Source organism: Apteryx mantelli, chromosome 3 (assembly GCF_036417845.1).
Source record: "Apteryx mantelli isolate bAptMan1 chromosome 3, bAptMan1.hap1, whole genome shotgun sequence".
In the NCBI taxonomy this organism is placed as follows: Eukaryota; Metazoa; Chordata; class Aves; order Apterygiformes; family Apterygidae; genus Apteryx; species Apteryx mantelli.
Genome location: NC_089980.1, coordinates 112,037,945 through 112,182,123, shown reverse-complemented (window position 1 = coordinate 112,182,123; position 144,179 = coordinate 112,037,945). Strand labels below are relative to the sequence as shown.

Here is a 144,179-nt window from a genome sequence, read left to right as displayed (position 1 = left end):
TTCAGTTCCCTTGGTAGGTGAAGCAGAGAGGGACATGTATTTCTAGAAGGCAATTCAGGTCGCCTATGAGCAGAACCACACTCTGCAGAGAAATTACAAAGGCTGCATAGGCTACAGCAGGCATCTAGGCCCCTAGTTAAATTTTCATTTAAATAGCAAAAGTCAGATGTAAGGAATGTGGGCAAAGCAGATTTCTCTGGAGGACAGAAGCTGCTACTATGGCCTCTATAGCTCATTTTGGAGCCAATTTAGTGCCATTCTAATTCTACAGAATGACCGTGTACAGGAGACAGCCCAGAGCTGAAAAGCACAATGACATGAATAAGACAAAAGCAACTTGGCTAATCTAACAATCATTTACTTAAGCTATTTAGCAGAAAAATCATGCATCTGCACCCCTACAAAGCAAATTGCTTATGGACTCTACGTTGTACAAAACCATTAAGAAAAGAGGCTGATAGATGGGGAGAGGTCTTTATTCTTTCAAGAAAGCTAGCAGTGTTGAATCAGCTTTTCTGTGATATTGCAAATAAGTCATCTGAGATAAATGTAGAGTAGAAGTTGTGTGTGACTTCTTCTTAAATGATTTCTAATTTTGCCATCTTTCAGGTTTGCTTTTCTTTTCCCTTAGGGTTTTTGGGATGTTTAATCATGCTGATGACAGAGAAACTGTATATGCCTGGTTCACATTCTCACACTGGCTTGTATATGCAAACAGTGCAGCCAATCCTATTATTTATAACTTCCTCAGTGGTAAGTTGCAGTTACCTAAAATTCAGGTTTAATGTTTAGCTTAAATGTAATGAGCCACAGCAATAATTAATAGCTGTGTAACACCAGCATAGCTCCTCCAGTGGGAGCTAGATCCTCTTTTTGGAAGAAGTTGCTTATGTATCCCGTTACTTGCAGGCAGTGTATCTATAAGTAAATTAAACAGTGCCAGGGCATGGGTCCAAGTTCTTGAATCTGACTGTCCATACCACTAATTTGTTAGAAAAGTCCCTGGCATGACTTTGGCCTGAAACATTTGCTATTCCCCCACACACTCCCTGGATACAATCTGGGAGTTAGCACAGGCCAGTGGCTGTCACCAGTTGGCATTTTATTTACAGCCATCAGATTTTGCAGGCTGTGAGGGTTTGATAGTATGGGCGTGGCCAGACGGTGCTAATTAGGTTTCAGGCCAAAGAATGCACCAGGATGCTATTTAGTTTACTAGTATGGATTTGTCTTAGTTTGGGTTTGTCTTATTTGATTTTATTTGGAAAGCAGAATCAGGACCTAAACTGGTCCACCGCAGTTTTTTATTGTGCGTAGTGTGAGGATGACTTGAACAATTTACTCTGAGCTCTAAAAGCAGGTTAATGGGCTATCATACACTTTGAATTTTCTTTTTAAATGTACTCAAGGTGAAAAACAAATTAGCCATGCCCTCTCATTTCACATGTCAAATAACAATTCAGTCATTTAAGCCTACCAGTGCTTAATCATTTGCTTTCATTAGATATGTTATTAATCAACAGACTGTCTACAGCATAATTGCAGAAGTCATTGTAGTTAGTCTGTTCTGTCTAGCCAAGAATAGTATGGGATTCATACCATGTCTTACATACATTCTTATGAAAGTTGTATCTTTCCTGTCTTTTCCTAAGCTGTTGAAATTGGGACTTCCTACTTCAGTGGTGTTAGAAGGACATTTGCATATTCTGGGTTAATTTTGCATTAGATAACTGCTTTTTTCTAATCTACAAGCTTTGTTGAAACATAGTTTATGACATAATGTTTCCATGAGTCTTTTTTGTGATTGACAGGGAAATTTAGAGAAGAATTTAAAGCAGCATTTTCTTGTTGCTTCTTTGGCATTCGCCATCACCGTGATGAGCGGCTTACCAGAGGTCGTGCCAGTACAGAGAGTCGAAAATCCTTGACCACCCAGATCAGCAATTTTGATAACGTTTCAAAACTTTCAGAACATGTTGTATTGACCAACATAAACACACTTCCAGCAAATGGTACTGCACCTGTTCCCCATTGGTAGTATATTTGTCTCTATGTCTTTTGATGCTGTGTGGCTGTAGATGATGTTTTGCTCTATATCCATTATCTGTCATCATTCTCCGTTTGGGCCTGCCCTGTATTGACTTGTACACAAAAATCTGTATTTCACAGTAGCACCTGGATCAGGAACCATAAGCTATTTAAGAAAGGGTAATTAAATAAGTAATAGAACATGCTTAAAATGTTTGACAGTAAGAAAATTAAGATCTATCCATTAGAAATCCCCTTAGACTTCAGTCAGGGAGTCTTTGCTTAAAATTTGCAAGTGCAGTTTGGAACATTTTCATGTAGATCATTTTCTGGTAGATCTTTTTTTTAGTAGATCATCTTTATATTGTTAAGAGACAGTGCCAGTCACAGAGTGAGCCGGTCAGCTACCTGTTACAAGCAGTAAAATCACCTTAAAATCTATATTTTATGTTACAGATATCACAGCTACACTGAGCCCATTGAAATCAGTGGAACTGCATCTCCACATACCAGGAATGAGTATGACTTCAAATTTAGACGAAGCAGTGACAGTTTCCGCAGAAGACACCAGCGCAGCAGAGAACGCAAAGTGGGACAAATTCCTCCCTAGCATAACTAAACTTACCTCAATGGAATCACAGCAAGGCTGACTTTGGCTCAATACTCTTAAGACCACCTGAAAATGGCACATTTTTAGCTGTGTTGCAGACTAGAACAACAGGACAAAGGGATTCCTTCAAAATGACTGCCTCTTCTATTTCTTCTCAGTCTTATGGAAACATGCTTACCTCAGTATGAGCTAAAGAACACATCTTTACAAGTCTTTTTAAAGATTGGATTGTACCATACTTTGTAAATATTGTAGATATTTATTTTTATACATTTTAGATGCTGTGAAACATTCTAAATTGTATCATATAAAGAACTATAAGCATTTGAAAGCAGTCTCAAACATCATTTATTTATATCCTGTTTCTATTAATGAGTGACTTATTTGCAAGGAATGCTTACTTATGCACTAGTGATATTCTGGAATTATTTTGCACTTCTTTTCCTGCTACTTCACTTGCAGTAAATTCTGTGTTTGTTATGGAAGTTCCACTTCAGACTGATTTCGTGATATTCCAGGTTACTTTACTAAGCCCAGACATAACTCTTAGACATGAACCCAAAGTGCTGCAAGTCACACACGTTTTCATACTATTACACTAAATTGCCTTTTTTTTTTCCTTCAGACTTGAGTGCCTAAAAACTAACTACTTAAGTAAAACTTATGTGATACTCAAAGGTGCTATAAGCTCAGAATTCCTACTCAGGCCAATAGGAATAACAAGTGTCAGCACCCCTGAAAAACAGGACATTTACTTTGGTGGCTCATTTTAGTCCCTAATGTCTGCAAGTGTTGCTCTAGAAGATCTCTGAGGACCTTTAAAATAGAAAACATTGATTATCTTGCATTTTCTATCTCAACTGTCATTTAATACTAGTGATCCAAAAAAATAACAGATTTGTTTGCCAAGATAATGTTGAATTTTCAACAAAAATTAAAATAAAATATTTCTCTCTGGAAATGTGAAGGAGATATCTCATTGGACGGCTAGATCAAGTATTCACATATCCATTTTCCATTCATGGGATAAGCTCCCTGGCCTGGGGCTTCCTACCATGTATTGTAATTTTCCTTCTTAATGAGAGAAGACGGTGCTTCACTGGAGACTTAAAATGCTAGGGGAACATTGCCTGCTGGTTAGAAAGAGGCTAATTTAAAAGGACCTAAACTACAATCCTGATGTGGCACTATTCTTAATTCTTGCATTTCAGATAAGATTTCACTTCTAAGAAGAAATTTTTTTCAAGGGAAAGGGTAAAATGGGAGGGAGGACTTGTTTTTCAGTAGAAAATTGAGCACTTGACCTAGGACTTTTTCATATGATCACGTTTTGTTGAAAAAACAATTTTTCATAGACAAGATGTTATTGACTAACCTATGTAAATATTTTTTCTAGGATTTACTTTGACCTAAGCCATGTCATGCAATGTTCTGTCTACTATGAGAGCTATAGTTTTATAAACTGCTTAATCACTTTATGCTTTAGCCTTCTCCAATACTTGTTTTACTAGACATTGTTATAATTTACACTGGTGTAAAATGAGATAAAAATTCTCACATTGTTTATATATTAAAGTTTTCTTTTTCTAGTAAATAAATCAGGAGAAATACCTAAATGGAAATAATATTTAAACATCAAATAAAATCATAGGAATTATTCCTATATTCCTATGTGTAAGCTTAATTTTCAAGTTTAGCTATTACATCACTGTTATTCGAGGAAATTATTTTACTTTGTCTCTTCTAAGAAAAGAAAATCCAAATAATTGTGGGAATGATAGTTTTAAACTGTGTGGAACAAGATATTATTTTTCTATATAATTTGAAATGATCAGACAAGCAGTTGCTGAATTAAAACATAATAAAAAGAGGAGATTGGAATTTGGAAAGTCTTCTAATTTTTTTCTGTTTTGATATAAGCAAATAAAAATTTGAAAAGCTAAAGATTAGCATAGTGACAGAGCTGCAAAATAATATTCACTGATCTTTTAATTATGGCATGAAATGCTCCCCCTAGCACTGTTGAAAGGTATGTCAAAGGAATGATTCAAAGCTATACTTTCATTTCAAAAACTGTATTTCTATCTTTTGCTTGAAGAGAGAGCAAGAATGTAAAAAATAAATGATTATGTAAGAAAACTTTGTCAGTATGAAAAGGGAGTATGCACATTTATCAAACATACAAGGTTCACCAATGACTCTGGAGAAGCCAGAAAGATTCTGATGCCTTGTGAGGCATGTTGCCCCAATCCCTGTGAGATGAATATAAGGGGAGGGGAAAGGGTAAAGTACTTCTAACTTGGGTGGCTAACAGAGTCAAAATAGCAATGATCATGGCAAAACTTTAAGTATCATCTTTCTAGAGGAGGGCTGAATACAACCTACCAGTTCAAGTTATCTTCTCTTTGCTGGTCCCTTAATGCAAGTGGGATAAATTGTGTTAGTTAATATGAGGTAAGAGGATAACCAAACGTCACTGGCAGCTTTTGACTCCTGCAGATGTTCTGTGACAGAGTAGAAAAGGAAGTTCTGGGCTTAATTTTCTCTTTTTGGGGTTCCTTATTTTCACTTAGATACCCAAGAAGAAAATATTCCAAAATTACTGGGAATTTCTTTTAGTCATAAATTCAACCTAATAATACTTTTTTATGTGGCGACTATAAGAGATTAAATTTTTTCATTGACACATGAATTTGATTTTATTATAGCCAAAATTTTGTTTCTTAAATAGTATATCTTTCAGACACAAATAGTACAATCAAAGTTTTTCGAAGGTTTGAAAATCTAAGGACTTGTAAAAAGTGTAAATGAAAAGGAAACACTCTGAGTTTTTTTCCTTACAAGAGAATGCAATATGACAATTAAAAACATATTATCAAAGTAAGGGTTACCCACCTGACTAGAAAAAAGCAAATGTAGTATTTTTAAAGAACATCATAAAGACATAATAATTATAAAACCTGGTTTAAAATACAGCATTAGTTTTTCAAAGGTAAACTATGCCCAAGTAAATCTGATTTCTTTCTTTGACATGTTAAATCAGTTTCTAGGTTAATTAAATATGATGAATCTCATCTGTTTAGCCATCAGTAAAGCATCTAATATAGTCCCACATGATAAACTAGTACTAAAAATGGGAACAGTAGGCGAACTGTAAGATAAATTGGAATCTATCTAACAACAATGCAGCTTGTAGGGATGAGATATCAGGCTGAATAGAAACTGATTGAAAGTGCCTCAAGGACCAGTTTTATTTCATATTTTCATTAATGGTCAGCACAAAAAATAAGAGTATGGCAATGAAATTCGATGATAACATAAAACTGTGAGTCATAACAGGTGCAGACAAGGATCACTATATCACACAGGAATCACCAGCTGACCTAGAGAATGAAATGAATTTCATAGTTCAAATTCCAAGATCATGAACCTATCAACTAATACTAAGAGTGTCACTTGCAAACTAAGGATTCATTAATTGGAAACTACAAACACAAGTAAGGAAGGATAATGCAGAATCAATTATACAAGACTTGCAGTGGTGGGGTTTGAAGAGAACTCTGTACAATCTATTATAGCCATCCCATTGCCTGTTAATGCATTCTAGAGAAAAAGGGAAAATCCTGGGAACGACACAAACCATTTTTTGGGCCATGAATGGGAATATTACTGTTTCCTTATAAGAAAGCTTTGTTCAGCCTGTAGTCTGAAACAGAAGAATTTACAATAATTTACAAGAAATAGTAAATTGTTGCCCTAAGAGCATCAGTAGGCCTTAATTTGCCCTGATGAGCCTCACCTGGGGCCACCACCCACAGCTGTGCCCATGAGCTCAAGGGCTCCATTTAGCTCAGCCCTGGGCACCCAGTCCCTGCTGGAGTTATGCTGTCGGTGTCCCTGTCTCCAGCCCTGTCTGTGGCTTGGCCTTCTGGATGGCCCTTGGCCTAGCACTGTGGGTAGCTCAGGTCTTTTCAGCCCATTCCTTCAGTTTGTTTCCACCTTCTAAACTCTCAATCAAACCATGAGTGTGGCTACAGCTTTTCTCAGCCTGGGAGTTGCCTGCAGATTTAAAAGGCGTATTTGATTAGAAAATGTAACAAGATCCAAGGAAAGGAAAGGCTTCGCAAAGTGGAAGGAAAACTAGCAACAGATGAGGCTGAGGAGGTTGATGGGTTAAATGTCTTTTTTTGCTTCACTCTTAGCTGAAAAAATCAACTTCAGTTAGATGACTAATACAATTGGCATTAATAACAAAGGGGTAACAACTCAAGCTTCAGTAAGAAAATAAATGGTTGGAGAGTCCTTTGATAAAGTAAATGTTATCAGTCAGGCTAGCCCAATGGTATTGACCCAGAGGTAATTAAAGAACAAGCTAAAGGAATTTCAAATCAATTAGCAATTATTTTTGAAAACTCACGGAGGATCGGTGAGACTCTAAAAGACTAAAACTGGAAAATCATGAAGTATCTGTCTTTAATAAATGGAAAAAAGAGGAACTCTGAAATTATAGACCTATCAGCCTAACTTGTTTCCTTTGAAAAATATAGACTCTTGATAAATGTTACACTGAAACATAAAAGAGGGTTAAGAATGGAGTTTGACTACTGAACACCCGATTGTCCACAATTCTTGATAGTTTTCTCTCTTGTTGGCTGAGTTTTGGATCTCTTCAATTAGTTCTTTCCAAGATAAAGCCAGGACATGATCTGGGTGATATTTCACTCAAGGGAACATTCCCAAAAAACAGTATAAATGATTCCAAAAGTCAGTATAAATGAGACTGTACCAAGCTGAGCTTCCTGTAGTAGCAGTTCTCTACCAGTACCCATTTAAACATAATATGCTTTTTTTTCCTGTGAGGGTGATCCTGTGAGGCGTGGAGTAGGTGACCCAGAGAGGCTGTGGCATTTCCATCCTTGGAGATATTCAAAACCTGACTGGACATGGCTCTGAGCAACCTGCGGTGACCCTGCTGTGATCCAGGGATGTCAGATTAGCTGATCTCCAAAGCCCCCTTCCAATGTCAACCATTCTGTGATTCTATGAATATAAAGCAGCAGTTTTGAACTATTAATTATTGCCCAGTCATCAGATATGGTTATCAAGCTAATGCTTTGTCTGTTTTAATGAAAAGATTTCTCATTAAAAAAATTGCTTTTTTGAAAGAATTAATTTTTTTCTTTCTAACTTTTGAAGAAATATTTTTATGTTCATTTTGTTTTAATTCTTTATTTTTAACAAATTAAAAAAATACTGAAATGTTTTCTTCTTTAACCACATTTTCAAGCACCATTTCATTGGAAAAACTTCATGGGCATGTAAAAATCTGTCATTTACCTGTGCAAAGCAATGGAGATTTTTTTGCTGCTTCTGCTGCCTTTTACTCCAGAAAGATCCAAATATTTGGATACATTTAAAATGTTATTCAGATGCATTTATTTTTGAATGAAAGTGATCACAGGAAATTTTCTGTAAAGATAAACCCACTGTTGAAAATGGAAAATGCTGTAGAACAGAACAGTGATAACAATGCAGATCAAAATGACTCTAAGATAAAGCTAAGATTTTGAATGCCGTACCTTTTTGCTGGTGAGAGAAAGCTAAGAATCTTAAAGAAGTTTCTGACAGATGGAAAAAAATGTAAAATTAAGTTTTGATGGAGCTGGAAGGGAGGATGGCTGACTAAGTCATATCTACATTACAAAGCTTTGCCAGTGTGGCTATTTTGATGTATAGCTAGTCCTGCCATCAATATGAATAGGACTGTAAAAACCTCCTTACTCCTACCTTCTTAACCATCAAAAAGAAGCAGCTGAGGAATGCATATTTCTTACCCAGGTTGTAAATATTGAAAATTGTCTGAGAGCTGAGCTTTAATCAGGGTTTGTTATCCCTAACTGCTTTGGTGTTCTAATATTTCTGTTAAAAATTTAAGAGCCTAGAAACAGCTTTCTAATGCAACTGCCTCTGCTCTAGCACTGTTTGGTCACAGAGTCTTTAGACAGAGTCTAAATCACAATACAGTCATTCCCATGTGCATAAATTTTTGTACCACCATCATTTTGTTACTTTGTCTCTCAACATATTTCACACTTGGATCCTGGAAGATCAGAGATATCCCTACCTTCTCCTTCCCTGTCATCATTGGAGCGCTAAGCTCATGCTCTGCAGTCACAAAGACTGCAAGACCACTTCTTCCTTCTCCACCTCCAAAAGGGCAGTTTTTTCTTTCCTTTTGCGTAGAGGGCAGTATGCTATCCTCTGATATTAGCAAAGTTGATGCATGTTATTAACCTGGAGAGTGTTTTATAGGCAAGAAAGTACTCTAAACATAAGCATAACTCAGCCCTCAGTGTATCACAATCTATTGCTGCATATTACAGTGGAATTAGGCCAAAGCACCTTTAGCCATCCAACTTAAATTTTATCTCCCAGCTGAAATGATATTCCTCTTTCAGGCTACTCCTTTCATTCAACTGTAAGTCTTTTTTCTGGCTGTTGGATTTATTGGATGAAATAGTATTTTATTTTATTGAATATGCTTTCAAAGAATGACAAGCTTTTAGCAATGTTGGCATTGAGAGCTTAAATAAAATATATAATAAATCATCTAAGCTAAAATCTAAGTTAAAAATGAAAAAATTAAATGTAAGCTTAAATTTTCCTCAGCTAAACAGAAAATAGGCAAAATCTTGACTTCATTTAAGTTCTGTTGTGCCAATGGGGACAGAATTTCACCCAGTATATCTCTATCTCTGCTAGATATTCAGAAAGTTTTATGATGTCTTTTTGCTCTCAGTATTCAAGGACCAAATCCAATTAAAAATATTTTGTAAGGGATAAGCAGCTTGCAAAAACAAGACTCAGGAGTGCATGGAGAAATCAATACAGACCTACTGTTTACTCCTGTCAGTGTAGGAATAAGAGGGCATCCAATGAAGCTAGCAGGTCGCACATTCAAAACAAAGTGTTTCTTTACAGGCACCACTTGTTGGTGTGAATGCTAAAAGTTTGCATGGGTACACAGGGATACACGGCTTCTTTATGGGAGAGGGTGCCATGGGACACTCCTCCAGCTCAAGAAGTTCCTGAGCAGCAAATGATTGTCCTCTGAGGATTCAGGGAAGTATCACTTTATGCTTGTCTTACACTTTTCCCTAAGTATATGCTTTGTCCACTCCTGAAAGAGGATAAATAACTAGGTGGACCTTTCATCTGAACTCTTATAGCAAATTTAACATTGTTATGATCCATACCATCTACTCATACTTCAGCTGGATCTGTGTACTAAGGTACACTACTCACATGATCATTCTCTGAATTGTCAAGTAGCTATGCTGTCTGAGGATTGTTCAGTAGCCAAAGTGAAATATGCAGCTGTGTATATATCTCAATCTCTCTTAACCTATTCCTTGCAAAGAAAGCATTGAAACTGGAAAAGCGAAGCATCATCTGCTGCTCTCATTTCCTGCATTGATCTACAGAGAAACAGCCTAAGCTGACATATTGTTGATTTTATGGTTTATGGTTTGCTTGCTTTTTATTAAATATCCAAGTCAGTTGCTGACTCTTTTATAGCAAATTGTTAGTGAAACTCCTGAAGTCAGACCCATAATCAACATAGATTGTTTATTTGTTCCTCTGGTTTGCTGTCCAACATGCTCTATGGCTCCTCTTTCTCTTTCTTAATCAATAGACCATAAGCCACGTGTGAGACGAAGACAATCAAATTCACTTCTAAAAGGCATTGTAAAGTGTTCGCAGAAGATGATCAGACATATAGCAACAGCTAAACAAGACCAAGGGCTTGAGATATCATCTTCCTGAGCAGCAGCCAACACCTTGCTCTGTTAGTTTCTCCTGAAATCAAATGGGAACAGAAGGAAGAGGGAGACTAGACTGCATGAGAAAGCCTAAGAAGCACATCTTCTCTAGACTCAGTCCAGCTTAAGGGTTATTGCAAAAAGGAATGTAAGCAAAGAGTACAAGGGCAGCAAAGGGAGCTCTTGGGGGAGAAAAAAAATTGATCTGCTGTATTGCTTCTGATCAAAAGAGGTGGGAAGAGAAAAAATGTTTACATCTGAAGTGTGACGGGTCTGCCTCCCTCCACCCTTTGCAATGGCCTTGCCGGCACAGCACCCTAGCTGCAACCCGCCCTGCGCCGCAGCCCCGCGGCGAGCGCTCCCGGCCTGCCAGCGCCAGGCTCCGACTGTCGCGCCCGCCAGAATTTCTCTGCGAGGCAGCTCAGGCCTTCGCCGCCTCCACGTCTCCTCCCGCGGCGTGGGACACCCTCCCCGGCACGGCCGCGGGGGCCGGGCGGGGGCCGGGCCGGGAGGGGGCCGGGCGGGGGCCGGGCCGGGCGGGGCGCTGTCCGCGCCGCGGGTGCTGAAGGGGCGGCGCCGCGCCGGCACCTGCCGCCCGGCGCGACCCGCTCGGCTCGGCTCGGCTCGGCTCGGCTCGGCTCGGCTCGGCGCGGAGCTGCAGCCGCCAGCGCCCGGCCATGGCCGCGCTCCTCGGCCTCGGTAAGTGCCCTCGCTGCTCCCCCGCGCCTGCCCGCATGCCCTCCCACCCGGTCCCCCTTCCGCCTCCATCCCCCGGCCCTGCCCTTGTCCCTGGGCCCACAAGGCAGGGGCGAGCAGGTACCTGCCGGGGGTTCACACCAGGCCCTGCCTGCTGCGTGGCGCAAACTTCTTCAGACTGGCCCCGTTAGCGTGACTGAGGCGGGGAGTAAGGCGGGATAGCAGGGGCAGCAGTGCCAGCACCGATAAAAAGTGGGGCCAGCGAGGAGACGTGGAAATGGGTTGCCTTGTCTAAATAAACAGCCACTTGTTTCCTGGGGGGGGGGGGGGGGGGCGTTAAGTGCTGGCAGTGCTTCAGGAAGGGTTATTGACATTTCCTCTTGAGTTTGAATGGAAAAAAGGGAAAATCAACAAAGCAAGTACAGAAGGAGTTGGTAAAAGAGACTACAATGAAAAACACATCCCCAAATATAGACAGATTTTTTATTACTTCTTTAGTCTTCCCTTTGCCCTATTTTATGTATATGTGCGGCTTCTCTCTTTAACTACTCTAAATTCCTTTTCCACAGTTAAAAACATTCTTTGGGTAGCTCTGCCCTAGTTTTTATTTCATTAGAATCAAACTGTCCTTTACCATATCTGTACCCCTAAATATACAGCTATACTTTACTTTTTCCCTTGAACTTATCTTGCTGCTCTTGGAGTTAGATAAGAAACCACAGCTTGGGAAATCTGAGTTTCCTATTATTCATTACTATCTGCCAGATAATAATTCTATGGTCTTGAGAGAGAGATTGCAGTTCCTCTGTGCCTCAGTTTCCCATGTGCAAATGGAGATGTTACTATGCCCCTTTCTTTTTCATTTCATTTTAGACACTAAATTTTTCAGAATAGGGAATTTGACATCTATGCAGCATGTCAGCAGACACCTGTAAAAACATAAAGCCACCTGTAGAAATCTAAATTTATGTGTTTTCATGTCATTCTGGATCCCCTGTAAATTAGCTTTTATCTGTAAATTAACTCTTAGAACCCCTGAACTTTCTTAAGTAGGATCCAGTTTCTGACTACTTCAAACACTAGAATGAATAACTAGAGTAAATGACTGAAGTAATGGCTATCAACTTAAACAATTGTATAAACAATGCTACAATGCTCTGGATTCTAAAATTATACAGGCCAGTCTCCTGTGTGTAGGCTTGTCACAGTAGGCCCCTGTGTATTGCTGAAGAAGCCAAAAACCTATCTATAATAAGCCATTAGATGTGCCCCTTTCTTAGACTGAAATATGTTCAGTCATATATTTTGCTACTTGACTCTTCATTTTGCAAAGACAGCTCTTCCTTTTTGTGGGCACAGTTTCCAGATGAGTTCAAAATAAACACACTGAAATAATCTTTAAAAAGGAGTAGGAGCTGCTAGTTGACTGTTTAATCAGTCCCTACTTTGACTATTCATTTTCAGCCACTGGTTCTGGAAAGTCATCTTAATAGGAGGGAGATAGCACAGCATCTTTCTGCTGTGGACCCCAGTCAGAGGCCTATATCTTCCCCACTGTGTTAGTAGCTACAAAATATGTAAGTGGTCACCCATAAAGATATTCTTTCTTTAAAAATTCCTGGGTTTGAAATTTTATAGTCTTATAGTGTCTTTTTCATCTGTAAGGTATATGGCAAATGTTTTCTCATCAAAAAGTGTCATCTAAATAAACAACAAATAACTTCACAATTCGAAAGAACATTTAGAGACAGTCCCAGGAATGACATTTTGTCATAGGGAGCTAAAGTTATTCCTACAGACAGTCCACCTGGACGCCCCTCAGTATCTAGTGACGGGGGCTGTTTCTATTGATCAGTCTCCAAGCTGACTGACAGAAGACTAGAAGAGTGGCTCAGGCTGGAGACGACTGACCTCACAACCAGCTCTGCACGGATCTCCTAACTGGGAGGAATATGCACAACTGGGAAAGGATTAGCATCAGCTTCACCATCTTATGGCAAGCATGTGTGACCTCTCACACGTCTCAGAGGCACACTACATGTTACTGCACCTGTCAGTTATAAATTACTAAATGGTATTGCATCTTTGTCAACATGTCTCCAGAAAGTGTTCCCTACAGCGGCACTACTGTGTCACAGGAAAGCACCATTTCCAGAAGGGATGACATTATCTCTAAACAGTAGCAGCTGTTTAAGTTTATTAAGAGCCATATCAAGTATCTACATTTAATTTCTCTGGACAGGGCATGGACAAGTCCTCAGAGAGTATTTTATGCTCCTTGCAAATGATGCTTAAGGATTTAAATAGTGCTGAAAGTTCCTCAAATTCTACATAGGCTTACCTGAAGATCACAAAAAATGAACACAGGTCTGGGAGATGCTGAGTGTCCTTCAATACCCAAACAAAACACTCCCAGCAGGTATTTAACAGCTAGTCTGATAAGGCCTGAAATCAGTGTCTGAAACTTAATTTTACAGAAAATTAAGATATTTGGTTACCATTCAGAGGTTGTGTTATCATGGGAATGTTGATGAAAGAGCTAAACCCAAACTGATTTCTCTTTTCTTAGCAAAGCAATCTAATTTTCTACCAATAAGCCAGAAGCGATACTGATTTAAAACTCTTTACCTTGAAACCTCCATAGCAGTCTTTAGTTTTAGAACAATTTTATGTAATTAATATGGCCTTTAAGCTCAGTGCATGCAGTGAAGCAGATAAAGACATAAATTTGGGGGCTGCATTCAAGAAATGATGCATCTGCAAAGTAAAATCGAAGAGGAGGAAGAGTATTGTATTCTGAAATAAAATCCCATTTATTATCTAACAGTTCTGTAACTGTCAAATCTCTTTCATATGATCTACTGATAGGAATTCCTGTTTAGTCTCTAGCTTGTTGAAACTGCAATTGAAATAAATGTTATGTTTCCTCTGAATTTTATACTCTTCCTTTTCATAATTTATTATGGATCTCAGCATAGCAGTCATTTTTATATGTCTATGGACTGATGTCATATATAGCTATGGTTGATGTTATAGTACTGGGGTAAAGTCAATACAGTTATGTGACACTGCAACTTTGAAAATTTTAAAGTTAAATTTAACTTTTCAGTAGTAAAATTGAGAAAATGTTTTATTTTATTAAAAAGTGAATCGCTAGCTTATTTGAAATGATAGATCAGCTACAGTAAATTATTTTGTTATAATCCAAACATAAATGAAAAAGGTCAGTACAATATCTGTTGTATTAAATAGTCATTATATTCTGTTTTTACAGTGTTGCTCATATACTTCACAAGTATATCTGCTGCCCAGACTACTGACTGTGAGCATTTGAGGGAACAATGTATAAATGCTGCAAATGGATGTGAGGGTGTCTGGAATGTCATGGAAGATGTCTGCAATATTTCAGGTAATTCTTTATGGTGCACATGAAATTATTTTGAGTTGGTTAATGATTGCATATTCATAGAGTATCATAATATTGCTGGGGTGACTGAATGAAGTCGGTGAGATTTCAAAGAGCAAATGGCAGCAGCAGGCAGCCAACTTCTGAAATCCTTGACAGCAGCCAATGCTACCTTCAGTAGCAGTCACAATGTCCAATCTTTAATGCAATAAATTGCATTTCTGGAATGTAACTGAAGTCAAAATCTGAACCAACTCAACAAGTGGAATTCAGTGAAAATTATGCTGTTTTGTGATCCTGTTATGCAAAGCCAGCATTTAGCACTGTATGTTCTGAACAAGGAAATCCTGCCCCCACCCAAAAAACCCCAGAACATCAGAGGAGCTGATTTTGTATCATACCTGAGGCAGTGTAGTAGTTACTTAGAATATTTTTTAAAAATAACATTAGAATAAGAAACAAATCAAATAAAACATGCCTCAAAGAAAGTTGCAGAGAGGCATATTGTATTTGTTCAGTGAGTAGTACATACATGTCAAAGTGATCCACATCCACAGAATGCTGGTACAATAAATTGCAAGTTATGAATATTATTAATCCTCCTTCAGTTGTTAAAAGATTCTCACATAAATGAAAGCAGAAAATCAGTCTCTCCATCTTTTCATTGCTATGTCAGTAAAGTATGATTATATTTTAAGTGGGAGGAGACCAGATACTATTAGTTTGGCCTGAAACTCATCCTAATCCCTACTGTAGTCACATGAAAATGTTCTTTTCTCCAGCAGCCTATTGCCTTCTTGAACCCAGCACATAAAATTCCTTGGGTATTAGTCATCATCTCTCCCTTTCTTTAAATCTCCCCAAGACCTTGCTATTAAATTTTGAGTATTCACTCTCCCAGTACTGTGAATGCGGAAAGGCAAAGAGTGGCTGGGTAGAGCAGGGAGGGTAGAGCTGTGTCATTAGAAGGAGCCTGTAATGACTCCTTTACTGACTGAGAAATGTCAAGGGCTACATCAGTACTAGTAAATAAAAAGAGCTGGAGACTCTTTTCTGGCCCCGGGACAGCACATACACGTACAACTAACCTTTCCTACCTGCAGGACTGCACAAAACTGCTTTCTGGGAATGGTACCAGGCCCAAGCTGTCTTCTCAACCATGACAAAGCAATAACTGGAGAGTGCTAGTTTGCTCAGTCCAGACCAGGTACCACACAAAAATGCAGCAGTATAAACAGTCACTTGCCATTGGCCTAGCCCAGGCTTTATTCGTAAATGTAGCCAAAGGGATTTAGATATATCACTGCCATTTCTAGCAACTTAATTCCAAAATGTAGATTCTCAGCTGCTGAGAATCACTGAGTTATCTACATTTCCTGAACATCTAAACGTCCATGGAAACCTCCCTTCTCCTTATATTGGCACTACCTGAACAAAACCATCCGTGTCCTGATGTCATAATCTGTTCTCAGCTGCAGCAGAGTTCATAAAATGAACTGTCTAGCTTGACTTCTGGGCCCAGTCTCACATTTGGTCTGTGTGGAGAATCCAGGCAGGAGAAGATACTGCTTGACTCCATGCTCAGTAGCCCATCTACAAGAACATGCACCTGCAGTGTGAACTACCTGAACTCCTCTCTGTCACATTTGTTGCAGGGGGTTGAGCCCAGGTCTCTCAGGTCACAAGAGAGCATTCAAAATACAGCAGAAAATTCTATGCATATTCTTTCTTAGTTTCTGCTGTTCTGGATACATATATGTTTTTCACAGAATGTCTGAAAACTCTTAAAAGCATTGAGAGTAAATGGAAAAAAAAAACCCTATATTCTAATGATTATGACAGTCCCCAAAGGAACTAGGTTTCAGCACATGTTCTATTGAGTCTTTAAATATTTTATATAAAGTAGACCAGTTTCAAAAGATATGGTTGCTATTGAAAGAAAAGTACTGGAATATCCAGTACTTTCAAGGTCAAGACACTCACCTAAAGATGAAATCTCCAGACACAACCCTCTTCTCCACATCAGAGGAAGAAGTTGAATCTGCATCTCTCACATCCTTCACAAAGGCATTAGTTCCAAGACTGTTTGGCATAATGGGCTGTGACCAGGTGAAGTGATCCAGCATGATGAGTGCTGTGGATTCCCTTCTGGATTTTTTGCATTGTCCCTTTTTATTTGTGTGTGTGGTTAAAACGCTCCATTTTCCTTACATGTTGTCCTATGTGCTTGTTCACTGCTATGAATGGTATTTGTAACTGGGTCAGAGAAACTTTCTGAAAATAAATTCTTGTGACTGGTTGGCAGTTTTTTGCATCTGTATATTTCCTTAGGATAACAGCCTTTGGCAAGGATTGTCCAACTTTGCAGGACAGTCAGATATTCTCTTAGGTCTGGAACAAAGTATTACAGATGTAGTTACTATGTGCCATGGCCCCAGAGGGTATGAACCCACAGTCAGACAGCTGATGGTATTTCTCAGCGAACCCACTGGTACAGAAACAGAAAAATATTTTTAAGAACAAAGTTATACCATCAGTCAAGAGTACTCTACATGTACAAGATGAAAAGCTTCATGGATGAGCTGTATGAATGGAAGAAGCCCCCTGAGTGTGCAGCATGAGCTTATAGGTTGGTGGAAAGCAGGGCAAATATTCCTTTTGCTATGTTCTTTACAAAAAACTAAGTATGGATTACAATTATTCTCCTACTCCATGGTACAAGTTTGACAGCTCAGTCCCTCAGATTGTAACCTCAGTGTTGAATGTATGCACCTGTCTTTTATTCTTCAAAGCAGGTCTGGGGACATTCCCTGGAGTACCTCCTAAGTTACTCCTTTCTCAGTCAAACTGGTTACCAATGCTCCCCTAATGCAGCAGCTTTTTCAGAATCTCAATTTATAGTTTTCTAAGACCTTCCTCTACATCCCTTTCTGTTCCATGATATAGTGAAAAAAAGAGGTCAACATGTCTCTGAGTCAACTTCCACATCAGGATTGGAAAAGGCTAAAATATTTAATTTTGACAGAATCAAAATTTTTCATTCTGTAAATGAATTCAGCATTCAAATTTCCAGCATTGCTTAATGAAGGATTTTAGGCTGGATTTGAGGGTTGTTTTTTGCTGGTTTTCTTTTTCTTTTCTTTTCTTTTTTTTTTCACGAGAAGGAGAAAAAACTGAGGCCTGGTGCAACCCCAGTAATACATTTTCTTAATTTTTCAGAACTGGCACATCTTCATCCCCCCAAAAATTTCAGGTTCCTATCAAATATTAAGGAATCACATTGTGAATTATATTTGAAAGTAGAGTTTACTTTTCATAGAATAACAGAATGAGGTTGGAAGGGGCCACTGGAGATTTCTAGTCCAACCTCCCTGCTCACAGCAGGCTCAACTAGAGCAGGTGGTCCAAGACCATGTCCAGTTGGGTTGGAGGCTCCACAACATCTCTGGGAAAAATCTGTTCCAGTGTTCGATCACCCTCACAGTAAAAAAGTCTTTTCTCATGTTTAAACCGAATTTTTGTATTTCAGTTTGTGCCCATTGTCCTGTCACTGGGCAACACTGAGGAGAGTCTGGCTCCACTTTTTTTATCCCCCCCCATCAGGTATTTATACACACTGATAAGACCTCCCTGAACCTTCCCAAGTCTCTCAGCCTCTCCTCGCATGTCAGATGCTCCAGTCCCTTCATCAACTTTTTGGCCCTTTGCTGGACTCGCTCCCATATGTCCATGTCTTTCTTGTACTGGAGAGCCCAGAATTGGATCCAGCACTCCAGATGTGGTCTCACCAGGGCTGGGTGGAGAGAAAAAAACAGTACTTTCATCTGCAGTCTTCAGATGCAATTCCCACTGAGACGATTGAAGAGCTGACTATGCAAGAAGAAAGATTATCACCCTGGAAGTGTCAGCATCTACTCTGTCGTGCATCTGTTTGTGGTCATATGTGCACAAATTATGTACATATAAATAAATCAAATAATGAATAATGGCTGCCAAGCATTAAGTCAGAGGGTATTTTTCATAAATGCCTTGGTAGCATATGTATTAGCTAAAATATATTACCTAGAACTAATCAATGATAAAGCAACAATAATTGAAAACCAGCAATAAAATATTTTCTGCTGTTCATCACAGCTGAATCAACACAATGTACAAACAGACCAATACTGATAATAGGTTATTTCCACACTGCTTTTAAGAGGCCAGGCAAGGGAACTCTATAAGTCTGATGTGCTTCCTGATTCTGTCTATGTCCTTTGAATGTTCATAGCCCCACAACCTTTATGTCTCAACCTCTGCTTGTCGCATGCTGTAATTCAGCGTAGCATGTTCACAATGCATAAGGGCATTCTGAACACAGACAGTGTAGCTGACTAATGAATGCAAAATATTAGTGCCATAAAGGTGGGTGAGTTAAGTGGGGCTGGACTGAGTAAAAGATACTAGGATCTCCGTTTCTTTTCCTGCCACCTCTACCAATTTCTACCTTTGAAATGTCCTGAAGCCCATGAGAGAGACACTCATATATTTGGTAAATTAGCTAATCTTTATGCAAGCCCTTTCTGGCTTTTTTGCTCTTTCTACTCCTGAAAGTCCCCCCTCTGAAGTTCTCTCCCCAAATTAATTTGTTATCCCTTACTCATTGGATAAAATATAAGGTAGAATACTCACCCACCTACCTCCATGGACCTCTACAGTTCTCATAGTTGCCATGTCATGACATACTTTCAGTCCTGTTTTTACCATCAGGGAGTCTTCCACATCTGTGATCTTCAGTAGTTCCTATTAGACCTCCTGAGCTTCTTGGCTACTGGAAGGAAAAGAAATGTGAGGGATAAGGTCAGGATCATGATTCTTTTCTACAGATGCAGATGGCAAGTCAGAGATGGAGTTGGAGAGAGACAAGAAAGCCCAGGCATCATGACTTCCTCCTGTTGCTGATATAAGACATGATGTGGGAGCAGACACTGGGAGTTGTAATTCTTGCTGGGCTGGGACACCCCCCTGTAGCAGTTCCCCTTTTTAATACATGCCAAACCCTCCTTAGCTAGCAACAGCAACTGGAGCAAGGGCAATGCAGACACCAGTTGAAAATGGAATTTGGGGTGGTAGAATGGGGACATGCACATTCAAATAGTTAATCTTCATTCCTTCAGGCATAAGTAACATACACTATTTCCTCTTGCAGAGCTTTTCCTAGACTGCCTTCCACTGCTATTCATGTCAATATTGCATAAATGATATTAAAATAATGGCAGGTCACATTAAAGCCTGTCAATGGCAATGATGACACATGGCTGTTGATTTTGAGTTTTACTAGAGCGCACAATCTCTGCTGCTCCACACTGGTCACCTGAGAAGCAGCAAGGTAGGAAGCCAGACATCACCTTTGATGGGGCAGAAAGAATAGCATATGCATTTAGTTGATTAAAACAGATCCTCATGCTGCCTCATGAACAACCTGGATCTTTTGAGCTACATATTCCTATAGCTATGTATTTTAACATAATTAATACTCATGAGGCAAAGAGAGAAATATGCTGATTTGGGGAACTGCACACTTGTTTTGACGAGGTAGACTATGCCTTTCACAAAATAAAAGTTTCTTAAATGGTAATAAACTACTTAAGTAACTTTCTTAACTAACTAGTAAGTTCAAGCAATGGTAGATAGCAAAATACTTCTAAAACTATTTAGTCCATAAAGTGCCAGGTTGATCTATTTATCTGCTTGCACCACAAAGTAGTACATGCTCTTTATTTTTTACTATTCATGACAGTCTGCCTGAGTGTCTCTGTCCCTGATTCCAAGTGCACATGCAAGCAGCTGGCTTGAAGCTGGAGTGGCAAACTAAGGTTCTGCATTTTTTGTGTTAACATTCTAGGTTAACTTTGCCATTATTTTTATAAAAATATAAAAATTAAAAATCAGAATGTCCACTTCTGGGTCTGCTTCAAATTTGTTATTAGTCAAACTTAGGCAGTGAAGTTGTTCTACAGGAAAAATCATTAGAGCTCTAAGAGCGTATCTAAATGACCAGACATTTATAGGCTTGCACCATCCTCAAATGAGCTAGGAGTCTGAACCAAAGGTGCTTTGTCTTAGCATGGAGTTAGCATTATCGTTATCATGGGACTGCGTGTGCGCTCCTACGTCCCGTCTCTTACCCCATTATGTGGAGGTACCTCATTCAGCATTGTGATTTCCAGCCTCAGAGCCAGGCACCTAATTTCTAGGCCAGCCCGAGATGAGTGTTTCAGTGCCTCAGTCCAGGATATGCCCATAGAATCTGATGCATCATTTTTAGCTTGATCTCTGTGCCTCACCTACCTAGAAAAAAGGTGTGGTTACAGTTCAACACTAGCTGTTCTCTTATATGCTTCACTGCTGTGTAGTGCTGGTTTTATCTGCGCAACCAGAAACCCACTGAGGGGGAATACTGATTTCTCTCATCGCAAGGCTGTCCTGCCTATTTCTGATTGTCCATTTGCAGCAAGCAACTAGTCTCTCACATGTTCAGCTAAAGCAGTCTCAAAATGCAGCTGTATTGCTCCCCGGTCCTCTTTCCCTGGCAGGTATTTCTGTCAGTGAGATTCAGCACAACAGTGTATGCTGGCTTACCTCACTGTAGACCCCAGTGAATACGGCCCCTTAAATGAACTCTCTTATAAGCCAAAAGTACACTAATTCTGTTTAATTCCTGTCAAAAGTAATTATTTTAAGGTTTTATGTACTTTAGAAATGTGAGCTGAGACAGACATCCTGGCAAGGGGTCAGCTTGAATGAAAGAAGGCAATGTTGTACTCAGATCTTTATTATATCACTCTGAATACTATTTTAAAATTGTGAATTATGACACATTTTCAAATAAAACTAAATCCAGACCATGTGCTCTTGGCAAAGCATATTATTTTTGTGCTCAGATTAAATTGTTTTATGTAACCTTATCCCCTAAGCATCCATAAACATTATTATATTCTTAATTGTGAGTTCTAGGTAATAGATGCAAGGCTGAAGATGCCGTTGGCTGTAATAGAATCATCCAGGTCCTGGCTGACGAATATCCAGTATTTAAAAACTGTGTCTGCACTACAGATGGTTTCTGTAGCATCACAACGTTGCTTGAGAAACAATGTAGCATTAATAAAGGTAATTAATTAAATATGATGCTTTAATTATGCAGAACAAAAAAAAATATAACTTTTTAACTCTCATTTTAACTGAACTGGTTTCTTTACATATTTCTCAAACCTGATAGTTTCCTGAAAGAATTGCAAAATTCTTTTTCGTCTTTTCTATGACATCCACATTCCAATATACATATGAAAGCAATGCCATATTTGTTTTAAAATAAAATCAAGGGAAAACAGAAGGCGTGTGAGAAATTTAAATCGTTTACAAAGCTCTTGCTCAATTCAATGGAAAGCAAGAGTGAAAATATTATGAGTGTTAAGGGCTACTTGCCCAAGGAAACGTAAGCACCTTTGAGTATATGCTGTGTATAGAGACATGCACAGTCTTCACCTTGTGAATGAGAGTGTGAGTAAATGGGGCTGTACAGCTCTGTAACTGTGTCACACTGTGTTACAGGAGCATATTCGCTATATCTACTAAAGGTTAATGAATGTGGGAAATACTATTACTGCCTTTATACAGCTGTACTTACTACATAAAATACAGTCTTTTTTTTTTTTAATTCCATTATAGTCACTGGGCCCAGACCCCTTTCTTATTTAATTATGAGAACTTTTTTCTCTTGAGAAAGCTTATTTCTACAAATAAGTACTACTCAGAAAGGCTTTTAGTTTCTGATCCAGTGTCTCCTTGAGTAATGATTAGAGAATATGACATAAGAGAGGTAAAATCAGCCAGTGAATGAGAGTCTGGAAAGTGAGCACAGAGACTGATTCTCCACTCTGAGCCATCTTTCCACGCAGGCATCAGTCAGTGTATGTCGTCAAGTAGTAAAATATATGGCTTTATTGCAGAGGAAATAATAGCATCCTCTTCTGAAACTCCTTGCCCCAGACAAGAATAATGGGTATCTAAAGCCTGATGTCAATGTCATCAAACCGGTTGCTTTTGCTTCTAGCAAATGGAAGTAATTTTATATTTTTGTTGATTAAGCATGATTGCATTTCTTGCCAGTATAACAAAAATGTTGAATTAAATTGCACCATTACTGGGTTTGCCTATGAATGAAGAATATTTCATAGCTTGTAGTGTTGGTAGATACTTTCAGGAGTAATTCTCCCTGTCCATATTAAGCATGTATTTTAAGTAATGAACCATCCTCTGGAATTGCCTTTTTCTCCTTGAAGATTATAGATTGAATCTAGAAGATAGTCCATGATACGTCCAATTTGTAGGTGGCTAGAATTATGTGAGATGAATCTCTTTATGCAGTAATTTCAGTAAGGGTTTCTCATTTTATGGTTAGCAGCTGAATTGCTAAGCTAGACGGTATGATGCAGACACTAGGGCACAGTAAGCATGAGAAAGATTCATTACTCTGCAAGAATCTGAAATAATGATGTATGTGCATAACACTGAATTTAGTCATGGCATAGTTATGGCTGTTTAATTAATTTTATTGCATTAAGACAGTTATTCTTTTCCTAAATTTGTTTCGCGGTGACCAGGAGAGAGTGATGACGTTTAGTCTTCCATTTTACTTTTATCTCTGTTTACGCCTATTTGTACAGAATATTTGGATACTTCCTCAAGATCAGATACTGAACTGAGTTTCAGGCAACACAGAACTCCCAAAGACCAAAAACACCCAGATGAATTAGAGACTGACTGCAGTACTGCAAAGCAAAGCTGCCGGGAGGACCCTTACTGTTTTTTAGCATTTAAGAACTTCCAGCGAGTTTGCCAGGCAGAAGTGGCGAAATGCAGGCTCCAGATGGCCACACAGCAGTGTTTGTCAGCATGGAAAGAGCTGAGGAAAACAGTGCTGGGAAAGTGCAAGTGCTCAGAGCCACTTCAAAAGAGATGTGTTAAAATATGGAAGGGAATATTTAACAACCCTTGTTTACAATACTCTCAAGAGAATCAAGCTTCAGCATCTAGTGAAGAAGAAGAAGATGATGATGATAATGATGATTATGAGGAGGAGGAGGAGGAGGGGGAGGAAAGTCAGGACACTGACACAGGTTAGTGTGATTCCAGGATTCTGAACCCCTTCATACATACAATGCAATCCACATATCTGTGAAAAAGCTTTTTAGATCATTTGCAGTTTGACATTGGAAATAGAATTGTTTTATTTAGATACAAATGAATAATCTGATAGTGAAATGACAACCTGAGTGCAAATAATATTTTCCTTCGAAGTGTTAATTTGAGGCAACCTGGTCCCAATCAGTGCCTCTTAGTATTATGCTATAACTGGAAATAATAATAATAAAAACAATAACAACTATTTGTTAATAATAGTAATTGTCTGCCTGCATTGACTTTAAATCATGACATGTGGTTGAAATTTAAAAACTGGATATATTGATGAACATATTAAGGTCTCTGGCCTTTATTTATTCACAAGAAATCTGATTTTATACTATGCTGAGCATCTCTAGAAACTTCTTGAGATCATAGGATGTATAATTATGTAAAGAATGTTATTAACATCCATTGGGAAATTGTGTGCATTCACCTCAAAATCTATGAATATATGTAACAACACTTTTAGAGTTTATGAACAAGCTGACAGTTTCTACCTGTCAAGCTAATTTGTTTTATTCTTGTTTATTTTTACTACTGACTCTATGCCAGCATCACAGCCAGTACTTTAAAGTTCAGAACTAAGGTAAGACATGATTTATCATTGCTGCTTATGCCTATACCCATATTTTTTTTTTCTAGATAATGTTAGTATGGAAGCAAAATTACAGTGGAATTTATCTGCCCTCTCCAAGCAAGGTAATTCTGAATTTATTTATGAATCCTAATAACTTATTTTAGCTCTGTTTTAAGATAATGAAAAATGTATCTCCATCCAGATTAAAGTGAATAGTTTTAAGTCAAATTACTAAAGAACAGGGAATCAACAGATCCCAAAATATTTTCAGTTAAGCTTCTGCATATATAAGAATCCTAGAACTGATAGGTAACGGTCCTGATCCTGGTAGATTTAGAGAGGCAAAACTTTACCCCAGTTTAAGGTCCAAATTACCTAGGTCTTTCTGGAAGGTTTACAGCATAGAAGTACCTGAACTAGCTTTAAGAACACAGAAATGTCATTTATGTTATCTTCTTTGTTAGTTATTGTGGAGCGTAATTTAAGATTGAATTTTGGAGATTTCAGCAGTTAAAAGTATCCACTAGCCACTAGCATTCCAGAAATCATTACAACAAAGGAACCTTCTCCTTGTCACTTTTCACTTTCTTCTCTCCATTTACCTGTCAAAGACAGAAACCTGCAGGAGGGTTGTTTATGAGGCCCAAGAAGGGAGAATTTTGAAGAATGTGCAGCGGGCTTTAACGGGCAATGTTGGAAAAGGTGGATCAGAGTTTTGGGGAATCAAATTTATCTTTAATGGGAATATTGAAGGCAAAACAACTACCTGTCATCACTTGAGATAGGCTTTCTTACGATTACATTTTAAAAATCATTATTCTTTTTAGAATACAGAGCAAACAGAACCTGTTTGGATGTGAACAAAGAGTGTGTTGAAGACGAAGTATGTAACAAACAGTTGTCCCTATACCTAAAGGTTTGCTCGGTAAATAAAAAATGCAACATAAAAGAATGTCAAGCAGCCATAAGGTTCTTCTATCAAAACATGCCTTCTGAAGTTGCCCAAACCATGACCTTTTGTGATTGTATCCAGCCTGATGAATCTTGCCACAGAGCTAAAGAACTTCTTCATGGCAAGTCCTGTGCAGTGACAGCAGTTCCTACCCCATCATGTCTAAATGTAATTCACATGTGTGAAGAGAACGAATTGTGCAGGTAAGTGGAAGAAAGTTTACTTTTCCTACATTTTGTCCTGTAATGTGCATGAGAAAAAAGATTTGATCAAAGTTATATATGCCGTATATATGCCATATATCTCATCTATAGCAAAATATTTTTCTGTGCTGCATCTATTCTATATTATTACTTGTATCTGACATGTGCAAAAAACATATTTTATGGTTGCAAACAGTGGAAGGTTTGTTATCTTTACACTTCAAACATGATATCCCAGTTAACTGAGAGTCTTGGAGCCCAGTTCTAGGCACATCTTAGCGTTTAGTGTTGCCATTTATTTTTTGGACAAGACCTGATAATCATCTTGTAACAGTGCTCCAAACTATTCAGATTTCCAAGGTATGTTCTAAAATTCTAAAAGTCTTTGTTGTAAATTCCTTTTTCTCTGATAGGGGATAAAGTCAAGAGGAGACAGATCACAACCGATATTTCTAGAACGCCTTCTATTCATTATGCTGTTGTTATTAATAGAATCCAGATGTTATTAACAGCAAAATGCTAATCACACAACACATTCACTTGTTCTCCCACACAGCTTTTTCACACACTGACACATCCCCTCATTACCCATTAAAGCAACAGTTGGGAGGCCAGCTCCAACTGTGAGCTCATAGAAGTAGGGTTGTAGTGGTGGGCCAGTGGCTTCCAGATAGATAAGAAAATATCTCAGAGGGTCCTGTGTTTCCTCAAGTGTGTATATAATCCTGTAGCCACCGGCCACATGCAGCAGCCACAGCCGTTGAGGGTGCGGTCCAAGCTTCACAAGCCTCTGTGGATGCCAGAGTGCACACGTGTTTCTTGCAGGCTCAACAACTCTCCAGCACTTATCCGCCCTTAGGAAACTGTCACATGTTACCCTCCTACTTTTCCTCCCTTTGCCTTGTTGTTTGCTGGTAACGTTTTCTCCATTCAAACCCATAGACACCTACATAACCCATTCACAGACTCACCCAGAAGGAACCTCTGTGGCACCTTGCCCAAGAGACGTAATGACCACACTGAATGCTTACATGAACTTGTTCTCCACCCAAATGTGCTTAGATTTTATTAGGTTAACTTACCTAGTTTTAACAATCAAAAAGCTAGGTTATTTATCACTTGGCACAGACATTAGCAATTCCTTAAACCCTGTTCTCATCTGAAAAGTGACTACAGAATGGCAGTTTCACCTACACATCTATCATAACTGTCTGTATCAACTGTGGTAATTTTCCAAATAAAATAAAAAAGGTTCTTTTTCAGCCAAGGTCTGTAATTTAATACGGGCTTTTCTTCTGCCTGTGTTTGATGACTCTTAACACCATTTTTGCTGGACACAGTATGTTGTTAGGTATTTTCATTACCACTTTCTTCAGATAACACCTGCCAGTCTGCACCTTTGCCCTCTAGCAGTTTACACAAATTATGCAGCAGACTGGGCAAAGTTTGTTGGGTTAAAGTAATTACCTGCTCCACCTGACAATCTGACCTTTTGTATCTAAGTGTTGTACATCCAGCTTGGCCTTTTTGTAAAACTTTCTTTTTATTCTTTTCTACTCAGACTGACTGGCATGTCAAAAACTCTCTTGCTAGCCTGAAACATGCATAGACCATCAAAGTCATGTAGAATAACATAGGTGTCAGATTTTATTTTATTTTAGAAAACATGCAATAGGATTGGTCCATACTCATGGTTCTACTTAATTACGGACATTTGAGGATGGTCAGTTGGCCACTTAAGTTTTCAGTGCAGTCATTGGATCCCATGTGGATTAGACCTGAAGTCTACCTCATAACTGTGCTTAAATTAATCTTCAGTAAACAAACCGAGAGGCCAAGAGACACTTTCAGTACTGTGCAAGCTGTTCAGATTGACGTCAGTGGGAATTGCCCCCTTTTATATCAAGAAGATTTGGGCTACAAATGTATGTCTGTGCATGTGTGCACATGTAATATCATAATGGAGACTTGCTGAATTGCCCGTTATTTTGGGAGCATTAATGTTGCCTGGCATTGACAATAAGTGGACGTAATTAGCAAAATTACTCTGTGAATTATGGCTACCTATATCTATAAATTAGGGGGTGAACAAAAATGATTCCATTAACACAGAGGTGGCATCTGCTTTGAACCCTTTGCCTGTGTAATGAAAATACTTATAAATAAGGTCCTAGCTGGTATCGTAACAGTTCACATTTTTCAACATGACTTGCTTTATAACAGCTACACAGCAGCAGCACTAAGTTAACAGACTAATCTTTATGCCCAGAGAAAGAATATTTTAATACATTAATGTCCAATATCCAACAACAATTTATTTCTATTGTCCTTGAATATTTAATGTAAGTGATAAATTAGTTTCTAATCAATATCTTTGGTTTTCTTAGTTAACTTTTAATAGATGTTTTCTATTGTCATACATAGTGTATTAAAGGCTAATTTTGTCCTACCACAAGAGCAAATAAACTGAAACCATTAAGATTATTGAGCTGATAATGAAATTAATCCTTCTTGTAATGCATCTCCATTATCAATTATTTTTTAAAGTCTAGTATGTGTAGCTGAATTCCTTCTAATTTATCCGGAATTTTGGACATTTTGCATTTTGTTAGTATTCTGTTTTTTTAGCACTAGATGTAGATTATTTTATGTCAAATAAATATTCATTCTTCCTGTCACACTACCCAACAAACTTATCCAGTAGAAAGCACCTGTTTTGGTTTCATTGTGATGATCGGTTTTATTCCTTTACTGACATTCCTTCTCTGAGTGTCTGAGATTGCCAGTACTCACACTGATTTTTACTGGACCCTGGGAAAATCTCCATAGGTGCTGATTTGGAGTACAGTTGTTTTTTCTCAAAAACCTTTTGAATAAAACTCTCATTTTCCTCAAACTGTAATTTTGCAGTTTCACTGAAATCAGTCGGGGTAAATCGGAACAGAATTTAGGTCAGCTGCCATTGTATATCATGATTATTAAAGTTTAAATGGCACCTTTGGAGAAATTCTCTTTTTCTGATTATCTCTGAATGTCTTTTTGCAAAATCACAAAGCTTTTAAACTGTCGTTGTATATTTCTTTTTTTTCCCACTAGGAAAAAATACAAAACTTTTCTGTCAAAGTGCTGGAGACATGTGACAAAAAAATGCTATGATGATGAAGCTTGTCTTGAAACTTTAATCAAGGATGACATACCCTGTTCTGCAAATACTGATTGCAAAGCAGCTTACATTAGCACCTGGGGCACGATGCTGCGTGTGGAGTGTACCTGCCATAATTCACCTTCCCTCGAGCAGTCTTTATGCAAGCTCTTCCATCACATGCTTCATAGTAAATCCTGCTTCAGCGAGTTACGTGAGTAACACATAATACTTAAGGAAGAGTTGGTTTAAAGGATTATTAAAATGCTTGTTCGCACCAAATTATCTTAGCAGTAACCCCATTGATTTCAGCAAGGTTTATATCTGGAGTTTTTAATCCAATTTGAAACACAAATTGTACGTGCAGTTTTTTCTCTGGTATTGGGAAATATTTTGTATTAGTAGTAAATCAATAAAACTGCCTACATGACTCATTACATGTATTTGCTGGAATGACCATAAAAGAATAGTTTCTGGGGCCTATAATATTATGTAGATTAAAAAAGTTCCAAAGCATTTCTGCCTTTGGCTTAATGTTGTACTTTGGTGCAGTATTTTTACAAATAACATGCTAAATGATGTTATTTTTTCTTTCTTTTCTTACTGGAGTCTAAATATTAGTACACCTTATTCTGTAGGTTAGCTAACATATATTTAGGAAATTATTTAATAAATGTTAACCTTAAAAATACCTGGCATTGTACGAACAGTTCAGTTCTGTTGTGAAACATAATAAAAAACAGGAGAATTAATGGTCTTTTGTCTCCAGACAGTTTCTTAACAGAAATGAGGAAGAATACTAAACTGAACCAAGAGTTTTCTAGCTTTAACTTCTGAATACAGATCTTGTTTGCAATAGAAATCAGGGCATACATAACAATGCATTAACTGTCATTTTTTGAAAGTAATTTATTTTTTTTTGTTTGCTTTACATATGGTGGTACAGTATGTTGCAGGCCTACACATTTAATAGCAAATAGTTTAAACTTCTTGTGTTCAGAATATTATCTTTTAGTTTCATTCACGTTGAATTCATATCTATGTATCTACCATCTATCACCAACTGTATTTCTGAGACACCATTCTAATATCACAGAAATGATGCAATTTGCTACCAAAATGCATTAACTCTGTGTTGAATGCAAGACATAAAATAAGGAATGAGAGGGGCAGAAAAGTGCTTTACCAGGACCTGCATTTATATCTGCACTAGTAAATAAAACAGACCAGGGACTTGCTTCCTCCACTGAGGGCCGCTGGCATAGCACAGCTTGCAGTCGTACCACCCAGGTTCCCTCCTGCCTCTTCTTCCTCAACGACCCCCAAACAGAGATGGCTGCATCCAAAATAACTATTGGGAACTGGGAAGGGAGTCAGGGCCGTGCAAACGCCGGAAACATGCCTGGGGTCCAGCTGCCTGGGAAAGCGCTGGCTGTCCCCAGCCATAACCCCAGCCTGCTGGTAGTATAATGGCAAATTTTTAGATAATTTAATAACTATTACTAATTAATAGATAGTTAGCTAATGAAAACTTAATTAATGTGAACTGATGAACTGATAAACTGTTAAAGTTGGACTGGGAAGCCCTACACACATTTAGCGATGGCCTTCATTCTGCTGAAAGTAACTTCAATGATTTAAATAAGGCCTCTGGAAGAAAAAGCTGCTACGCACAATGAATAGAGGCTTCAGGATTTGACCTTCAGTAAAAACCCTGGGATTAACTCAGAGGAGCTATACTTTCTCAGAACCATTCAAGCCTTTTATGTGCTAAACCAGCTATTTATTTTTGTTAAATATAAAAGTCGTTGCCAAATCCTACTTTAACAGGGAATTATTAGTGCAATGAATGGCAATATGGGTGCATTTATCAATGTTTTAGTGTGGATCAGGAATGTGCCTTTGAAGCAAATCCCCTCTTTCTCCCCACTTCCTGCACTGTGGTTCAAACCGCAGGGTGGTTCCCGGGCAGATGATCCCTTTGGAAAAAATTTAGCTGGAAGGTTCATCTGCCGCACCTGCAACCCTCCAGTTACTACCAGTCCCTGGGACCAGATTAAAGACCAAAGTACCCCCTTCTCCCCAAATCCATACAGTGTGGAACTCAGGTCTATACACCAGCTCTTTAGCTGTATAAATCCCTTCAGAGGACACTCTTTGCTAATATACCATACCCGATGTTAGTCATCTTCTATATTCTCAACCTAGCTTGGGAAAAGCAACCTTTCAAAATGATTTCAATGAAAAACAATGTCAGCAATGGACTGCCATTTAAAAATACATCGTAGTTGCATATATGCATTTCATTGAATTAAGTAGCTATTTTTTGACTTTTAGCAGCCAGAATATTGTCACTGATAACTGCTTAACTTTTGCTTGTCACTCATAGAATTCAAAGGCTACCCAGAAATGAAAATTAAGTTGTTGAAACACTGCCCTCAAGCTTATACAGTCAGTACTAAATTTCAGACTCTGGCAAGAGTTTACAAATTAAATATAAACTCCCCTGGAAAAATGATACCATAACACTTTTAGATTTGAGACTGTATTAGCTGTGGTGTTGCTGATGAGCATTATTTATTTGTTATGGCTGCATTTAACGATCCAAATGAGTGATCATATAATGGGGCTAGTTATTCTTTACCTATAAAGCAAAAAGATGACCCACATATCATAATAATCAAATAATTGCTCATCAGCTGTTGCCATTCCCTGAAGCAGTATCAAGATAAAATGTTTTTCATGATGGAACCTTCTCTAACCCAATTGGGAATGAAGAAAAAACACTTTGCTTGCTCCTGTGGTGCAATGAAGTTCCTGCTAGTTAAACAAAAATACTTTGGGGGTCTGAGGCCTTGGCTAAGTATAGGGTTGGCACCTACTTCACTGAACATTTGTGTGGTGTTGTGAATCTTGCTTCTGTTTTTTTTTCTAAATGCCCAGCCATGATACAACTAAACTAAGAGAGATATGATTATGTTGTTCTTCGTAAGGCTGCCATGTTCAGTGCCAGTACCGTAGTTAATTAATGGTAATTATGAGACATGAAGTGAGTGCTCTGCTGTAGAACTCATCCAAGCTCTTCTGAAAACTTGCTTGTGTGGCCTGGGTGTGAACTTTGGAAAACTTCCACTGTCACAGTGATGATGACTTTTTAACATCGAAGTCTCTCTGAATAGGCAAATGCCCAGGACTGGCAAAAGGGATCTTTGTCTCTAGAAGTGGTGAGAACAGAGCTGAACCTAGACAGCTCTACCTTCCTGTAATTGGCATTTACACCATCACGCCTTCCTACTATCACACGGGACTGCCTTGCTGCAAATGTTTGCTCTTGGGGCTCTGCTTACAAGATTAAAGCTTGCAGCATGCTCAGGAAAAGGCAAGAACTGCAGATGGCTGGCTGCTATAGGAGACAGGAGCAGAGTGTAAACTGCTATCAGTGTAGGATCTGTGTCACAAAAGGAATAAAAAATACCAGTGACAGAAAGTAAAAGGTTACTTTTCCAAACTATTTTAACTTTGGGTTGTACTACTGGATCTCACAGAAATAATCTGTTACAAGGAGATTTAGTTCAGGGCTATTTAGATGCTGTTCCAGACTGCACACATGATTCTTTATGTCTTATTGTTTTCATTCCTCAAGGGAATAAAAAATTGTCAGCTTGTTCCTGTTCATGTGAGTGATTGTGCATATTCTTGCATATTTTAGTCTCTTACTCTGTAAACTATTATACTCAGGTAGACCTTTTGTTGGGCCATTTTACTATAAGATACATATTTTCAGATACATTCATGAAATTATTCCCTCTGAGAGGAGTAAGGCTTTGTGAAAGAGTCAAGGTCTAGAAATTCATTTGGAGAATCAGCTTTTTGAAACTACTTCAAACTACTACTCATTCCTCATCATTTCAATATTTGTTTTCCTTTTGATGGACCTATTTCTAAACTTGTTATTTTTGTTTCTGTGAAAAGAGAATTTAATCAGTTCTGAGGCAGAGAATTTTTTCTTTAAAACACACTTCTTTCATAAAACAAACTACAGTGGAGATACAACTGAGATAAAAAAGGAAGAACCTGTATTTACTCATTCATTTGGTTCACTGAGTATCTGTAAACAACACTTTTAAATAGCTGCTTTTGTAAAATTCTGTGACTTCTATCAAAACAACAAAAAATAATATTCACTTAAGTCATCATTTAAAAATTAATTTTTGAATAAGTATTTTCTTTTCAATATTCAGGTCAAATCTCAATTAAGAAAAAAGATTTTCATTGGGTAAATACAGAAATACCAGGAGAAAAGCTTTCCAGAGCACAGCTGCATTTTTCTTCAATTAACGGTGAGTTAGAACGAATCGCTTCACGATTTTAATAGAAGTACTCTTGAAATTTCTCTTGTGTATGACAGGGAAGACTAAAGATTGGGGCCCTTGGATGGGTTCAGGAAAGTGAACTAACTCTATCTGTGACTGCCCCATTCAACATAATGTGGACAAGTCTTTCTAGCCGTTTGTCTTAGCTTATATAACTACAGAATAAAGATAATGAGACTGACCCCGTTTTGCTGATAAGTGGTTTTAAAATAGATGGCTCAAAATCACTATATTGTAATTGGGGAAAATTAAGCTATTAAGCCTGCCAGAGCCTGACTTTCCATACAGTCATTAGAGAGCAGTAGTCATAATGTGTAGTATCAGTGATTAACTTTGATGTCACACCTGCTTGTCTCTTAGTTCTCTTGATGTTTTGTGCCATAGAAGTTGCAACAACTAAATTAGGAAGCACCAGTAAGCGGCCTGAGAAAGGTATTGTGTCACTCTCCATCTGACATTACCTCCTCGCGCAATGGAAGGGCATGACGTTGTGGATCATGATATCCCACAGGTTGAATGGCTGCATCTAGTTTTATTTTCAAGCATTTACAACACACAATTGACATAAAGCTAAAGGATATTGAATTAACATGAAAATTTTCTTATAGTTGGAAGAATATTAATTTTATATTTCCTTTTGAAGGACTCCATTACAGACTGAGAACTCTGGAGAGCTAATGCGTAAATATTGACTGTAATGAGAATGACTTGTTCTCCCTTATGTGGAGCAGATTACAATACTCTAGACATTACTATGAATTAGATCCCAGAAATGTCCATACTGAACATCTTTTACAGTGAAAAAGTAATTCAAGCTCTGTGCACAGTACAAAATAAAGGTTATTCTGTTATCTCTATCCTTCAGCTATCCCTGAAGTGGGCAGCCTGGGAAGTATAAAAATAGATTGTCATGACTGGGATTCCTGAGACCTGCATGTGAATAATTAAGCATTCATTTGTAACTTTGGCATTAATATTGCTTACTCAAGAATCACACATGTCATCTGAGTGTTCTGTGCAGTTAATGAAGAAAGTCAGGGGCTGTCAGAGGAGGCTTGATCCCATTTTAGGCTGTCTTGGCTGTTATCCACGGTGTCCTGGAAGTGTCGCCTGCTCTTTGCTGACTACAGGGGGAGCCTGAATCTCCAGCTGGAACTCGACTCTAATGTTTAAATAATTAAAGTTAAGGGGGAGAAATCCTACTCTTAACTGAGAAAATGTAAGATGTGAGGTATTTCACACCAGTGGCTTCTATTAACTGCATATCCTTTCAGTGGGTAAAATGTATTATGCATTTTCCTCAGAGATCCAGATAAATGTTTGCAACAGGCAGGCTGCACCTAGTTAATTCTGCTCCCACTGAAGTCTGAATACTTTCCAAAAACCCATCCTTGAACTCCAACAGAATTTTGGATGGCCTTAGAAAAATAAAAAGAATGCTGACCAGCCTTAACCGTACAATAAAATATTCCTCCTATTGGAGCTGTCATGTGTGCTAGCTGGGAACTCTCTTAGCTATAAATGTCTGATAGGAAGCCAGGTCAAGGAGAAGAATCTGATTCAGAATATCTACGTGATGATAAAAACCATATTGTAAATTGTTTCATAAATCCCATTGCCAAAAATATAACCTAGTATCCTAGATACATATGCTAGTAAATGTGCATTACTCCAGCAGCAAAGGGGATTACCATCTTTACAAAACACTTATCTGTACTAAAATTAAATCCCAAGCAGAATCCCAGGGTGCAGAGGTAAACGGTTCAGTGGTCAACCATGGCCTTTTGTGTGTGCAAAGATATTTGCCGAACTTGGAAGGCAGGAGATAAAATTTGCAGATATCTTGCCCCTACATCAAAATTTCAGAAGGGTCCTTTATCAGCTTGCCTTTGAAAGACAGAAGGATCTCTTTCGCAAAATCAAATTGATGACCAGCTGCAGATGAACATGCTAGGAAAGAAACTCCATATTTCTTCAACTGTCTTTTAAATTATAAAATTCAAAAAGCATTAAGATTTCTGTCTTCTGTTCAGTGGCACTGGAAACCATGCCATTGGAAAGGATTGTTTCTAAGTAAATAAGTGTTCATACTAAGTAATAAATATATATTTATATATTTACAAATAAATATAACCTTGTTCGGTGGAAAGAATATTATTCCAGTTTTTGATGGAACCAAAGACACTTTGGTGTGAATGTAGTAGCCAAATAGTTTGGGTCAAAAGTATGGGATATTCTGTTTGGATGAACAAATATGTTATCATGATTCAACCAGTTACTGTGGATTGATTGATCCACAGTGACTGTGCAGAGGCACATTCTTAGCCTGTAATAAAACTCAAGTTATTCCATTTCTTGATGAGAAAGGGGAAAGAATAGGCACAAAAAGTTACTGCAGAGAAGCTGATCCCTGGTAACTTTATGCACTCTAGTATGTCATATATCAAGGGCGTTAGTCTCCTAAATATAGTTGTGATGCTTGAAAATGGGATTATTTAAAAAAAGCACTTAGGTGTTTTGGGAAACCTTGGCGCAGTTTGCATAAGCAGCAAGGCCGGACACGGCCTCTGATGTGCCAGTGTGAAACGACTCCCTTTCGCTCAGTGAGACCGATCAAACAGGTACCCGGCTCGTACTCAGAGGCATTGGCGGGAATGTTGAATGCAATACCACAGATTATTCTGAAACAAAGGTGTCGGAGATGGAGTCCTCTGTCTCTGGCCCTCTGGTTTTCCAGGTGATAACAGGATCTTTCAAAAAACATAACTGTATTTACACTCATTTGGATACCCAGGAGGGTACATGGAAACTTAGTCATCTGTGGGTTAATATAACCCAGGTACCGAGATGTGATGTGAGCAGAGTCCTGATCTTACAGAAGTTAATGGAACTTTCGTTGTAGGTTTAGATGGGGCTGGAATTTTATATCATTGTGAAAACAACAACAGAAAATGATAAAGCCAACAAAAACTCTCCAAAATTTAAAAATGTTGTTATTGCATTTTCAGCCTGCTTTTGACTTTATCCTATGCAAATTATACCCCATGATTTTAAAGATTCACATCGTTTAAAAGATTACTGCCTACACTTTAATTTGAAAAATGATTCATGTGTGAAGATAAGCATTTACTTTCATCAGTGTAGAGCTTTGGAACTAAAGTATTTTTTGGCTGGAAAAGGAAGTTGAGAATACAGAACTCTTATCTGCTTCTTGTGACATAAAATAAAATTGGGCTTAACCCAAAACTAATGAAATTAATCTTGTTTTCCTCTTAAAGTATAGAGTTATCAGATATTTTCTATTGTGGAGTGTTGCTGTACTGAGAATCTAGATAAACAAGTAATTGGCAGGGTTTATCTATAATTATACCAGCTGCTGTGGGAACTGAGATTAGTTCAGGTACAGCGACTTTAATTTGTAAAGTATGAAACATTGTCAGTCTCATTGTTTTATAAACATGGAATAAAAAGCCTGTGACAACCTGCAGGTAGCCTCTGAGCATCCACTGGAATTAATCTGCCCAATGAATATTCACAGTATGTATACATAAACAGGTAGATTTACAGATGAGACTAATCCCAGTAATTTTTCCACCTGCTGAGCCCACAGCTATGCTTCCCGAACTTTATCATCAGAAATGTCCCTATGTCTACTATAGAGAGTGCCAGCTACTGCCTCAGAGGTACCTACCCCCCCGGCTTCGTGTCCCTGAGTGTTTGCAGCCTGTCCTGGGAAGAGCAAGACATTTGCCACAAGTCGCACTAGCCCGCCCCGGGACCCTATAGAGCTGCCCCTATAGCTGCCCTAGCCTGCGTCACCCAGGGCTGAGGCTGCTCTGGGCCTGGGCAGGTTCATGCTCTGCAGAAAGGAGCAGAAAACATGTCACATTTTACCCACTGTTACCGGGCTTGAGACACCAGGTGTGCATCTCTCATTTTCCTCCGTACCTACAAAATATTTGTACCCCTTTCTTCATAAAGTCCAAGAAGCCAAGCCAGATTTGCAATTTTGCAATTCTATCAGTTGAAGAGAAGCTTAATACATATAAAAACAGAAACAGCTATTTCTCAGGAGAATAATGAAATAAGCATGTGGGTACACTACACTTTTTACCATTTCTGCTAATAATATGAAAGTATTCCAACTTTTAATGGTGTTTTTAATTCTTAATGATGGATTTGTCTGCTTTCTAGTGAGCTGTGAATGAGGACACAGCATGAGCACTAAGGTTGTTTACAGAACCACACCCACAACTGTACTTAATTGCAGTTAGTGTTATTATTATTTATTTCATGCACTGTTTTTTAAGCCTTATGTCATAGTTATATTAGTTGTGTGATACACAGTATATAGAGATACAGATGTAGGCAGATATGCATATATACATATATATGTGTGTGTGTGCAGATATGTGTGTATGTATGAATAAATATATATGTATGCATATTTAGATGATCAATATACAGTGATCAAAATGGGATGATGCAAACTGTTATGTCATACTGCAAATTAAATGTGTATTGTGATAGTTTTCATGGAGAGGATTTGGGATGAACAGAGCCAAAATTTCATATCTATATTTCTAAACTTCCATAGCACTATTCTGCATTTCAGCAACTGAATGGATATAGATGACAAGTGAAAATGAATGCAATTATTCCTCTGAATTTTTAAAAAAGAGGAGAGTGTCTATCAAGAAACACTCACCCCTACCAAGGTTTTCAACAGAAGATGAATAAGCAGATTCACGTAGCTCAGCCACAACAAATATAAAAAATGAAGAATTAGCTCTTCTCCCACAAAAGTGTGCTCTCCTACCTGCTTTACAAACTCCCTCCCTTCTCAGAAGTCAGGAGAAAATACATGGCCTCTAGCATGATCTCATCATTAACATCTTTTCTGTGTTTCCCATAAAACCGATAATATTTATTCAAGTCTCTTTTACCAGAAACTACATCACCAAAAACATAGTATTATATAAAGTTTTGACAGAAAATAGAACATTTTGGTTTCATTTGATCATTTTATTTGAGCATTTCATTTGATCAAAATGCAACAATTTTTCCAACTTTTTAAAGAAAAAAATTACTTCAAAATATTATGATGAAACAATATTTTTGACCATCCATGGCTGCTACTGCTTAAAATTTTTCCTAATCTTTGTGGTGATTAAAGTGATTTTAAAAACTTCCACTTGTCTTAAATATGTGTGAACCTTGCATTCCACTTTAAAAATAATCACAAAATCTTGTAGCCCTTTCAGCAGTAGAAAGTTTTAAAAATTGACCGTGTGTACAGTTAAGATTCAGAAAACACAAAAAAGCTTCAACATTGTTATTTTCCTAAATACCATCATTTTAAATAAATATCATAACTTGAGAGGAGGAGCGATTTCTAATCTGTTTTTAAATGTATGATATTAGCAGTCCTGCCATTGGACAAAAATAGATCCCTCTTCATTCAAAGATTCACTACATTAAATATCTTTCAGTAGCTTGTTGCTTGAAATGCTATGTTCATTCTACATAACTTGTGATAGTTTAATCATTGTTTTCATTTTTTCTTTTATCTGAGACCTTGACTTTTGGCTAACTTCTGGAGAAAAAGTGAGTGCCATCCTGGAATAGAAAACAGGCAGGTCCAACTCCCTGCTCAGCTCTTCTCCCATTGGTTACCTCGTAGTAGAATATATATTCACTCTCTCTTACTGTTTCATTATTAATACTCCCTTATTTGTATTATACAATAGACTATATTCATTGCATGTATGTAGTATATACAGAAATATCTTATTTAAGGTCTATACAGCCACACAACCACCCACACACTATAAATATAATAACTGATAACTGATCCATACACCAGAATTTGGCCTTCTCACAGCTTCTTGCAGGCCCAGTGATGGGGCTACAGAGTCAGTCTCTTCATCAGTGATTATTTAATTGTCTGTATAAAGTGGAACAGCTTAGGAATGGCTTAAGTCATATTTTGCCATTCTAAGTTTGGGCTTCGGTATCAATAAATATTTAAATATTTATTTAATTGTGTATACATAATAGAACCAGTGGCATAGGAAAGTAATAGAAGAGTCTCATGTTTTATGATTGTGGATCTGGATTGGAATCCTGTTGTCAGGTCGTCTAACCCCTGCCTTTCTCATTCCCAGATTCTGGGTTATTATTGCATTCTGAACTGAAAATTTTCCTCAGAATATTTTATCAAAACTGATGTATTCCTCCAGGAAAAATCAATTTCCCCTCATTTTCTGGAAGGCAAAAGTTGAAACAATTCCCAGTTTTTCTTCAATAGTTGGATTTTTTAGCGCATAAGGTATGTAAGTGATTTGTTGGTCAGAAGCCCAAAAGAAAGAGGAAATTCTATGGGCACAAGGCCCAGAAACATAATGTTAGGTCCCATTTTACATTAGTTTGATCAGGTATTGCTGCACACTGCAATTATGGTAATATATCAAAAAGAAAAAGAGAGTGTAGAAGATAATTAAGATCCAGATCTCTTGTAATACACAGAATAAAACTAACACCTTAAAGTCAGCCAGGAAAATACTCCAAAATGCAAATCAGAGTAACAAGCTGGTGCAATTCCCCTGGAGCACTAAAAAGTAGTGCCACACATAAAAAGTGCTATTGGAGTGGGTATTTACTAAGAGGAGTCCAAAAATTATTTTGCATCAACTGGAGAAGGAAGAGTAATTCCTACTGTTGGCATACAGGTCTGTTTTCTCCTTTTAATGATATCAGAATTGGTTGTTAATTTAGCTTGCATTTGTATGTATTCAGATCCCAAACCTGATTCTTATTACTAAAGAAATGAATGTTTCACGTCTGCTTTCTGGTTTTGGCTTATAGGTGAAGCAGTCTACATTATTGCCTATTCCTCCTGCATAGTTCTCATCCTAGGAATAGTCCTGTTGACTCTTCTAAAGATCAGGTAATTTGATAGGAATATTAATCTTTTGTTCTAGGAAACTGGAAGAGCAGAAAATAAACCGTGTCAATGTAGTTAAGAGGTTGGCACTGCAATTGTCTTTAGAAAAAGTCCAGCATGTCCCAGAGATGGAAGGAGCCGACATTGCAGGTGTCAGCAGGAAGAAGTGAAATATGAGGCGTACCTACAGTGCCCTCCATTCATACAGAGATCCCGGGCTTTCGAAGGTTTCATTTCCTGTCCCATGGCAGGGGAAGATAAAATCTGAATTCAAAATTCTGGGAGGCTACCTTCTTAGCCTTGTAGCAGGCAAGGGCAATGCAGAAAGGAAATGAGAATATTCAGCATTATAGCATATTTAGAAATCGAACTGTGAATGCTGCTATTGTAGTTAATACTGTTGCCAAATACTATTATTGCTGATAGGATTCTGTAAACATTCCCACACGCAGTATGAAAAGTTGCACATTCGCCAGTGCTTGGTAAGAAAACAGAAATGTGCATTCACTTAGTCAAATGAACATGGTCTTTTCTTAAATGATACATTTTTCTTGGACCAAATTAAATGGCCAGATTTCAAGAAATACACTGTCAGATGATAGGTAACAGAACATGATGTAGCAGGAGCTATATATAGTGGGAGGGATGTTGAGTCAAATTTCACTATTAAATTCAGAGGCAGATCAAAGAGGAATCACACAGAAAAATGCAAAAGAAAAGCCAGGATATATGGGAAAAGAGGCTTTCTCCTTAGGTTAGCAGTTACAGGAATATCAGAATATAAATAAAACTCAGATTTAAAGAATACAGGGGATGGAAGAAAGAACAGCACATTAATAATGGTGCAGGGAATTATTTTATACCACAATGTTTATCATAAATAGAGGGGAATTTTGCCACTGATTTCAATTAAGCCAAAGTTCAACCAAAAACTGTATAGTTTATTGTTAAATATATGCACATTCTTTGTTTTCAGAGCCTGCAGAACAAAATATGAGTCAAGAAGTCCCTCACCAGACCATTCTTCTGAAACATTTATGGTCCATTATAAAAGTCACAGATGAACTACTCTGTTGCCTATGCTTTTTAAGGCTATTCTTGAAAGCCAGCCTGTTGTACATATGTGATAATAAAATATATATTAGAAAACCTACTATAAATTATGGAATTTTGTAGCTGAGCATACAAAAGAGTTTTATATTTATTAACACATATTAAACCTTTCACAAGCTGAAAAAAAAATAGAACTGTATCCTTTTTCATTTGTGTAGATTCACAGATCTGTCCCAGTTTGCACATTTACTTCATCTTTAGATTCACACAACAATGGTATAAATGCTGTATTAGCATGAATCTGGCCTTGCAACACACCTAGGAGTGGCAAAATTTGAAACCCACCCTTCGGATCTGAACTCATCTGGTGGAAAAGAAAAGACTCTGCTCAGAAACAACTTTGGAGAATTTTGAAAAAACACATATTTGGTAGTTTTGTACATTAGGTTTCCTTAACACAGGGAGACCAAATATCTAATGAGATATTTGTGTGGAAGCACTCACAGGTAGGCTGTCTGTAGTTTCATGGTAGAGCACTTTCTGGGATAGGAGAAGATCAGGTTTTAACCCCATTCAGTATGAAGAGGAATTAAACTCTGACTATCGGGGCTAATGCTTTGACCACTATGTTGTTGCTGGAAAGATAAGCCATTATCATCACTGGTTATTCTTTCTCCTCCAATATGTTGCAATAAAGAAAAAGATGAGCATTGCCAATATGAAAATGATAATTTTAGAAAACATTGTGGTGTCTGAATCCCCAGTGGACAGAGCTGCTTGTTTGGGGCCTTAAGTGAAGTGCCTATTTCTCTAGAAAGAGAGAAGTTAAGACCCATTCATCATCTGTGTTTCCTATTCATTGTCTCTAGGCAACACCCAAAGTGCCTAATTGCACATGCCATGAACTGTACTTGGAGTCACGGTCCCTAACACACCATTCTGGATCCCACATTGTGGCTTTGAATTCTGGATTTCACTCTGTAGCGAAGTTATTTTGGGAGGGCTAAACTCTTATTTATTATCAACTGGTTGCCTTTGTTGTAGCTTTGTTCTGGTTCTGGCCAGCACAGAATAATGGATTGGCATTCCTTGTGTTACTATGTTACCAGAAGTAGCATATGTATTATCTTGTTATGATAACATGTGATGAATTCATTTGATTTTGAATTTGATAAATTTCAATTTTGTGCAAATCCCCACTAAATGTAACTCACACAACAAATTGTATATCAAGAATGAAATACTGATTCAGTTCCAAGTTTAACCATGATTGACTCAGATCTAAGCCTAGAAATTCAAAATTTCTGACATGATCAAAAAAGCAGGAATCTCTACTCCTTATATTAACTTTTGTTTCTGGCTTTCATAGCTTGTGAAACAATTTACTGTAAGAGCAAAATATTAGGTGTGCAATCCTATGGTGGAAAGTTTTAGAGATTTTAACAATTATTATACCATACCTTTCCTCCTTCTTTGGGACATGCATAAAATCAAAAGTTCCTTCTTGTTTTGCAATCAAATGCTATCTTATTACTAAATCAGCATTTCTACAAAAATGCAACATATATAAACAATGGAATATTGGGTAGTTTGCTAATCAAAAAAATCTCCTACATCAGCCCACCAAGTAGCAACATTTAGTATATCTCACACCACGTAGGTATTCTGGGATTTAACAGAGATTAATACTCTGGGACTTAATAGAGATTAATCTTCAAACCATAAATAGGAAAACTTATGAGAATACTGTTGAGAATACATTCTCAGTGTTGAATAAAAACATTTCTTTATTATAGGAAATACACATATGAAATGAATCTTTGGGTGGTTTTCAGTCTGACTTTAAAAAACAATGATGCAACGCTGAACAATCTGTGTTGTGAAATTTGCAGAAGTCCATTTATATTCAGATTTAAATAGATCTCTTTATTCAACTAAAAGAACCATAAAAACTTTTCTTGTAACTTTTATCTTAAACCTTTCATTTTCTAATAGTTTTATATTTACATGTTAGGAGCTCCCTGCATGTATGCACTTACACACACACATGTATACACATACATAAAATGTATTTGAAACTGCAGCTAGGTATGTGACTTATTAAGAAAAAACAGAAAAGTATTTAGTGAATATTATATTACTTTTGAATTTTATGGGCTCTCTTAATTAGGGTTGACTTTAATGTTTAATGAAGAAGTATATTTTCTCCACAATATATGTAAAATGTATCTATATCACAATTCTTTTGATTTATATTTCAGACCGATACTGTATTTTGTCAATTGCACCTAGGCGCTAATTATTAAATAAAGGAATTTCTGCTGTGATGATCTGTATTCAGGTGACTCAACAATTAGAATCTAAATTCTAACTGCTTCTTGAACAAAGAATAAGGAATGCTACGCAATGTATGCCACTTATATAGCACTAGCTACATAAGTCCAGTTATAATTCAGTCAATAACATTTTCCAAAGAGCAAGATCCTCCAGTTTGGCCATTTTAGTCTGACCTCCTAGACACTTTAGGAAGTACCTAACAATATCATACGCCATGCAAAGCAATTTCAGCCATGAGTGACAGAAGTCATCTTTCTTATAACAGCCTCACAATTAAAATATTTTCCTATGAAGTGAAACATCTGCACCTAATTCCCAGCTGAGGAGAATTAAGGTCACATTGATGTCACTGGGAGAATGACTTGGGATTCCCAGGATATAGGTCATTTTGGGTAGGGATACTGCTTGCCTCTCTTCCATTGGAGCTGGGACACTGCACAGTGAAGAAATGAAGACTGATTGGACTAGAGGGAGAAAATATGAATCTTAATCTTAAAACACTCTCATTTGAAAGGGGGATACTGGGTTCCAGTGTTTGCTTTCAAGATTGTTTATACAGTTTATCTAAGAATTTTTTTTCATATTAAATGAGTAAACAGTTTGGGGGACAAATATACAGGACTATCTGTTCCTTATGCAGTATCCACGATACAAAGCTGTAAAGTCAAGTCTCCACTTCTTCTCTTGTCTTGCCTCAGTGAGTCTTGAATTCTTCGAAAGGAGAATTTTCCTTAGCCATATCACTTGTTTGTGAGGTGAAAGAACACACTTCTTGGAGAGAGACAAAGTCTCAGCCTTTTCAGGCTGTAGAGAGAATTATACCCTGGTATTTGGTACTAGATGTCAGATCAAGCCACTAATACAGAAGATGGATGGAAGCAGGACCACCACCATCCCCATGGCAATGCCCTAAAAGGGGGGACACCATTCAGTTCTTTCAAAAATGACTGTGAGTGTCGCTCCATCAGAGAAAACTTCTAGCCATTGGATTCAAGCTGGTGAAGACAACTGAATGCAGCTCAGCTTGAGGCACTGCAACACTTGCATGGGGTGGGGAATTTTACTACTGACTTTCCCAAGATATTTCCCTGAGTGACATGCTGTTTCAGACCACATGCTAAAGTAATTCAGTCTCCCATGAAGTGCGTAGGGGGTCTTGGACACCACTTACAGGGCACTGAATTCTACTTTGCAGTGGAACATCTAAAGTTAGATAATGCCTCATTGAATTTTCAGACTCTCAACTCCATTATTTGATGTAGTTTTTAATGTCTAGTTAATGGAAGGAAGAAATATGTTTCCCTAGTTACTTAGAAGAGATTTGTCAGCTATAAAAGCACACAGGAACAACTGATAAAAAGGTAATCCTAAGAAAATGCACTCAGAATGGATTACGAGGTAACAAAGTCAACACAGGCGTACATGTCAGAGTGACAGCTTATATTTACTAATGCCATGCATGTGAGCTGGTTAGTCAGAGCTGCTGAATCTGGCATATTACATGAGCATATCAGTTTCAATAAACACTGAAATACATTTTATTTCATCTTTAACATCACACACTGCAAAATCACAAATGTATTTAACCAAGAGGGTAGGTGAGAATTTCTTAACAAATATGTCATTGCTTTGACATCTGATTTGAAGGACTAAGTTGACTTTGGCTTTAGGCCTTCTGCCTGCTGTGATATGGTAGCAATGAAGACCAAAACTGTGTTAGAGGAGAACTGCAGAGAAAAATAATCTTCAAAAATGAAACATGACCAAAAAAAGCATTTATCAGCAAGACAAGAATTGGAAAGCAAGTGTCTTTCATTCAGTTTTCCACACTGATTTTTCTATTTATTCAGGTCTCTAAACATTTCAGGTACCTTCCCTAATACTAACTAATTATCCTGATAATGTTATGTGAACAAGACAAATATTATTCTTTTTTTAAAGAGAACTTAAGGCAGTCTGAGAAATCATACAAAAATAGAGTGACAGAGAATCCTCATTTTCAGATATTTAACATAGAAACTAAACAATATTTCTGCCCCTTAAAAATAACTCTGTGAAAATAATAGGCAGATCTTATACATTCACACTCACTCTTTGGACAAGTATTACTCCATTTCAACAGCATTGATCCCAAACATAGGAATTTACCTCACAGTCTTGCAGTCTTCATTCAGTGACTCCTTATTACAATAATAAAATTTTTATGAACTCAAATGATGCTATTAAGAAAGGAAAATTAGCCAAAGTCTCTCTGGACTTATTCACAAGACCAGAATATTCACTTCTTATTCCCATAAACCCTGGTTATACATGAAAATGAAACATTAAAGTGCTGGTCCAGAGCCAAGTTGCCCTAATATAAAAGTTTAAACTACAAAGCAAGCTGCTGCTGGAAGACATTAGCGCTATCCATGTAAAGGATCTGTGTCACTGCTGTCCTGTGAAAGGCAATGAAGAACAATTATGCCCATTGCTAATGGAACTAATCAACTTCTCCTCCAAAAAAGCCTTTTGAAAACTATAATATCTTGCCCAGCCAAAGCAGCCAGTATTTGAGCTTCTAACTATTGCCAACAGCATGGGAAAAAACTATTGTGAAAGTATTAGAGAAAGTTCCAGTAATACATGACATTGGCCAGTTGTTGTGGATGCTTCACAGGTTCAGACCAGGGCACAGACCAAAGTCTGCTCTGGCAAGTCCAGTTTACTTTCCCACGGCCATGGCACAAGTAAGATGATCTCCATGCTGTTCTGTTAGACCTCTGCAGTGACTTCGATACAGTGAACTACAGAAAAAAACAGTCTTCAAAGCACGAAGTAAATATCTTCTTGCATCTAATAATTTCTCACCAATAAGACTCACAGAAGGCAATCTCTCTTCTCTGCAGGCTCTTAGAGTCTATGCTATCCCCTTTTCAGCATTTATATAGGACCAACAGTAAAATAAACAGGGAGGCATCATGTCCCCCCATTTCCATAGTGTGATCATGACATTCAGCTCTCTATTAATTTTTCTTGACACCTTTCAACATATATATGTAATTTTTATAATGACATAGTAATAAGAACACCCGCTTATGGAAGTGAAACACCTAGATGCAAGTCTTCTGCTTCCAGAGGAAATTAAAGCTCGCCTTCAGGGTGAAGTAACAACAATGTACTCACTGGGGGACACTGAGAGGGACTAAGAGAACAGGAACCATTGACTGTGGTTCATGCTGAAGATAAACATAAAGATTTAAAAGGTCAGAAGCACTGGAGAGCAGTGACACCATCACATCACTTATTGTTCTGGCCACGCTTTTGAACAGATGCAGTCTCAACTGCTTTACCATGTGCTTAGCTCACTGCTGCCTATGTGTATAATGCATGCTTATGGCATAACTACTGGATTAGGCCCTGAGCTAAAGGGCAATATATGTCTATTTTGTGAAGCCAAAAATTAGGCATTAAAATGCTTAGTATAGACAAAACAACATCGCCCCAGGAAGGCAGAGCAGTATAACTTTATGTGCCTAACAAACTTTAGTAGTGAGAACATGAGACATCTAACGATTCTTAGCCACATTACAAGTAAAGAAAGCTTTTGTGGAGATTGCTCATCTGGACCCGCAGACCTAAATTCATCCCAGGTGGCACTTCAGGCACATAAATGTTTTTTTGAATCTGGATCTATGTTTCATCTTCCTTTATAATGATCCTGACAAACTATCTGTGACCTCCACCCTGGATTACTGTAGCTCACTATGTGGCTGAAGCTGAATGTGAGCGTAAAGTACGGGATCCAGATGTGGCTGCTCATCTTTTCCACTGCTCACATCGTTATAGAATAACAGACTTGAACCTAAGTCTCTCCACAAGCTCCCAAGTAGTTTTTAGAATAGACTCAATAAAGAACTGAGGCATTTTAAGTTGTTCATCTCAGTGATGAAGCAGGCATCCGGTTTCAGAGCATATGGAGAGTCAAGACCCTTAGAATCGTAAACTGGACAGCCCAGACATTGAGAAGCCTATGATATGGTATTCACAGAGATACATCTGAAAGCTTCTCTAGAGTTTAAGGGTCCCCTAGAGCCAAAGTCAGGAATCCTTCGTGGTACATTAGGACACAGATATCTAAAACTCCTCTCTCAAAGAACTGAGCAGAGTTAATTCTCTCATTTCAAAGCAAAAGTTGGGTGGTAGTGCAACATTCACTTTTACTAAAAATATTGCAGTTAGAATACTTACTAAAAAAAGCAGACAAAATAAGTTCAGTTCACCACCATCTTCCAGGACAAAACCTTTATCTGTTACAGAGATGCTTTTTCTCATGATCTTTCTGGTCTCAGGAATTTTTAATTCTGTCCTACACAGGGGCACAACTTCATCCAGATTTACTAGAACGTGGTTTTTGTTTTTGTTTTTTTCAGTTCTGTATATAACTTAGTGGTTAGATCCATTAATTAACAATATCAAAAAAATGTGTGTTTAAACCCCTTCTGGCTGAGTAGCAAGCTGATCTCAGATCTTCAATTGTTTAGTCCAACAGTCAGGCTAATATTTACAAAGTGGGTTGCACCACAACTACTTTTTTCTAAGAAAAACTTACATTGTTTGAGAAGCTCAATCCTGCTCATGTGGGTTAAACATGCTCACAAGATCTTGGATGTAAGAACACTCCTTAGGCCTTACCTGTGCAATGGATACTTCAGCTCAGTATAAACTAATTTTTGCATGTGCAGAAGCAAACTGAAGAGGAAATTGTATGATAAACAGCAGTGTTATAGTGTGGTTAGGCACTTTCAAGGGAAAATGGCATCTGAATTAGAGTGTCTTTAGATGTCAATTCTGGCATCTCAGTTAGGCTTAACTACTAATTACTGGAATAAGTACAGCCTAAGTACTGCTGTGGGTTCCTCACTTTATCAAATTTAATCCATTACAGAATTTTCAAACCTATGGATGGTTCAAGACCCAGTTACATTAAAGTTTACATTTGATATAAGGGCTATAGTGACTGTTAAATCACAAAGCCCCAGTTAAATCTTGGGAAAACAAGGGTGGAGCATTTTCTGTGGGGAACCAGCTATGCATCCAGAGCAGATCAAGCAAATCAGGGTCTCCATGTTTTTAAGAGACCTTGTAAGTCTTCTTACTAGATGCCACAAGAAGGGGTGCAATTTAGTAATTTGGATTGATAGACAAGATATTTCCTGTCTCACCTAAGCAGGATTTCTTTGCTTATTCTTTAACTCTTACCCTGAGAAGAGTGAAATAATGTAGTTTATATTGGTTTTCACCATTATCACAGCATAAACAGGGAATGTATGAAATTTCTAGCTTTAAGTTATGTGGCATGCCAAGTTTGACTTTCTTAAGCTGTGCTAATTCTAAACTACAATACTGGCTAAAAGATCTCAGGAAAGGTTCACTTGTGAATTTCAAAGGCAAGCTAAGACTCAGCTGTAACTTGGCAGAGCTGAGTTCCAGGCAACTATGATTCAGCCTTTTCCTTCTTTACATGTTATCTTTCACTTTCTTTCATCTTACCTTTTCCAGCCTTTCATATTTCAGAGGAAAATGGAGTTATATGGAAAAAGATCATAGTCCAGGGTTTTGGACTTCTATGTTAACAGATTATTTTCAGAAGAACTACAGATTAAGGTTAAGCACACAGAGAATTACTGAAGGATACTGCACAATCAATAACAGTAGCCACACTTCAGGCTGAAAAATGAAAGTATTTTCATGGAGCATTCGAACAGTTTATAGAGATAATAAGACTCTTCTTTGAATTTGTCCATTATTGATCTACAAATGACAATGCAGTTCACCACCATCCAGCCAAACTAAGACATTTAAAAGTACAGTATCTCTACCACAAGACCACAGAGAAAAATTGTAGGTGGTTCTCTCTGTGTCAGCTAGTCCAGCAGAGTATTATCATCCTCAAAAATTCACAATTTATGATGTGAGAATGTCAATTCATAGATTATAAAATGAAAAATCAAAATGTTTGATAAGATTTTGGACAAAAATCTAGCCCATTCTACACTACTACTACGCTGAATAATGGCTGAAAGCCTTGCCATTTTTTAGTTGCTTCATATAATTAGGTTTTAACACAGTTGATGAAAAAGGCAACTACAACAAATTTAACATATGTAATAAATAAGGAAATTTGCATTGGATTTGGAGGATCTGGCAGGCTGCCATTCACCACAAAGTCCTGGAACAAGATAAAGTCATCCATATATTTAACAGATGTTAAACAAAATAAAAATATAAAAGTGTTATGGCTAAAAATTTCTTATGGTGAATTCAGATGTGGCTCCATGTTCATAACATGACTGACTTGACAAACAAAAAGTATAGGGCGTGACAGTCCAGATAAATAAAACACGTAATAGAAAGGCCACACACAATGTGGGATCTCATAAACTACTGCAAATATTTGTACTGTTCTAAAGTCATCTTGATAAAAATTAACTATGTATTCTCTGCTTCTAACCAATTTTTCTGAAAAGAATTTACATTTAATTTAAATACACGGTTAAATGTCCTGGTGTGTATACATTTTCTCCTCTGTAGAAGTACCAAGCTTATGGTTCTGTAGTGCAGTCATTTATTTCTTACTTGCAAATCAGACCATGCTTGACAAGACATTAGAGTACAGCAACCCTTCCCATAATAAGAAATTACATCTGGCTTCTATTTTGGTTCTCTACTGAAATGGTTTCCTTGAATTTGTTTTCTTGATATAAATGTCCTTGGTCAAGGTATATGACAAATGAAATTAATTTGCAAAAATATTTCATTTAATTGCTTGTTCCAATATTGAAGGAAGCTTGTGCAACCTTTGAGTTTGTTTTCTTATTCAAAGCTGTACAGATGAAATTCCCAGCTTCCATCACTGTGTAAAGATTTACTCCCTAAAAAACAGAGGTAAAAAATGTTAAGAATAATAAATACACACACTGAAAATGCTTAAACTGCATGTTGTCTGGGTCTAGATTCTAATTTTTGCAAACAATGGGTACGATATATAGCACAGGGAAATTATGGAGATGAGTAGAGTTCTACTGGCTTACACAATAACCAGTTTCTTAATGTTTGAAGAGTTCTGCCATTCTGAGGGTGATTCCTTGTCCTAACAGCAGTGTGTGGAATACTCTAGTAATATTTTTCAAAGGCAGAAGAAACTGGAATAGACACCTGGAATAACAACTAGAAGAAACTAGAAGAAAAGTGCAGTATCAAAATACGTACTGTACTTATTTATCACTGAAAACTATGAAACTTCATGTTTATAAGTAAAGTATCCCATTCACAGCTCAAGAAAACGGAGGAGACTTACACTTGAATTGGCAACTGACACCAGTGAGAAATGGGATCCTGCATTCTCTTAAATAAATATAATCTTCTTCTTGAAGAAGTTCTCTTCAATTTAAAATTACAATTTACATTACTAACACAAGTGAGCAAAAAAATGTGCAGATGATTGATCGGTCCTGGCTAAAAAAATGTTCCTTGAGCAATCAACTGTTTTTTTTAAATGACATAAGACATTGGTACCTCTTGATTGCTGAAGTGCAATCAGATCACTGATCAAGGCAGAAAAAATACTTTGTTATTAGTCTCCTGAACTACTCATGTAGAGTTAAAGTTTTAGAGTTAGATCACAAAAATGATATAAGTACTTGTTCCAAAGACTGGGATTTAGAAGCCAGTAAAGTTTCTGCAGAAGGGATGCAAAAAAAGGGATTTTGAATTGTCAATACACTGAGCAGACAGTTACATAAAACTGGGGGAAGTGTGTCACTGGCATTAAAGAGTACAAGATGTATTGCATTGGAAATACACTTTCATAACACTTATGGATTTATGCACTACAGTCTAGTAGTGCATAGACCTGATTCAGTTGCTTAAACCCTTTATTGGATCTAGCACTTATTTCCATGTTCTACAATAATCTTTGTCTTTTCCACCCTTGTGGTCAGCTAGAAATGTTAATGAGAATAGAAATTATTTCATGGAAATAGAATCAAAAGCATTTTTAATTCAAAACAAATGTTTCAAAGTTTCTGATCATCTCTAGTACTTAGCACCATCTAAAACATATTGTTCAAATACATCCTTTTATAACTCTGACATCATTACAGAGTTACAACAGGGGTGATTTCAGCTCATTCTGTTTATCCTTTATTGGTCATTACTTAGCTTTAGTTTGTAAAGCACTATTGTTCATAATGTAATCTAAAAAATTCTTAGAGCATCTGTGCTTTTTTACCAGGAAGGAATGAGAAACATGCCACCATAGACATACCTGGTAGTTAGGTAATGGAAGATGCCAAAATAAAAAAAAAAAACAGCTATAGAAAATTCACATTTTCAGCACTTTAACACTGCATAATGTGATATGTGCTGATAAGAAACATATGTTCACAGTTCACATTCATTAAATGGAATACAAGCATCTCTGCCATTTAAATTTTCTTAAGTGTCATGAACCAAAGAGGATTACCATGAGGGCCCAAAACCCAGCATTTACAAGCATGATTCACAAACGGGGGTGAGAAAAGAGTAGTGACAAAGGTTTGTAAGGTTCTTGTGTCAAAATAACATGTCTTCAGTTAGATGTTCAGAAATGCGCTTGAATGTGTTTGGTAACCACTCCACATACTCAGAATTATTCTCTGATACCATGAAACACAAGCAAACACATATATCTCCAATAGTGTCTCTGATCTTGGACAAGCAACCTAAGTTGGAACCCTGTAAGAAACAGGCAAAATCCTTTAACTCCCATTGACTTCAGTTAATCAGTTCTCATTCAGCATTCATAAATACCAATTCTATTATCTCTCTGGACTTTGGGTTTGCTGCCTGTAATGTGAGGCTAATAGTTGCTTCTCAGAAAGGCTTATTGTTTGCTAAGCACTTTGAAGGCATCATAACCACAAGTACTATTACTGTAATTACATAGGAACCATATAGAAACTGTCTTCATATAAAGTACATCTCTCTACAAATTTTCAGAAGCATTAATGATCTATTACATAATTGTCTATTCATTTACCATGGTACAACAAATCAGTCTCTTTGTAGATGGACTCTTCTAGAAATTTACTTCACCTTTACCCTGCTAGAGATTAATTTCACATGCTACTTTTTGGTTATACCTTCCAAAGAACGCTATAAAACAAACATTAATTATTATTTTGATGCATCCAGTCAATCTGAACATAATAATGAACACTTAAATATTGTCTATCCTTTTGCTGACACTTGAAGTGACTTTAGTCTTCAGCTGTAAAAAGACCTCAGCTTCTCACCAAATGAGAGCTTTAGTGCATAGCCGAAAGGAACAAGAGAACGAGCTCCTTGGAAATGGACGCCATTAGTAATTATAATTTCAGTATGTGCCATTATACAAAAAGGGACATATAAACAGACTGTTTTGATAATGATTACCAAATTGACCATAGTACCAAGAATCAACACGACAAGACCAAACTTCATATATTAATATAATAATTTTGAGGCTCCACATCTCTGTTTGGGAATTTGTCTCTTCTTAATGGGACACAAAAGGGTCAAGAAGCAAAGTCTTGTGTTTTACTATTGCATAATCTAAAAATAAAAAAGGGGGAGAACTAAATATGTTTGACAGTGGGGAAAAGGACACTTATCTTCACAAGATTTTATATCAGCCTTTAGGACCAGTTAGATTCCTGCCTGGAGACCAGTTTGTTCACAATTTAGTAAATCTTATCAACCAACCCGGAACCAGGTACATTGATTTAATCAGGACCATTTTATCTAATTGATTCCTTTTGCTAACAATCAGTTAGAAAAGTCAATGGGTATTTTGTCTAAGAAAAGAGTATACTAAAAGCCTAAGTTTGAAGGGTGCACAGCAACATAAACAGTCTGAAGTGAAATGCATGATTTCTCCTCCTCACTCCAAAGAACTGTGTTATTTTAAAAGAACAAACACATTCTTTGTGAAAAAAGCAACCCCACAGCACCTCTAAACAGTTCAAAACAGAGTCCACTTATATAATGGGCACTTGTGATTAAATTTTTCCTATACAGTTATCTGACATCTAATCAGAACTCCCTAAGAAGCACATGAAAGCAGATAAGCATTACATTGCACTCTGTAAGGTACTGAATATGATTTAAGAGTTCACAGGGGATGTACGATTTGGAGACAAGTTCCATGATCCTTTTATGCTGAGGAAGATTGTTAGCATGCCTGCCACATTGAACTACAAAAACTACAGCTCCGCAATAACTTAGATTTTTGTATGCCAGAAATCGGGCTTTTTAAATTTCTTCCTACAATAATTTAAATACAAACCACACAAGTTCCATTTTTGGCAGCTCTTTACATGTTCTCCTTTGAACTTGACTCTTTCAAAGTCAATGTCTAAGTTAAATGTAAAGTCATTGTATTGCTTGAGTTAGTAAAAACTCATTACGCCACATTTCTAGAATAATGATGACCAACAGGAAGACCAGAGACCACATCCATTGGAGGAGGCAGTATTACCAGATTCCCAGGAATACTGAATAATTAATGTGCCAGCCCAAGTGGGGATACTAGATGTGTGCTGCTGAAAGGAGGAGGCTTACTGGTAAGGTTCATTAAGTGCAGCTCATGCAGATGAGTTGCCTTGGCCTCTCCTCTAAGAACAGGGCTGGAAATAAAAATGATTTGGAAGCTTGCAGAAGTCAGCCACCACTGTTCGAGGCAATAACAGATTTTGCACAATGGCAAAAAGCACTGTCCTGTGCTTTGGCTCCAAATACCACTATTCTTTTTCTACTTTGAAGACAGAAAATTTTGACAAAATATTAATAAGCACTATGAACCAAATCCAAAGCTCTGTGATCCCCTTTGTCCAAAGCAGAGATCTCCTTTGTCTTTCCACTGAAGAGACGATTAGCCTTCTGGGGCAATGTCTACACTAGTGAATTTTTTGTGGTGATTGAGGCAGAGCATTGACTCAAAGCAATTGCTACTGAATTCATCATATCTCTACCTATGGAGAGAGAGGGTTAATTCAAATTCCTGTCAAATAGTCAAATTAGTTTTGACTATTGCTAGTGTAGAAAACATTAGTCATGTTATATGTCAAGCAATGTTAAAACACTGAGCTGGCAAAACTACCATTTTCTCTCAACATCTTCTTGTATATCATAAGCAATTGTCAGGCATGAATCTTATGTTTGGTAGAAAAATATTTTTTTCTCTTAAAGTTTCAAAAACTAAAAAGTGAGGATATCTTACTGTATTGATCCCCAAACCATTAAGCATGTATATCACATCCTCTGTGGCCACATTTCCAGTAGCACCTTTTGCATAGGGACAACCGCCCAATCCAGCAACAGATGAATCCACAACAGCAACTCCCATCTGGAAAATAATAGCACAATAACGCAACATCAGCAGAGATTATTATTTATAATTATTCATAAACATTAGACTATGCTAGTTACCATAGATAAAATGGATATTTCTCCATAAATGGACATCTTCCTCAGTGGAAATTCACTATAATGGCCTCAGTCCTGACATCTTTATAAGGCAAGAGTCTTCAAACACAGGATATGGAACAAAGAACCAACGGCCCATTTCATGTGATTTTTGGCAGATAAGACAATGCTGTTTTAGAGCCAAACACAGTTTCACATTTTCTCTCCACATCTCTACATGTAGTTTTTAAGTAGCCTGCATCTAATCCTGCAAAGGCTTACACACAACCAAACACAATCAATATGTTTATTCAAATGTGTAATTTTAAGCATATATACAAGCATTTGTAAGCTGGAAGTCTTAATATGAGCATCTGACTGTGTCTTCCAAAAGATTTTGGGACATCTATCCTCTAAAATGTATTTTATATTAATGGCTATCCTTCCTTCCATGAAGAATGTCCCTCTTAGCATTTTCTCTTCTGATTTTCTTTGTCTTTCCTCTTTATCAGAGGTCATGAAACCAGTATGTAAATAATTTTGTGGAAGTTTTTTTGTTCTAGTTTTAGGGGAAGACTACAAGGTATTTTCACCCATGTTAAACACTACAGTTTAAGGAAAAATTATATTTTGGCACATCTGTTAAAGAGTTTATGAGTTCAAATTAATTGGAAAAGAATGTTTAAAGAACTTTAATCTGGTGAGTCTGACCCTTTGTTTTTAGTAGCCACCAATCTAGAGGAAACACAGTCCCCCAGAAATAAACTTCTCTCTGCTTTGTCTTGGAGAAGCAGACAAAGGCTCCAATTTTGAAGGTGCTTGGAATAACTGAATAGCTTGGATATCATGGAAGTTCTCCATGGACATAGATTCTAATCTTCACTTTGAATATTTTTTAAGGGAATTCTTCATGTACAGTGTTAAGCTTGCTCATTTAAATTAAGGCTTGGAAAAATAACCGATCAATAAATCAGAGACCTCACTGTACAGCAAGCTGATTTCTGTTGCTCTCATTCTGAGGAACTTAACTGTTCCTGTAAGTTCAACTAGGAGTCTGAGTTTCTTGCTCACAGCCATGAATACGACTAGCTGGCAAGGTAACCAAAAGATTATGCACTACATGTTGCAGTTGATAAGTTCCCTTTCCAAATATACCCGTCAGCCTCACTTTATATTTGGGAGGGTTTTTTTAGTTCTGAAATAATCTTCCCTTAGGCTTTGTTGTATTTGCTTCTTGTTTTAACAGTGCTTTCCATAGTCTTATCATTGGTCTCATAAGGTGTTTAAAGTTCCAGCAGTTCTGGGGGGTGATAGTAAGAGTAACACAAAGGAGCATTGTCCCAGGTCCTACTCTAGAACAGGGAAAATTACCTTGAGGTAGGTAGCTGCTCACAGCCTCTAATAAAGACCTCAAAGGACACAAAGTGCATAACCGTGACAGGTAAGACAGTATTGTTTCATATTGTTCACACAATGGGGCTCTTTAAGCAGGGATATTGTACTTAAAAGTACACTAATCTGTAAATTATGGAGTGAATCACCAAAGTACATGTTTCACATTTCAGTCACTTGTCACACTTTGTTTGTATAACTCACTGGTCAGAAAATGTGTTCTACAACACATCTGCATCCAATACACAGAGGATATGAGTTTATGACAGCTTTCAACTAGAAATTCTGTCTCTTTTGCACTAGTTGCTAAGATTCATGCATTTATTCTGTAAGTTATTGCTTTGAGCTCAAAATGGCAGCTGTCAGTCTTGCAAGTGTCTCTGCAGAATCACACCTAAGGCCTCTTACTGAAAAGACTCCAGCTACAGAAAAAGATCCGGCGAAGAAGTAAGGGAAAGTAACATGTAGATGCGCCAGTATGAAATGAGTATGCATCCCACTATCAAGTCTTCTCTCTCAATGTGATTTTCAGACTTCCATCAGAAATGACAATTTCCATCAGATATGAGTGTTTCAAAGAGGAAAACGTAGAAGGATTCCATGTCCCCCATGTTCCCTCCAGCTGGCAGATTATGACATAACTGCTAAACAGGGAGCATTCTCCTTGCTGTACTCATTTTCAGTAACTTTTACATGGAGATAAAAGTTATAGATAAATAATGTGCTGAGGTACATCACAGCTGTCAAGCTCCCAAGGCTTATCAACAGACTAAGGAACAGCTTCAGTATCACACAAGCAGTCACTTTCTAATGCTAGTGAATCATCTTGTGAAACACTTGCCTTTGTGCAAAAATGGGGAAAATATCAGCTAAAAGCTGTATTTGGTGACAATTAAACTGGCTTCTGAAAACAGGCAGTAAAGAATGCCAGCTGAAAGCTGGGGAGAATTTGGAATGGAAATCTCATAATATGGAAGTACGTAATGCTTATTAGTATCTACTGAAAGTGTTCATTTATCTGGTGTGGTACTAGGTCTCACAGCAATGTAGGCAACATAAAAGTAACATGAAGTACATGCCTTTGTTGAAGCAAACCTTAATATTCTCAGGCAGCCTCATCTGAGTTAATTCAAACTACCTTCACTGGAAGCTGGCACAAGCTCAGACAATTTTCCCTATGTGGATGCAAGAGCATTAAAGTGATGCTTTCTGCTGGCTAAGCAGTGGGAGCAGTAACCTTCAGATGACAGGCAATGGTTGGTCTGTGGTCAATAAACCATCAACTGTTCTGGCTAAACAAAGAAGAGAAAGCCTGTTCACAGCTTTACATCAGTAACATCTCTGTACAGCTGCTTTCATGTTAGTATGAGACACTTCAAACCATTACTTCCCAGAAGTAGGGTATAAATGTGTTATGCCTCTGTAATTGTATCTACATTAGGATGGATTTATCATTTTAACATTCAGCCAGTTGCAGACAAGGTCTTAATATTCCTGGTGCTATAGACAGCAGCTCAGACTAACTTCCAAGTCTAACACGCCTTCAAATCAGTGCTCTTAATATGTAATGAGTGGATGGCTCTTTACTTTTAAGATATTGTGCTTAGAAGTTCTCTTTAAAACACTTTTGATAAAATGCCTATTCCAATATATGGCTATTTCAGCAGCAGGCTCAGGTGCTTCTTGCGTGAGGTACTTCTTTCAGTGACAAGTGAATACAGTACATTTTCTGATTCATGTGCGGAATCACTGCAGTTCACCTCCAGCACGGCCCCATTCAAAAAGTCCTTAAATAATCCATGCTCCAAGCTTCACTCTTACAGCGCTAAAAACAGATGTTTGAAAACATCCTTCAGCAGCACTACTAACTAATTTTGGGGTTAATATTACAGCCTAGCCTGTCCCAGCACAGAGTCTGAAATCGCACCTAATAAATAACTTCTTTGCAAGTTTGAGCAGCTATGAAGCTGTTTGCTTTTACAGCCCTTGAAAAGCATAATGGGTTCTAAAGGAAGAGCTAAAAATCAAGGTAGAGTGTAAAACAAGGCCTCATACTCCATCACATGTACAATACTTGTCAGGCTTTTAGAGGAGATAATGAGTGGCAAGCCTTTCAGCAGTCTGAGCTCGCAAAACATTCACTGTCAATATGATATCCTTAAAAAGCCCACAGTCTCATTGTCACTTTCTGACAGGCACTAAATTGTACTGCGATTCATGAGAATTTGCACTGCAGCTGTTTCATAGGATATGTTCAAGATGAGCACTCACTGAGCTGCTTATGTATGGAGATGTGTGTGGGTGAACAATGGCTTGGCGTCCTGGACAACTTAAGTGCTCCAGTCTCTTCTGACACTTGTGGAGGTTTGATAATCACTAAATCCCTAATAGTGACTCCTGAACTCCTTCCAAACTTTAGCTTTGGCTGGCTTTAGCTTACTCTCTGGAGAAGGCAGAAGACTTTTTGCTGCTGTCCCATGTTAACTTCCTAGCTCCCCAATGGAAGAGCAAGGAATTAAATTCATCATTTTTGTCAAATGGCCAATTTTAACAGGAAACCATTATTGCCAGTGAATAATAAATGCTTCATGTTTCTCAGTTTGCTTTACTGCCTCCCTCCCCTTAACTTCTTGTTGGGACAGTCAGACTGCTGCTTTACTCATCTTAAGCCTGTTTTCATCTGATAGAAATGTAACTTTGTCTCTCTCTCAAAAATGGCCAGTTCAGCATCACTAACTACAGACATGCTTAGCCTATAAATTAGAAACTATAAACCTATAAATCAGAAACTATAAACCAGGTTTCATATAAATTAGGATTTTTTTTTTAATTATGAGGTTTTGAAACCTATATTCTGGATTCTTTTTGTCTTTTTCATTTTTTATCATTTGCACTTATGAAGTATCTAGGAGGTCTAGGCAGGAAGCAATATCCCAGGTATGCTACTGTATATGCACAAAATAGGAACAGATCCCAGAAACTTTAGGGACCACAGCATTGTGAAGATCAGTACCACAGTGCCTTGAAGTCAGGTGCATTTAGATACAACAACATACCACTATATTAGTTCAGCATTTGCACAAGAAAGAAAGAGAGGAAGAAGTGCAAGGAAGAGCAGCACACATTAAGTCAAAGATTGTCCACACAGAAGCTGCCACAAGACTAAAAATTCAAATTGCCCAATCTTGCAGCCCTGTCAGTGCCTAACTGGCACTCTTGACATGCTGTGACACTGTCATATATTGTGTCTCAATAGCTTCGGTCTGTTACCCGTCACTACTCAGTATAACTTCAGGGAAAAAATCTCTCTCCTGGCATCTTTCCTGTAGAGGTATAGATTACCATAATATAAATAACTATGCTAGCAAACACTTTGTAAGGTGGCTGTGCCCACAGAGACCCTTCCATGAGTTATATCACCAAGTTATCTAAAATCAAGGTTTGCCATTCCCTTTTATTTCAATAAGACAAAAGCATACAAACAAGTACTATTTTAGTAACTGAGCTGTATTAGTAACTGAATCGAGTATATATTTTTACATGTAAAGCAGGAAAATGGGATAACATCTCTTTTTGTGGAAATACTGCAAGCCAATTACATTTCCTTTTTGCTTCTTTTTCTCTCCGTTCTTGCTAAATGGTATCACAGAAGAAAACAATACTTTTCAAAGACAACTCCATCACTACTGACCACAGGGTGTCACTGTTACATTAAAGTCTATAATTTTCTGTTTCATTTATTTACAAAATTAATTCAGAAAAAAAAAAAAAAAGCTTTTCTCCTGAAATGTATTGAGATGCAATTTATGGCCAAACATACTGCATATTAATACAGCATTCCTTTATCTTATTGCAGACATCTTTTCACATTGCTACTGACACATTTATTATAAGCAAAGCTGCAAATGACACCTAGAGTTAAAGGTCCCTAACAATTTCCATCATAAGTCCCTACTTTCAGTTGTTCATTATTTTGTCAACCTTTAACTGCTGGATCTTATATTTTCCATGCCTTGTCCAGGCCTCAGGCTGGATTGTTCTGGAAAGTTTCAGCAAAAATGGGTTTGGCCACTTCCAAGAACAAGTTTTGAGGAAGAAAATGCTATCTTATGCTAATATTCAACAATTCTAACAACAACTTCATGGAGACATTCTTGTAGCTTTACACTCTCAAAGTTGGCACAGGAATAGCTTTGTTTTTAAGAGATCACACAGTCTGCGCTAAGTTATAAGCTTATGAAAGTTCCACCTCCCAAGTTAGAAACTGGTCAGTCAGGGAGCTAAAATGCCTGAGGATCCACCTAGAGCAGTGCTGCCCAGCCCAAGACCCAGCTGACCATGCTCTTTCCCTCAACCTCAACAGAGAACTATGGAGCAAATTCTTTGAAATTATCAATTAGGAAATTCTTTGAAATTATTAATTAGGAAAGTCTGCGTCTATGGCCTACACTGCATCACCTGCATAGGAAGTAACAACCTCTCACCAGTTGGATCTAGCGCTTCAGACCTGTGTTGTGGATCCTGTTTTTTCAGAGAGCTCTCGTGGATGTTTTGGGGAAATCAATATCATTAAACATAAGAGTGACTTTGGTTTTGATTTTGAGGTTTTAAAAAACTTAGAAAGTCATAATCAAAATCCTACACCATAACAAAATCAAAATTTGGAAGCAGATGTTTATAAATCACTACTAGCATCACCTGTGCAGGCTTATTTTGCTCCCTTTTGGATTATGTACACTTATTTTTGTCTAAAAGACATCATGGTTTGCTAATCCAGCGGCATACACAATTAAAGCTGCTTCCCTGCTAAAGTTCACGGAACCTGCAGGGGGAGCAGGAGACACATTTCAATGCTGCGAAGATGAGATGACCATCAGAGTACAGAATGACTTTCCATTCTCCCTTTCTCCCTCCTCCCCCCTCAAAAGCAACACAGGGCATTGCCAGACTTCCTAGCTCAGCTGCCGCTGATCTGAAGTAAGTAGTTACTGCCCCAGATGCTCCTCAGCAGAAGTTGCTTCTCTGCATAAACCTCTGGTGGTTTTTAATTGTCTGTTTGCTGGGTATGTATTGTGAAATAATTCAGTTAAAAAATTTGTGGTATCCATTTTATAGATTCAGGCTAGGACACAGTCAGAAGATGAGTTAAACAAGTACAGCAGAGAAGGCAATAATCTTGGGATCGGGGAGAAAAGAGACCTAGAGAGGAAAAGAGATGGGCAGCTGCAGGGAGAAAACCACTTAATCCAGAGACCCAACAATTGCATTAGGTTGTCTGTGCCCTACATGCAGCTATCCTCACATGCTACACTCCAGCATATTCGATTAAGAATAAACCTGAGAAAAAACTGAGGGCTTGGAATGGACAAGGAGGACGAAAAGATTACTTAAGTTGATGGTAAAGTTACTGATGGTTTTCCAGGAGAGGAAAATTTTGCTGAGATTGAAGAATGTTGGGAATTGATGGCACTGAAGAAGAAACAAAATCCGCTCATGTTGCAGGGGATGTCTCACAGAGGAGAAGCTGAGGAGAGAGGTACCCATTAAAAGAAAATGATAATGTAGATCATAACAGTTGAATTACAGAACATCAGCTGAAAATGGGTTGAATGAAGGTTGGATAATAAAAAACTTCTGAGACAGGTTGCAGGCAAAACACTTCACCGTGGGTTACGATACTGAAAAAGGACAGAGTGCAGTTACAGGGCACTGATGGAAAGGCACCGATCTAGCATTTGAAGTGCATGTATCAAATACGGAGCATGTGAATCCACGAGTGAAAATGGCAAATCTGATCTGAGCATCACAAACTCAGCTGAGCCAGTAAGTTTCTGGAAAAGTTACTTTTTCCTAGGATCAGGGATCATACAACCTAGATCATCTATCTTAGGTACCAGCTTTATCGAGATCTATACCTTAGAAAGAAACTACAAATTCTTTTAATATTGTCTTTTGGCCCTGGTTAGCTTCTGCCAACTCCTAACTCTTCTAGTTGCTGAAAGACCAATTCTTGTTGATTCACCCAGTGGCTCATGCTGGGTGGCCCATCTAAACTATTCCTGGAGGTCTATTTTCCCTTATTTTGCACAAAAAGAATACTTCTTTTCTGCATGATGCACCAAGTGGCAGAGGACACTAGCTTGTAACAATGTAGGTGGGTGGCAGAAAAATTGTTATAAAGTAAATGTGTAGCAATGATGGTGTTTATAAGAAAGCTGGGAAAGCACAGCAGAACTATTTCTTTCCATGTTAGTTTAATGGTATGTCAGCATCAGGGTATCTAAAGGAATGAAATGGTAGCACAGCATTTAAAAATCCATCCGATTTTAATTCAGCCAGAGCCCTCACACAGCAGCACCTGACTCCCCTATAGCCAGGAACATCACCCACCCACAAAAAACACTTTGTTTTGACTTTCATTCCCCATGTTATCTCTGAAATCACACCCACCTGCCACCCAGTCAGTGAAAAGGGGGACCTCCCCCATGTCCCCAGGGCTCATCTCCAGATGTGCTGTGGAGTTTTCCTGCAGAGGTATCACCAGCCCATGTCTAAGGGCTGATCACCCATACAGCATGTGTGGTCTTCTTAGTCCAAAAACTATCACTGGCTCATTGGTGTGGCAGCTAGGGATCCCTGAAAGGATCAACATGGGTGGAGACAACGCACAGCAAGACATCAGGAATTCTAATGGGATCTCTGGAGGTCTGAAAATGTATCCTATTGCCAGCCTCCTCTTCCTCTGCATGGCTTTCTCCAAGGGATGCTAAGGCAGATTAAATATGAGGCCCCAATTTACACTGTCAGATACTAACCCTGATGCATGTCAGTCCTAGTACAAGGCCATTTTCTTGCACAAATAGTTCAGCTTCATCCAACATTTCCAATGCTACTGCATAGCGGGCTTCTGCATATAGAGTGAAAAGACCTTTTCAGATATTAGTGAGTTTTAGTCATGTTCCCACTCAGCTCTGGGCAACTAGACCCACACTTGTTTCTCCTGGATGTGATGATAAACAAAAGAGCAGTTGGTAAACATACTTCAGTCTAAGCCTCCCTTGTCTCTGCCATATGTCAGAAGGTCTATCTGAGGTTTTTGGCTGGTACTCCAAACGTGAGGGCAGTAGTGATGTATTAAAGGATCCGCTGCTCATCAGAATCTAAAGTAGCTTAATATTCTCCCTCCATTTTAATACAGATGATACCATCCATCACAAGAGCACCTTGTTTCAGTTCTTTTCCTTTAGCTTTGGCTAAGAAATCTCTGTGCAATAAAGTATGTGCAGAAAATAGACCACTGCAAAATATTGTTGGCATTTCTTTTCTAAGAAAAGACAAACCTGCATTATTTTAGACATGTAAGAATCTACTAAGAAAATAAGCAAATGTTTAATCATGTTCAGTGACTATAGCTGAAAAATTTGGTTCTAGAGACTCGTTAGCTATCAACAAATTAATTTTTAGAATGACGATAGTTTTAATATTACATCATACTTTCACTCAGAATTTTCTTTTTCACAGTTGTTGTTTTAAGGCGACCAACAAACAGCTTCCTGTCTAAGGGTGCATTTGCAGAGTGAGTGGCTTATTGTTGCAGCAATAAAATAGTGGCTGCTGAGACAGCTCTGTCTTGGGAATGGCTGCTCTTACGTATGTTTTCGTGCAATTTCATGTTTCCAAGGCTTTTCCTTGGATGTCAGTACCTATGTCTTCCAGAAAGTTGCTCAGGTCACTGTTGTAACCATTATAACCTCTTCCCTCCCATTTCACCTATTTAAAAGGAATCAAGCTAGGCCAGAGTCAGTGGACTGGACTGATTCTTACTTGGCTAAAATTATTATTTATTGGGAGCTTGCTTGAGTGAGGGCATGGTCTTCAAGATTATATCATTATTATTATGAGTGTTTAAACAGATCTTAATATTAATCAATGAAGTATCAGGATTCACTATAAGTGGGCAGAAAGAAAATGACCTGATTGTATCAAAGACCAGAAGTCTGAACTTTTTAAATGGTTGGGGGTTTTTTCATCTTTTGGAAGAAAAAAAACCCCAACAGTTCTGTTAACTCCTGGGGCTACTTATTTTGCAACAGAAGATACTAAAGAAACTAAAGATACAAAAGATTCTAAAGAAACTCATGCATTTCCAACAGGGTACATGTGTTATATCGATACAATTTATTACTTAGAACTAGGAAACCACTTTAACTTTCATCAAATGTAAAAATGTATTATTTTTATATATTGCATATTTGTTTAGATGAATTCAAAATGTACAACATGAATCTGCAAGATTTTGAATTCTAGTTTAGTAGTTTTCCCATAATCCATAGCATTTTCTGCATTTTATATTAATATATACACTATATGCTTCATATTCACAATATATATAGTATATGTTTATAGCATTTATCTTCCAATGTGACAGATTCCTCTTCCTTCTCATTTTATCTAAAGCTTAATAGATACATATCTGCACCATTCACTATCATTATTTACTGTATTTAAAGTCCAGGCCAAAAATAATACGTACTGTTAACAGTGTTCAATAAAAAGCAACACCTTTGAGATTTTTTCAGGTGTAACTATAGTTTTGAATCTCTTTTAATTCTATTTTCAAAAACCCTTGAGTGAAACAACACTTTATTCTATTTTAGTACGCAGGATGTAAGAAAGAGTTCAGAGATATTGCTCCCTAATATTCATTGACAAAACATACTCACCATTAAGAAAAGTAAATTGCCAAGAAGTATGGTAAACTACCCTTAGAAAAAAAATCCTGGCATTTATTACATCATCTGGATAATGCAGGTGCATATCCATCTTCTGCCATATTTGGAAAATAAGAACTGTGTTCTCCATTTAAATGCTTTTAACTTATTTACAGCTAGATCTGGAGACTTAATATTTATCATCACAAAGTATAAAGCCAAATGTCCTTTTTCTTCAGGAGCACCAAAGATTAACAGATTAGAATGTTTTCCACATGTCCATTTTACTGTCAAGAGAATATTAAAGAAGTTTTCCAGCTTCCGCAGCTCAGCCAGACGTCAATGGATCCCACAGTGAAGCAAAATTGGCAGAGTAGCCTTCTCATGACCCCAGCATTGTTTTATCAAGGATCAGTTTAAAAGTATAAAGGGCTGTTTCTTGCTGAGATCTGTAATGTTTTTCAGCCCTTTTCCCCTGCAATTACACAAAAGTGCTGACTTTGTTGAACTACTGATATGCAGTAGTATTTCTTATGACTTCTCTCACACTGTGCTGTAATTGCTGTTTGTGTTGGCACAAGAAAAGTACCAGGTCTTGTTTCCACTGTACATTTCCGGACTTTGGTTTCAGCAACATCAGTGTAGGATATTGTACTGGGCATATGTTTTGTTGTGTAAACATTTGCTGGTAATTTACCCTGTCAATCTCCACAGTATGGCCTCTTAATTACCAGAGGTTGAGGGACTTCAGATGGCCAATTTCTAACATATTTATAGTAGTTATACTGCTTCTTTTTTTCTTCACTGGTATCTCTGTTCTGAAAATCACTGCAAAGGAAAAAACCCAACAACATAAAAACAAATGTATTTCAGCTTGTACACCTCATTCTCTAGACAGAGTAAAGACTTGGTTCCCATTTTGTTAAGCAAAAATTATGGCAATTATTATAATAAACATTATGGGATAATAAAGTATTAGATATTTCTGGGGGGGGTTGTGTTTATTCTCTTCTACACCTTTTGTAACAAAAAACAGCAATTTTTTTCTACATCTGCACTTTTTTTTTTTTTTTTTAATTCCATACATTCCCACTAAATAGGCCCTGAACTTGCAAACCACTATGCACAGGCTTAATCTGATTCAGGACTCAGCAAAATATATTTAGCAAATGGGAGTAGTAAGGTCTTGTTGGAAAATATAGCTTCTACTGCAAAGATTCAGAAGCAAGGAGCAACCCCCACCTATTTTAAGAGCTGTGGAATGTATGTTTTATTCATTCATCTATATAATTTCAAGGAAGTAGAACTTTCCATTTTGTGCTAAAATATAATGCCCTGAGTAGAATTCCAGGATGGCATTGAACAGCTAATAATTACAACAAAGTGACCAAAGGAAATGTGATCAAATAGGGCATCTTTTTGAAAACCATAGCTAGAGTGAATCTTTATTTAAAATGAAGTTTTTACCACAGTTTTCATCATAATGCAGTAAACTTCTACAGTAAGTGACAGTTTCTCAACTCCTCCTACTATTCCATCATAATTGGATCAGTTTTATCATTTTCATCACTTTTATTACAATACCTCCAAAGGAACCTTGCCTTTCAATACACTGACTAATTAAAAGCTAGCATTGAAGTGGGCAGCGCCAAAATATCTTGCAAATTTCTTTTCCTTCTTTTCTGAATAAAGTTCCTTTTCTTAAAAAAAAACAATTTCAATTGCTTAGCCAAAACATCTTTCAACAGTAAAGCCAGAACACTGCTTTTATTTAAAAAAAAAAAAAAAGCTGCTTACCACCTCATCTTTTGCTAAAAATGAACATTGTATTGCCTTGATATATCTACTTCTATTCTGTTCACTTGGTTTATTCTTAAGACGAAGAGATACATTAAATTAAAAATTGTTACCATTTGTTACAACTGCTAGTGCAAGTAAAATCTAACTCTGATTAACTTAATTAGAGAAGAATGTTTCTTTCATTCTGTAATTGCTAACTCTGTGCATTTGAGAGGTCTTTGTGTGTCTGTCATTTGCCTCTGTCTATCACTGTATAGCACTTGCACTAAGCAATAAAGCAGAAAAAATTAAATAAACAGGAAAATATGAAAGTTGGCAAAAATCACAGAGTGCATAAAACTATCATTCATTTATCTTGAAAAATGATCAAAATCTTTTAACTTCTGAAAGCCTAGCTGTTTCAATCTGCACCATAATATTTCAAAAGAAAAAGAAAAAAAATACATAAATGACATTAACTGATCAGAAGACTGGTTCAGTGTTGCTTCTGCACAGTGCAGAAAGCAAATATGATTGTCATACTTCAAGTACTGCATCAGCTTTGGTTTCTGTCTTGACCAAGTCATCTTTGACTTATTGCAATTATGCAAAATAGTCATTTGCTCTCACATGGCTACAAAGATCTATCTAATATACTATTTAGAGTGAATTTGGGAACCTGAATCTGCTTAATCACAGGATCTCTGAACTTTCTGCCCTTTAATTTAGGAAACACCCTGACAGTTTGTTTAAAGCCACCTATGTATCTCAACAACACAAAGCAAATCCTCCTCCTTCATTGCTTGCTGGATCATAACAGAATTGGTTCCGTGGAGCCATAAATATACAAGAATGGCCAGAGGTTTAGGTCCACCCCCTCAGCACAGCTGTCTGTAGAGCTGCCCAAAAAGGAAGTAAGAGTCATCCTGTAAACACTGCTCTTCCCTACTGGAGACACTGGGATTTCTGATCCAGTTGCAGCTATTTCCCAGGACTGTTCCTGCCATGGCAAACTAGCCTCACTCTTACATGGCTCTAAATGTCAGCTTGCAAGGCAAGACCTTTTTTTCCAGGCATAAACTAGAATAAGCACACTCACAAATAACAAAAGGTAAGGAAAAGAAACACCATTTCTAGCTGGGAAGTGTTGTAGCAATGTTGTCCTTGTTTTACACTTACCATTAAATTAAAAAAAAAAAAAAAGAAAAAAACTCTTCAGGGGAAAAAGGGAGGGGAAGTCATTTTGCCAGAGCAGAAAAATACACATCTAAAAGCCATTTATCTTCTTCTAGCTGATGTGTACAGAGTTACAGCCTGATCAAAGTGCAATATGACTTTTAGAGGATTAAAAAAAAATAAGTCAAGAAACTTTTATAGAAATAATTTCTTTTGAAAATACAATTAAAATGATTTTCAATCTGAGCCAAGAAACTGATTAAGGAATCAACTCCTGAAGAATAAGAAACTAAAGGTACTGTAAATAATTGTATCCTTACCAAACTCTTGAGAATTTTCTTTCACAATCATGTAGAATATTATGTTATTTTTGTCACTACTCTGCGTATCTTTTTAGTGTGCAGCATGTCAGCTCAAAACCAAAAGAAAGTGAAAGGAATAAGACTATACCACAGTCAATCAAGAAAGACACTAGATGAAAACATAAAGCTAGGTACACAAGTATTAGCATACTCATGTTCTAGATTACAATTACAAAAAATATATGTTCTAGAATCATCGTAAGTACATCTTTATCACAGAAACAAATCAGAGGTCTGTTAACACAAACCTAGTATGAATCTAGAATATATTTTAGATGACTATTTTTGAAATACAGACATCAATCTTGTGGTTATTTAAATCAGAAATTTAATTTAAATCAGCATGTTAGCCATGCCAACTACAGTGGCCAACATTTTCCATATTCAGATCCTATGGTAAGCTGCTTACAGCTTTGCCACTTTTTTTTACCAATCAAACTGAAATTCTGTACAATGGATATGTGCCTTGAACTAAATTGCTTTGGAAAAATTTAGCCAAAATAGTTCAGCTTTTAAAAACAACATAAAAACACTGTTTTCCTCATATTAGTAAATTATGATATACTCTCTTTTTAAGTGCTCATGTCCCTGTGGCTTGGATCAAAGTCTTGTAATTTGGGGAGCTCCATCTTAGCCATATACATGGATACACTGTAGAGATGCTTAGTGAAAACTTGTTGCAGCTCTGCAGTGAAAATCTCCAAAGACTCCGGCAGCACAGAATATGCTCAGAGCAGACAAGAACCTCCAAAATCTCATTTCTGGGGACACTGCAAAACAGCCACTGAGAACAAAAGCAAAACACTCTCTTTTGTGCTCTTAATGTACAGGAACTTGTGCTCTCTTGTGGCTATCTATATTACTGGTAAACTAAAGAGCACCAGGGAATGCTCCCAAGAACTGGAACTCAATTGTCAACTGCCTGTAATTGCTACCAGTTTGCTAACAAATTTGGTAGCAATCTGTTTTTGGTAGCAATGTGGTTTTTGTGACTCATTCAATAATACACAGGCACTCTTTGGTCCACAGAAGCACAGTCTAGTTCTTCAGAGCTCCGCAGCTCTCCAGCTGGTATCCAAACCAAATTGTTACATGGCACAGTTTTGGCCTGGGCCACACAGCACTCTCCCAAGCAATTTCTGGCACATTTTGGGAACTAGCACAGGTTAGGGAGCATTCATAGTTGGCAGTTTGGAAGTGGTGACCCTGTTTTGGAGGGTGAGAATTTGATATTATAGATGCAGGCTTTTCATATTACTTGGTATCAGTGCCAGAGAAGCCCAGGTATATTTAATTTACTAGTACAGATGTAGCCAATTAATACTTTGCTGGATCTAGGCAGCACAAAGGAGAAAGGTGACTGGTTAAGGTGGAGATACAACAAGAGTAAGTGAGGTCTGGGGAGCAGTGTGAAAAAAAAGGGAAAAAATATAACTAGAATAGGATGATGAGGAGGTATTGAGGCTGGAAACATGTTAAAGGAGCAGTATAGTGTCTATTCATCTAGTCTGATATCCAAAATTATTGTGATGGCTTAAGAGATGGAAATGGATGAAGAAATGTGGGTGGGGGTGGAGGACTGAAAGGGAGAAGGGGACAGGCTTGCAAGGATAGGGCAGTTCTGGGACGAGACAGTTGTGTAGGAAACTATCTGTTTGCAGAAATCTCATTTCATTTTGTGTAAATTGGATAGTGTGTGAAAAACAAGCAAGACCTTACAAAAACAAAAGGGGCAAGTAAAATAGATGTGGAGACCTAGACTGTCTTTCTGTGAACTAAAGAGTGCCTATGCGATGTTGAATGTGTCACAAAAAACAAACTTTACATCAACAAAAATTCCTCATTTTCCAGTCATCTTGATAATCTAGACTCTGATTTTCAAAAAGTGTATTGAAAACTGTCACAAAATAACAGTTATCAGTCTCATTTCTGATTGCTACAAGCAAGCATCTCATCAAACCTACCACAAGCCACGTAGTCTCCTGGAAAAAAAAAAAAAAAAAGACAAAGTACTACCTTTTTATGCATGCAATCCAGCTGAGGCACAATAGAAAAATGCAAGGGGAATTTGACACAAGTGTGCCCTCATTATTTTTTTTATGCATGCAACAGATCAGTGACTTCAGTTTTCCAGTGCTAGATTTTGACAACTCCTAAAAGTACTAAATATTTATTTTAAATTGGGCTTAGCATTTTGAAAACTATTTTATACTAATTTGTTCTATAAACACCTGAAAACCTTTTTTGAAAAGCCTTCTTACATTTCCAGCATTTGGAAGTAATTTGTCTCTAGTCCAAAAAAATGAATGTCTGTCTCTAACAGAAAGAGCTGGATTACTGCCCAGTCCACTTCAGAACTGGATGATGCTGACTCTTAGCCATTTAAATAGTCAAGTTAAACAAGAGACAGTTGGGCTGATAAAAGGAAGTCTGTAAAAAGGCTATTGCTCTGGCCATGTGGACTTACAACTACCAAACAATGACTAGGAAAATAGTGAAAGAGAGAAAATTGCCAAGTGCCAGAGAAAATTTTAGGGATTAGGTGAATGCAGGGGCACAGTATTTGTTTCTATCATTCTCCCTTCTTGTCAGTGAGCTGCCAGCACTGTATTCACTCCACTTATGCACTGAAGGAGGCAAAGAATGGCAAAAAAAGAGTTTGCAAAGGAGAACAAAGAAGAGGGGAAGTAGACAATAACAGTCTATACAGAGTATTACCTTTGGATGGGCCTACAATCTGCTGGCTAAGTATATCTAAATTATTTTCTGAACCTAATTATTTCTGTGCAAGGACAAATTTGCGAGCCTGTTATTAACTGTCAAATGGGGGAAAAAAGACCATTGTCTTCTCATATTCCTTGAAATCTAATTTTATTTCGTTTTACAAATGTAGTTCCAAATGTGAAACTTAAAGAATAATGCAGCAGAGTAAAATCTGATGAATAATAATTATTTAAAGCAAACAGTCTGAATCTGTGTATTTTTTTACACAGAATTGTACCTGCAACAGGAGAAAGATGCACAGAAATGGAAGTAATACCAGAATACTTTTTAGGTGTCAGTCCACTGAATTAGAATGGCCTTAATGCTTCTAGATTTAATGAAACAGAAAATTATCAATGAAGCTGAAATTAGAACATACTACTGACATTGAAGAAAGTGAAATATGCAACTGAATGTTACTTACAGCATGGGAAACTCAAAAAAGAAAGCAAGCATCTAAGATGAGATTAGAAAAGCTACAATAAAACAGAATTCCAAGAAAAAAGTGTAACTAGGCAAGGAGATACAAGCACAGAAAAAGAGAAAAAGGCATAAAATATCTGGGCCAAATCCATTCCTTCTATAAATCCACAGCTTCAATGCCATTAGTATAGAGAATATATTTGGCTTTAAGATGGAAAACTGCTACAAAAACACTTTAGGTTTTATTTCTCTGGTTGTTGCAGTGATTTCTCCATTCATATTCCATTTAGACCTAGAGTGATAAATCTATATGTAGCTGCAGAGAAATATATAGAGATAAGTGGATTTGCATGAGAAATTCTAGGTTTAAAAATGTTTAAAAAGACAGCTGAGGTTTGAGTTTAAGCCAAAGGGAAGTTGTGTCTATTGCTCCAAGTCAGCTCTAGTGGGAGAACCTGGAGATGAGAATAATCTATAACTGATGCAGAATTTCTTTGTCTGATTAGTATCCTGAAACAGACTTAGACCTGAGGTTTGCTGGTTCAGTAACAAGGATTGAAAGCTTCTGAAATTCAATCATCGCATTCGAGATAGCCAGAACAATGAAGATTTCTATTATTTGTTAATCACTTAGGATATACTAAGATTCATTTAAAAATAAGGCTACATATCAGTATATTCATGTAATACATCCTTGTCTTTGGATCTCTAGCTACTAATTCAGTGTATACTAACAAACACAGTCCCTCTCCTATCCTAAGAAGTTCAAAATTTAAACATTCTGAAACAAGTCAGAAACTTTATTTAAGCTTGAACTTAAATAACTTGTTTAAACTTTATTCCAGTAATGGAGTAACAGTTGTAATAATATCAGTGAGGAATTTATTTGTGAACTACCAGGCTATCAAGTTTTTCTGAAGAATATGAAGAAAGGTCAGATAAATTCAGCTCTTCAGAAATTGCATACTATGTGCATCCTGCAAAAAACAGGAGATAGTAATAAAAATAGGGCTGCTCCTTCTTTTGTACTGATTTGAGAAAAGAGCATGGGTGGTACTGTTTGTTCATTTGCTTTCTTGTTTTTTTTTTCTTTTTGAAGTTATAGGCAATAGTGCAAAATCAGTAAGCACCCCCCAAATAAAACAGATAAAATACTTCAAAAGATCTCTCAGATTTTCAGAATGAATGCCTATGCTTTGATTTTCTTCCCATATGTAGGTCTGATTGATTTATTTCTGCAGTATGTTTTTTCATTTATAAAAGTAACTAGCTGACTGTTCATAGTAGCAGTACTATTTGATATTACAATGCAAGTGTTTTTATACTTTCCTAAGGTACACAGCCTCTTTTTAAGTTTTCTTCACAGAAACTTTGCAATCTGGAACCTTTTCACAATTCACCTGCCATTTTCCTCCTGCCATTCACCTGCCATTTTCCTGTCTGCTTTCAGATACACAGAGATTTATTCTTGTTTTGTTACCTATCAATCTTACACAATTTTAATCGCTCTTTTCTTTCTTAATATCATGTATTTCTTCAGCTCAGATGTATAAACTTTTTAATTCCTAGCATTACCTATGTGTTATGTGTTTCTGTATGGAAAAGGGACAAAAGGAAACAGACACAAAAAAGCAAACCGATGTTTTCTAAAAGTAGAAAGCTGTAGGAAGATCTTTTTTAAAAAAGATAGGCATGTTGTACCAAATAATCTTTTACCTTACCTAAAATTATGCATATTCCTACTCTTCTGCTTTTATCCCCAAACATTTTTCTTTTGCTTGTGTTAGAGTATTAGCCAGATTTAGTTAGAACAATTGCCCTGAACATGAGCATTATGGTACTGCAAATTATTCATTTAAGCAGAAAAACCTGGGACCCACAGACCAATCCTTCCACTACCCTGCTGGTGGGCGCTTTCCAGCTTGAAGAAATTTCATTTTATAACTCCCATTTGTTTCCTGCCATTTAGCCAACTTTCCACTTATTACATGTCTCCACGCCTTAATATTAACTTCCAGTACAGAACACTGTAAATTGTTTTCTGAAAAATCAAAGCACATGATGGCCACTGTATATCCTTTGTCTTCTTTGGCAGTGACTGCCTCAAAGAATTCCAGCGAAATACTGAAGCATGACCAGCCCTTCCTGAATCCTATACTAGCTATTCTCAGTCAAGCTGTGTTTTTTCTAATGTTTCCCCATCTGAATTTTGAAATCCAGAGCTCTCAGTTAAGTGCTTTGCAGTTTCCTAGCATATCTTTATTCTTTTGTAAACAGCATTTTACAGAAGAAAGTAAACTTGTGAGGTCTACTGAAACCTCTCCACCTCTGTGTCTTTCTCAAAACAGGAATGCAAAAATACCAATATTTTGCAAGATCCCAAAATATATGAATGTTTCATAAGGCAAGCCTTTTCCACTCCCATGATGTATAGTATAAACTCTACAGAATGCCAGGCCACAGAGGGGAAAGGAAATGGAGTGTTACAAAACTCCGCTAATTTGAATGGACATGTATGCATTTTGATCATTTGCCCACTCATATACCTTAGCTTTTTAAATCTCAATATTACCCTCTAAACAAAAATTAAAATCTATTCAGTTTTCAAACTGCAATTTCAAAAATAACTTTTAAATCTGGACTACATAAAAATAATTTGTATTTTTCCAATGCTCTTCTATAGATTTTTTTTATCATTTCACAAAAAAAGAGATGAGCCTCATTTCTGTTTTACAAATGAAAAATTGAAGAAAAGTGATGTGCACAGAGACATGGCAAATTCGGAGAAGACAAACCAAGATTTTATGGTCCCTGCCTCCTGTACCTCATTCATTCTGTATAATACCTCCCTATTGGCTTTAGAAACAGTCTTTAGTATAATGTTGAAATTTTAACTAAACCTATCATAACTATTTTTGCTCTGTTAAAAATGAGTTTAGATGTAAATCATTTCACTAATAGGCTCTGGGTACCCCAGCACACAGCTGATAATAAAAAAAAAAATCCGAGTGATATTTAATGTATTGTTCAGGCAAGAACTTTGGCAGCCCATGACATACAAATTCATCTCCTGAATTACTGTACAAAGCCCCAAAAGAAGTATGTTTTACATGTGCAGAAGCAGACAAATATGGCTAAACTGCCTTTCCCACTACTCAGTTCATATTGTGCTGTTCCATGAGAAATTCCTAGACCAGCTCTAGCACAGTGACTATATGGAGGCTTCACACTTCTTCATGGTTGCTGATCTATCCTCCCTACCCTGTAACAGAAGTGTCATTTGTTTTTCTACCATGCTATAGCTCTGAATGACTGTACTTAGTAGGAAATTAAAAAGAGAGCATTTCTTACCAAAAGAATGATCTGAGATGAATCTAAAATTCTACCACAACTTTCAGCTTATGGTCATTAGGAAGAGGTAGATTACCAGTGATGAACATAAGGTCTAGGAGTCAATGGTACATACAGCTGGGATACAGGAAAGAAAATTATTAATCTTTATTGAAGACTCATGTATACGCTTTGGTCTCTGTTTTGCAGAGAGAAAGTGAAGGAATTCAGATGTTGGTTAAATCTAGACTGTAGGCAGATAAAAAAGCAGTCCTGAATTTTGATCGTCCAACATGGTGACCACTTATATCACCATATAAATAAAAGTGCATACATGAATTAAATGACACTTGGAGTTAATCCTGCCTCCTTTGTTCTCTTTTAAAGTCCCTGTTTTGTTATCCAGCATGCTGTGGATTTTTTGATTGCTGTTTGATACATACATGAGCAAGGAACAAAGTTTTTAGTTTTATTGCTTAATTCTTACTTATACTACATACTCATAATTCTCCCCTAATATAGCATTTTGCAACAAAGCTCATCTAGTTTTAAAAATCTCCCTTAATGTTGTGGCCCTGTCCAAGCAACTGTACACAAAGTTTAAAAAGATCAACCCAGTTATTGTTTTGCATTAAAATCATGAAAAAGTGGCAATTTCAACATGAATCCAGGACAAACTTGCTGGTTTTAACTTTGTGTCTGTTTGGAAATGAAACCCAAAGAAGAAATTAAAAAAGCATAAAATTCTTGAAAACTAAACCCAGGGAAAACATGTTTATGAGCTTCTGTAACATAAAGTTTCATAAAGTTTTGCTTTAAAAAATTATACTGTTGATTCTTTTTAAATCAAAAGATTAAATTGTGGCTGCATGTACAGTATGCTTATATGCATAACTCAGTAAAAACACAAGATAACAATCACCAACAGAAACTCTAGAATGGTTGAGTATTTAATTGTGTCTAGTATACAAACATATTTGCCTTCTTCCTGTTTGGCCTCCCACCATTGCTAGCCATACCTTCATGCTATTCTACCATTATTACTTCTCTGTTTTATTCAACGACTCTAACTTGTATGGCTTCCAGCTGTACATACTAGTCATTCACTGGGATACACTAACACATCCCCTGCATCCCTATACACACCTACTAAACTAAATTGGACAAATCAATTATGCAGGGATTGACTGCAGGATAAAAATGCAAAGGGGATTTTCTAGCACAGAAATAGTCTTACTGATATTATATTTGTTTGGAAATTCATCCTTACATCTATACTCTTTTAGGTGAATTAGTCGCAGAAATACAGGTCTAAAAACTTAGGAGGACTATGGCAGCTAAAGAAGATCTGGCACCTAAAAGAGATGTTAAAGTTCATAGAACTTAACAGCATAGAACATGATTCACAAGCCATACCACTCAGACACTAATTCCTCAGGCTGCTTTTCTGAATTCTTTTTTCCCCAGCAAAGTTTCCAGTGCAGATCTGTTAGGGCTTTGTGTACACTCAGACCCAGGCAAGATATTGCCATATCTTGCCTCTTCGCCTCTTGACAGCAGAGCTTCTCAGTGAGCTAGCTTTGGACAACCATCTAAAAGAGGAAGAGTGAGCCCCAGGCCCTAACAGTCTGTACTGTGGGCAAGCTGAACAGCCACAAACAGCAAATCTTGTATTTGAAAAAGGGACAAGTCAAGTACTTAAATCTAGGAGATGTTTTTTGGTAGAAAATTCATCTCACTTAAGGCTTCAAGTGTAGGCCCATAAGCATCATGGAAAAGGAGAATTTCACACACAATCCTTTTTTCAGTGCTTAACTCAGGCCATACCATTGCTGGCTGTTGTGAATTCTAGTCTTGTAGCATATCAATCCTTACGAATTAATACAGTGGGAGCTTAGGTATCTCTGTTCTGATTCCTCCTTAGTTCTGGCACTTCAAACATAGGCATATCAACACTAACTGCCTTTGTGTGAATCTAGACCTATTCCATATGCCAACCGGTGCCAAAAAATAACCTACATACAAACTGGTTAGTGGCACCAGTGTGAACCAAAGCGGCTAGAACCTGTTTAGATAAGTGATAGATGGATGAGTTTAGCAGCCAGCCATTTCTATTTGGATTAAAAAAAAAAAAGTTTATTTAATCTTTAAAGTTCAAGGACCTTAAAGACATTAATAAAACTTTATTAAATATTTTCAGCTATCTGTGAGAGGATATTTTCTATTCTAATGTTGATAATGAAAACCTTTATATTCATAAGTTTGGATTTTGCAGTCTGAGACACCTCGAAAGTTTAATTATAGGTTTGCTGAATTCCATTTCTGGTACTAAAGTGTGGATTTGGGATTGTTTTTAATTTTCCCTGAAGTTTCTATTTTCTGGAAAAATAAAGCACTAATGAAAAAATATTTTCATTTGGCAAGTCATCAAACTCATTCATCTCATACTGTCCAATAAGGTGGAAATGATCACACAAAGGTTAAAAATCCTTGTTTCTGGTAAGTCGTTAGCATTTTACACTTCCTTTCTGTAAGTTAGGACCTGATTCCGGTAGTGTAAGTAAGGATCAATTTATATTAATGAATTAAGATTAGTGATTCAAATTTGATACGTTTCTATGAGATTACCATGCAATTGTTTCATTCATGGAGCTATCAATGCAGGCCAAATCTCCTTTTTGTCTCTTGGCATATTCTTTCTCATGTTCAGATATGTGCTATGAAAACAGACTCACTCAGCTATTTCTGGCAACTACACAAGCTATGCAAGAAAATAGTTCTTCCATTAAAAGACTTCCCGCTTCTTACCCATTCTGTAAATGCTATGGGGGTTAATTGTCAAGGTAACTCAAATCTCCTGAGATCAGTGGTCTACCTTACTGGGGCCTCTCCAAGCAGAGAAGTTTCCTGATCCATCTTTTTACTCTTCCTTGGAGGTCTGTAACAATTTCCTATATATGTTTTACTATTTGTTTTAGCTACGTTTTGTTTTTGCCACATTAGCTAACCTATATATGAATTTTACTCAAAATATCACAACCCCTAATTAGATCACCACATACTTCCCATCTTCTGATTTTGGCTCTTGAATAAATTGCATACTCTGAATTTTAATATTTTACTTTCCTGATTCAGCCAAGTTTATGCCAGTTAATCAAGAGCCAGACAAGTTTCTGCTAAAATGTTTAATATTTTGTTCTGAAACACCACTTCATGTTCTTCACAACTTTACACAGATTCTCTTCAAAACAGAAAGTGTATCTCCTTTCTCTAGGCAATGCTTTCTATCTGTGTTATTCACTTCAACAACTTAAAAAATTACTTATCCCTTAAAAGTTGGCTTATCTCTCCTCCATCTATCACTACCTATCCTTTTGCTAAAACAACACACATAAAAATGAAGACTAAAATTACAAGGCTACTTCCCTGCTAATTTCTTATACAGATACAGCCTGTCAGTTCTAGATGACTTTGGATCAGGCCCAAACAAAAGAAAATATTCTGGGTAGTATAATCCTACATGAAACAATGTGATCTGTATAAAAAGTCACTTACTGAATCACCAGCACCTCTTTCCACTCCTAGGAGATCTCCCATCCAAGCACTGCCTGAATTAGTGTAGAGTGATTTGTGGCTTTCCAGCTGTCATTCATTATTTCTTAGAAAATACAATATACAATAGTATTCAGCCTGAGGTTGGAGTCTACAATGTCTTAAAAAGAAGGTAATTTGCTTGCTGAATATTCTTTATAATTGTTTTCATACAATAATTGTAGCCTGTTATTTCTATAACCCCTCAATCACATTTTACTCCTCATGAAATACTGTATCTGTCATACAGGCCCATAGAGAAAAAAGGGTTAGAAATTCCATCTGTGGAGAATCTGGACCATGAAAAAAATTACTGAGTTTAAGGCAAGAGATTTTGCTCCAGCACCTTAAACTACCCTGCATTTTTCTTTGGGAGACAGGAAAATACAAACAAGCCTGACAGCAGGGGCTAGAAGTGACTTGGTTGTTCTGATCCAATGGCTTTGGCACTCTATAATCAAGATGACCAGTAGAAGCTGCCCTGTTTTAGAAATAATATTGATTAGTTGTAACTCAGTGCTAGTTGCCAAGTTTCTTTGAACAAAGTCATTATTTAGAATCAGTGGTAGGCTACAGAGACAGGAAAGGATGTTGTGACGTAGAGGCCCAGTTTGAGGATCCAAGAGTCGGGGTCTTACCTTCAGACTAAGCCAAGGAGCAGCCTGCATAAAACCAGTCAGAGCGCCTGTGTAATGCCTACTTCATCAAGGACTTTTGGCTAAATCTATGACAAGTTCAGTTCAGCACTAAATACAGCACCTTTAGACATGCACTGTAGCAGAATTTTAGCACATAAGGAAGTTTTCTGCTGGAATTTCAGGCATCTCTGGCTTCTCAGCAATCTGAAAAGGCTGGGGGAAACTATTTTTTAGATCTATTGCTTTCTTGAATTTACATCGTAATTAGCCTAAATTGCACATTAGGTACCTAGGAGCTTTCTTCTCCTTTAGCTCTTACAAAGTTAATTTAAGAAGTAAATAAAAAGACAGGAGCATGAGGTAAATGTGAAATATAACACTCATAACAGATACTGGGGTTAACAAAGCATAGCCATTGTTTCAGTGTTTAGTAGGTACCATGACAGCAATTATTTTAAGGAAGTATTTGAAAAACAATGCTTCAAATATTTTTATGAAGAACCCCTCCCATGCTCAAGGGTTTTCATGCTTTTAGCTATTACATCTGCAACTGAAGCTAACTGTGAAATTAGCAATTTATTTATCCCATGATACATATGTACACATTTGCAACACTAAAAGCAAGTAAGGCTCAGTAGTGAACACCACAAGTAAAAGTTAGAACCGTTTTTACTGGATTTTGACATTCAATATCTAATCAAATACCTGCAGAGATTCCCATATTGAAACATCTCCCTGTTCCTTCTTCTTGCTGATACCATTAAAACTGTTAATATACTGCTGTTCTTTCTAAACAACATATGCAGCATGCCAAACTATCAAGTCAAGAAAGAGAAAGATGATTTTGTTGTATGAATTGCAAGGAAGCGGAAATAAGAGACACTGCAAAGTATAAAGTAGAACTTACAGACCTACAACTTGTGAACAGCTTTTGTTTCTGTAACTTTTAGTAAAGAAACCTCTCCTTTGGAATGCATATATATTTGAAAATGTTTTTCATCAACATAATATCCTTACAAAATGTACATTAGAATTAGTAATCTGTTTCCTATAGTAAGTATCTATATTATTAAGAAATATAAACTCAAAGGAAAAGATATCTTCTACGGAAATTAACTATTGCTGCCTATTTAGCAACAGATTTGAAAGAAGATTAAACAAGATATAAAGTTATCATTCATCTTATTTGGAAGGCATAATTGCTAAACATGAAATAATACTGAAGGCATGTTAACAGTGGCAGTACTAAAACACTCATTCTTTCTAACACATTCCCAAGAATTTAGATTTATCAGTGTGAAAACAAATCCAATGCATGTAATTATGCATTGTTCTATTTTATATTTAGACATCTCTTTAAACTAGAAATTTTAATTTAGTAATCTACGAATGTGCACATGTTCCTAACAAAAGAGGAATCTGAGACATCAGAAGAAAATATATTTTGTCTCTCTCATTCTTCCAAATTCAATGGCATTTAATCACCATCACTGTCTCTTAGTGTTTTTGTATGGAATTCAAGGTAATAAGAAGATAAGAATTCAGAACTGACAATTTCCAGTTTCATGCAGGGTTGCAGAAAGTGTTTTGACATTTTCTTGGCATAAGCAAAAGCAGTAATACCTGTAGACAATCTGAAGCACGAGCAATACTTTCTGAAAGTCTGGTGAGTGCCTGTTTCCTATTCTGTTGATTTCCTTAAGGACGAGATTTTTTAAATTGTGCATTTGAATTGAACTAAGACTATTACTATCATATCTATAAAAGGAGGACCTGAGTTACCTGTATGGCTGTGAGGATATTGGCTAATGCCTGGCCATACGTGTCATGACAGTGAACAGCAAGAGCATTCAGAGGAATTTCTTTCATAACAGCTTCCAACATCCTTTTCATACTTCCGGGAGTCCCCACACCAATTGTGTCTCCCAGAGATATTTCATAACAGCCCATACTGTACAGCCGTTTAGACACCTGATTAGAAGCAGAGAAACACAAAGAGGTCAAGATGAAAGAGTGAAAAATAGGGTTCAGAACATGCAGTAAAAAGGACACACTTATGTATAGCTGTTAGCGTATTATAGGGTTTTGTTCCACTGAGGTGGACCTAGTATCAGAAATCCTCTATTTATTCTTGAAAATTGTCACCCACAACAAAATCCCATAGACTCTCTTCTTGAAGTTTTTAGTTTTGCTTCCATACGTGGAATAACCAACTAAGCCAAATCCATCAACAACTTGCTTTTCGACTCTCCCACAGAATTCAAAGAAGCAAGATTTTACACTATGAATTAAGTTTCTGTCAAGCCCTTTCCCAACATTTTCCTTTCTCTGGGGATTTTCCAGCTGTTTGGTTTTCTCCATGTACTTTTCAGTTTACAAGTTGTACAGGGTAAAGACCTGCCCTTTTGTTTGCTTATTACAAGGAGCCAAGCACTTGGCTGAACTAAGACAATAAATAATTAACTAGAAGCCTGATTTTGCTTTCTCTTGGCACTGAAAGCATCAATGAAAACCGAAGTTTTAACATGCTCTAGCTAGTATCAATTTTTCTTGCCTTTCATAAATCCAAATGTTAAAATACAAAAGAGCAAAACTGAAAAACAATTAACACAGTCCTTATGTCTTAAGATTTTTGTTAATACCAAAGAAAATCCTACACAAGTGTTTCCTACTTCTATAAGTACAGCCCTAAATGTTTCCGGAATTATGCCTTTGAGGAGTTCTTTGTATGAATAAGGGATTTGAGGTCTGGCCCCATAATGACTGTGTGGAGAGAGACATACACTAGGAAGCACAAAATTATGTTTGCACTGAAAATACTGCTTTAGAAATTGAATATAGGAACTTTCTATCTTAGCTTGTTGAATTTATTTGGAAAGGGTTTCAATTTATTTTCAGTTCCTGAGTATGTTTGTCCCCTTTAGCATCCCCCACTGTGTATCAACACTCCCAAAAGGAAACTCCACTGGCATGGAATCCCAGTCTAGAAATCAACTGTTTAGAAATGAAAAAATATACTCTTTTTCCAGAACAACTTCAGTTGCCCTGCACTTTGCTGTTAAAGCAATTCTAAGACTTCATCAGTGGTATTGCTGTGAATATGTCTGAGGAAGCTGACAAAGCACTGCACCAGCAGTCCCGGAAGTACTGGATTAATATTGCTGTTCACTTAATTCAAAGAACAGCTGAAAAAGAACTTCAAGCAGTCTGAATTGCTCTGCTCAAAGCTTGCAAGTTCTATGACTCTTGCAAATGTAGTAAAACTCTTTGTGCTTTAAAGTCAAAGAATCCTGGGTTCATACCACCATAAATTTGATATATGCTTAAGAAAAGGACATTCACCAGGATTCCATCTTGCAGCATATATCATCAGCACATGGCAGGTGTTTAAATTGGACTACAGCTATAAGAAAAAAATGGATCATCATGCAGTTAGTGGTGGACTACCTCTAGATAACCCCCAAACTTTTGCTTAATATCAGGGTGAAAGCAGCAGACTGTATTTTTTTTCTAGATGTTCTTTTTTATCCTTGATTCAAAGTATTTCTAGCTGAGTATCTTAGTGATGACTAGGAGGCTACGTAAACAGCTAGAAATCATATCAGATTCACTTCTTTTGAGTGCTCAGTCTGTGGGTCTTTCAGCTTTTGTAAAATCAAGCCCTGAAAGGTCTTGATAGAGAGTACTAACAAGCCGAGCATCATCACTGACTTTTCATGATCTAAATTTAAATCAATCCTTAAAAAGCAAAGGAGTATATATTTAATTCCAAGAAAAATGTGCATGTTTGAAAGCTGAATGGTAGTTTTTTGTATTGGATTTTCTATCCTACTATCCTTCTATCCTTTCTATCTTATCTTAGAAGAAGTCTCATTATTTATAGTTTTGTAAGTTTTCAATATGAATTTTCAGGAGGAAGGTGGGGGAGAAGAGAACACATTGTTTTGTCAGTTTAATCAGAACATGATGATGAGGCTGAAGCTTTGTTAATAGAAAAGCGTTGTGCTCTGCACTCACTGTTCAACAGTTTTACTACGCATGAGTCTTGTGCTGCTCCTCGTGGGAGTACTGCCCTGATGCCAGGCATTGACCAAAATGCGAGCTGCTGACCCAGTACTGCAACCCCTTAAGCATGTGAACAATCCTATTGCTGGAAAGAAAATCTAAAACTACACTCTTAAATTGAATATAAACAGGTCGCATTCCAGTTACAGATGTTTTTTAAGTGAATAACAGCATAAATACACACTGCAATCCTTGTGATGTAAGGGAAACTTTGTAATAATCTAAATAATATTGAAACAAGAATACATACATTTTCTGTGGCCTGATCAGCAAGGGAAAATTACTGAATGCTGGAAAATATTTATATGAATTCACTGATCTAGGTTAAAAGGGAGCTAAGGAGAGAAAGAAGCAGGCAGAGAGACAAAAGCTCCAGATAAAAACAGCCAAGTATCTGGCTGGAAGATAATGGGCAACACACTGGTTTCAAGGATGTTACCTTGTGTTTCCAACAACTTTCAAGCCTTATTTGTCTAAGGTTAAAAATAACAAATCGGAGGATTATAAGTGGTTAAAAAGTGACTCCATTTTAGGAAGCAGGGTAATAAAACAGGGCTATGCAGTGGTTTATTTTACAGGATGAGAGAAGAACCAGATGGATGTGCTAGATGGATTCTACAAGTCTGAAGGCATCTGAAGTTTAGACCCATTAGATCTTTATCCATAAAATGGTTACATATCTAGTAAGCCAGAAATGCATTGGTTTGTGATCCATTTCTCTTAATTACTTTTGCTCCAGGTAAAAAAGCTTTTGCTTAAAAAAAATCTGGTCACTGTCGCTGATCCTGGAAGAAACAGTACCAACCAAAGTCATAGCTGCTGATGGCAATGCACAGTCAAGGGAGTGATATGCTCCCATTCTGAGAAAGATGATGACCAGCAAGGCAGCCCTCTGACAGGGTTTAGCAGCACAGCCAGTAATTTTGATAATCCTGATTCAGCAAAGAATGAGTGCATGTGTTTATGTAAAACCCATTAACAGCTAATCAGATGCTTCTAGATAACCATCAATGCTTGCTGAATCAGGGCCTGAATTAATAACATAACAAGGTACCTTTTATTTTTTAAGCACATACAGAATGGTGTACACGTATAAAAGAAAAAACTTACTGGGATGAACACAGAAAATAAAACAGCTGTGTGAGTAAAAGTTTGAAGGTTTGGAACACTAAATAGCTCTCCCACTGTCAAAATGAAAGGGAGCTCTTCTGTGCAAGGAGAGTAGTTAGTTTTAAAAAATGAGCAACACATGGAAAGAAGCCTATTGGGGAACATGATATTGCAGTAAGCAATTTACCAACAGCACAGCTGAATCTGTCATCACTGCTTAACTAAAGCTGTGTCACTTCTAACTTTCATTTCATATTAAAACCAATTAATTTAGAAATACTGAATACCTTCCAATTTAGCTATTTTTTCAAAGAGTGAGAGTATATGTGGCTGCCGTGGGAGCAGCACTATCGCAAGTTCCATCTGGAATGTAAACTAGAAGAAGATGCAGGAGGACAGGACCTGAAAGCCACACACACAGAATACAAGATATAAGACAAATACTGACTAGCTGCTACAGAACAAAAAAAAATGGTTTGGAGATTCTGCTAGGTTGCCAAAAATAGGTAATTAAGTGTAACATGCACAGTGGAAGAGAAGGCAAATCCTTCTCCAGGAGGAAAGTCAGCATGTCTTGCATTGTGCCTCTGGAATTATCTCCTCACTTTCATGTCCACTGCCCATTTTGCCCTCTTTGACTTCCTGCAAAATATGACAGCTGTGTTTCACTCTCCTGCCTTTTTAGGCCCTCAACTCTTTTTCTGCTGGAGAGAAAGGCTGGACAAAACATCTCCTTCCTTCTCCTTTATCTTACTTGGAGAAAAGTGCTGGGAGGGAAGGTGCACCTTATTCCATCATAGGAGTATAGTAAGGTAAGTAGCAGGAAATTATGTTGTGGAAGAGTTTTGATTCATGCCTTAATCACATGATGCTAGTACATCATGTGCCAGAAACACAATGTTTTGGTAGTGGCACTGAGGATGGACAGTGAGCAGTATGCTCATGCCAGCACAGAACAGATTTAACAGCACGTTCCATTTGCAAGAAGTTGTGCTGGAAATCATCTCATGCAACATGGTCCACTGACATATGTGCTTGATTCTATTTCCTTAAGCATTTCCCTGCCATCTTGTTGAAGGAAATAGCATCTTTTTTTTTTTCCTCAAGGTTAATTATAATAAAAACACATTATTTTCCTTAAACTTGGCTGGATATGGTTGAAAAAAATAGTGAGGTTATGCAACCAGCTATAGAGTAAACTATGTTTTCTGTTTGTTTTCCTTGAATTTTATTCATTAAAGATCTTTTTAGGATTAAGTAGAGAAAATAACTTAGGCACATTTTAAAAGGTATGTTTTTATCATTAAAAAGACAAGCCAGAAGTGCATTCTTACTTCTGCCACTTTAGCTGGTGTGATGTTTCCTTCATACGGGCATCCCAGTGCACATGACACATACCTACAATAAAAAGAACAACACACAAAGATACTTTTGTTTTATATAGGCTTATCTATATTGGTCCACATGTTACATTCAAAAAAAAGGTTACCTTAAATATAACTTTGAATATTTAAGTGGGTCATTGTAGAATAAAGATTTGAATGAAAAGTTAAAATCGCATCAGATGAAAATAGAAAATTTCTCTTCTTTTTTTTAAATCACAGATCACATTTTATAGCTTTATTTATGATCAATGTATGTCACAAATTGTAAAGGATCAACAATGCAGCCAAATTAATGCTGCTGCAGGAAAATTCAAATTGTCCTGGTATTTCCTTTTTAAATTTTAAGAGCCAGCTCAAGGTTTTTCTTGCCTGGCCCACACAAGGTATCCAGAGGAAGTAAGATATCATTTGCTTCCTTGTGCCAGCTACCTATTCTATAGATAGCAACACAAAGATACAAGCACCTTATAACAACCCTGCTATCGCATGAGTAGAATTCTGGTGAATGGGGTAGCTCTAATCCCACCCCATTCAATTTCTCTAGTGGTATTTCTATCCCAGCGCCCCAGAAAAATGATAATTCCATTGCTAGCTGTAGCTTAGGTATGGCTTCGAACAAAAGGAAACTGAGAAACCAGACCATCTCTCAGCAACTATCTGCTCCACAAAGCACAAAAAAGGCCGCAACTGAGCCTTCATTCTTCAGTCTTAATACTGTGTTAATGTAGAATTTGGTTTAAATTTCCTGTTTTAATGATAATTAAAAGCCATGAAATTCCAATTAAACTTTTAATTGTTTATCTTAAATTGATTAGAAATAGGATTAAACTAACCAGAAACAGGCCTTCAAAATCAAAATAAGTGTGGCCATAGAGGGATTTACAACAAATTCAGAGGCAGGCAGAGCCCCAGTCCCAATGGGAGGTTGCTCAACTGCTTAACAGGAGAACAAGAGCCTTCATCGATTCCCCGTCACTCTCTTTCTATCAACACGGAAGGATAAAATGTAAAATTATACACTGTATAATGCAAACTGGATTGAATGGAAGCCAGTTTGTATGTAGTCAAGATCCATAGGGTAAGGGAGGTATTGTTTATTTGCAGTTGAAGGAGAAATTGATTGATAGAATGTGAAATCAGGATGAGCAACAGGCAAAAACAAATTGTGAATTTGTTATTATCAGCATTTTACCATGGAGAACATATTCCATTCCAATATTTGAAGGTAGGGTGTTGCACAGTGGAACTAGCAGCAAGAAAGAAGCAGCCCGTGAACACAAAAAGAATCTGATTAGCTCTGACAAAGAAATGGAAATGAATTTTTTTTCCACAGAAGTGGTTGGGTCCATTACATCCTGCTCATAATTCTAGTCCAGATGCCTAGTAGGCATGATTTCAATTATTTGTATGTTATTATGAAAACCAGGTTTTCAAAACTTGGCCATAGACTTCATCGAATACCATCCCACCCAATTTAGATGTCACCATTTAAGTTTCAAAATTCTGAATTTACTTATCTACACTAAAAATAAAAAAGTAGCTACTTTGAACAGTAAAAACACTGCCTTGCTTTTCAGTGACATGTACTCAAAAACAGTTCAAGATAATTTCCTTATATTTTCCACATATACACACAGATTTTGAAATGAAACTGAGCATGAAAAATCTCAGACCCAAAGGATTATTTTTTCATAATACTATGGTACCTAGAGTTAGAGAACACACAGACTTTTATTGCAACTATTTTGCAACATAAGCCACAACACTCATTATGAAGTGAGCAACAGTGCTAAACACAAAGAAAGTAAATGCAAAACATAAATGTTTATACATGTCTCTCTAATTAGCTATACCTTATATGTTCCTAACAGCTATATACATTATTATCAAGAAGACCTGCATTTGGTAGTGATAATGTGGCATGAATGACATCTGGAATGGAGTAGAGCAAACAAAACTAAAAGCAGGCCAAAAGGTATCTAGAGAACAAGGAAATACTCCCTGTAGTTCACACTAGCTAGCAGAAATCTGCCTGAGCTCACATAATTCAGGTGGGCCTGCTGGGGTATGAAAGTATGTGATGACCTGAGGAATCTGTCTACTACAGTGTACAAATCTGTTTGAGATTATGAGCTCTCTGCATGCTTACACCATCGTGTTTAGGCTAAAATTTTAAACAAGGAAAATATGGTAGATATAATCTATCTGGACACTGATATTCAATATCAAACTGGAGAAAATAGGTTTACTAAAAGAATTAGACAGGTAAGGAACTTCCTAACAGAGAGAAAATGAAGTCCTGTGGAGAATGAAAAAAGAAACTCTTTTTAGTAGAGTTCATTGAGGATGAGTTTGGCACAATTTTTATTTAATTTTTTCATGCAATGAATTGGCATAAAAAGTAGAAGCATGATGATAACATTAAATTTAGTGGCATTGTACAAAAAAGTATTGTGATTCCATGAGAAAGGACAGGAGCAATAGAAATGGAACTCAGTTGATGGCAATGACAAAGAAAGTGAAATGCCTAAAATGAGGCTGTAAAAGTATCAAATACACTCCAAACATACATCAGGAGAAGCATTTTCAGTAGACATCATAAAATATGAATTCTATTTGACAAGGTCTTGTTATGTTCTCCTTTGAACATAACACTTGAACACTGAAATAAGAGATGCAATTTGAGTAATTCATAGAAAAAGTAATACAAGCTGGAACAGATGCAGAGAAGGGCTGGTACAGCTAGCAGGGGTACAGAGAGCCTATCACACAAAAGCAGAAAATATGCATGTCTACACGAATGAGGGAAGATAATCAACTATCTGCTCTGAGCATTTGCCAAGACATCTAGACTCAAGGCAGCTCTGGGTGGAATGCTTTGTAATTGCATTTGTGCAGTTCCAAATTAAGTTTCAGTGAGAGGAGATAGGTTTCGATAGAAAGGTAGATCTGTTATCTACAGGTACATTTGGCAGTTACACTTTCTCTTTAGTGTTTGAAATAAGCCGTAAGGCATAAAAAGAGAAAAGAAACCAGCCAAAGCAGAGCCCCAAGACCGCCACCTACACCCCTCCAAATTGCGAGACAATTCCAAAGAACATGCTGAAGGAATGCTTAGAAAGAAAAAATCAAGAAGACAGAGCCACATAAGGCAACAGAGGACAAAATTTTAAAGAAGATCCTGGTCAACCGCAGCAAACACTACTGACAAGTCAAAAAGAATGAGGATAGACTACTGTTTCTGAGATCTTGTCATCGGGGAGTTTGGTGAGAGCTGTTGCAGTTGCAAGCAAGGAACAGAAGCCAAAGTGTAGGAGTTATAGGAGGGAATCACAGAAGAGGGTCTCCAGACAGTAATTATAAACAGCGCCTTCAATGAGCTTAGGAATGAAGAAGAGATAGACGATGAGATATGAGATGAAGAACTGAGTGGGGTCAACGGTGAAATTTTTAAGACACAAATGCTTGCTTATATTGCAATGGAAAAGAGCCAGAGGACAGTGAGAGGTTAAGAAAGAGAATAAGGGAGGGAAGAAATAAGAGGGAGAGCAGAACGTGGGGTCACTGGGGCAAGTGGAAGGGGTACAGATGGAAAGTAGACAAGAAACTTCTGCTGCTCTGACAGTGGAGGAGAAGAAGGAGGAAGGATTACAGAGGGAGGGAGAACAGAATGACAGAAGGAAGATCATATTATATCTATTTTTCCTTAGGAGAAAGGAGCAAGATCCTGCGTGAAGAAAAGAAGCAGAGGGAAAGAAAGAGAAGAGTTTGAGCAATGAGTTACAGAGGCAACTGGGATTCAATTTTGGGATTCAATTAAGTTGAGAATACAGCTGTTTTCTAAAAAGATGGCAGGACTGAAAGAAAAAAGAATTTGTAATGAAAAAGGCTGTCCTGGTCTCAAGATATTCACCAGAGACACTCCACAGTATGAGAGCAGAAGCAAATTTCTGAAAGTTCACAAAGCAGACTTTGCAATGGAAGTGCTTAATTCTAAGTATGTGCTTAAATCTTTGCTGAATCAAGGCCAGAGTTTTTAGTAGCTTAACCACGTCTTTAGAGTACAATTGAAAAAAGAGTCCACGCAAGCAGAGGTGAAAAGAAGTACCTGCAATATGTGAAGGCTGCACTATAAAGCTGCTCTAGGAAAACACAGGTAGATGCTGTTTTTCTCAATCAGGTTCTGTGAGATCAGAATTACTCCCTGTAGTAAAAAACTGATAAAAAGAAGTTCTCTGCTTGTTTCACCAGGCAGAGTGAACTCTTGCTTGTTCTCCAGATTTCACTGCAGGTGAGTATCTTTCAGTCGTCTCATAAGTTGTTTTTTTATGCATATAGCAACAGTAAAAAATAAAAAAATAAAGCCCAACAACTTTACTGTATAATATTTTGGACAAAAATGCTGAACAGTCTCTGGGGATGGCGAGGAGAAGGAATAGGAAAGGAAGAGAGTTTTCAATTTCTTCCAATAAGCCCAAACCAAACTGCAATGTTCCACAAATGGTATAGACAGTATATGGTCCCCATGATCAAGGTCAGTAGGAATGGTGATAATCACCACACCAGCCCAATGACTGTGAAGTGCAGGATAAAAAACCACAAACTGGGTAAATGAGCAAACTTTTCATAACCGAAGTGTGCTAAAAGCAAAATGAATCCAAGCAGAAACTGAACTCCATGTTGTAATCAGCCCTTTGTCAGCTTGTTTCAGCAAGACTTCCAGAGCCAGATCCACAGCTGCTACCACAGCTGGAAGCATGGAGCCTCCTGAGAAGCCAGTTGCAGACTCAGATGCTGCTGTTTCCTGTTTATTATTATAGTGTAAGTTCGCATATAATTTACCATGTTCACTGCAGATGTATTTATTTTTATTGGATGTTCGTGCTAAAATGTATATGCCGATCATTTGGTGAATTCGTAATATTAAGGTTGATATATTCTGTCTCTTTGCAGAGGAAGCCGTTTGTTAGAAACAGGCAATCTTTACTGTAAGGAGAGGGAAAACAGAAAGAAGAGGGGAGGGAAAGGAGATTCTTCCAGAAACAGAATCTCCAAGCCAAGTCCAAAATGTGTAAATAAGGCCAGGATTTTTTTCCGCATTTGATTTTTTATTGAAAAAAACCTCCTTTTATTTAGTACTTATTTATAAACAATATACATGCTATTCCAAGTGAAAACCTATGATAAATAATATTCTTTATTATTTTTTGAGTGCCCAGAAATTCTGCTACAGTTTGTGTAAAGTGATGCAAAATGTAACTTTCTGCTTAAAAAATAGAACAAAACTATTACTGTAATCAAGGGCCACTTAACCACTTCAGATTTAATGTATTTGATTATCTGTACACCAATCAATAACATACCAGCAGACATACTGTATTGTTATCTTATAATTTGATACTAATATTTAGAGTCTAATTTTACATTATCCTTTTGAAGAAACAGAAATCATTTTGAATTTCCTCAGGTGTCACTTATTAAAAAACAAAACCCACTATCTCCTTTGGCCCACCAGTATCACTTTCTACCTTTCTGCAGGCACAAAAAAATGTGTGAAAGGTGGTATAAAGTGATTCCTAAGGAAAAGCTCTCCTCCTACATAGTGTAATCATGCAGTAAGATAGAGCTAGTATAATGGCTCCTACATCTTTTTCTTAACCTGTCTCCAGTACAGAGAAATACACCAAATCCCCACATCCTAGCAATCTCTGGATTCTCAAGCTGTGCCAGGGGACTGAGAGCAGCTGGCTTAATACAGTGTAAGCACAAAGACTTGTTTACCACTTACACACTAAAATGTGTTGCTTCTAATTCTATTAAAGGCTCGTCTACATTGTGCTGTTTGCACAGTCTCAAGTTTAGGCTGACTTATAGACCCTGCTATCAATATAACTGACTATGCTAAAGAACTACACAAGGTAGTTAAAAAAGGGGAATTTAAAGCAATACCCCCCCCAAAAAAAAGTGTACTCCAGCCCTAAGTATTCCAAAATGCCAGAAAATAATTGAGTTCAAAGTTTCTGTCTGTATTTATAAAATACATGCAGCTTTGAACTGTATTGATTTGTGCAAGACTGCATTGTTGGAGTTTATCTCATGGTACTTCTAATTAGATATATAAAATACAGTGTTATAAGGCCAGCCAAATGTCTTATATTAAAGAAGTTAATATGAAATGTAATAAAAGGAAAAGGGGCATTATTAAACTGAATCATAAAGATCAGATTATCTTGATAGTCAGAATTTTCTAACAATATTCAAATTAAATAGCTGATAATTAATTTCTGGAATTATTTGTTATAAAGTATATTAAAATCAATGTGTTCTCAAAAATGCATTTTTTTCAAAATAAATCAAAATATCACTAGCGGATTCAAGACAACCAAATTGATTTTTTAGATAATTTCTATTATTTTGCATCTTACCTTGTCCATTATCACAGAAATAAAATAATAATTCTTTCCTATAATCAACAAGAAAATGTATCTGCAGTAACCTGTAACCTTTATTATAGCATAATATAAAAAGAATCAGTTGTGGTATTTAAAGATACTAAATAAAACAATAATCAGTGTGGTACCTATCTGTCATAGCAAATATTATTCCTGTATTTCAAGGATATCAACCAATATTTGCATTTTATACAAAGACAAATATAAGCTAAATATTGATATATTTCAATATTCTTTTATGTATTGCGAACTTCATCATACTGTTCATTCTTAAAAGTTATAGGTCTGCAAAATATATTTTAAAGGAATTACATACATCAATTTAGAATTAACGTATGATTACATGTGCTCTATTTTATGAAGCAGCAGCTTCTTAAAAAAAGGCTTTTAGAGTTAAAATAGTTATTTTACAGCAAACATTGCCATCTGTTTTTCTAACACCGAACCTCTAAACATTTGCATGCACATTCACATTTGCACATGCAAATAGTCCAGCTGGCCTCAGAAGGGCTATTCACACAAAACTTTTTCAGGATTGGGACATAAGCATGCAAGATGGTTTTTAAATGATGGTCACGAGGAGGTGCTTTTTTGGTACAGAAAAAATACAACTTTCGGCTTTTATATTCCCAGTAAATTTGCATTTGAACTACAACAGTCACATACAGAACTGACTGTTTCAACAGAAGTTATTCTGAAGCTATTTCACTGTTACAGGACACAAGGCATGTGCTGAAGTTCCATTTGTGGGAAAACGGGGACAGAGGACTCCTTACTTCATTCCACCCAGGGAACTTGTTCTTCCATGTAGTAATTGCAATTTATTTTTGTGTCTTTTTAAATTTTGGATTACATTCACTTGGAGGAATCTAGCTTAACTAGAATGTATTTGTCTAACAATTTCTCTGTATACTACATTTAAATTTACATTATATTTAAATTAAAACACAATCCAAGTGACTACTTGCAATCAGCACATGCCACAGCTTTCCACCAATCCTGACTGTTTGGCTTCATCTTTAAGCACTGGAAAAGTAGTAATATTTTTTAATAGTACCTGAATTATGCATTAAAAGATGCAGTCCTAAAAGTAACAGTATTTTGTGCCATTTCACATGCAAAATATGCATAGTAGTCATTAGCTGACCACAGTTTAGAACACTGATTTGGCACAGTGTCTCCACAGAATGTGTCCCAGATGTTATTATAAAGTTTTAATGCATGTACAAAAAAATAAAAATAAAAAACCCTTTATGACACTAATAAATGGTCTAACTTCTAAGACCATATGCAAGATTTCAGTTCTTCATAAACATTTAAACTAATTTAGTAAACATTTAGAAAACTGTGTACTGTGCTACAGATTTTAAATGTGACAGCTGACAACATAAATTTTCTGGATGATGATCGAGTCAATGCTAGTGCAGCTGTAGCAACAGTAAGACATGCAAAAGCTTAAAGTTTAGTTTCAACTGTTTGAGTGCATTTTTCATAAGATTCAAGGATTGTCAATGATTTACACTCACTACATAAATTCTAAATAGCCAGTAAAAATAGTAAATAAAATTTGAACCCCTTAAAATTATTTTTGGAAGTATTTTTCAACTGCACAAGTAAGGAGTTAGGGCAAAGCACTAAATTATCCATTTCCTGAAAATAAGTAACACTTTAAACAACAGTAGTGCTTTAGAAAGGAAACAATCTCTGTTTTGAAAATAATATAAATACAATTTATGCATATTAATATTTTTACTACCTAAGTAATTCAAACAAAATATTTAGCCTACAAAATTTACATTAGAAGCCAAACTGTGTAGCTGTGGGAGTTTTCTTGAGCAAAGGCTGCAGGTTTTTGCTTTGGTTCTCCAATAGGGTGATAAAAATTCTCAGTGCACAGAGTGCATATCATTGTCCACCGCTTTATTCCGTGTTATCTTGTACCACTAAGCCTACTAACGCGTTTATTATATCTATTGTAATTTACATAAATTACAAGGTGCTAATCCTTGGTCTATGCACAGGTAGGATCAGGTTCATCTGTTCTAACTTCAGATATCAAAGAAAATCATCTACATCTCATGTCTTAGATAGGCCATCCACAGGATTACTAACAGAGGATAGGATCCAAGCTCCTTTAGAGCCCAAAGGAAGGATCACCCTGAGGGTGAATCATCTTATCCAAAGGTAGGGACTTAAAGCATGTATGATAAATAGCCTGAAGGCTGCCTATCCAGTAACTAAAAGCAAATTTAGGATGACAAGCTCAGACTTAAATGCCTCATGTTACAATGATAGTTGTAAACAATATATAATTATCATAATTAAATAAAGCCACTAAACGAAATAAAACCTGAATCTCCTCAAAATTAAAAAACAATCAGTAAAATAATGAGTACCAATTCAAAATACTGAATGTAAACTGAAGTATCTAACATACCATCCTTTTATTTCTAAAACGGTGGCTTTGACAGTATTCAACAAAAACTCCCAAATTCCAGTTTTAGGAACTCTAAGTTTCTGCCCCTCTTTCTATGGCTGCTTGACTTGCCTATGTGACACTCACAACACAGATCTGGAAAGAACATGACATAAAGAAAGATTTGCCAGAAAGCCCTGACTGTTTCAGCATTTAGAAAATTTTGCAGGGGATGCACAAATGTTTTAGGAAAATGCCACTTCTCAAATCTGTCACTCAAAACAGCCTTTTCAGTAGCAGCTAAATAAGGGAGAAGATCATAAATCAAAGGCTTTGATAGCAGATTTTTTTTGATTGTTACCTCTCCAGGAAAAACTAACCCCTTGATTGCAATGAATATTTCTACCAAAGCTGTTCCTAAGTTTCACTTTCTGATTATCTTTCCTACACCTCATTTTCACTTGGGAGGGGAAGCCCTGTGTTTATATAATAGATGCTTGTGGAGTTTTACACTGTATTTAAGCAGATTAATCATTTAGAAAGTCTCCTAAACATATTGCAATATTTGGGAACTAATGAACTAATTCCACTCAAATCCTAATGAATTCCCTACAGAAGTGCAGACTTTTGTTGGGTGGTACAAGAGAAATTATGTTTCGATCTTCTAGAATTAAGTTGGCATTGATGATCTACTTCCATAATGTTCCCCCTCACAAATATCTGAAGTGCTGTAAATAGATTTATTTACTTTCTCAACTTGGAACCAAAACTGATGCTTCTTCTTTATGGGTATTTCTTTGATTTTTAACTAATTAGAAGTTTTAAGTCTACCTCCAGAGTTTTGTTAAAGTACTATGATATCACCATTAAAATAAAAGTCCTTTTAGAATTCTGTATTTGTATGTTCTTGCTACTTGCTCATATTTTCCTGGTGTTCAGAATTCTACTCTACCAAAGACAGTACACTGGATTTTAACAGAAAGTACTGAGGTAGAAGGACACAAAACAATCCTTTTGATTTTTTATTTCTGAGCAATCATTAAGTCTCAGTGCTTCTTACAGATTCCCACATTTCTGCAACTCTTGAGGAGTGCACCTCAGTCAGTATGAATAGGGAGGAACAAGACTCAATGTATCACAATACTTGGTAATTATTCTCTTGAAAACATATTTATCCAGATTCTAATGCATAGCAACAATTTACTTCTCATTAATAACTATTTTATCTCCTTTAAAGATCTCTAGGAAGGATTTTTTAAAAGGCACTCAAAGTTCAAACAGTTTGTGTTAACCAGTTCTCTTTTATCTTCTAACTTACTAACATGCTCAAAACTTTCTTTTCAGCATATTCATTATACTGAAATCCATGTTTGGTCAACGTTTTAGATGCTGAGAATTATTACATCAGTTAGTTTTCTTTGTTATGAAATAAGGATACATATTCTCCAATTTAGATTCTTAACATATTCATAGCAGATTAGCTATTTCATTATTCAATTATTTTAGACTCCCCCAGACAAATACCAGATAGTCTTCTCCTGGTAGCTTACTGATTTTTAAAGTATAACTTTAAACCAGCATCTTATTTCTTGATGCTTCAAACTCTAATTTTAGCTAGAACAAACTAGTTCCAAAGCTAACATCCTGTGGTGAAAATAGCTGTAATATAAATTTAGTTTCTCCTCAATATTATTATTCTCTCTAATTGGATTTTTGACTCAGTTATAATCTCACAAATCCAATGATTCTTTTGATGGCTTACTCATTCTGAATGATTCACTTTTCTTAGACCTGTAAGCATGAAGAAGAAAGCTACAGATTGAGTGAAATTAAATCAGTTTCATTCATGGCTTTGAATATATGTGCTTTGTAATATATCTGATATTAAGCAGTCCAGTGTTGAAGCATTGTGTAACGTATTGCATGTGGCATGACACACTTACTGAAAACATCCTGTACGTACTATGTGAAGGTTGCCTAAGTTTGCATACTGGTGTGAAATTACAGATTTTGGTATTAGATGCACAAAATACACACTTTTAAAAAATAATCTGACTATATTTTCCCTGAGGTCAATTTTCTCATTTCTCCTCATCTCTGGATTACTGTTTTTTCTCTTTGCTTCATTACCTGGTACCTTATACCCCTCTCTTTGTGCCCCCTTATCTTGTTTTCCTTCTTTTTATTCTTCATTATTATAATATTATTTTCTCTTTTTCTGCTCTTTCTAGCTGACAATTTTCTGCCTCTTATTTCTTCCTCTCTGCCACATAGAGTTGATCAGGCAGTAGACAATAAATGTATGGAAACACTGTAGAATTCTATCATGGGAACAGTCATTTCCATCATGTCAGTGCATAACAGCCAGAATAACTGCTACTGGCATGCTACAAATGCCTTAGACATACATTATGTGGAAAAAAAGCAGCAGGTTGCCACTTTATTAAACATGTACAAACTAAGGCAGAGAAGACAAGTTACCATTTCATGCTTCAACATCAATCTGGAGTTCACAACAGGGAGCTTCCTCAGCATCACGACTCTACATCTTCTGCTGCAAAGTCCATTTGTTGACACTCATAGCTATCCAAACATACAGACAGTCTACAAGCCTTGAGGATTCCCTTGATGGTAGCCTGGCTCTGTTGTACGATTTGGCTGAATTTTGGTAGTGAAATACAGGAATATGAAACAGAAATTATTGCCTGATATGCTGAGACATTTGAGAAAACCAGGAAACAAAAGTTTTTACTTAAAACTTTCACCAGTACCTAAGGTTATGTCTTCTCTGAATTGACTGCCTGTCTCCTACACTTATTTGGGAACTAAAATTTAGGTATCCCTGAGCTTAATCCTCCTGAAGAACCCAATTTGCTAGTTATGTTCTCAGCACAGAATTTAATTTCAGAAAAACATGGCAAAGAGTAGTGCTAAAGATCTTTTAAACAACAGACCTTTTGTAAGAGGTCAGGAGGACAGAGCTTGATTCTACCTGAGAGATTAGTAGGTAGGTAGAGTATTTAAATTCTGGTACAAGTTTTTATTTCTTAATCCAGTGAAAATTCTTATTTGTTTATCCAGTAACTGTTAACCTAAAACACTTAACTAGACCAGGGAAAAAGGCCCCAAGCATGTATGAGATATGTGTTAAAAATCCCTGAGGCTGAGGCAGAACTAGAAGTCAGATCTCCCTTTTTCAAGGCAAATGCTCTAACTACCACTGTATTATGCAAAAAGTGAGCAGTAGCATGACCTCATCACTATTTCTGGAGGAAAGAGAGATCCCAGTATTATTCCCAGACAGGTTTTCAGGCACTGAGTCTCTGAGGTACCTACCTCTATCTGCTTTCAGCTACAGGTACTTCCTGAGCCTGATGTAGTTTCTCTTAGTAACAGACAGTGGATCTGACTGTTGAGTTTCCCCTTAAATCTATGTGAGCTTTTTTGCATTCACAAGGATTTTCACAAATAACCTTAGATACACAGTTTTGTGTAATGCAATGGAAAATGCAACTGAAAAGGAGAGACTGCTCAAGGGCCAGTATCATTCAGGAGTAATTCAAGTTTAAAAGAAAATACTCAGAGAAAGATAAATACTAGAAGAATTAAGAGTTTTATGCACTATAGACTCCACATACTGCAGCACTTGGAGTTTCCAGAATAACTTTTGTCAAGAATTTTTTTTTTTTGTAGGAATAAATTTGTTCCATCATTTTTATACCTTGATTCTATAATGTATGAATTGATATATAACCAACACTACATAAAATAAAAATATGCAGAATATGTTTCAAGGTTCAGCAGTGTTATGAGTTCTTAGCAGCACAAAAAAAAAATTCTGTCATCTGTGGAAATAAAATTGACTAAATTTCTATAAGAAAATAGATAATTATATACAAAACAATTTATTTCTTGAAACTTCCAAACAAAATTAAAGTTACCAATAGTAGTTACAAAATATAGAGCAAAATGCTAAATATATTCAATTTTTTATAAATCATTTTCATAACAAAGACTATTATTTCAATTGGAGTGTAAAAATTTGATAGCATACTTTTCTACTGGTACAGAAAAAGAAATCGTAACAACTCCAGTAACTATGAATTACTTAAGAATCTTTATATTTACCCACGCACTGCAATATTCATATTTCTTGCTGCTTTAGCAACTTCTTCAAATTTGTCTATGCTTTCTTCAATTGAACAATTAATATTCATTTTGCTAAAAGATTCAGATGCTGCACCAAATACTGAGACTTCTGTAGCCCCTGCTGCAATCTGAAAGATATATTTCAATAAAACAGAAGAGTAACAACATATTAAAAGATTAAATTGTTTAATTCTGTAAAATATTCTAGAGTTTTAGTTTTAAGTACATTAGAAGTCTCACCCATAACTAAAGTATAAATGCAATTTTAATTCCAAATGTTCTTTAATCTATTTGCATGTTAAGAGATTGAAACTAATTTTATGAATTCACATCACTATGGCATATTTCCTTCTTCGTCTTGTCAACTGCATAAGCATACATTTTTTAAATGATAAATGTAGGTATTAAGATGTAGGAAATTATATAAAATCCAACCATGAAAATAACAGTGATGGATATTTATATTTCATTTTTCAAAAAAGAAGGAGATCTCATAAACTCTGTCCATCCTCTTTATGAATGGCAGGAAGTCACTCTCATGCTTAGGACAAGCTCTGTGACCTGCACATGTCCAGGGTGGCAACAATATCTGCTTCTGCAGAATAACATTTAAGCTTCAGCAACCCTGACAAGAACAAAAATCTTTTCCAATGGAAGGGAGAAAATAAATATCAACGAAAGAGAATTCAGGACTCACAACTGTTTTACTTTCACTGTATCACCAAATAGGGTATAGAGATATAGCAGATATAATTCAACTCATACGGCTACCATTGCGGACTAAGTGTAGTATTATAAATCTGACTACATTGCTATAGCTAAATCTCCTGTGTACACAGGTCACACATGCAGTATAAAAACTGAATCAGACTAAGCCATAAACGTCCAACAAGGAGTATGCATTCCAAATATGGCTTGTCCTAGATCCAAACAAAGTATAGAAAGCATGAAAACTCTTCAGAAAACAAAAAACACCTGTAAATATTTGACTATCAAAATGTATTGCTTTAAGAAGACTGAAATGCTCTGTTTTTGTAAGTTCTAACACTTCATTCCGAGTTTATTATTTTGAATATGTCTTGTATGAACTGAAACATTTAACAGTTTTTGAATTCTACTGAAATGGGTTCAAAATTTTAAAAAATCTAATATAGTCCTACAAAGCATTTTCATTTAATTGTCTCACTACTTTCCAATAAAATCCCATTTTTCAGAAACTCTTCTAGGACTAACAAGTCAAAGAAAGAAAAGGAATTTTCTTTCTCTGTTTATGGAAGCATCATTCATAGCAACTTGCAAAGACTGATTGGTACCGCTATTACAATATGAACATATAGTATTTAATGTCATTCTGTAAATTTGGTCATTTTTCACCACAGAAACTGACAGGTTTTTATTAAAATATAGCTTAGTACTAACAGAACAGGGTATATGATATTAAATAAGTAGTTTTTGGTACTAAACTGAAAGTATCTGAAATATGAAAGCACCAATTATAGACATCTTCTAGAAATGCACTTACAGCAGAATGAAAACCTTGAAGATTAGGTGTGAGAACAGGATATTGGACTCCAGGATGCCGCTCAATGCCTCTCATTACTTCTTTGTGATCTGCCATCTAAAAGAGATAAATATTTTATTATCAGTTATTTTCTGATTTTATATAGTAAAGCAGAAATTATCTTACATTGTATTTTTGTCTTCATTAGGTATACAGTTCGTAAAAAAGTATAACAGCAAAGTGGTTAAATAGAGATTGTACAACAACCCATTTTTTACATTTCTTAACTTTTGAATACTTGAGGCGTATGCTTTCAAATTCTATATTATTATAGAACTGGAGATAAAATTTCCAGAGTGTTTCTTTTGTATCTGTAAAAAACGTGTATTGATAAAATTGTGATCATGTGGATTACTGCATTTTTAAACCTACTTCAACAGACTCAACCAGTAGAACTAACAGAATAATGAAAATTTCAAAACCAACAAAACCTTTAAAATTTTCCACAAAATTCAGCATGACTGAAAATGGCTAAAAAAGACTTTAGTCTTAAATGTAATTGAACTTGAATTCTACTCAAAATGACAATTGGCATATCTGAAAAGACTAATCACAACAAAACTATTCTTAAAATATATAGCAAAATCCAGTTCTTTGTATAGTGTAACTTCTTAATATACTTAGAATTTTCTTTTAAATAGAAAAAAATTCTGTTTTATTATAGCAAACAACATGTTATGAACAGGTCAAAGAAAACTACCTTATTTAAGCAATTGTTTTCATTCACAGTACCTAACTGCGCAAGCTGCATCCCTCTGAAGAGAAACTATGTCTTTTTAAGATATACTTATGCTTTTCTCATTCATGATTAAATATAGCTCCATGTACTAATCAAGAAGATTAATCAGAGACTTATTCATGTAATAAACTGTAGATTATTTAGACCAGCACATTTTCTTGAAAAAAGTGTAGGAAAAATGAGTTTATGTTTTAACAGTGCCCATGTCTGGAAACAATAAAATTAATAAAGCATATCCCTCATACTTCATGTCTTTAAAACTTTGAGTTTTAAAAAGATAAATCTGAATAGTGTGCTTTCAGTGCTGTTTAAATCAGCTCTCACATGATCATATCTTCCAAGCAAACAATACTTGCTCTGATATTAAATTGCCTTTCTGATTAATTCTTTTCAAACTGATGAAAAGTCAATTTAGGACTACCTTAATAAAAGATATATGAACAACAAAGCTTTTGTTACACCTTATTTACAATGGGTAATATACATTGACAGCTTTGCAGTATCACAGTTCTAAATATATGAGATATTAAATTATACCATATCAATAAGTGCCAACACTACTGGCATCCTGGAATATTCACGTCACTGGTTTCCTATTATGAAAATAAATGTATTAAAAATATCAGAAAAATGCATGCATGCCCAACATATGTCTGTAAAGAAGTGGATACATGGTATGGAAAGCGCCTCATAGCTATACACAACTAATTTCTCATCAAGAATCAGGCAGTGGCACAAAGCAACTTTTTGTAATTGCTTCTATGTAAAGTAAATCAGTGCGACCACCTAACATATGTGATAATCTCACAAAAATACATTCTATCATGCCTTATTTTTAAAAAACAATTTTTCATTCCTTAATAGAAACAGTATCTACATTTCTCAGGAATAGGAAAAATATTTGAAAACAAGTGATTAATTAAATGGCAAATGTTGGAACTAATTCCATACTTTAAAATTATAGCCTGACTTAGAATATACTAGAAAACCAAAACGACAGCGTTTCAAACAGCATAAAGCTGCCAGGTCCAAGTAATATTTTATGTATTACATTTGTCCCATTGCTATTTTTCCTGTAAGAAAAAACTATTTTAACACATATTGCATGTTATAAGTTTTTAAATTGTAGTAAAATATTTCTTTTCCAAATTTCTTTAAAAATAAGCTTTTAATGGTAGGTATTTATAATTTTGGGCCATTTAGGTTATAGGTGTGGGATCCTGTTTTATATGGCACCTTGCTACTGCGGAACTTTTTCTTTTAGCTTTTTTCAGCAATAAAATCTTTGCCAAAAAAAACACTGGGTGGGAAACCATAAAAGAGCTTTAAAATACTAAAAAAAGAAATAAGTGAATGAGTGATCTAAACATAACCAGGAATTCTATTCCCATGACCTACGAAAAGAAAAAAGAAAGGAGCACAGAAAAGACAAAGTCAAGACTGCACTCCCTATCAAAGCAACACAATCTTATTATTTAAATTAAAAACATTTTAAACACAAATTAAGCCATTAAAATAAAGTACTCAGACTTGAATTTAAGATAAGAAGGGATTGTTCTTTTTTTTCCAAAACTGACAAAACCAAAGCTAAACTTGGTACTCCTAAGGGCTCACAGGAAAAGCAAATAATTAAACAAGAAAGGAAGAAATCTACCTTTGCTTTAGACTTTTCATTCGCATATTTAAAATCCCTACACTATTCTCTGTTGCTGTAACTGCCAAAGTGTGATGGTCCTTGGAAAAACCTAGCCTAAGCACTTCTAATGGAAACAATCTCAAAATACATTGTTGTGGTGTTGACAACTAAGAAATTCTGCGTTGTCACTGTTCTCTTCCCCTTTCATTTTATCCTTCCTTTGGGCCCTTCCCTGGTGGTTCCGGGAATACTGAAATAAATTGAGAGCCCATTAGAGAGTGCTGTACAGCCAGTCTGCTCTGTAAGCTATTGAGCAAGGTAAGTTATGAGCCTACCACGTTTTTCTCAGAGGAAAGTCTGGAACACAGTCCAGTCCCAGGGCTCATTCTCAGTTTAAAATGGATAAACCTTTTATACATTTTGACAGAAGACAACAAAAAACATTAAAAAATTTTTTTTGTATCAATTAATTTCAAGTTTTACTTCTCAAATAATGTGTGTAGTCCTTACTAAACATCAAATGTTTCTGCGGCTGCAAGTGTGTAACTTCTTGAAAATGAGTTTATATGATATAAACAAGGATTGACTTATTTCTTTACCTGCAGGCAATAATTAAGTTTGCACAAACAGGAGCTACATAGTATATTTCAGAACTAGGCCTGCATTTGCAGCATTAAATCTCAAATGAAAACCTGGCACCTCTACTGGCAATATAGTTTTGCTGCTGACTTCAGAAAGGCTGAGATTTCTGTTGAACTGTAGCAAAAATAGAAATTAATTCTGGAAAAGCAATGAGCAAATTATTACAATACATCAAAACTCAGTATGGCCACTGATAGAGCGCTAGATCTGTAAAATAACTAAGGTGCCTAACAGCTACTACATATGCCAAAGTCCCAAATTTAGATCTTTCAAACACATTCCCCAATGTGGAAAATTAAATTTTATTTAGGGGAAAGAAAAGAAGTATGTAACTTTTCTGTTTTACATCAATGTTTATTAGTTCTCAGAAGAGTAGGAAATAGGTAGGAGCAACTTTAAATTATATTAATGACCTATCACCTCAGTTCTTTAGTCTTTTAGCTCTTTACTTCTTACTTACAGCTGATCGAATATTTAAATAAAGTACAAAATAAAACACAAGAGTACTTCCCTTGTCTCTATTCTACAAGTACAACATAGCACTGAGCATAAAGAATGTTCTGTATATTAGTGATTATTGTGAAAAGTCTCTGCCTCTTTCAGGGCACATTCAAAATTTGTGTAAAATCTGCAACGCTGCTCCCTCAATCGGAATCCTTCAACATGCAAGTGCATGTGTGTCTGTTCGTATGTGAATGTTTATAATGTTAGTGTTTGGGCAAGGACAACTGTATGGTAGATATATACATGAGAATCACAGAATCACAGACGGTTGAGGTTGGAAGGGACCTCTGGAGATCATCTGGTCCTACCCTCCTGCTCAAACAGGGTCAGCTCAAGCAGGCTGCCCAAAACCGTGTCCAGTCGGGTTTTGAACGCCTCCAAGGATGGAGACTCCACAACCTCTCTGGGCAACATGTTTCAGTGCTCAATATACCAAACACAGCAGATACTCAAGGAAATTATGTTTGGGTTCAGGAGAGTGTCAAGTTTCCATGACATTCCACATAACCCCTAGGCCTGGGAAGTCTATCCCCTTGGCTGGTGCCAGGGAGCATTGCTACGAAGTTTCCCCTATTTGCACAAACCCCACACACCTAGCTTTCCCTTCTTTGATTGTAGGCTCTGTATTAGTGTTGCTTCCACAGGAGGTCCCCTCCACCATGAATGTTCCACAGAACATGCTCTCTCCCTGCCTGAGAAATACTGCGGTTGCATCGCAGCCAAGCTCACGCTTGGCTCTGTATCCTGTTGATTGTACCTCTGTTCATTGACTCTGACTCAGAGACTTGACTTCCTGGCTTGACCTTGTATCTGCCTCGTCGCTATGGACTTGCCTGCAGATCTGTATGCTTGACTTCCCTGGTTACCTTCACCAGACCTGCTCTGCTCTTGGGTGGGACTGCCCCTTTGTCAGTGAGGCCACAATCTCTGCTCACCTTGTTATCATTGGCTCCCAGTTCCCCATCTTTTGTGAAGCCACCTGTCCTTGCTGCTCCCTAACTCTGTTGACTAGATTTAACCAGCTTCCTGCCTAGCTTGCTGGCTTTTCTTAAAACTAATTTTTTTGACACTGACTGTGTCTGCATGTACTGCAGATGACCCACAGGTATGTAAATCAGGTAAAACATTAGATGGCAGAACACCTTATAATTGGAAAGCCCTCATGTTCCAACAAATCTTTCAATGGACAGATGAAGATATCAGAAGTTCTTTCAGTTTTAAAACTTTATCAATATTCAAAAGAACCTGGTGAAGTGTCCAAGAAAAAGGAAATATCTGTGCTGCAGTATCTTGATATTTTTCACTAGAATATAACTTGTGGGACAAAGAGATAGATAGATAAAGATATGTATATGCTTTGACACCTTACTACTTTTCAATAATTTGCCCAACTTCAGTGGACCTGGATAAAACTGTAAAACTTTTAAACTGTGTAAATGGTGTAAATTTTACAAAAAACAACAGATTACTTCTGTCCTATTTTCTTGTATAGTGAAACAGGCTAAGGCATTAGAAAACTACATTGCATGGAATAGCATTTAAATTTAAATAGTTCTAATGGTGATGATTTTACATACCTGAGGCACCCATTTGGATGAAACAAAACTGGTCACTTCTATTGCAGGCAGGCCTGTTTTGGAAAGCTGGTCGATTAACTCAATTTTGATATCAGTTGGGACTATGACCTATGAACACAGAGACATACTATAGTAAAGTATTCCATGCAGTAAGAATCTTTTGGAAGAGAAATGTTCTTAGCACATAACCAATACTTTGTTTAAAGTAATGAACTATGCTTATAACTTATACCATATCTATACCCTTTACTGACAGTAGGAAACTACCGCACAAGAAAAGCACTAAGCAGTGTACATGATCCTATTCCATTTTTTGTCCATCACAAAAGAATGTGAAAGCACTTCCATGTAATTGCATATAGATCTGGCCTCACTGATTATTAGTAACCAAATACCAGCATACCAAAGAAGTGACAAAGGAAATAATAACACAGAATAATCCAGCCAAAGGAAAAAGAAAAAAAAAAAGCCCCACAGTTGCGGCAGAGTAATTCTTCTATTCCGTTAATACTATTAACACTGTTAACACCTTTGTCATCAGTAAGAACAGCATATGTAAGCTTAATCTATTTGCTGAAAGAGGTGACTGCTTTGATACGTGCACCCTATTTACATAGTCTCTTTTACTTTTCTTCCATGCTTCCCTACCACCCTTTGGGCAAATAATATCACAAAAAGAGTACTTTTCTTTCTTACACACCAATTCAACAGGAAGCATGATAATATCTATTGTATTATTACTACTATAGTAGGACATGCAGCATGAACATGTTATGAAGAGAGCCAGTGTTTCAAGATGTTTATCAATTATGTTATGACAGAATGTAATTGGTTGACAAGACAAATTCCAGAGAAAAAATGCAGGATGAGTAACAATAAAACTAGTTAACCAAGTATAGCAAGAAATAAGTATGATGTAGTATCTGATAAACAGTAATATACTTTTATACTAATATACAAGGCATTAATATATAAATAAATATACAAATATATTTATAGTGCATAATGAAAAACAAATGATTAAATGATATTTCTACTTTTCTAATGGCAATAATGCTTATATCCATGTGAAAAAAAAAAAGAGAAAAAGATTACTTTTTCATTTTGTAAACCATCCCTTGGCCCAACTTCTACTATCTTCACATACTCAGGCAGTCCAGATGTTTTAGATTCCTGAAACAAAAATCACACAATGAACACAAAACAGTGAAGATCACTAGGATCAAAGATACAGCTTGCACATGTCTTCTTACATGATTCTGGGTATGAAGTCATTTTATCAACAGTAAATTTGCTCACTACCCTTAAAAATTTGTGAGAACATGTTCCGCACCTTGAATTAGGGAATAAAAGTTAAAAACAGAAGTTATCTCCATGCATGCTCCATTGCTCCTCTGAGGCCACAAATGTTTATTACAAGAACGTAAATAAAACCATAAATGACCATTGTGTTTTACAAAGTGAGAAATAGTCCCATTTCAAAAAGCTTCCAAACAAACGATCCAATCCTCCAAACTTTAACTGAATGTTCTCAATTTGCAGAACAATTACTTCTGTGTAAATGTTTGCAAGACAAGGCTATAAATCTGAGCAGAGCAGAGAAATCAAGAAATCTTGAAGAGATTATTAATGAAAGATGAAAGTAATCCTTCTGTTTGAAGATGAAGGCTTTAAATAAGGATTTAAAGGAGACCAGGGAAGGCCCCTGGTAGACAACAAGAAGAATTTTCCAGGTGTAAGTGCAGATTTGAAAAGGTAGGAGGCTGAGGGTGAAAGGAGGAAAGGAAGGCAGCAGTAAGGTCAAAGGGCTAAGGAGAGCATGGGGAGCTGGAGGTGGGGGAAGGAGAAACAAGAGCAGAAAAGCAGGTGAAGGGAAATGAATTTTATTATTTAGCTGGTCTGTTATTGAATCAAGTTGACAGGTGTGGCAGTTAAAGTAACCTGGGCTTTTAAGTCCTGAAACAGTTCAGAGCAGTTGCTCATACTGACCCAAAAAAGCTGTGTGCCTTTAAAAACAAACGGAATGGCTAACTTTGGGCATTCTGCCAGGGCCTATATGAGTAGAGGGGACATACACATGCAGCCCCATCTGGAGCTCGGGGAGACACTCCGCTTTCTCTTATTGCGCTGAATACAGAAGCCAATCCAGTGTCTTCATTCCAATATTTCAAGCCCTTGATGGGATTAGCGCTAGCTACTTGAGAGACTGCTGCTCCCTCTACAACCATGACCTCCCCTGACAGTTAAATTCCACTGGAACAATGAAACTGTCAACTGGGAGGGAAAGGCGCCCGGATGCAGAAGTCGGAGCTTTCACAGAAACCAGACGCAGACTCAAGAAGTCATTTGTGCAGTGCGTAAATAGGACCACTAATCTCACAACATTCACAACTAGATGAAAAACTCATTTTTCATCCCTTCCTCATTAGCATCATCAGTGTAGCTTCAACCAAACGGCTGATGGTTTCTCCTCACAGTAATGGAAAATGAGCCATCTGCACCATACTTTTACAGCACCTTTGGTCCCCCCCCCCCCACACACACCAATTTCAGTGCCCATGGATTAAAGTAAGTTTTCTACAGTAACAGTCACAATACCAGCTAAAATACAATAAACATTTTTCAGAGCATTTACTGTATATTTATCTAGGCACAGTAAAAAGAATGGGAAACAGCTGTATAGTATCTATTGGATCACGGGGAACATCTGGTAAGTTAAAACTTTGTCAGGCTGTGCTAAGCCCACACTCACCGACAGCATAAACTTACTTAAACGTGAAGGTAAAACTTTCACATCTGCTGCATATTGTTTCTTTTTTTTTTAAGTTATTTTCATGAATATGGCACAGCTTCAGCACTAAGGGCATAAATCTGGGTTATTTCATGATTATCAGATCCTTCTTGTTACAAGACAAATGCCACAGCTGTACTATGAATAAAGCTGTGACTGAAAATAAAGGGAGCTAAAATAGATTATGTAAACCAAAACTTAATTTAGAGCATGAAAAATGTCCATAAAACTTTGGTGGCAAAAATGTTCAATTTCTAGGCCAAATCATGTAAATCCTATTCAGTGTCTACTGTGGTAAAACTTCTGCTGAAATCAAGGGCTATATCTGTCTTTACAGAACAGTTTATACAGCTATATCATTTGCCATTTCAGTAGCCATTCACATAATCATTTAAGAGGATGGCTGGAGTCACTGGATTTCACAAAGAACCGAAATCTGGAATGGACGTTGCAGAAAGGCAATGAGTATTGACTTTTATTCAAAAGTATTGATTTTTATTTTCCATCTGTGATAATACAGGTGTATAACCTCAGTCAGACATAGTCCTAGTCCCTCATAAGACAGGGTCTTCATGCTGGTTTTCCTTGTAGCCCTTCTGCCCTCCAGTCCCACCTTGAATTCACCATTCTCGAACGTGACACTGAGAAGTGTGTACAGGTTGATTCTCACAAGAGCCACCTAGCAGAAATGCAAAGCCTTATTACAGACAAATCCTTACTTTTTCCCAGCTCATGAACTAACTGCTTAGAGTAGACTTCTTGGCTCTTAGTCTGCAAGTGCCTTGCTTTGCACTGAATTTAACCTACTTTCTATTGCTCCTGCCTTCATGGTCACTTAGTTCCTCCTGTATGGTATCCAGCATGCTACTGACAATGTCTCTTGTCTTTCTGTCATCAGCAAATTTTACTACCTTAATATTCTACAGGGAACATATTTGGACTAACGTGATTACTTTATTTTAGCACAAACATATATTATTCCGTAAATTTGGTCTAGTAATATTGAGAAAGATGTTAAATAAAAAGATCTGAGGAACTCCACCAGTAAAGTCCCTTCAGTGTAATAAATCTGCTTTTAACATTATCTCGTTTCCAGATTTTTACTCACCTCACAATTCCTGTTCTCATCCTCCTCTCCAGTTTAACTAATAACTTGTTATGTTGTATTGCTGAAGCTTAGATAAAAAGCAAGAAAAAGGGATGCAGAATACTTAGATTCAGTCCCATGTTGCATATTTATGCATTTTACAGTACATAATCATTGGAAAAAAAGCAGAAATAAATCAGAGACTATATCACTACACACTCTGTTTTCTGCTAAAATGACTAGCATTTTTCTCATTTGGTGGCCCAAGTTCAGTAAGAGGAGGAAAGAAGTACCTTTTCACCCTAATCTCACCTGTTCCATGACTATTTAGTAAGGTAGTGGTTAGGACATCCTTCCAGGAAGTTGGAAACCTGACAATGTTTTCTGGAAGGAAATGAAAACAGACTTCCTGATCTCTTGGAAAGTCTTCTGATCATAGTGCCACACTTGCAGAATATTTGAATACCACTTAAAAACACAGCTTAAGAAGTGACCAGTCCATTTTTGTGCTGGACCCAATGCTACCCATAGTCGTTAGGCAAACTCCAAATGCACAGAACAGACTGAAGTCTTTATGAACTTATGCAAAGTTTAAGCACTTTTCTGCTCTCTGGATGGCATTAGACCTTAATCAGGACTCAGACATCCAGGATCAAGGCTTCTAGTCCCTCTAACTGTAGCATTCCAAAGGTACAACCATTTGGGGTAAAAAAGAAGAATTTTCAGAACCAGCAATGAGACATACTTAGAGAATTTTAGGTACCTTCAATTATAGTATTAAACAGTCCACAGAAAATAAATAGAAAAATGAAAAATAGTTTGTATATTTTAAGAGAATCCAAAAAGGGTGAATGTTACAGAAATGCACAAGTATTCATTACACAAGTATTTATTTCACTAAACATGTCATGAAAATCTTTCCTGTTTCAGGAAAAATACTGAATAAAATTACTTTATAAAAAGTATTTTCATGTGAAAAAGTATAAAAAGTAGTTTTTGTAGATATTTAGAGGTGACTGTTTATTGAATTATATACTGGCTCTGTTAAAAAGTAATGACTACCAAAGTACAATGTTTGGAATATCAAAAAGGAAATACTTGACATAAAAGACTAAGGGCCTGGAATTTGTTTTTTCCATGTATCAAGCCTTGCCAAGGGAGAACAAAAAGCATATAAAACCACAAAAAACTGCCTTCCTCAAAACAGAATACAGCCAAAGATTCTTTTTAAAAAAATTGAAAAACGAAAGCCATACTATTCAGCTTCAGACATTGTATGCCAAATTTCTCTATGGAAACATTTTCCCTGAGTTACAAATAGCTGAAAATAGGAGTTTATTACAGAAAACCCTATTAACCCTTAATTAGAGCAGCATAATCTTCTTAATATAACCATAAATGTAATCAAATTGAATAAACACACTTTCTTAAGCTTTGTCACTGCTTCAGAACTTCTTGTAAAGCTGCTGACGTTCCGTCAGCTTTCTGACTTTCATTCCATGCAGCTTGTCCATACGGGCACTAATGGCACTGACAAATACTCCCAGAATTTTTCAAAAGTAACTAATGGCACCCAGAAGTAAGGGAGAAAAATTGTCAATCTTTCTAGCCAAGCAAAGATGAAGCTCTGCTTTCCGTTTCCACAAGGTGGTGTTCTGGCACAGAAGACAACTGTGCAAAGGTAGACAGATCCATCTTGCAAAAGGAAGAAATGTTCCTGAGGTTTTTAAACTAGGATCAACAGGGAGGTGGCATTGTAACTCCATATGTACATGTGCAGTGACATGGACAAATGCCTGAAAATTGGGAGAAGGCTCTAAGATAAATAATACAGTTGCTGGAAGGAGAACAAAGAAAACAATGGTCAATCTTCTGAACACATAGATGCCTCTAAACTTTACAAGACATAGAGGAAAAAAACAAGAAGAAATTAAAATGTTATTACATAAATAATAATTGAAGTGGCATTGCAGAGACCTGTTTATACAGTTCACACTACTGGAAGACAGATATAAAAGATACTCATTTCTAAGTTAACTAGGGAAAAAAGAAGGAGATTCACCAGTGAGATGTAAGAAAGATATACTGATATTCAGAAAATAGTGGGACACAGACCTGATGATTGTTCCTAGATGGGACAGTATCAGTCTTCCTCCCCTAGATGGGAGGAAGACTGATATTCTATTGATAGTTTACTATACCAAATCAGGATAAGCAGATGTATGCAAGCATTTAAGGGTGATACATCCTCCTAGACTGGAGAAGCAAGAATCTTCTATTTTGTACTGTACTTTAGATTGGAAGAGAAAGAGAGAGGATACAAACTGTGCAAAAATTTGCTGGACACAACTTTTTAACACAGTAGATAAAGCAATTTCTGGAGTCTCGTGAGACAGCAAAAGCCAGCTTCTGCCCATCCTGTATCATACATGCAATGAGTACCCATCACAGAACTTCTGTCACATGATGCTGACATGACTGTTGGAGAAGAGTAGCCAGGCACAGGCTGCTACCAGCAAAAAAATTCATCAGCCTTTGAAAGGCTTTCAGTAAGTAAATTATTCTTATGATATTATTGAGTTAGAATAGAAATACCACAATCAAAGCAGCTGCAAGTGCATTGGACAACAGGATTAGAATTCAAAATTCCCTTAACGCACTTAAAAAAAAAAGGTATTTGGCTAACAGAAAATGGTGAGTACCTGATTGAATAGTTCTATAGAAAAGGACTGGAACATTAAAAGGGCTAACAAACTGAATGAGACATTAACATCATGCTCTCAAGGAAAAAAAAAAGAAAATGAAATGGCAAACCTAATTCTGGGATATAAACAGGGATGTCATAGGTAAGACACTAGCCTGACGCTTGATGAGTAGAAATACTGTGTCTAGTTCTGGGCTCCCTACATCAAGAAAGAATCGAATCAACAGGAAAGCATCCGTAAGAGCGCAAAATAGCTCTCCACAAAGGACAATGTGAAGCCATACCTATCCATAGGCATTCTGCAGGCAAACAGTGCAATTCTACCTGGCCCTTAAGCAGGTTATAGGAAAGGTGTAGAAAGCTCTTAACACTCCAGTAACCCCCCAGTAAAACAATACAAAATCTTGACATAAAATGGCTTTAAATTATTTAATCAAGATGCAAAGTTATCATCCGCATCACAAATACCTCCAATACTTAATCCTTACGTAATTGTTCATCTTTTACATTTCTCTATTAAAGGAGCTTGTTTTCTCAATATGCCATGAACAATCCCAACAAAACCAATAAACAACTACTGACAAAAATTCATTAATATTAGCCAAAAGATAAAATGCAAGTAAATCACTACGGAATGAAAATAGTTAAATGCAGAGATAAAATATCTGAAACAAATTACAGAATTGTTGATGTTGGAAGAGACCTCTGGATATTGGCTAGTCCAACCCTCCTGCTCAGATCAGGGTCAGCTAAAGCAGGTTGCTCAGGATAATATCCACTCAGGTTTTGAATGTCTCCAAGGATGGAGACTCCACAATCTCTCAGAGCAAACTGTTCTAGTATTTGACCACCCTCACAGTAAAAAAATTTTTTCTTACATTTAAATGGAATTTTCTGTACTTCAGTTTGGGCCCACTGCCTCTTCTGTCACTGGGCACCACTGAGAACTGTTTGGCTTCGTCTTTTTACTCCCCTCATCAGGTGTTTATAAACATTGTTATGATCCTCCCAATTCTCTTCTTCAGGCTAAACAGTCCCAGCTCTCTCAGCCTTTCCTCATATGACAGGTGCTCAATCCACAAACCTTTGTGGCCCTTTGCTGGACCCACTGCAGTATGTCCATGTCTTTCTTGTTCTAGGGAGTATACTCAAAACTACAACTTTAGTCCACCTCTTCAAATTTAATTTGAATGTGCTTAGAAGTTTGCCAATATTTTTTATTAGAGGGCTTGTGTGACCTCATGAAAGAGTAGTTGTTCAGATAGATCAGGAAATTATCTGAACTGACTAGGAATTCACTGTAGAGATTTGCATTGTAAAGTAACAACTCTAACATTTCTACTGTCATTTCCATTAACTATGAAATTCTAATATAATCTACCAGCACACTTAGGAAATTGTTGCAACGTTGTTTATAAGGAGATATAAGTCATTCATATGAAAACAGAAGAAACAATTATAAACACAGGAAATTCAGCTGAACTGCAAATGTTTAAGTTGCTAGAGTGGCCAGTTGTTCAATTTAACCCTGCTCATAAAGAGGACTTTAATGGTGAAGAAAAAGGTCATAATAATGCAAATGATATTAACTAATAATGAGAAAAATCTACAGCTTTTATTTAGAAATTACAAATGAATATTTTGGAAAAAAAATCTATCAGGTGGGTGGAAGTTTAATGAACTGACAGTTCAAAAGGTAAAAAATGACATGAGCAGGGAATGCTCTTGAGCTTGTAAAAATCTTGCAGATTTTTATTCTTTTTATTTTTTTATTTCTTTTTATTTTTCTTTTTATTTATATAAGAATATTTTATTCTTAACACAAAACTACAAAATTCAAGTCACACTCCAATCTACACTACTCACGGACATATGGCTATAGATAAAAAAGCAAAATACCATCTATATATTACTATGCCTTTTGGTAAATGCTTTAGAATTGGACTTCCAAAGCTACAGAAGAAAAGATTTAGAGTGATATTCAGCTCAAGGTTAAGCTACCTCAGCCCATTTCTGTTGCCAAAACATATGTACCTAGAGTCATTCTGGACGACTTTAGAGTGATGGCCTCCAAGTGTTGTTCAGGAAGGGCCCAGGTCCCATTTCACCCATTTGCTGTAGGCCCCATTTCAACTCTGTCATGATGTCCAGACACTGTAGGGCATCTTAAATGGCACTAGACACACCTGTTTAGGCAAGTGAATTGAGCTTCTAAATTGTTCTCTACATGTAGATATCTAAAGACATGCTAGATTTCTAAACTACCATTACAGCTGTATAATTTAATACAGCTGATGGAGCATAAAAAGTCCCGTTCATCCTGAAATTGACACCTAGTGGCTGATGATCTGCAATGCCAGGTTCATTTAACTGTGCTTGACTAGGGGACTGAATGCTATTCCAGAAAAAAAGGGGCTCCTTTACATGTTGTATCAGATGTGCCTGCCCCATATGAATGTCTCATATACCCTAGGTGTTTCAAACGGCACTAGGCATCTATGTTTAGGCAACTGAGTCCTGCCCTAGATCTCTTCTGCCTATCAGAGGAACTCACAGCTGCTATAGGCACCTATATGCCTTCACCTACGTGTCTTAATCTCAAGTAGAAATCTGCTTCAGATGAACTGTATATCACCTAATGAGGAACAGAGCAAACTCCTTTTGAGTTCCTCCTAGAGCTCAGCTAGTGATGTCTTCTTTTTCTCATTCTAAATGAAGTTTTCAGCCTTCTTTGCCGATAAGGTTCCCAGTCTATCCTGCTGCTGCATTTCATCTTTGCCTCAAAGCCCTTCCTCACAGGATATTCATCTACAACCCTGAGAATCTGGAAGACAGGTAAATACATAGGACAGAGGAAGTAACACTCCCTCTTGCAGCAGATTGTTTCAATCAAAAACACATCCTCATCAACTGCTATCTTACAGCCTTATACAACAGCAGCTTTCCAGGTATAAGAAAGGCAACATGAAGCACATATATCAGTCCAATGAAGAGGATTCTAATTCCTGTTTCAGGGCCCCTCTGTGGAGCAATTGACATGGTTTCTGTCCTTCTGCCCAAGCTACTAATTCAGAAGCAATTTAGATCAGCTGAATTCTTGCCTCTTGTTTCCAAGTAACTCCTCTGTAAACATACCATTCACACGTCAGTTTGTGAAGTGGGAGTATAGTAAGAAAAATCCTCAGATAACAGATGTTACTTCTTGTCCTCCCACCAGCTTTACTCATGGTTCCATTACGGTAATGTAGTCTTCTCCATGTGAGGGCCCTGAAGGCACTACTAGGTCTTAACGTCCCTGACCACCCTCACCCTGGGACCTCTCCCCACACTTCTGCCCATTGACACAGGGTTCCCCAACTGACTTCCAGCTTTACCTCCCTCAACACTATGGACCTGTCTGGGGGTCACTAGGCTGTGGCTGACCCTGATTACCATCAGTGGGCCTAATCCTGATCTTGACTGACTGACCCACACTCCCAGCTCAACCTTGGACCTGCCTTATCACCACAAATTTGCCTGATGATCTGGACTCTTGGTTGAACCTGGCTACCATCTCCAGTCCCGCCCTGCTCAGCTCACTTGGGTACTGCAGGACCAGGCCCTGGTTGATGAGACCCCTGCCCTGCCCCCCCTGTTCACCCTTGGCTCCCCTCCCTTAGGGAGCAGCTGGCCCTTGCTGCTCCCTGGTAATCAAACTGAGAGAAATCTCTTATTCTAGAGTTTTTCACAATATCTGAACCTTGCTCCCTGACATCCAGCTCAGATATACATGCCTCAAGCATTTCTTTACCCCAAGTGGTTATATATACTGGGAGTAGAATGGAGTCTACTTCTCCCTCTCTTTGCTCCTTTCGGTCAATAGTACCTAAAGAGAAAGTTTAAAGTGACAGTTTCTAATGGCTGTCACTTAAGTATAAGCTTTTTTGATGGAGACCATTAATGTCATATGCTCCAGATTAGGGCAGTAGCAGTTGTAAACTCCTGAAAGTTATTGTTTTGTACATTAACTCTCTCTGATCCTGCTGCATCATTTCCTTACATGGCGGAGGATACAGTGATCAGTGGCTATGAGAATAATCCCAACGGATAATGTGTTGTCCAAGCAACAGACAAGGGTCTTTTTACAATCACAGGCCTCTGACAAGAAAAAAAAACATACCAAACTTCCATCTAATAGTAAAAGAGTTCTATCTGTTAAACAAATACAAGTCCACTCATAAAAGAGCAAATTGAGGCACAATACACATTTGTATTAAATCACTTCCTGCTAAGAGAATCACTTACTAAGTGTGCAAACTGATTTCCCAGCATGATACCTCTCAGGTCTTAGTAATATGCAACAAGAGACCTCACGTATTAACAAATCAAATAAGCAACTCCATTCTATATGGAAGTATATTTCTGTCAGGCCAAACACAAAATAACACACTTTCCAAAAGCACTACAGAGTTAATAAATCAATATAATCTCTGTCTGCAGGAGTCAAACAGAGGGAATAGGAGAAGGAACTCCTCATTTCTTGGGATATTTTTCTTTGTACTAGATCAGAAGAGGTCAACTCTCACATTTCACTTTGTGTGAAACTCCTGCTGAATATTGTTTTCTTTGAGTTGGAGTTTACCCCTTCACTTACAGTGCGTGTGCTTAGCCCCTCAGAGATGCAAACAAAACCTGCAGGTGCCTCCAACATATAATTTGCCTCACATAACCAATTCAAGTGAACTCAGCTTGAACTGTGAATACACATAAACTGAAATCCTGACTCCTTCCTTTTTGTTTAATTGAAAAGATATTCATATATTTGAATGCTGTCTGGAGGTGTCTACTTTCACTTTTATTTTAAAAGCATAATAATAAGTTCTAATATCTTATTTATCCACATGAAAGTTTGAAAGTTATTTCTGTTTTTCTTCTTCCATCACATCAAAGACTAAACTGACATTCATTGTTATCCTATTCCTCATATTCCTTTTTCTTTAGGAAGTGGCAAGTTCGGAAATAATAAACACGGTTAAAGTTTCCTTATTGTTTTTTTATCATGTTGTGGTTTTGGAATACATTCTGAAACTACTTCTCTTAGTTAAACAAATTACATGGGCTGCCATACTGATCTTGCAACAATATTATCATGCATTTTTTTATAACTATCTCAGTTTCTTTATAAACTGGACTTTTTTTCTGATTTCTCCATTATTTGAAGTGAGCACAGAAGGTAACAATATACCTTTCTGGATTAAAGAGCAACACTGAACTACTACACCAAGCATGTGTTTTTCCCAGTAACAGCATATAAAACAATGAATTGCTAGCCTATAATTGCTAGCTTTTTAAAGACTTTTGAATTGTATCTGAACAGACTAGTTAATTCCATCGTGGCCCACACCCTCTTGGTTATCTGCTCTGCGATACCATGGCCATTTTCAAAGAATATAATCTCACAGTTTAGTTTGAAAGAAGGCTGAATATCTACTACAGCTGCACTGAAGATAAAGCTGCAGTGGGTACCTACCTCCTCCCATCCTTCACTGTTTTAAAAGTCAAAAACTAATACTAAAGTACCATCATTCCAGGGTTTGGTTCTGATGATGTCCTTGCTTTATAACTTTTCATATACTACCTCCAACCCCACAGACTGTGCAAAGAACAGGTACAGTGAAATGACAGAACAGAATTTAACTGACGGTTATACCTCAGATACACAGTAATGGTTATGCTGGATAGAAAGCTAACAAAAGCTGTTTCCCAGCCTACATAATGGCAAACAGCAGCACCTACTAAATCCACCTAATCAAAACATAAATATTTATGGTAAAACATACCCGATTATTACATAAAATATAATTATTAGTATTGCTTCAAATGTTAGATATACATATATTCAGGAAAAAATATATATAAAACATAAAAAAAATTCTAGATTTATTATTAATTTACACATTTTAATGTTTTAGAATCTTATTCTTCTTCAGATATGCTAATACTTTTGATAATTTAAATAAAGTCTGTGAAACTATATTGGTAAATGTGTAAAATGAATATGATGTTAAGATAGTTACACATTCCTAGACATCTTTCCCTTTAGTAAACAAAGGTGAGAAATGTGCACACTGTGAAGTACATACAGTTATGCATTTTAAATTGTAATCATCAAAATCATGATAGTTCATGCTCTATTATAACTATACTGCCAAGGACAATGACCTATTAAGTGTCAGTAGAGAGTCACACAAACATTTCTGGTGGTCATGGCTTAAAATTTGCAAAATGTAAGCAAGTGGATCAGGAAATTCCACAGGCTGATGCAGGCCATTGAAACTGCTGCTTTGACAGACAGCCATGAAAAAATGAAATCTCAGGAACTGTGCTCTGAATGGAGAGTGTAACAGAGCAGATTTCCACTGAAGCTAGTTCTAGGAGCAACTGCAAACCATGTCCAATTCCCTGCCATTGCTGTTGGATGCTCTGAAAAAAAAAGTAGTAGCATTACAGCACAAAAACTCAGAAGGATAAAACCAAGCCCAAAGACTGTTCACAATCTTTGAAAACAAAGAAACTCCCTCTCTGATATTCATGTATGTATCTTACTTAACATTCGTCATAACCTCAAGTCTATCAATAACAGCCTCCTGGATGATTCTGAACTGTCTGAATTATCACTGACAACTTGGCTTGCCATTTTCTACAAAATATTTGTTCCTATTTTCTACAAATGGAGAGCATGTGCAATTGCAGAGGTTTGAATACAAGTGTCAATCATAGCTAACAGTTCACACAACCAAAAAGCAGATAGGCGTGTGCTGTAGTCACAGATGATTTTAATAACTTACAAAATAATGATTAAGAGAATGTATTACTAGAGTCAGGTGGTAGCAGAGGCATGGACAATCACAGTTAAACCTGTGTTACAATGGAATCATTGATAATAAAATGTACTAGAAGCCTCTGTTGTTAGTAAGATCCCAACACAGCTAGCCACTCTAGCAAAGATTAAAAATGTATTTTCAGGACACGGTGTATACATTATCTTTTTCTATTTCCCTAAATGCTTCTCTTGGCTAACAAGCAACATTTCTCCATTAACCAAGTTGATTTGCAGCCAACTCACTTTCATCCATATCCCTATCTTGGTCAAAGTCTGGAAAAGCAATTATACTCTGCCATCTGGGTTGGATGAAAAGGATACAGAGAACTGAGATCAACAGCATACTGATGACACTGGAGCCAAAACCTCCCACACTTTCCTTTACTATTATTTATGGTAATAGTATTATGGTGTGTATGGTGTATGGCGTTTTACAGGCAAGACTAAAGACAGAATTCTAGAAGGCAGAAAGAATAGTGTTTTTCCATACACATTGAAAAACCAGAGGCATGATCATCCTTACCAGACCAACATGTGAAAGTAATCTGCCCTTTACAATGCTTTGGAATATCAGTGGGGAAAAAATGAATACACTGAAGAACCAGCCCATCCATCCTATTAGATATGCCTTGGTAAATACTTCATTGTCAATGGAAGTGAATATTATAAATAGATCTTTTATGAACTCAAGTTAAAACCTGAAAGGACTCTCAATTATTTCTGTCATCAAAATCACCTTCTCTGTCAGAAACCAGAGCCTAAAAGACCAAGGAAATCTTTAATTCAAGTACAACTGGCCCACCACTACATTTTCCATAGCTTTCTCTCCAAAAGACACTGATAAAAAAGACAGTAGTTTAATGGCTATTTATTTAGCCATAGTTGGCAATTTGTCCTTCAGGAGAATTTGAAATTTATAAAGCTCCTTTTTAGAAAAATAACATCTGCAAAGTGTTAACATAATAATTTCCCAGTAGTAGGGAGGATATTATGGTATCTTGAATGCTACACCTTGCCTAATGTTATAAAACATGTTCCATTTTCACAATGGAATCAGTCAAATATGAGTATATTTAGAAAGTAACGTTTTCTTCCATTGAACTGATAACAATTAAAGCTACTGAAAATTTTCCTTATTTAAAATCTAGAAATAAAGACAAACAGGAGGTCTTATTTTAATTTTTTTTAATTATTTTTTATCAGCTTTCATGAGTTTATTAAAAAGTACACAGATTATAACGATATACCCTAGTAAAGATATCCATACTGTATTTGAGGCTTCTGATGAACTGGCTGAATTTCCAATTTATTTTATTAAATAGTGATATAATAAGATTTTAAGTAGAACAAAATAGACCAGCACTGGAGAAGCTATGACAAAGGGAAAAATAGAATGGGATCCTATCATTTAAGAATGAGAGGAATAGAGGTCACGGCAAAATGAATCATGAGACTTCCTAATTGTTTACTGCTACCATTTCTTGACTTTGCAAATTTAATCAGGTTGGGTTTTTTTTTCAGGACTGATATTCTGGGTAATAAGCTCTGCAATAGATGAGAAAAAAAATGTGCATTTTTGTAAAACTGATAATAAGATCTGTGGGTCAGTGTTAACCAAGTGTGAAATTTGTCAAATATATCTAACTGTATTACCATTAGTTACACTTGCCTCTTACTATAACAAATAATTACTACAATCTTGGCCATCGGATTGTTCTAAACTCTGCTGATTGATAATAATAATTAGGGACTAAATGGCAATCCAGCCATACCACCCACTAAGTTCAAAATGTTCTGAAATGTCCTTAATGGCAAGATTCAATTGGAGTTTAAGATACTTGACCTTATGTATATACATATAGGTGTCTGCAGGTATGCTAGGTGTCTCATTACAGACAGTTTATATATTGGTATATTCTTAAGGTTTCCAAAACACAGCACATAGGGTCGTGCCTTTTTGGCAGCTGGAAGCCAAGATATACCAGGGCATCTTAAACAGCATTGGCAATGAAGCGTGGGCAGCTGAATCAAGCCATTTCTCAGCACTGTCAGCATTGGACCAAGAGTCTCAGAAACAACTACACTGAGTAGTAAGGGCACAATTCAGTTGGCTAATTATAGGCATCTAGTGCTTTTGAGATGCATCCCACTTGACCTCCAGCTACCAGTCCAGAGGATGCAGATCTCTCACAGATCCTGTGTGGTATTTGCAAGCCCTGTGATCAGTTACCCCAGGGCATCTCAAATGGCACCAGACAACTACGCTTAGGCAACTGAATCAAGTCCCAAATATCAGAAAACGACAGAGAAACAAGAGACAATTCCCAATTACCTGTAGATTCTTCTCTGTACAGGCAAAAGCCAGCTGGCTTAGTAGCTTAACTTTCCATCGTCTTCATACCACTCAAGCAGAAATGAGACACAGCAGGGCCAAGGAACTTGCCCATCCTCTCTCTTCTTTTTTCCAATAAATTCTTCATGTAAGCTGTTTTGCTTTGCATGACGCCAACATATAGTTCAATTCATATTATGTTTCCAGGCTTTTAAAAATTCAGGTGTGATTAGCCATGGATTCTGTTAAATCTTCTTCCTAATCCTAGCATTCCACATGATATACCTTCATCATTTAGCTCTCTCCCCCATTTCTCACATACTAACACCTATATTTAATCTCATCTTAACTACTTACATTAAAAGTAAACCCTAAAGCCACATACAGTTCCTTTCCAGATGCTGCTGTTGAATTATTTCCCTATGGGTTTCACCTAACATTCCACCAACGTCCTCTGGCGCTTCAGTCCACATCTCATGGATTCAAAGCTTTTAATTTTTTTTTTCCAAGAAACTCATAAACTAACACCTTTATTCCCATACAAAACACCTAACATCTGTGGACAAAAAAACAGGCAAACAAAGAAGAAATGTCTACCCAGCTCAGTTTTCTTACCAATACACCTTTTAGCAGTTTTTGCATTCAATAAATCTATCTTTTCATAGTAAGAACTGTCGAGAAGCGTTCTCTCATAAGGATATTTAATCCAAATAATAAATTCACATGCAATATAACAATTAGAGTAAATTACATTCATTTACACTAAACCGTAAAATAAATCTCTATTTAACACATGAATTATCTAAAAATGTATCAGCTAAAACAATGTTCCAACAGAAAGCATAATTTTCTTCACATCACCTGCAGCTTCTTTTTCACATTTCGCAACATCAGAATTTTGTCCCAAAACATGATCAAAATCTTCACTGTCAATTACTACATCCAGCCCTGTAGAAGTCTGAAAAATCATGAGCTGATCATTTCCAACTGTAATACCTTCTGATTAAAAAACAAACCTTAAAACTATCCCTGAAAGCATTTTACTGAAATGTAAATCACGCATTCATCAGTTTTCTGACATAAGGTTTATACTCCTTCAGAGCGAGAGATTGATGAAAAGACTGAGAAAGTTTGAAAACAAAAGTCTGTATGTGATTCATAATCTCATATTTAATAAACTCTTGACTCTCCATTACAATCTATGTTACTAGCAACACATTACAAGATAGAAAAGACTTTTATCTCCACTGCATTGCTTAGTTTCAAGGTTCATACACTGTTTTGACATTTCTGCCCCAAAAGGGCTATACAAATGTGAACCACTAATAAAGCAGTAATAAAATATTTCCCTTTAGCTGAAGAGCCAAAACGCTAAATTAGTTTTACTGGTATTTAAAATAGCACAGTATGAAAGCCTGATTTTGATCATGGAGCTATAGGCCTTATACTACATGCGCTTACCTCAAAAATTCCAAATAAAACAATAAAACTTTTCTCAGAGTTTCAACATTCTGTTGAGTTTTTCTGTGTGATAGAAGACAGATGGACTAGATAGCCAAAGGGAAGCTTTCCATATAAATTTGCTTCTAATAGTTTTTCTTTCTCCAGTCTTAAAATCAGTATTTTTCTGTGCCATTATTTTCTCAAGATCACTTAATTAATGAGCTTTATTTTTCACAAACAGCTGAGTGCTTGGTTTTTCATTACATTGCAAGTACGTCAAGGTCCACATATGCATTATGATGTGCACTGGTACACAGTGTAAGGTGGTACACATGGTAAGGTGAACAAGTTCACAATAGCACACAACATCTTTAGTACACTTTTTCTCTTTTGTACTTCATATATCTTTTAAAATATACATTTGGGGAAAAAGAAGAATGTTTAAGAAAAGAGTAGATCTTTGTTAAATGAATGAAGGAGCTAAATGATAGAAGAGAATTCAACACAGCCTGAAGTACTAAATAACTACTTTCCTGAAGTCCCCCACCGTTTCTTTAAACATAACTCCTTCCACACTTGACACATCAAAGGCTCTCAATAATTTTCAATTTCTAAAATTTCAGAGAATTGGCACCTTGGTTAAATGCCTAAAATATTTATGTCATGAAAGAGCAGAGGTGACAAACTCATATCAGCTTTATCTCCAGACTGTATTTATACTGCACAAATTTCTCATTGCATGATATTTGCAGAGAAACTGAAATTCAACCACACTTTCACAACCAAGTGAATCTTTCAACCCATATGCTGCAAGAACTGGAGTCACCATTTTCCTCTGAAAGATGAAAAAACTCCCAGCGTTAAAACTTAGAGGAAATGAGTGTAACCTCATTCTAGGTACCCAGGATTTTACCCTCTTTCAGACAAATCTATCTGAGAAACCATGAACTGCTGATCCAAGCCACCATAGAGACTACTGTTATTACTATTTCTTAGTCTCCTAATCGGTCATTTCATAACCACAAAATTTGATTAAATAGCATGTAGTTAATATTGCATAAACAAGTAGCAATAAGTATTTTGCTTTATGAAAACTTCTGTGTCTGACCAACTGGCAAGTCTAACAGTAGATAAAACAGCTTGTGAGATTACTTTAACCAAACTAGGGCAACTAAGATGCTAGAAGGTCCAGAAATTGTAAGTGAAATCTTTATTAAGAATGAAATCTGAGGCAATGAATATATTCCCATTTATTTTGGTAGGAACTAAATTTGGATATAGTTGATCTTAGGCATGTCGCTTATCTTCATCCTCAGCCAAGGCAATGAGAAAATGTAGTAGGAAGAATGATCTCAAGACACATGACTTTCAGTACAATGATCTGAAACATGGGGTGTCTGAAATTAATCTTTTTCTTTGAGCTGGCAAGTGAGGAAATGAACATCACTGTGCCCATGTGTAGTCTTTGAAGGAGGGAAGGTGGGACAAGTCAAAAACAGTGTCTCACCAAAAAACAGATGTTGGGTCTGAGCAGAAATTTCCTGTGTATTTTTTTTTAATTCCCAAATTTTCAGAGCAAGATCTGTAAAATCCTTTACATTTCCAGCTGTAATATAAAGTACTAAACCCACATAATAATCCAAATATAACATAAATCTGTATCTGCTAAGAATTTTCAATGACCTTTCCACTATTTACAATCCAATGGCATAAAAGAACTAAAAGTCAATGACTCCAGGTCAAACTTTCACTTTATTATCAGCCTTTTAATTTCCAACACCCTGTCTGGCAACTTTAGCATGCTTACTGCTTACCCTTTTGTTTCTTTCCCTCTTCAACACTCCACCCTCCAATGTTCTTGAGCTCTTATTCCATAGCATGAAGACTATCTGGCTAAAAAAATCAAGATGAGTCTACTGACTTGATCTTCTACAGGGAAAACTCTTCTTGACTTCAAAAAAGATTTTTAAAAGAGCTCAGCAGTGAACTCCTATTAAATTCAGTGGGAACATCATTTACCATCTCCTTTTGTGATAACCAGAGTCATCACAAAACACCACAGCATGCTGATATGAACTTAAATAGCTTATAATTTAATTTCTAAATTGTTCTTAACTTTCTAGTGATCCTTTTTACTTTATTCACCTATCTTTTTTTACTGTTTGAGTACCATTGTATGCTCTATAGCTTATGAGTGTTAAGAAAATAAATATTGCTGGGGAATGCTTGGGAATCTGCAATAACAAAGAAGTTCCATTCTTGTGACATGTACTTTGAGAAAAAGACCTATCCACAGAGACATTTACTAACAAGGCCTATATGTGTAGAAGAATATAAAGGGTGGAACACAGGGACTTCAGAGTGGTCAGTCATTTAGTCTTAAATTACATGGAAGACAACATAAATTCTGAATATCTGGGAGGTTCAGGATTAAAACATAGACCATAAGAATGGTGGGTAAAGGAGAGGCAGAAAGAGAGAGAAATGGATACAAGCTCTTTGCCCTATGTTAACTAATATTATTTCTCCGATTTCATTAAGTATCTTTAAATAACATCATCCTTTTAAAAAGTTAAGAAACAAGAATTCTGCAATATAAAGTTCAGGAAATCTGGCTTCTTTTCTCTTTCTTGAAAATACACTTTATTACACAAGTTTCAGCAGATAAACTGAATGTAAATTATGATGTATTTATTATGTATTGTAATTGCTGTAATAATACGTTTGCAATATCTTTGACAGCAGATTGCTATAGTACTTCTTAAACTAAATAAACTCAACAAAAAAAACACAACAAGAACCTACATGCTTACTTAACAGGCTGCTGGTGTGATCTTACATACCACTTCTCATACATTCCTAGGAAATTTTTTTTTTTTGGGGGGGGGGGGGGAGCGAAGACAGTTGGGTTTTGATTTTTTAAGAAAACATGGTACAATTTTTGGAAATGATAGTAAAAAAGAAATAAGCACATAAACCACTTGTCTATGTTAAAGCAAATGTGAATTTGTTCCTAGAATATATAATTCCACGGAGATAAAAGAATATGAACTGCAGTATGTCTCAAATCAGTCACTCTGAGCTGTAGCTGAAAGATTCAAATAAAAGACATGCCTTCTCATCCTGGGTAGCATGATACCATATGCCTCATTTTTATGTTGTAATTTGAATCAAGCACCAACCTTTGAACACAAGAAGTGGCTAACACAAATATACATAAGCTTGTCAAATGGACTTTGTTTTTATTACATTATTTTTGATTTACTTTAAAAATAAATTTGAGAAATTGCTAACATATGGTTACAAATATGATAGTATATTACAAAATCTAAATGACCAATTTAGAACTGCAGAAGTAAGACAATGCTATCTATCTCTTACTCTAAGTGTGGCAGCTAGTGAGGAGATCAGGGAATCTTAGGCTGTGGTTAAGAGGCTATATTATTCTGTGCATGTTAGGTCCAAATTCTTAAAAACATTTAGGCATGCAGCATATAAACCAGTGAGACCTAGTCACTGAAACAGAAGTTAGCTGTCTAAATTGGAGGACTTGAGTTTTTGTTCAATTAATATAAAAGCTACATATTTAGCGTGAAGATTGTGCCCCTCTGTAGTTACAGAACTGACAATGATGCACACTGTGCTTTCCAATGGTCACATACTGAACAACTGTTAATAATTCTGGGTACTGCATTTTACAGGATAACCTAAATCTGTGACAGCAAGCCTACGAGTCAACATCACTCACATCAGCATTATTTAGATTTACTCCTCCAAGAGTCAGAGCCACGTCCAAAAGAGCAAGAGACTAGAGTTTTGACTCATATTTGCTTTGCTTGTACTAAGCGTAGGCAGCCCTCACCAAAGCAGATAAGCCTTAATATAACCATTTTATTACATGTTGCTGGTGGTACATTTGAACACAGCTGTCCAAGAGAAAGATGATCATTGCTTAGTTCTGTTTAGCCACTATCCTCTTGCAGAGTAGAGTAGGATGCACTGATTTAAAGTGGCATTGAAGTTGACACTCTGTCCTTAACTAAATCCATTTTTTCCAACATACTGTAAGCCATGTGATGTAATCAAAAACTGGATTTGGAATTGCCTCTATTTTAAATCATTTACGCGTCTATTCCTACATTTCTTATTACATAAACTTTCAATTCTCTTAAGAACCCACCCATTCTCGCTACTACGAACACCACATCATAATCCTATTTCTAAACCTAAACTACACAAATTATTTATCCTCATTATTTTTATTAGAAAGCTATTTAAGAATCTCATCACTTGATATTTAGATTTTTTTTTTAGTTTCTACTCTATATTTAATATGTAGACAGATTATATTTTTTGTGTGTTTGTGTGCTAATTTTATACAGCTCTTTCTTCTTCTCTCCTCCCTCCACACCCTTCCCCCAGGTCTCACCACTAGATATTGAACAAATGAAAGTCATCTTACATTTCATCTTCATTTTCCTCATCATTCTAGTGGTGCAAGACCTGAACTGTTCCAGCTGGAATTCAATTTTCTTGAACACAACTAACCAAAACTGTACATGCCCCAGATAAGGTCTTTTGCAATGGCACTAATATTTCATTGTCTGAATGCAAATACCTTATCTGATATATCCTGGGATTTCATTTTATTTTTTAACAGCTGTACTGTATTGGCAACTCACAGTTCTCCTATGATTTGTTAGTATTCCAAGGTTCCTCTCTTCTTCAATCACTTCTAACTGATAATCTCACAGTTTATAGTTTATAGCAGAAGTTTAGGTTATTAGTCTCCAAGTACCTAATCATTTTGTATTCTTGAATTTCATCCCAGTCTTTTACACCACTTCTTTAGCCAGCCGGTTCTTCCTTGCTGGGTCCTCAGCATATTCCTAACCCATTAAAATTCCATTTTAATCTATGTGAAAATATAACATTAAATGTGTAGGATGGGACCAATGTCAGTTGTTCTCAGAGCATGTCACCTTCCTGCCAAAAGGCTGCCCCTAAGCCAGAGCACAACAGCCAGCAGCTGATACGCAGCCTTCCTCCCTGCTGCTCAGCCCAACCTTTCTTCAGAGCAGAACACAGTGTACACAACAAATTGCAAGCAAGTGCCATGAGTAACAATCAGGAGCAATCTTGATCACTGAGGAAATATGCCTAATACTGCAACAATGTCCACTGCCATCTCCTGTTTAGGTAGATCCTAGCCCATTTTACAGTTCTTATATAAACCCATGTCTTTAACAAATTCTAAAGTAGCACCATATCAAAAGTACTCCTGAAGTCTACGTATATGTGAACTAAGGCATGTTAATTGCTTTAAAGTGTTTCGCCAAATTAATCAGACTTATTAATTAAAACTGTGTACACTGGGGTAACACTACAGGGATGAATCTGAACTAGGATCCCATTATATAAAAGGTAAAAATAAGAAATGAAGAAAATGGAGTAAGAAGATGAAGGTACTGCAACAGGAACAGGGTGTCCTATCGACTAGTCAAGTGTGCAATAGTTTAACTGTGTAATACAGAATTAATATACTAAATATGAATGAAATTGAGAAACTAGTAAATTTTACTTATTTTCTGTCTAGCTGTCAGCCCAACAACCTTTTGCTTTTCACTTCTCCTTTTCAATAATTTCACTCCTCAAGAAGCCCTGTGTTTTAAAGTTAAATACAGCTGTAATAATCCCCAAAATTACTGGCTACAGGAAGCATGAAAATTAAGAGAAAACAAAGATCTAAGACCTTTAGCTACTCACCTTAGGTCCTATTGTTTTGCCTCAGGAACAGCTCCAGGTGATTTAACCTGGACCTTTACAAATTGCTAGGTACAGTATATAAACAAATTTATACAAACTTATTTTTTCAAAGAAAATTGAATGATTTTACTTTTACAAGAGCACTGGTAGTAACACTCTAATAACACCTACATTTTACTTCGTGTTTAAAGAAAACTGAAAAATTTTAGCAACGAAACTAACTCCCTGTTTTCATTATACGTGAAAGCACTAAATTATTTCTGGGAAACTGTTTTCATACCCTTTTCCCCTATTTTATTTCTTTGTGTACCTGCAAAATTGTGGTTATAATGTCCCCCCAACTGTCTTGCATGCACTAATCAAAACAAAAAATTCACTTTTTACTACTACCAATTGAGCTACTACGGATTCTGTATCATATAAAGAGGAATACTTTTTTTCCTAAACAGGATTGCTACAGAACACACTCAAGCATAAGGGAAATGTAACCGTTTAATTGCTTTACAGGCTGTTTTAGTGTCCATGTGAGAAAAATGGAACCTGGAACAGATTCTTGTAAAGTAGAAAAATTATTGAAATTATCTAATAAAAAATCACAGGGAGGTAATGCAGAAGTTGATGTTAGAACACAAACAGTGCCCAACTCTGGACTTAATATGATTAATATGATTAGGGTCAGCAGTCTGAGCAGGCTATGCAGCTTACAGTCACATCAATATGCACAGGGAGGATAAGCAGCAAATTTTCATGTTTGCTACTGTTACTGAGGAAGACATTTTTCTGTGTCTTTGCAGGAAGAAAAAATGGTGATGAGAACGAAAGAAAATATAGTCACTGAAGAGCACTGCAAAAATGAAGCAAAAGTTACAAGCATCCATTAAAACATGCTCTAGGTGACCCTGTTTGAGCAGGGGGGTTGGACTAGATGATCTCCAGAGGTCCCTTCCAACCTCAGCGATTCTGTGATTCTGTAAAATAAAGAATTCCATCATTTTTTCTTGACCTGTGAATTTCTGGGAAGATATCACTGCTTGTCTTTGACTTCAAACCCTCTCGTTGTTGCGATAGCCCTTGAACCTTTCAGATCCTCTGTCTGATAGAGGGCAGAGACTGATGCAACTGAAGTGGCAAATCAAGATATTTTGAAGGAATTTTTTAAAAAGCATTCACATCTTTTGAAAGAAAATGATGCACCAAAATGTAGCAAGGGCACATAATGTCACTGAAAAGGATTGTGCTTTGCTTCATGCCTAATACATAAAAAGTCCTTTCATTCTATTTATTTATTTTTACAGTACGAAAAGGCTTTTCTACATTTACAGAATCAGCCAAGGGAACTGCATTTGAATTTTTCCCCAAAATTCACTGCTGGACAGACACCAAGCTCAGGAAATTATAATAGCTGGAAATTGTAGTGTAGCTTACCTACACAAAGTTCTGTGCTCAAAACGATATTTTTTAAGGCTTGGCAAATTTTATAACTCCAACAAGAATTCCTCTGGCTATTCCATATGTGTAGCTTTTGAGATGTCAAGCTCAGATCATCTGAAGCAAAATTACAATGAAATATTGCCAGCTTTCATGAGACTCAAAACATTACCTTTTCATAATCTCTCCACCTCTGAAGGTACACTGCTACCCAATAGCAGCAGCATTTCAGTTGCTTATGGTGGAGAAAAAAATGGAAGATGTAGCCTAGGTATATCCAGAAGGTGTAGAAACCAGAAGACAGATACAATGAACGGCAAACGCATTTTTTTAAGCCATGATTTTTAAACCAATTCTGTTCTAGACCTAGCTCATGGTTTTTGATAGTTGAGGTGTCTATTGATTACTGGAGTCTAACTCCGGTAAGAATGATAATTCAGGCACAATATGCCTTAACAATATATGGGCTATTACAGTAAAGCCAATCCCATGCTCCAAATGATTTCCTTCTTTGAAGTAGTTCATATTCCATATTGTCATCTTTCTGAGATGTCCTTCCAGACTTATCCAGCCTCTCTCCAAAAGCCACTGGCAGCTTTCTCTTTCCACCACCTGCTTCCATGTGCTACGGTCCTCGCCTGCCTGCCCATGTGCCTTCTCATCTAACCTCCTCTCCCACCCCCAGTATCTCCAGCTGCTTCCCACATCTGTTCACAGCTGACAGGCAAGCAGCTACCTTCGCTCTTCCCTCCGTGGCAATCCCGTCGGTGCTAAGGGCACAGCAGGCCAGGAGGGAGGGTGAAACCACCCCCAGGAGCAGGGGCTCGGCCCCTGCCCTCCCGCAGCCGTCGAGGCTCTCCAGCCGATGTGCAGGCCGGTGGACACGTCTGCCCTCGCGGCTCCCGCCACTGCCGCATTCCGGCCATGCCGGCGCAGGCCAGACACCGGGAGCAGCAGCGGCGGGAGAACTCGGGCTGCCTCTGTGCGAGGATTAACACTGGAGTGTGAGAAACAGCACCTGCAGGGAGCAAGCAGGGTGCCGTGGCCTCGCCAGCAGTTCTGCCACTCTGCGATTTCAGAACTTTCCCACTCCTAACACTGGATTATACTGGAAGCGGAGGGCGTACATGAGGGGATTTTTTTTTTTTTTTTAACTCTGCCTCATCCTTGCCCCAGCTCCACCGGGGAGGAGCCCACGTGTGCGTACTACTAGTTAGGTGTTTGCCGATCAGCTGCGCTTTAAAATATTGGATGAGAAAGGGGCAAAACCGTGCCGGGGAGGGCAGAGCCTCGCTCCTCCGACGCCGCCGCGGCTCGCGGAGGGCGGCGGGGCGCCGCGGGCAGCCGCTGGGCCGGCCGGGGCGGCGGGCGGGGAGGGAGCGAGGGAGGGAGGGCCGCGGGGCCCCCGCGCCCGCACACCACATGGCGGCCGCCGCGCCCCGGCCTCCCCCTAGCGGCGGCCGCGGCGCGGGCGGCCGCCCCGTCCCGTCCCGTCCCTTCACCTCCCGCGGCGCGGGCTGCCCGGCGGTACCTGCCCGGGGTGCAGAGCCGCCGCCGCCGGCTCGCCGATCCACAGCTGCTCCTTGAGGAGGTGCTGGTAGCTGAGGCAGTGCTTCAGCGCCGACGGAACCGTGCCCATGGTGCAGCGGCGGGGCGCCCGGCAGCCAGCCGCAAAGTCAGCGCACCCCGCCGGCCCGCGGAGGGCCGCGCCGCGCCGCGCCCGCCGCAGCCCCCGCCGCCGCCACTGGCTGCAGCGCGGCCCCGCGCCGCGCCTGTGATTGGCCGAGAGCGCGGGGACCCGCCGCGCCGCCATCCCCGCCTCGCCCGCTCCCGCCGCCGCTGCGGCAGCCGCCGCCCGCGCCGCCAACGGCCGCCCGCGCCGCGGCGGCGGCTGCGGCTGCGGGCCCGGGGGCAGGGCGGCGGCGGCCCGCCCGAGGGCGGCTCGGCGGGCCCGGCTTACCGCCGCTGAAAGGCCCCGTCCGCCGCCTCGCCTCCCCGGGCGCGGGGCCGCCTGGCAGGGGAAGCCCTCGCGGACATGGGAGCCGGGAGCGCGGGGGCGGCTGTGGTCGGGGGTGGCCAGCGCCGCGGCACCCTGCCGTTGCGGCGGTAACCCCCGAGGAGACCCGGGGGCGCGGGGGGTCTGGAGCGCCGAGGAGGGCAAAAATGCGGGGAGCCACCCCTCCTACCCCAGGTTTCTGCTGAGGCTGCGCGCACCCGGGGAAATGGATATCTCAAGCTGTGCTTTAAATTATCTCTGATGGCTTGGGGAAGGAGGGGGCAAGGAGAAGGGCCAGGACTGCAGCAGGATCAAGGCGGCTCGCCTTGTTTGGCATCGTAGGACTGCGCAAGCAATGCGGAATAAAACGCGTTCCAGTCCCTGGGTCGTGCAGGTGGCAGCAGATCTTTTACAGGGAGTTTTATATACACTCTTGCATTGATGCTTTTCATTTGTTTGGGTAGCAGAAATTTAGAACATAGCAAAAGGAATACTCCTCACATTTTGACAGCCCTTTCAAAAGCAGCAGGTTATATTTTGTCATCTCCTTCAGCATTCAGTGTGTTAGCCAACTTTCCAAGCTACTCTCAAGTGAAATACCATATGCATTTGAAATTGTTCCTGGATCATTCCTTTTCTGGGGTATCACTGAATTCTTGTTAAATTCACTAACCTTTCCCTAGGCATTTTCTGCGGAAGATTATCAGGTTTACAGCCAGGTCTCTGTCCCAGTCCTTTGCTGATAGGCGCGATGCTCTTGAGGCACTGTCTTTTTTACACCTTGAGTTTCAAGCTTGTTGTTCTGTGCATCCAAACCCTTCCCTCCTTTCTGAGTGCCATTGTAAACAAAAACTGGATACTGTTTGGATGGCTGGGATTTTTTTTTTTTTTTTTTTTTTGCTATTTGAAAATAATGACATGCCTTCAGAATTATTTAAAATATCATTTTAAAATTTATTTTCAAATCTTTCTAGCAGGCATTTCTGCAATTTCAAACCAGGGCACAGACAAGCACCATGGTATTTACCCACTGAGGTCTGAGGCAGTGAGTATATTTTTTTCTCTTCTTCCAATAAAATATTTGTGTATTCAAAATTCCTACATTTTCAGTTTGAGATTCCACTAAGTATCCAGCACATACTGCAGGTACTTTCTTTGGTCTTACTACCTGGAAAGCTAGGGATAAAATATACAAAGGCTGGAGATAAAATCAAGCCTTTCCTTTTGTTTCCATGTGAGTTTTTCTGCATATGAAGAGAAAAACACTTCATCGATACACTTTCTATACATTTGTAATCTAATTGGTATTAGGACGAAAAATGCTACTAGGTGAGGAAGTTAGAGTATTTCTATGTATAAAGTATATCTCTCCTACCTACTCAGCGTATTCTCTTCTAAGCTGCTCCAATACTGAAGTCAAACTATTTGTTCCATTCCATCATCTCTCTTACAACTAATTCTGACATCAGCTTCATTATAACCCTCTACAGATAGCTTATCCATCAAACTACTGCCTACTCCTTATTAAATCCCTTCTAATAGCACTGCTTCTTTGTCATTGTTATTATAAACATAACTAAACCAGAAAAACACACTGCCAAAATTGAATGTCTATTTTTCTAGGGCTTAAAGCTTCAATGTGCTCTTCCAGGCTAAGTCCACTATGAACATTTTCTGACACAAACCCACTTTAAGACTCAGAGTGCCACTGAATATGGTCAGTGGAGGAGTGTTCTTTATCTGAAATCCAAATGTTGTTGGATTGAGAAGGAAAATATGACAATGATACATTAAAAAGTAATCCTAGTAAACTTGATTTGCATTCAACCATTTCTCATTGTTTTTCCTATTGTACCTCTTATTCTCCCTGAACTCAGGATTTTGCTTTTCATCCTTACCAATATAACAATTTTCCAGCTATTTCTCATAATTCTATGTAAAGCAGTTGCTTCAAAATTGAAAGACATACTTCTGTGAATAAAATATACTTACTTGTCTCAATTAGGTCTGAAATTCCATGTTTCTTGAGAGAGGGACATGATCATTTAGCTGTCTAAAAAATCATTATTTCTAAACAAGAGTCCCTTGGGACAACACAATGTCAAAGTAGTTTCAAGAAGGATGCATCTCAGGCAGCCATAATCATGCTGATACTGTTCTTTAATTACAGGGATGAAAGAACTTATTCTACCCCACTCTGCATTAACATGAAGATAGATATGGTACAATATGCTGTTTAGCCTTGTCTACCTTGAATGGTAGTACCAGTATATTTATTGTTAGAAGGCTTTACAAAATAATGCAAGGAATAATGGAGACTTTCGGCAGATCTTTCTGTAACAGCATATGGGCCTCTCATGGTCTGGACTTTTATATGCCCTGTGCTGTTCCTTATTTTGATTCTGCATATTTTTTGTTCAGCAATGGCATTTTGGAACAACTTCAGTTTACTAGAACACATGGAAGAACTCAGATGTATTTAATGCTACATGAGGATAGTGAATAGAAATTACACATGACTGGCTTTTGGCTTTCCATCTGTTTCTTAAAACTATATATCATTGTGATACTCCTCTGAATCTATCATTCTCATGGCTCACACTCTATTCTGGTCAAAGGTTTAAAAACGTTTATTAAAAGGAATGCTTTTCACTAAAGTAAATAATCTCTTGTAGAAATCATGCCACCAAGTCTACTAAATAGGAAGAACACACAAGTTTGTATAATACACAGAGAAACTTGAAAAATCACTCTGAGAGGTGTTTCTGTACTGCTTATTGTCCCCATGCAACTACACAGGTAGTTGGCAGTCAGATCATTACGAGTGGAAGCATCAAACTGTTGGATTTCCTGCAGCGCGACACGAAACCTTGGCCAAGAAAGGCACAGTAAAAATAGGTTGATCGTTTACAAGCATCTAAAAGAAAATAAGAAAGTTGTTTAGAGAGTGATTTGATGACAGCAAGAAGGACAGAATCAGAAGCAAGGGAGCTATTCATACTGCTGATAATCTAAGTGCCAAACTGGCAAGCAGCCAAGGTGCCTACTAGGCAGGGATCAAAGACACATATGGTGAGTCTCAAACAACAAATAATCCATAGAATTTTGGCAAGCATTATAGGAATAATATGCTCCAGCCTTGACAAAGAAGATGAGGGCTAAAGAAAAAACAACTGGGCTACCAACAGTGGATGATACCTCAGGGAAAGCAAAGCTTTCATCATTTCAGTTTTATTGGAGAAAAATGCAGATAACTTCTCACATATGGTGGATCTGGTTGATCTAAATTGGTGGGAAGTGTAACATAATGTTAGAAAAGATTCTTTAAAGTGTGGCAGTAAATCAGTGTTCCATTAGCAGCGGCATCATTCAGAGACAGCATTCTTCAGAGAGTTAGTAATAGATTTACTTTGCCAAAGTAAGACTACACCCCAGGTGATAGACACCTGGCATTTAAAACAGAGACAATCAAGAAGAAAGTCCAGGTTACATCTTGCCAGATGTTGGATTCTGTTCTTTTCTATTCTTTCACCAATTCAGTCAGATAGCAATTTTTTTGCCAACTGTATCACAGTGTAAAACATACAAACAAATAAAAAGAATTCAAACATTTTAATTTTATTCTAGTATTAGTAGACAGTAATAAATAAAAAGAAGGAAATTCTGCGAATTTAGACCTACTTTCGTAATCACAAGAGTTATACAACTCTTCACAGAAACATAGTAAAAGAATGTACCATAAGCTATGTAATTTTATATTTATGAAGGACACTGCATTTTACATTTGTAAGAATGGTATTCTGCAGCCCTTTGGGTGGTCTCTAAAGTGCCAAAGTTACATAGCTAAAAATTACTGTTATGAGGCATATCAAAGAAAACAGAGAATTGGGGCAGAAAGTATTTATTTATGGATAACATCTTCCATTTGAGGTATTTCCATAACTGACAGAAATGCTGATGAACCAACTATGTCCTTTGTCTGACACCATCCTTTAGACTGCAAGGTCTTCATCTCAGTGACCTGATCTACCACTGGGCATTACCGTCAGAAACAATGAGCCAATTCCAGAACAGATTTTCAAGGTGCTATTATAATATTTAAGAAAATATTTCCTTTTCAGAGCAAGTATTTTGCCTACCATTACACAGACTGCATTTCCATCTCTGTTTTTCACATAAAAGCAGCTAATATCTCCCTCTCCTCTCCACCCCGTCTTTTCTGCCAATAAATACTGATGTTTCTTATATGGATTATAAAGTGAAATATGCAGTAACCTCTGATTTCCCTTCTCCCTTTATGCTGTTAAGAGTCAACCAAACAGACAGCATTAACTGTCAGTGGGGCCAATTTTCCTGCTCTTCCAGTAAGAGTCCTCTTTACATCACTTAGTACAAAGAGAAACTACATATCATCCTCAGAAAATATTTACTGAGTAAGGAGATACTGGGAGAACTTTCATGCCATATCCTTTTCTTCCCAAATACACAGTATTTATCAGATAATAGAAGATAACCACCTGGCAAGTGTACCTGTGCTGCATTCTAGGTATAGTGGTTTCCAGACAGAAAATGAAGACCTGCATCATTTCTGTGTTCTTTTAGGGAGCAATTCTTCTGACTTATTTTAGCCACTTACTTTAGGATCAAATGAACCGTATCCCAAGGTATGCATTTGTCTCCACTGATTCTGCATAAGATTTGGTGCCAAACTTGATCTGTTAAAGGTTATGGGGTCATAGCTTTGGAGCGTGTAAGTAAAGAGATGACTAGACTTATCTGTCCATCTTGCAGACCATCGGAGCTGGATGTAGTTTCAGCTTGAAGGGGAAAAGAAAAGAGGTGGAGTGAAAGAACTCAAGTGTTTCTGAGACCCCCAGATAGTCCAAGGACCTGTATATTTAAGCTATGAAATCACAAGAGAAATAGATTGATTAGTTGCTTGCTTGCCTGTTGGTGACTTTATGACAAACTCTAGGGGGATCTAATATGCAACTTCCCCATTTCAAACTGTTTCAATAAATGAAAAAGAGTTAGGCACCATCTAATAAAGCAAAAATATATGTAGACAATATGAATCCAAAACCTATATTTCTATATTCTTAGTTTGGTTTTGTTCTCAAACAATACCACTAAGTTAATATACAAAAAATATTTTGTGGGAGTACCAGGGAAAACTGTATTTGGATTTACAGTTAGGCATTTGCTGTATAAACTGTACTTTATAAATGATTTGGTGTACTCAGCTGCTGTGTCCCTAGCATTAAATTGCTCAAAAAAACCCAGTAACAGTTTAAATTCTGGTCTAGCAGAAGTCAATCTATCTTTAGCTAGAACTTTTTATTTTTTCTCTGTCACCAACATTACTCTAGTTAGGACCAAAAATAAACAGGGAAAAAATCTACTGTGCAATATAAACTTGCCTAATTAGGCAACCAGAAAGTGAAAAAGGCAGAAGTATAACTGAGTGGACAAAGAGTATCTTCTCAGTGCAGATACATCAACCATAGTTGGATAGAGTGGCTAGTAGCTGTGTAAAACCAAAGCATCAAAATCTGTACAAGATGGCTAACGTAGTATCCTCCCAAAAATCTGAGTTCTAAATGACAATGCCTTAAAACCACAATGGAAGATGATAGCTAACTTGATCAATAAAATATCTTTTCCAAAATGTAGGTGTCCAAAGCACAGATTATGATATTTGCACATATCGTTAAAAATATATATTCCATAATCAGAGTATTTTAGAGCAGGAAGAGTTATTCTATAAATCTTTCTTTTTTCCTAGTTTTACTAGGAACTATAAGAATATATAAGAACTCAAGCTCCAGACACTAAATGTTGGAGATTGACTTTGCTATGAATACAGAGAAAAGGTTTTTACTTTAACCTACAGAGGATTTTTTTATTTAAAGTGCACAAAAGACATGAATTCCCATTAAAAAATACAGCAGCTACCATCTACTGAACACATTTGTACTTGTGTATAAAAGGATAAGTTTTGATATTATTTAATATTTGAATTCTTTTAACTTTTATGTTAATTCTGAATTTGCTAGGGTTACAGTATCTTTGTATCTGCAATAAATTTTCCAAGCATCCTTAGAAGATTTTTGTTACATCCTTAAGTTACTCATACATACTCATTTTTTTTAACTACACTTCAAATTGCTTTCTCCCCAGTTAAAATAACATCAGTGAAACAGACAGAAATAGCTCATCCAGTGTAGAAATGTTGTGTTTGCCAAGGTGACCTCCATATGTTTAATATGGCTGTCTGATATTTTTCAATTTACTCCAGATCATTTGTCAAAACAATGCATAATTAAAAATGCATACCCACAATAACTGAATGCAGTTGTTAAATTATCAACATAGCAAGCACTTTTGGACAAAATACTACTGACTAATGAAAAATAAATTGAAATAATGTGTAATACGGAATAAAAACAAATATCACATGCACCATAATACAAAGTAATCTGTAATCATCAAGTAAATGTGTGCATCATTTATTTCATTCATTTCTGTTTGTATTTTACTTCAGAGTCAGATTGCAGGCTTCATCTGTGTCCTGTGATCTAAAATCCTCTTTGGTAGCATGCATAAGTTAGGACAAAGGATTGTATTTTTTGGCTTCAGTAGCAAAGACTGTACCAAGTCAATGAATACTGTAACTCTAGAGGAAAGACTCACATAGGAAATACTGTAATGCTATTGATATTCAGGGATTCACTTTTTAGCATAATGGTAACAGCAACACATTAAAATAAAACACTTGGAAGAAATGGTTTTTTACGTCTACTTTTCTATCTTCATCACTAAAGTAAGATGTAATCATGTGGGAATTAATGTACACTACTTTATATTACAATTGCAAAGATAAACATTTTCTTGAGTCTACAGCATCTGAAACAAAAGCATATGTGTAAGCCTCATCTGGAGATTAAAAAAAAGGAAATAATACCTTTAAAGGAAAATATTGATGCCATGTTGCAAAGCAGAAGACTTTTGTTATTGTTTTTTAGGAGCCCACAATGTCGGATAAGCAATATTCTATAAAAAAGAACAATATACTGTTTTTTCGTAACAAGAATGTTATTTACAGTATCAACCATTCCACTCCACCCCTAATGATTTCTTTGTCCAAATTAAAATACAATTTGCATCCAGAGCAGATTCTTGTACATCATGACAAGAAGGGAATTGTTTCACAAGGCACCTGGGGTTTTTAAAGGTTATGATGTGTCAGCTCACAGAATTATGTGACAACATAAGAATTAACTTCCTTAAGAAAATTAACAATTTTCTAATCTTTCTGGTTGCAAAGAATGGCTTTAACATGTGGGATTGTGGTCCTACTACAACAGATATTGCAGTCTATCTTCATGAGACTGCAAAGAATGCAAATAGGTATGGACAGTATTAGGAACTTCAGTGCTGGGCCATAGTCAAACCTCCTTAACTTAGGCACTTAACTTAGGCATTGCAGCATCTAGGAGCCTTCAAATAGTTTTAGACTGCCTAAGCTGAATTTTTCTACAGAGTAAGGTGAGCTATGTGTCCAAGCTAGGTCTCCCAAGGGGTTATTCAGAGCAGCTTAGCTATGGGCTTACTTCTCCACTGCAATAGAGAAAGCTAAGGTATCTCTTCTAGACAGTGCTGTATGTCCACATGTTGAATGGGTAGCCACTGAAATTTGGCCAATAGAAAACATAAAACACTGAGGAATAGCCATGAAGTTCCTGGCTCAGGCTTTGAGAAGCCTTAAGGGTATTGAACTCACACTTCCCATTTCCTAGGAGAGAATCCTAAATGCCAAACCAAATGTTGACACTGGATCACTGTACAGCCAGGAATTTGAGTAATAAGGAATCAGGAATTAAAAACAATGCATAGAGTATTTCTTTAAGTTCTATAGTAATACATTACTGTTACAGCTCTGACTTTTCATTGACCTTTGAGTATTGCTGGTCTTAGTGCAGAGAGATGCTTAAAAAGCTATAGCTTCCCTTGAGGACAACAGGTAAATGGACTTTGGGGATTAAAATTATTCTTTATTATTTTTGGAAAACATTTTTTCCTCTCCTGCACTTCTTTTGTTAAAGTTTCTGAGGTGTTTCATACCATGTTAACATAATTTGACCCAATGTCTCAATTATATAAATCAGATTTATAATTCAGAGCTCAAGAAGAAAGCAATCAAAGATGTGCATGACTGTAGTGTTAACGGAGGCAGGTTGAGTTCTCATAGTCCTCTTTCCATGGGTCTTTTGAGGAACAGGCTGGACAGGGGACAGGTAACCATGGGGCATCAGAAGACCCAACACAGGCAGCAGAGGCAGTATTGTAGCCAGAGAGGTAGTAGGACTGCTCCAATGCACCACAGCCAGTAAAAGAGGCTTTAACTTTCTTTCACAATTGGTCCCAGAGAGACTTTTGCTCTTCCAGCCTCATTAGCTTCCATTTCCTGCTCCCTGCCATAGTGTTGGAACTACACATTCTCAGGACAATGGACTTGTGTTCCCATTACCTCTCCTGCTCATGGTAAATCTGCGCCAGAAGTAGTGACCACTATATTTAAGTTGCCAAACTTTTCTATTACAAAATATGTTCAACTAATTTTAAGAACACAGACATCTCCATGTCTTGCAGCAAGAATTTGGAATTTAGCAGTAGGACAGCCTGGAGTCAGGAACATGCCCTCTGTTGTCCCGGTGAATATCCATTTAATTTCTAAAACTGTTGAGAAATACAGTTTTCTGGCTGTGTTTTGTTCCTTTATGTTTGCTAAGGGCTAACAGCTAAGCAGTTTCATATTCCATTTTCTCTGAGCACATTTTGCTCTGGCATGTTGCTCTAGCATGGGAAACAATGCTGAACCTACATCTGGAACCCGAACAAAATACAAATCCTGCCACTGCTCCACAACAAACATACTCTCAAAGAGTGAAACTTAGCAAGGCACTAAAGAAGAGTTCTGGAATGAACATAAAACTTCATTCTTTAGGACTTCAGACAAACTAAGCATTAGGGCTTAAGATGAGACCTTCTTAATAGAGAGGTAATCCAACATCTGCCTACTGTAAGGATTTTTTGCACCTTTCTCTAAAACATCTGGTGCTGGCTACCATCATGGACAGGATGCTGCACTTCATAGATTACATGTCCAATTCATATGCTTTCTATACTAAGGATAGGAAGTTCACAGAATGCTAGTACACAGGATACTAGTTCAGAAGGAATATGGTTGTACCAGTGTGGTGTTTTGGTTTTACTCAAACGACAATTTCCAGCAAGAGATCATTCTACTAATAAATATAAGATGCTAATTATGAACATATGAAAGTACCACAGTACTTGCATGTTTATTTTGAGCTTGGCTGTATGCAGACATAAAATAAAACATGGTCCCTGTCCCAGTTTATCAAAATGCCAAAAGAGAGCAGAAATACAGGAAAGGTAAGGTAAATCAGAAAACAATGAGCTCTTAAAAGCCTTCTATTTACAATAATGATACAGAATAGCCAGCTCTGTTTCTTTTAGAGAGAAACATCTAGGAACAATCTGTAGGCAAAAGTGCTGTTCTCTGTGTATGTGTGGTGACTAGACTTTATGAATGAGCTTATTAGCTATGTAGGGTTAGATGCCCTGCAGAAAGCCTTTTAGGAAAACCAAGAAATAATCTCTATTTTTCTTTGTTAGGTATCTTAGCCAGTCATTGGTCTGGTGTTTAAACAGTACTATGCTACAAAGAGAATAAGATGAGCCCTGCTTAAATGGAGGGGAGATCAAAGTCACGCTCTCTGAGCAGAGGACTAGATGGAGCACCCAAAGTGGGAGGTGGAATTCTAACCAGAAGGAACTCAGTCTTAACACTGATGAAAACTCCACCCATAAGAGAGTTGTATGGAAAAGGCAAAAACAGTTCAAGTGCCTTTTCTGCTGGAAGATGTGAAGCAATCTGCTAAATTAAGGAGTACATTCACTGCATGATGAATAATTCACCACCCTTATTAATCCTCTGGTCTGCTCAGACACATTTGGGATCTTTCCCTAGAAACATAAATGGTCTGTTAAACAAAGTAATTATTGTGTTATTTTCGAAATGCAGTGTATTTGAAGTGCACTGTCATGAATTATTATGCAGCTGGTACTATATACACACATGGAATACAGGAATTAATTACAGCCATTAAAGTAATATGAATCTTAACTGCCAATGGGTCTTATCTGTCTTTATGTATTTCATTAATGCCTTCTGCTTTTGATGAGTCAAAGTGAGAGCAAATAAAATCAAGAATCAATGGGATGCACCTTAAACGTGAACTGGACATCATCAAAATAAGTGACCTGTTATTTTACGTACTATATAAATGATTCCATAAAAAATGCAAGCTTAGAAAAGAAGGTGTTTGAGAAGTATCTTTATGACAAAAAAATAATGTATCTTGCTTAAATAGGTAGTATAGCTAGTCTGAGAGGAAAAAAAAGGGGGGGGGGGTTAATTGAAAACATATTTCCTGAGGAATGATATCTGAAAACAGTGATTCAGCTTTTAAAAACAAACTGCAAATTATATTCCCATACCATTAAGAAAGCAAATGATTCCTTTGATTCCTAACACATGTCATCATGACAAATCAGAAAAGTATGATTTTCTAACCAAGGTTAAAATTGAGTATGTCACATTTTTCCTTTAAAGCATAGAAACAAGGATGAATTTCATGGCAGGTCAAACATTTCAAACTGATAAAAATATTTTTATTTCAATACATATTAGCCAATTCTTAACTAGCAGGGATTATTATCTTTGCATAAGATGTCATGGAAGCTAAGAGCTTAGCAGAATTCTAAGGACTAATGTCCATATGCATGAAAATATAGACCACTATAAAACAAAGATTAATAAATATAACAAGGATTTACCCAGCTGACACTTGGTAGAGTTAGACAGTTTCCCCTACAAGCAGGTTTCGTTATTGGACACTGTCAGATTTCTTACAATAATCAATGGATTGCAAATCCTGAGACAGGTTATTGATAAGCTAGACCTTACATCTGATGTAGTTTGTATGCAAATCTATAATTCTTATAAATATTGCCATACAGCCTTCATTTTAAGAACACTAATTATGTCAAACTTTTGAAGGAAGGCTTGATTGCACCCTTTCATAGTGCTGTAACTAAGCCCTTCCATCTCTACGACTACAAAAGATAAGGCTGTATATAATAGCTGAAAAGACAGTAAGCATGACAACTTAAACAACTTGAACAGTTGACAACTGAATAACTTGAGTAGTTTTTCAGCTGTGATTTCACAATAGATAACGTGTCCCCTAGCAACAGCAATATAAGGGCATGAGGGATGATGTCAGAAGACAATAAAATTGATGGATACGTGGCTGTGATGAAATCAACCTTCTCCTAAAATAGGCTGCCCAGCAACCACTTTATAAGGAGTGTCTAGGCAACATGGGAAAACTGACTTTATACAAGATATGACCCAAGACTTTCATAATAGTTTATTTTTTCTGAGCCATCATATAGGTAATCAGAACATCCTATTCCTTGTGTCACTCAGTATTCTGCAGAATGAAGAACTGGGGCTAGCATGATCACTGGCTCTGCTCCCATTCTTAGCCATTACTGGTGCATTGGTCTGTACAGAGATTTACCATCAAAGTCTGTTGTCCTGACTTGTGCTGCCAAAACACAATTACAAGGCAGAAGGAGTCTTCTTGGCCTCAGAAGCAGAATTAGAATTTGCCCCAAGGGAGAAAAAGCACTTTATTTTCCTCATGCAATGAGAAATCCTGAAATCCTGCATAATGACACAGTATTTGGCCTTTGTGCAGGTGTTGCATGTAGGATCTGGAGGAAGACAAGTTGCCAGATGTTCATTTGTGCTCTTAACCTGGCCTACCCCAATATATCTGGACTGATATAATAGACGCAAAACTCACCTTTCTGCAAAGCCCAATACACTGTCACCCTTACTTCCTCACTCATCATTGCCTTAAGACCAGTTACAGCATTAAGCACAGGATCTTCTTACATGAAACTTGTAGCACAAAAGGCTCGAATATACCTTACAATGATATCAGTGAAACCACTCATATCTACTCTGGGATTTCATACTGCTGCCTAGTATTACAATATCTGAGTTTTTTCTACAGCAATGTCCCAGCTTTGCAAAAAAAAAAATCATTTTGGACTGGAATTTTTATTTTGAGATGCAAGATTTTAATCATTTATTTTTCCTTATAAACTTATATCTCAAATATTAATACTCATAGCATTGCTGTGGCTGTGATGGTCTAAGGATGTGCATAACAAGTTTGTAGGCAGAGGCAGTATTTTTAGTGAAATTAATCAGTATATTTGGAAAAAAATAATCTCTTGGGCATGCTAATCCTTCCAAAATGCTAAAAATTTTTATGCTACAGCAACAGGTTGAGTAGTTTGGATATCTGGTGTTTTTATGAGAAGACAAGTCAGGGCTACAAACATTGCTCTACAGCAGTAAGGTTTT

At 37.1% G+C, this 144,179-nt stretch overlaps 3 protein-coding genes across 5 annotated transcripts in view; 2 read left to right on the top strand and 1 right to left on the bottom strand.

Annotated features, from left to right (window-relative positions):
• HCRTR2 (hypocretin receptor 2) overlaps nucleotides 1-2,963 on the top strand; it is a 33,643-nt gene extending 30,680 nt beyond the window's left edge. Inside the window, exons 6-8 of the mRNA XM_067294171.1 lie at nucleotides 632-753; nucleotides 1,812-2,012; nucleotides 2,485-2,963. Of these exons, the coding sequence (XP_067150272.1) occupies nucleotides 632-753; nucleotides 1,812-2,012; nucleotides 2,485-2,678 (517 nt within the window). The 3' untranslated portion in view covers nucleotides 2,679-2,963. The remainder of the gene's footprint in view (nucleotides 1-631; nucleotides 754-1,811; nucleotides 2,013-2,484) is intronic.
• An 8,140-nt stretch (nucleotides 2,964-11,103) lies between these two features.
• GFRAL (GDNF family receptor alpha like) lies at nucleotides 11,104-43,349 on the top strand. Of its 3 annotated transcripts, XM_067294167.1 has the most exons (10): nucleotides 11,104-11,160; nucleotides 14,432-14,566; nucleotides 21,560-21,712; nucleotides 23,269-23,721; nucleotides 24,431-24,487; nucleotides 25,193-25,520; nucleotides 28,617-28,876; nucleotides 32,904-33,002; nucleotides 39,903-39,984; nucleotides 40,958-43,349. In XM_067294167.1, exons 1-10 carry the CDS (start codon nucleotides 11,139-11,141, stop codon nucleotides 41,043-41,045), a joined length of 1,677 nt encoding a protein of 558 aa, XP_067150268.1. In that variant the 5' UTR covers nucleotides 11,104-11,138; the 3' UTR covers nucleotides 41,046-43,349. The 3 variants fall into 3 exon arrangements, with proteins under 3 accessions (XP_067150268.1, XP_067150270.1, XP_067150269.1); XM_067294169.1 differs by lacking the exons at nucleotides 39,903-39,984; nucleotides 40,958-43,349 and adding an exon at nucleotides 33,420-33,572; XM_067294168.1 differs by lacking the exons at nucleotides 39,903-39,984; nucleotides 40,958-43,349 and adding an exon at nucleotides 33,396-33,572.
• Nucleotides 43,350-50,032: 6,683 nt separating this feature from the next.
• Nucleotides 50,033-131,464, bottom strand: HMGCLL1 (3-hydroxy-3-methylglutaryl-CoA lyase like 1). Its single transcript, XM_067294825.1, is given in 12 exon segments — nucleotides 50,033-50,285; nucleotides 54,653-54,778; nucleotides 80,785-80,973; nucleotides 85,512-85,575; nucleotides 98,559-98,707; nucleotides 100,102-100,197; nucleotides 105,239-105,346; nucleotides 106,334-106,411; nucleotides 131,183-131,307; nucleotides 131,310-131,349; nucleotides 131,352-131,432; nucleotides 131,435-131,464. Coding segments are annotated over 12 exon segments (1,200 nt in total). The 3' UTR covers nucleotides 50,033-50,171.
• Nucleotides 131,465-144,179: the final 12,715 nt, after the last annotated feature.

Excerpts from the sequence above, each read along its gene's own strand:
- GFRAL (XM_067294167.1), top strand. The coding sequence starts at position 11,139 with ATGGCCGCGCTCCTCGGCCTCG. Across the intron at positions 23,722-24,430 it reads AAGTCAGGACACTGACACAG|ATAATGTTAGTATGGAAGCA; the intron begins GTTAGTGTGATT and ends TTTTTTTTCTAG. Across the intron at positions 39,985-40,957 it reads TTGACTCTTCTAAAGATCAG|AGCCTGCAGAACAAAATATG; the intron begins GTAATTTGATAG and ends CTTTGTTTTCAG.